Source organism: Mytilus trossulus, chromosome 4, assembly GCF_036588685.1.
Source record: "Mytilus trossulus isolate FHL-02 chromosome 4, PNRI_Mtr1.1.1.hap1, whole genome shotgun sequence".
Taxonomy (NCBI): Eukaryota; Metazoa; Mollusca; class Bivalvia; order Mytilida; family Mytilidae; genus Mytilus; species Mytilus trossulus.
The window spans coordinates 14,601,289-14,745,467 of record NC_086376.1 but is presented as its reverse complement, the minus strand read 5'-3'; the positions used below and the strand labels follow the sequence as shown (position 1 = coordinate 14,745,467).

The 144,179-nt window shown below is 33.1% G+C and overlaps 4 protein-coding genes and 1 long non-coding RNA gene across 5 annotated transcripts; 3 read left to right on the top strand and 2 right to left on the bottom strand.

Moving 5' to 3' along the window:
- The first annotated feature begins 14,946 nt into the window (after window positions 1–14,946).
- On the top strand, window positions 14,947–15,948 carry LOC134716444 (beta-1,3-galactosyltransferase brn-like). The gene has a single exon (XM_063579442.1). The coding sequence runs from the start codon at window positions 14,947–14,949 to the stop codon at window positions 15,946–15,948; it is 1,002 nt and encodes a 333-aa protein (XP_063435512.1).
- A 26,681-nt stretch (window positions 15,949–42,629) lies between these two features.
- LOC134713749 (glycoprotein 3-alpha-L-fucosyltransferase A-like) lies at window positions 42,630–90,420 on the bottom strand. The gene is made up of 2 exons (XM_063575036.1): window positions 90,346–90,420; window positions 42,630–43,910 (listed from the first exon to the last, which is right to left on the bottom strand). Exon 2 carries the CDS (start codon window positions 43,867–43,869, stop codon window positions 42,805–42,807), a length of 1,065 nt encoding a protein of 354 aa, XP_063431106.1. The 5' UTR covers window positions 43,870–43,910; window positions 90,346–90,420; the 3' UTR covers window positions 42,630–42,804.
- Window positions 54,324–55,001, top strand: LOC134716443 (uncharacterized). Its single transcript, XM_063579441.1, has one exon. It carries the CDS (start codon window positions 54,324–54,326, stop codon window positions 54,789–54,791), a length of 468 nt encoding a protein of 155 aa, XP_063435511.1. The 3' UTR covers window positions 54,792–55,001.
- A 12,268-nt stretch (window positions 90,421–102,688) lies between the features above and the next one.
- On the top strand, window positions 102,689–104,529 carry LOC134714743 (uncharacterized). The gene is made up of 2 exons (XR_010106574.1): window positions 102,689–102,862; window positions 104,213–104,529. It is a non-coding gene; the product is annotated as an uncharacterized LOC134714743 (long non-coding RNA).
- Window positions 104,530–136,181: 31,652 nt separating this feature from the next.
- Window positions 136,182–136,919, bottom strand: LOC134716442 (beta-1,3-galactosyltransferase 1-like). The gene is given in 2 exon segments (XM_063579440.1): window positions 136,182–136,364; window positions 136,494–136,919. Coding segments are annotated over 2 exon segments (609 nt in total).
- Window positions 136,920–144,179: the final 7,260 nt, after the last annotated feature.

Genomic DNA, 144,179 nt, shown 5'->3' with positions numbered 1-144,179 from the left:
TATTGGTAAGCTAATGTTTAGATATTTTAGATTAAGATATACAAGTGTCTTATAAAAAATCCAGCTTTATTATCTTTTAAAGGGGCACTAGCGACGAGATATATAAACAATCTAAAGTATGATTTGTTTTCTTCAATCATTAATGAAAGTGAAATAGTGAAATAATAATTCACTTTTAGTAGCTAAAAATGTTCACTTTTGTCAAATTAAGCTAATAAAAAATGAAAATGAATTATTCACTTGCAAGTGAATAACTAGGTCTCATTAAGCCAGTCTTCATGTGAACTCCAATTTAACCCCGTAGAAAGAGATAGAATAATGCATGCATAGTACGTGTACGGTTATTTAAAGGAAAAGAATGTCAACAATGAAAGTGAATCACAGGTAAATGATTTAATTGACTGATTCGATCCACCAAAATTCATTCTTATTTAGGAAAAAACGACCATAAACATAAATTGTTAATCTATAATACAAAATTAAGCAGACCAATCAAAATTCAACTGCACCAGTTGCTTAATCTATTTATATCTTTGTTTATGTTTATATAGCTTATATGGTTTTAAAAGGTCAACTCGAAATTTAATTAGATGACTTCATGCTAAAATTCACTCGAAACAAAGCTAAATCTTATTGAGAACATGCCCTGCAAATTGTTTATTTTATACTTTTGATAGTTTGGAAAAATGTTTTACATTGTTATAAATATAATATGAGAATTTGATTCAAATTGGTGAACATGAATTTGACAGCTAGTGCCCTTTTAAATTGGAATAATTATTCCACAGATGAAGCGCTACTTTTCAATACAGTGCATAATACTGGTCTAGTTCTGATTCAGAAACTAATTAATTAGATCAGCCAGCCAGTATAACCATTGAATTTTCAGATGAAGAAAATTTTAAGCAGAGTCTGATTGACACATTTTCAATAAATATACACGATTGAACCTATCTATTCAGATACACTTTTAACCTTTGAGTTATCTATGACTGTATGTTGTCTTTTTATGAGTGTGATTGGTTTGTTGTCTTATTGATGTACATACAAATGAACCATATCTCCCTTTATTCATGTATGCAAATAATTTAAATTTGGATGTAACGCGCCTTCTAATTGGCTGAAGTTATTTTGTTCTACACACGTTATTCAGTGTGCACCATTTTTTTTTATATTATTTCTTCATAGACAGAAACAATATTACAGTCATTCTTTAATTGATAATTATGTCAGAAGTAATGAAAAAGAATCATTAACCCAGAACTACTCATATACTTTACCTTCATTAACTAATCATGGACCCTTGACTGTATTAGTAGCAATGTTTACAAAGGTTTTTTTGTAACAACATCAATAATTATATCTGTGACTACTTTGTGTTAAAGTAGTGACAGATTGTATACAGCATGAAAGAATAAAGAACAGTGAGAGAATGTATTTGTGATACAAAATGTGAATTAAGGAGATAATCATTTAATATTATATAGATTACTTCCCTTGTTTATATGCTATCTTCACACATTTGAAAAAAAAACCAACAACTATACAATATGGTACTTATTCCCTCACAGGAACATGCAGCAACAAACCAAAAATAACCATGCATATCATGCATATCAGATTAAAAAAAATATGAATTAGAAAAAATAAACTGAAATTTTCAAATGGTTTGATATGCAGTTAGTTTAATTAACCCAGAGCACAAGTGACCATACTATCCTATCCAAGCACTTATTTAACTAAAAAGAAGTCTGATGGTAATAATAGTTTGAATAGGTCAATTTTAATAGCAGCAGTTATGTCACAAGCATGTTTTTAAACTAATGTTTTTATGATTAACATTTTTTCATACACCTGATTCTTCAAAATTTCATTACATTGCATTTTTGTTTGCACAAGTTATTTATTATAATTTATTATTTATTTACCGGTTTTGTTATAACATGAGCAACACGACCGGTGCCACATGTTTTTGACGTCTTAAGATTCAGTCATTGTGTGCAATTTATATGATGTTAACATAAATCAGTAGCTTTAAACCAAAATAGTGGATTTTAAAGTTGTCAGAAAACTTATTCAAAATCCCAATCTATTCAACCAAGTTATGCAATTTTCACACCTTTCTGAATATTTAACATCAAGTAAACTCATCATATATACCAGGACTGAAATTTGGTATTGCACCAAACGCGCGTTTTGTCTCTAAAAGAACTTAACTCCATATAAAATAGGTATATCCTCAATTGTACACGTACCGACTTTCTACATGACATTTTTCAACCCATATTTTAAGTGTCCTTAGAAAGAACTGAATTTCTGAAGACATGTACTACTTCAAAATAACCCCTGGTTTTCTGAAAATTTTAGATTCGTATACAATGGAGCGCATTAAAAAGTAAATGCACAAAAATACAGAACTTATTGGAAAATCAATTCGGAAAGTCCATAATCACATGGCAAAATCAAATAACAAAACGCATCAAAAACGAATGGACAATAACTGTCATATTCCTGACTTGGTACAGGCATTTCCAAATATAGAAAATGGTAGATTAAACCTGGTTCTATAGCGCTAACCCTCTCACTTTAATGACAGTCTTATCAAATTCCGTTATATTTACATTGATGCGTTAAATAAACAATAAAATAGTCAAGATATGGGTACATCAGTCATCATCGTATACCAATTTTAAAAGGAACAATTTAGCAGAACACAAAATCATTAACTATCTACGAATACATTGATTGATTTGAGTGTCTAACGTATATAGTAATCATAATAGAAATATATCATAATGACATATAATAGAACAATATCATACTGACGGGATCTTTTAACGTACAGAGTCACGTTATAAAAACAATAGAAATACAAAATGTCGCATACACAAAACAAACCACTAAAAATGAAAGCTAATACAAACACATTGACGAGATGTATAAGTACCGAGCCACGTCAAACGGATATCACATAAAACCATTCAACAGTAAAAGTAATATTAATAATAGAACAACGACAAATGAAAGAACAATAAAACACGTTGTTAAGATGATTAACAACATCAGTACTCAGAATCTATACTTCAAGAACATCGTGTATTTTTTGAGAAGTTGATACGGAATATTTATCAACAAGGTTTTGGTACCTTCCGAATTTATTTTTTAGAAAAAGGACGAGACGTTCTTTGACATACCCCTGGTTCATCAATTTTCTACCCAGACACTGATGACGTTTTACAAAGTTGGAGTAGGAGCTGCAAGCTCTTGAATATCAAATAAGTTGGAAATATATATCCCATATGCAGGTGAAGTTGGTATATTGCTTTTCATTGAAGCCAGAGGACTACGATAAGTAGACATCTGAATCACTGAAAATCAACCTATATTTTCATGTAAAATGTATAATTTGATTATTAAATTTTAACACATTTATACATTTTTTTAAATTTGTTCTTGCCAATTTTTAGTTTCTTTAAAAATATAGGGATAACATATAGAGTTGGTGTATGTGGGTTCGATTCCCACCCTAGGCATTCACTAATATTGGCTGGTTCTAAGCGGGCAGTTTAGCTTAGTGGCCCCACACTGACTCTGTTGTTCATATGTCACTTAAAACAATTAGGCGGCCTCGTTTAGGGGTTGCCATCTTTATTTTTCTTTTCGAAAATCATATACAACAAAACCATTGATTATTGTGAAAATTATATCACAAATAACTATGGTAAAACTTTTAATTGTTTTGGCATAATTAACCTTGGCAGCCATCCAAGATCCAAAAAGTTTTTATATTGATGAATTATATATATATATTAGATTTGGATTTATTGGTTACAAACCATTTTGGATGGTAGATGTACTTTTATGAAAAGAACTGATTTATTTAGCGTTAAGACTTTTGAAATAGACCCATGTATGAACCAAAATATGAAATGTTTGGAGTTTAATGGTAAAGTTTATAGTTTAGGCCATTTTGGGCAATACGTGAAACTTGTCCTTTGAAACAGTGGTTTCACAATAACCATAATACTAAGTATCTGTCAGAGTATAGCTCTTTCACAGTACATTGTTAAACTTAAAGATACATATATACCAACAATGACCAATATTAATGATGGAATGAGATTATACATACATAGAACATTAGCGATAATCGGAAATTCTAAACCCAAATGAACATTTCAATATAAATTGGATAAAGATTAATGTACAAATTATCAAAATAAATTGGTCACATGGTGGTCTACCAAAAGTCACAACATCGCTTATTTGACGTTATTGACGTTCACATTTCATGTATTCTTTTTTCACGTTATGGCGTTATTCAAACGAATTTTTTTAGATCTTGATCGATTGTCTCCCTTGAAGTTGGATGTGGGATGTTTTGCTCGGAGAATTTTCTTGTGTTTTTTAAGCTTTCTAAAAGGAATTTAGTCAACATATTTGGTGAGAAAGAACAATTTTGTGCAAACACTATATTTTCACCTTTCATGATAAGAAATACAACTTTAAAATTAATAGATAGGCAACACAAACTTTGTCAATGTGTAAAGTAATGAGAAGTGAACTGTTTTAATCTACTCATTAGATTACCGATTCAAAATGAACGGTGACAAAAGTGTAAACAATGAACCAGGCTTGATATACACTGAATTACAACCCTGTTCCCTACAATGCAGCCAAAATACTGATATACAAAATAACTTTGATACGGAAATTACATCAAATAGCTCACAAAACATCGTCAGACAATTTATTGGTTCTCAAAGCGAGCATATGGCAAACCCGTTTGATTATACCCTGTCTACTAATATGTCTAACCAATACCCTAATCCAAAGAAGACTTTGTCACATCTACCCTGCAGATGTATGTAGATAGTTCCATTAGAGACACTTTGATACATGTCGAAAGTTCAATCATTGAATTAAAGATTGCCTGCGAGAACGACAAGTCTGCTTTACTGTGTAAAATTGATAGTTTACAAAAACAAAATGTAAAACTTAATGATGATTTCACTAAGCAAAAGGAACGCATGAATAACATTCAAAATCGATTAAACTTGGCTAGAACTGCAAATAATAAACCAAATGATAATTTAGCATGTGTTAAATTGGAACTTAACAGTGTGTCACTAAAGCGAGATTTAGCTAACGATAACTCAAATACAACGGAAACAATGCGCTCAGCAAACAACAAAATAAAAGAAATCGAACTTGTTATTGAAAACAACACAACGACTGTTTCCAAATGTGAAGCTATAATCTCTAAAGTATCTGTTGTGGCTAATGAAACAAAAGCCCGTTTGAACTCTGAAGCATCACGCACCACAAACATAAGTGATATCCGCTGAACTGGAATTTGTAGTGTATAAAGTAAGGTGCTTCTGTTAAGTGACCAAGTAAAGGAAGTCAATACCGCTTTAGAGGATTTTCAGACAAAAAATTATTCATCTAAGACATCCACTAGTGAATTTCGAAGACGCGTAGTTAATGTCTAGAAGAACGTCGAATCGAGTAAACGTGAAGTAATGACTTACGCAGCAGCCGCAGTTCAGACAGCAGATAAATCTGTATATGTTGTACCATTGGATTCTCCGATTAGGTCCGAGACACCTCGCACTTCAACTACATGTCCGACATTACCTGCACAGGATCGAATTCGTGTATCTCAAGAGACAATATCTAAAACGGATAATCAAGTTAGAAACATGTCAACTTCATCCAAAACAACGAACATTCAAGCAAAGGTCACAAACAGTATTTTGGTTAATTTTCCAAGATCAGTATGTAACCTAAAAACCTCGGATTCGAAAGGTTTCACTCGTAAAAGTAGACGTGTTAGTCGTTTCTATATTTGCGGGATCGATAAATCGCGTAGTTCTGAGGATGATATGCGATATTTTCTGTCCAAGCGGAATATGCGCGTGACATTTTTAAGATATTTTAATAGACCAACTAAACGTACTGCCGCCGCTCAACTCAATATTGTAGCAGATGATGAACATCTGATAACTCATTCAGAATTTTGGCCCATAGGTATTAACATGAAACAATGGTTACCGTGGGAGCAATTCGCCAGTGAACATTCAATTAACCTTTCATAATGACTGTTGCTAAAGAAAAACTTAATTTATTGTGTTGGAATTGTAGAGGTTTTTTTTTCGTGTATACCATTCCTAGCTGAAAGTCTTCGGATGTACAATGTAAATGTATGCGCCTTATCAGAACATCGGCTACGTACTTTTCAGTTACATATTCTTGATTCGATTGATAAGAATTATATCTCAATTGCAAAAGGGACTGATGAATTTAATCCTGAACGTTTCGGGCTTGCATTACGTATATCAAAAGACATTTATCCGTTTACATCTTTAATTGAGATTAACAGCGACACAATTATCGGTATTGAAGTAAATATCCCAAACAGTGAAAACTATTATGTGTTCTCTTTATACTTACCTGCAGTAACACCACGGCCGACACTCGGCTAACCGAGAGATAGGTCGGTTAATTTATATTGAGTATGCGGCTATATCGGCGGTGGGTCTGTTAATCGGGTTGGCTATACGTCTGTTAAGAGTAAAACTCACAATTTAATGTTCAACTCTCTTAAATATACAGATTTTTTGGCACATTATGAGAATCACATCAAAAACAGAAAAGTGTCTGACAAAATTATATATATCATAGAACATTTTCCACCATTTAAAAAAACGCATAGCCTGCGCAATTTTAATTAAAACGTAAAGGCGTCGCGCAAGTATGTGGTTTTTATGCTTGTACGCATAGCAATATTTTTGATAAAAGGCCAAAAACCATTTTTAGATATGATTTAAAGGACACAAAGTAGTACTTTGGTTCTAAAAAATCAATTGTCATTGATAAATATTTCATAACTGTTAAATAAGTTGAGTTATACCACATTTTAATGAATTTTAGGGGAATACAGTCTGTTAATGTGTTGGACAATTTCAATCGTGTCAGTTAAGAGTTATATAGCCACGACAATAGTCTTACTACTTTGAGTTTATATTTTCACATTGAAAAAAATGAGATGTACTTATGACGAAAAAATTAGAATACGGTGCTATAGTATCCTTATAGAAAGAGCACTTTTATTTTAATTGTTTTACTCTGCATTTCATTAAAAGGGTGTGTCACTTCAAATTAGTGTTATATGGACTGATTGGCCGCTCGAATTAGCATGAATTTATTATTTACGCCAAGTTATCAATCTTCCTTATCCTTTTGTCTGTTCAAAGTCTGTAACATCTATGAATCTGTCATGTGTTGCAGCTGGTTAAATTCATTGCGTTTTCTTTGGAATACTAAGGCTTTTCTACCTCAGGAATAGAGTACCTTACGTCGGCGTCACACATTGGCGGATAGACCAGCGTGCACCAAACGTACAGTGAAAACTGACAAAGTCGGTATACGTTATCTGCACGCCATAGGAACGCTTAGTAATCGTACAAAGCGCGTTGCATAAGTTTGAAGTACACGAAATACAAAGGTAAAATTGAGAAAGGAAATGGGGAATGTGTCAAAGCGACAACAACCCGACCATAGAACAGGCAACAGACAAAAGCCACCAATGGGTCTTCAATGTAGAGAGAAACTCCCACACCCGTAGCCTTCCTTCAGCTGGCCACTTACAAAGTATGCATACTAGTACAGTGATAATGGACGTCATAATAAACTCCGAATTATACACAAGAAACTAAAATGAAAAATCATATATAAGACTAACAAAGGCCAGAGGCTCCTGACTTTGGACAGGCGCAAAATTGCGGAGGGGATAAACATGTTTATGAGATATCAACCCTCCCATATACCTCTAGCCACAAAAGGAAAGTAAATACGCTCAAGATGAACGCTACAACCCGAGGAAATTTTTATGCAGCATAAAAAAAACATACAACATACGCCAACATACGTTTCTTGAACGCCGGATAAACGCTTAGCCTTATGTACGCTTCTAGTACGCCCAATACACGCTTAACGCATATTGGCAGGGTAAATGATTTTTAACACGCCGGAGCTATACGCTGATGTGTGACGCCGGTATAATTGTTGTATTTCCTCAATGCTTTTCAACTTGTTTTTGGCCTTTTAAACAATTTTTTCGAGCGTCACTGATGAGTTTTTCGTAGACGAAACGCGTGTCTGGCGTAAATATTAGGCGCAAATATCAAATTTCAATCCTGGTATCTATGAGGAGTTTTTTTCCGGTATGTATTTTCCTTGTACAGAGTCATCATTCTCATTTTCTGCCGCCTAAGGAAATGTCTGTACCAAGTTCTATATCGTGGTTCTAAACAAGAAATAGACATTAGTAAGTTTAATTTATATAAGTGTTGGGTGCAGATTTAATGTGTAACAACAAGACAATTTTATATTCCTGTAAATCACAATAAATGCATATATATATATTATTTTATTTTTCGAGTAATGATGTATTCCTATGATATCGTAAGTCAATTAGCCGACTCGCAGTCCACAAACGTGCTTGTTTTTCTATCGAGTGACCTTCAAGGTGGTGTAGAGAAAGGTTGATGTTGAAAGATTTGTCTATATTTGTTTGCATTATAAACATATTTCAGTTCATTTGATAAAAAAAATCAAAACATTACGAAGTTTATCACTGATTTATGTTCTTGTTAACTATGTAAATGACAAATTGGTGCAATTCATATCAATGAAACATAATCCATATGATATATGCGACCATTCTTTGGTGAAATTAATATTACTTTGATTTTACACTTTTTAAAATCATTTCTTTCAATGTTCAGATTCCATTGTCTAAACTTATGATTCATTGTTCATGTGTTGCTTCCATTTATTCTAGCCACTAATCTTGGGCATATCTCTTTATTCAGATAACACCCCATATAGCAATTAAATTATACTTGTAATGTCATTCATAACTCTTAACAGACCAATTAACAGACAGAGTTTTATACATCCGCTAGATTAACAGACCATATTTTTTTTTATCAAAAATTGATTTATGTCACCAAAATACAGTTTTTCGTGTAGATTTTTCACATATTGATGTTAATATGGTAAACAAACATAATGCCAGTCTTTTTTCGATGTTCAAAAGATTGCATGCAAGTAAACTCAACCAACTTGTCATTTTTGTGTACATTTTGTGTGTGTAAAATGTGTATAAATTTACTGATGAGTAACTCACCTTTTCATTTTGTAGATCGTTTATTGAAGCTAGAAAAAAAATAATTACACCACTGGATTCAGTATTCCAAATCATTTTGTCAGACATCAATAGTTTTTATGATATAAATATAATTAAAAAGTTATACAATGAAACATGCTGACCTTGCACTGATTTTCACGATAACACCTGATTAACAGACTACAGCCAACCCGATTAACAGCCCCACCGCCGATATAGCCGCATACTCAATATAGATTAACCGATCTATCTCTCGGTTAGCCGAGTGTCGGCCGTGAACACAACCGCACGAGTATTTCCGTAACGAAGTAGATTTGCTGTTCGAACTGTCTTCCGTCTACGAAGAATTTGGTTCTGTGATTTTAATGGGGGACTTCAATTCGAAAATAGGCGGTCCGAGGTGTAAAAGAAAATACGCCGAAAGAAGTAAACTTTGTAAAACTTTGATGTCAAATCACAATCATTGTTCAGTAAAAATGGAATTAATGTGTAAAGGTCCCGTTAATACGCTCCAATCATACGAAAGGTGGTCCTTCGACTTTTATTGACCAAATCTTAATTAACCGTACAAAATTGCAACACGTTAATCAAGCTAAGGTTATTGACAATCATTCATTCAGCACGTCCGATCATCACGCAATATTATGTACATTAAAAACGGAATCTCATCGTCATCATCCACAAGAAACTAATGACCCTACTGTATCTTGGGAACGCGCACGAAGTACAAACTTTATAGAAGACTACACTTTTATAGTATCAACAAATCTATGGACGGTAATTTTCAAAATACATACACACCTCATGTGATTGAATCGTACTATTCTTTAAAAGTGTCCTGTACCAAGTCTGGAAGATGGCTATTGTTATATTATTGTTCGTTTCTGTGTGTGTTGCATTTTAACGTTGAGTTGTTTGTGTTTTCTCTTATTTTTGAGATATTGGGATAAGACATGGCGCAGTGCTTGTCTATCCCAAATTCATCTATTTGGTTTTCATGTTATATTTATTATTCTCGTGGTGTTTTGTCTGATGTTTGGTCCGTTTCTGTGTGTGTTGCGTTTCGATGTTGTGTCGTTGTTGTCCTCTTATATTTAGTGCGTTTCCCTCGGTTTTGGTTTGTTGCCCCGATTTTGTTTTTTGTTTATGGATTTGTGAGATTTGAACAGCGGTACACTACTGTTGACTTTATTTAAGTATCTTTACTGAAATTCTATTTTTTGTATTTTCATCAGCTACTGACATGAAATAGAATAACTTATTTAAATATGATAACATGTCATCGCTTTTACGAGGTACAGAAATATTCGAAGCATGACCTTATTCTGCTCTTACATATGTACATAATTTATTCGGTAGAAAAAATAGGAGAATATAAAGTAAATAAAACTAATATATATATATATTACATCATGCCTTATATATCATGTACATTTTTACCTTAGTACGCCGCAATATTAAAACTGCCGTGGAAAGGTCACACATGCCCAACGAAGCTCTTTTTATGAGAGCCCAGGTGGTCGTGTGGTCTAGCGGGACGGCTGCAGTGCAGGCGATTTGGTGTCACGATCTCACAGTAGCATGGGTTCGAATCCCGGCGAGGGAAGAACCAAAAATTTGCGAAGGCAAATTTACAGATATTACATTGTTGGGTTGATGTTTAGATGAGTTATATATATATATATATATAAGGATCTCAAATCAAAAGACCGTAGGTCTTAATTATATTTGGTTAATGAGTTATATCACAAAACGCGCATTTTTAAATACAAGAGGGGAGAAAACTCCCTTTTTCGTTCAACGTGCCCTTGCAATAAAAATCAATGTGTTACGACATGTCGAAACTAACAATTTAGTAAAAATCATTTGTTGATATCTTATATGGTCTTTGGATATAAGTGAAAATAAGCCAAATTAAAACCTTTGACCTTGACCTAATTTTCATTTTTTTGGACCACGGACCGCAAATAAAAAAATCCTAGGTATCTATCACTTGTGGATAGAAATGCATATCACTTATATCAGATGCATAAGGGGAAATAGCTCTCATATGGAGCGGTCATATTGCTTCGGTCAAAAGAGAACAAATCATGCGAGGGATTTAACGAGCAATTTTGTAAAATATATTTGTCGTTATCTTTTACGGTTGCAAAGGAGTCGTGGACACAAGGAAAACAGTGCCTGTCCCAAGTCAGGAGCTTGTAATTCAGTGGTTGTCGTTTGTTTATGTGTTACATATTTGTTTTTCGTTCATTTTTTTTTATATAAATAAGGCTGTTAGCTTTCTCGTTTGAATTGTTTTACATTGTCTTATCAGGGCCTTTTATAGCTGAATATTCGGTATGGGCTTTGCTCATTGTTGAAGGCCCCGTTCAATGACCTATAGTTGTTAATGTCTGTGTGTCATTTTGGTCTCTTGTGGACAGTTGTCTCATTTGAAATCATACCACATCTTCTTTTTTACGTGTAAATTTATTCAAATTAAGACACTATCAAAATCTCCTCACATTGGTGGATTGAGCCAACATTTGTGATAACAATGTTTCGCCATCTATAGGAAGATAAAAATCACGCCCATTCCAGATACATCATTATTGACCAATGGTAGCATTTGAACTCTTCAAATTGGAGGTAAAAACACGGTTGCATCTAGATTCTACACACTTGGTAAAGCAAGAAATGAACGTATACGTCAACATTCATGCATGTGTGCATGAAACATACACAGGAACTTCTATTGGTTGATTAAAAACATTCAAGTTGTCACTAAATAGTCGTGTGTTTATGGGTACAAAGACTTGTTGCACGTGGTAATTGTTCACAAACACTTTCTACATTTACACTTGATCATGTGATAGGCGCTTTTTGATTGGATGCAGCGAGTTTTGACTGCAAACAATAAAACTCCTTACCTTGTGTCTCCGAAATTTTAACTCAACCCGCCAAGGCTAAAGAGAGCGGGAGTGCATCGTAACCCTTGTCTAGCGATGATGCACAGACTCTGGTACAATTTTAAAATTTGAAAACACGGCGCAAAGACTACAAAGATATGCAAAAAAAAAATAGTTATTTGCGATGTGAACTGGCACTCCTCTGAATTTCCAAATGTAATGCCAGGTAAAATGTTCAAATAACTGCGTGGAATTACAGTCCAAATAAACAGTCCTGACCGACCTTTATTGAGACTTTTAAAACGAATAATCTAATGCTGCGTTTCTAAAGTCAGTATATATACAAAAAAAAACTCCTAAGCATTAGCATGAAAACACAATTAGAGGAAAGACCCTAGTAATAAGGATAAATATGAAACAACCTTATGCACTGGGGTGTAAGAATTTTTTTTATTTAAAATTTTTGTCGAATTAAAATTTAAAATTTTTGTCGAATTAAAATTTAAAAATTATTGTAATGAATTAAATGTTAATGAGATCTTATCATCTGTCAAGGTAAGTTGTAATATGGATTTAATTTGCTTAAATGATTATCACATTCGAACAAACAAATAAAACATAATATTGGTTTGTTTAATACTGTAAATTCAGACATTTTGTTTTTCAATAATGGTAAATTTCAAATAGCATTTTAGTCCAAAACAACTAAATCATTGTAATATTATATATCTAATTCCTTATGACACCATTTGTTAATAATGGTTTGTTGAATACTGTAAATTCAGATTTTTTTTTCTTTCAATATTGCAAAATTTTAAATCACATTTGTAGTTCAAAAATGGCGATTTCGTTGTAATATCATATATCTAATGTCGACATCCTTTGTTCGCTATCCAGCGTATTAAGTTAAGTTTGGTACCACGTGTATAGTGTGTTGAAAGTTTTTCACACACATAACAATATATAAATTCAACAATCTCATGTCGTGTATACGGAGCTGCCCAGAACTTATCTCTCTCTTTTAGATAATTACAATACACAGTTTCATTGTCGGTAACTGATTTTAAATATACCGCCAGGGCCTTTGGTGATTTAAAATCTGGTGTTGGTATAAAAGTTCCAGCGGGCAAAATATTCTTTACATTTGTTGCCCTCGGTAAACTGGAATTATCTTGAAATCCTCTTGATACAACCGAAATGCTTTTTTCCGTAACGTAGTCTTCACAACGTGAATTTTCAAATGCTAAATAAAATTTATAATCACCACTTAAATTTTTAAAACATGAGTCGTCCATCCAGGTGGAAGAACACGGTTTGCCACACTTTCCGTATACGTCAACATCGATGTATTTTTTCAGATCGGCTACGTATGTTTTCTTGAAATATCAGAATTACAATTGCCTACTACCCCGGCAACATTTTTTGTCTTTTTCCTATATATATTAGAATATTTTTTTGCTACTGGTACGCTCCTTTGTGCGAATTCGCCGTATGGAAGATATATATCTGAATCTAATCTGTATGTCCACTCAAAATTATTTCTCAATTTTTTTTTCATGAAGTATTTCATTGTGTGGATATTGGATTCATCTGACATGAATATCCATGTCTGATGTTTTGCCTTGTTCGGTATGGCAACACTATTCATTTCACTATGATGAAACAACACAGCGTCGCTTCTGTTCAGGTCAGCTGTATTGTGTAACAATTCAGAATGTTTAAATTCAGTTTCGAAATTTGTATTTGTACAAATATTGCGCTATCCAAAATGGTTTTGTATACCATATCATAGTAAACATTTTTGTGAATGTCTTCCTATTTGTTGTCATTTTATTGTTATCTGATACTTTTAGTAGGTTGATTGTTTCTGTATTCGACCGGGTTATTTTTGCTTGAAACCTGAACTTCGTTCCTATATTTGGATTAGTTTTCACATGATATCCCTATATTTAAGATTCCAATTACTGTGAATATAAACATTGTCACCCTTACGAATATACATCTTGTTGTATTAGACGACTTCATTTACAAAAAATCGGTTCTGTAACGGGGTTATCAATTCAAAGCGACACCGGACACTATCTAACTTCTTTGCTGCTCCAGATACATATAGGCTGATTATATTACGTACGTGTTTACTGCAGTATGTCAATACTTTTTTATCGAACACATTTTCACAAACTGTTGATAAAATTGATCAATATATGTTTGCATTCACCTGAGCTGATTTTTTTGTCTTGACGAAAAAGAGAATAATCGGAACTGAAACTTTTTTATAAAATACTTTATACATTAGGTATTCTGAAAATAACAGCATGTAGTATGATCTGTATTTGATATTTATACACAGATTATCATTTACAGATGTTCATACTGTTTCCATGAATGAAGGTATTAGATTGGACAAAATATCTCTTAGGTTACTAGTGTCAATGCATGAAGGTATTAGTTAAGATTGGACAAAATGTTTCGTAGGTTACTAGTATCAATGAATGAAGGTATTAGTAAAGAGTGAACAAAATATCTCTTAGGTTACTGGTATCAATGAAGGAAGGTATAAGTTAAGAGTTAACAATATTTCTGTCAGGTTACTAGTATCAATGACACTTGATTAAGACGTAAACATATGTTCATCTATGAAAAATTAACATGTGTTAACATAATAGGTCGAAATATTTATGACTTAGTATTGATGGTTTGTAAAAAGTATTTTGTTTTGCAGGATAATACACCATGAACAGACGCGGCCACAAAGTAGTTCGCACAATACTAGCAAGTGTTATGTTTACCATGAACAGACGCGGCCACAAAGTAGTTCGCTCAATACTAGCAAGTGTTATATTGACAAGTATGTTAACAATGTTTCTAATGGTACACACTCTTGACGTTAATAATAGAGGCACGCCACCATTAAATGAAATATCAAAATCAATAATGAAAAACAACGCCTTAGTAATATCAAATACAGACCTTTCACTTAGACGTTCTATTACAATTGATCCGAAGGAAACTATGAGAAAAGATAAAATAAACGTCGAACATGATGTACTTTTTGGTAAGATTGTTAATACACATCCATACAAATATATCAGTAAGCCATCTGCTGTTTGTAATTTTACTGTTAATAATGTTCATCCAAATTTACTGATTTTAGTCAAATCAGATGTGTTTCATATTGGACATCGCATGGCTATCCGAGCCACATGGGGCAACTTAACAAACAGTGCAAGACACATAGCATTTTTATTGGGATATTCATCGCTAGTCGAATCGTTCATCAAGATGGAATTTAATGTATATAATGATCTGATCCAAGAGGATTTCATCGACCAGTATCGAAACAATACTTTAAAAACTATCATGGGATTTAAATGGGCTGCCTCCAACTGTAGGCATGCTAAATTCGTTTTATTTGTAGATGATGACTATTTTGTAAATATGCCAAATCTAATTAATCTCATTGAAGATATTGAAAAATCTGAACAGCAAAGTGTGTTCATTGGTCGCATGCAAAAGTTCAGGTACGTTCACAGAAATAAATATAATAAATGGTACGTATCTACTGACGAATATCCTAACAAAAAGTGGCCTCCATTCATCAGCGGGGGGTCAATGTTATTGTCTATGGACGTGGTTATAAAGTTTGCACTTGCCTTTCCGTACGTAAAATCGATATCTCTTGATGATGTGTACCTCGGAATGGTTGCTAAAATTCTTAAGATAACAATGACACATAACGAGAGATTTGAAACTCGATTCATTATTAAAAAACTGAAGAAGTTGATAACAAGCCACGACTATGGCTCGCCAACTATTCTCGTAAGCGAATTTAATAGATTATTCCAGAGGGGAAAATATTAGATCAACTTATGCCAAAAAAAACCCGTGATTAGTTTAAATGAGTATTAGTTGTTAACATGTTTGCCTAATTGATATATATGTTTAAAATGTAACGTTTATGGCTTGTTTGTATGTTATAGTCTATTTTTGGCTTCATGTTTGTGTTGAAAATTGTAACCATTATATATATAATTGAAAAACCACACACCGACAATCTGATTTATAATGTGAACATTAGCTTCGTGTTCCAATTTTTCTAATTGAGAGTTTTATTAGTTATCTGATATGTGTACTTATGTAAAAGAGGGACGAAAGATACCAAAGGGACAGTCAAACTCATAAATGGCTATCCGAGCCACATGGGGCAACCTAACAAACAGTGCAAGACAGATAGCATTTTTATTGGGATATTCATCGCTAGTCGAATCGTTCATCAAGATGGAATTTAATGTATATAATGATCTGATCCAAGAGGATTTCATCGACCAGTTTCAAAGGGACAGTCAAACTCATAAATCTAAAACAAACTGACAACGCCATGGCTAAAAATGAAAAAGACAAACAGAAAAACAATAGTACACATGGCACAACATAGAAAACTAAAGAAAAAACAACACGAACCTTTAACAATGATTGTGGTAGGTAAAACTGTGATGCACAAAAGTTTTACAATAATATATGTTCTATACTCTGTATCAAATAATATATTATAATTCCTATTGGAACTGCTGTAATAAACAATTCATATATATTGACTGCTGTACACCTATTTTAGACATGACATTTTTACGTATTACCTAGAAATAGAGAGGTTTGGCTAGCTATAACAACAGATTCAATCCATCATGTTCTAAATTAGGAAATGCATGTACCAAGGCAGAAATATGATAATTGGTATCCATTTGTTTGATGTGCATGTGCTTTTGATTTTACCATTTGATTAGGGACTTGCCGTTTTGAATTACATCGGAGTTCAGTATCTGTTTTGTTTAAGTTTTCACGAAAACTACTGAGTCAATCATTTTGTTTTTATTTCAAGGGAAACATAAGTGTTTTGCAGAATATGAGTAATAAGGAGAACAAATCAGTAAAAACTCCCAAAAACACTGAGTATGTCTGCTTTGTCTACTAATATTCAAAGTAAATTTTCAAATAAAATTGGTTTTTGAGACTCAGTCCACACATATATTTTGTTGTAATATTTCATATTTAAAGCATGCATCTATATATAAGCGAGAGAACTCGCAAGATCAATTGTTCATAAATAGCTTCCTACATTAATATTAATACCACCATTGATTTTTCCCTATTTGTCTTTGTTAAATCTGTCTTTTGAAAAAAATGTGCAGAATTTATCTTTGTTTAAATTAGAAAAAGGTACTTGACATGAGAAGAGTTTAATTCTGTCAAGTATTATAGACAAATTTATCTAACATCTCATTGCATATATACACTAGATGTGTCAAAGCGACACGAATGGTCCCGTCCAAAAAAGTTGAAAAATCTGCAATTTCAACACAAACACATGTGGACACAAACATGATGGTAGTCTAACATGTCAAACATCAGCTCAAATTCTGGAGGCGTATAGAAAACAAATCTGTATAACTGTGATTTTCAATAGTTTATCATTGAAAGTCCAAATCCCGTAATTTCAGTAAAAATTAGCGGAGCAGAACTAAACTTTAACTTGATCTGTAACTCATCATAGTTAACTCACATACCAAAAATCAGCTCAATATCTGAAGGCGTTTAGTAAAAATGTCTGTATAACTGTGATTTTCAACGATTTTTTACGATAACAAATTATCAAAGTCCAAAGCCCGTAATTGCGGCAAAAATAAGTGGAACAAAACAAAACTTGAATATCATCTGTAACTTATCATTATGAACTCACATATAAAAAATCAGCCCAATATCTGGAGGCGTTTGGAGAAAGTCCCTATAACTGTGATTTTCAACAATTTCTCAAATTCCAAAGCCCGTAACTTCGGTAAAAAATTAATGGAGCGGAACGACACTTAAACTTTATCTGTAACTCATTTATGTAGCAACACGACGGGTGCCGCATGTGGAGCAGGATCTGCTTACCCTTCCGGAGCACCTGAGATCACCCCTAGTTTTTGGTGGGGTTCGTGTTGTTTATTCTTTAGTTTTCTATGTTGTGTCATGTGTACTATTGTTTTTCTGTTTGTCTTTTTCATTTTTAACCATGGCGTTGTCAGTTTGTTTTGAATTTATGAGTTTGACTGTCCCTTTGGTATCTTTCGTCCCTCTTTTATGGTTAACTCACATACCAATATCTGAAGGCGTTTGGAAAAAGACTCCGTATAATGGTTTGTTGCAGAATGACGGAATGATGGACAAAGGTAATACTATATGGCACCGACAACTTCGTTGCGGGGCCATAAAAAATCATTACTAGAAGTAAACCCATCCAATGTTCACCTCTTTAGTAACTGTACTCGACAAGCTTTAGAAACCAGTTAACTTTAAGTTCAAAATTACTAACTGCAATGCAATACGGGAATTATTTCCTAGAAAGGTAAAATTCAAAGGCTTATGTTTTTTTTACCCTTTTTCGTATGTAACCGGAAATGACGTACTAAGAATTGGTGGTATTACACTTGAAGCAGACTTGTGTGTTAAATTAGCTATATGGGCTTCCCTCCAAACTTATTATGCTGGTTATTTAAAACATTACTGTCAAGTTTTGTTATAATCAGTTCAATAGTCTTGGAAAATTTAGTACATGTATAATGCAAGACGGCATCTACAGCAATTTGAGCAAAAGAGGTAGAGCCGATTTGTCGGAAATTTGTTTCATTCGATAAAATAGGTAAATCATGTTTTAAATAGCCCGATAGATGCTACATTTGTAATTATAGTACATGGAAATACGTCACATCGTCTATGTTCATACCTTGAACAGGTATTCCTACAAAAACAAGGCCAAGACTATTATTTTTTTAATATTGATTTAATTTTATTATTACCATTCTTCATGCAAGGTGCCATACCACGTAACTTGTCAAGGAGCCAAATAATATCGAACAAATTCAAATCGTGATTTTCGAATTCTGAATATATGTATATCTGTATTTGTCCTGGTCTTTTATGGTTTTATCGTCAATAAGATAAGATAAGATTATACTATTAGTTATCTTGGTGTAATCAGGGGTGTACAGAATTTTCCACCGTTGTTGAAATTTCATATAGCCGAATGGGTGTATGAATTTGCAACAACGGTGTAAAATTCCGTACACCCCTGAAAACACCAAGATAACGAATTTATTTCTTATGAACAATTCCTTTACTCATTTTGAAACCAGGATGTAAAATTGTAAAAATTGTAATGAAAAATTTCCAGCGTAATATTTTTTCAATGTCCATGTTGCTGCACATTGTCAAATACTTTTTTACTTAATCTTTTGAATAATACCACCTTATGTAATAATGCTGTATTTTGATTTCTTGTCTCTGCCGGGGTATTTGCCATTAGGGAATTCCATGTGCCGGGGTATTTGCTATCAAATACCATGACAGATGGGAAATACCCTAGCAAATACCATGGCAGATGGGGAAAACCATTCTAAAAATAACTCAATAAACTTTTTCTATTATTATATGACCAATTAATGGTCATTCTAAATATATGGTTTCAGATGAAATTATTGAATTTGGAGCAAATGACGTAAAAATTCCGGGAATGACGTCATAATTAAAACTCAACGGAGACAAATTGTCAACCGGTCACATAAAACTGGAATCCACTTGTATTTCGCTTCACTGAAACTGATGAACAAATGTAGTAGTCAGTCGAGATCCAGCTTATTTTTAACGTTTAATCCCGCTGCAAATGTTTGCACCTTTCCTAAGTCAGGAATCTGATGTACAGTAGTTGTCGTTTGTTTATGTAATATATACGTGTTTCTCGTTTCTCGTTTTGTTTATATAGATTAGACCGTTGGTTTTCCCGTTTGAATGGTTTTACACTAGTAATTTTGGGGCCCTTTATAGCTTGTTGTTCGGTGTGAGCCAAGGCTCCATGTTGAAGGCCGTACTTTAACCTATAATGGTTTAATTTTTAAATTGTTATTTGGATGGAGAGTTGTCTCATTGGCACTCACACCACATCTTCCTATATCTATTATCATAAAAAGGGAGATATATATACAGTCATTGACTGTACGTTAAAAAAAATGATAAGAAATGATTATACTGTCAATGCAATTTGAGTGCGCAAATAGCACAGGTACAGTGTATTTGTAAAAAATATACTTTCAAGTCGAAATTTCTGAGGTGGAACATTCGGTGGAATTAAACAATTATATCATGCTTACAAGGGCCAAAAATACCGATTTCGAGGTAATCAAATTTCCCTCGCCTGACGGCTCTGGAAATTTGTACCTCTCAACCGGTATGTTTGGCAAATATCCCTTGTAAGCATGATATATTTATATAAAATTCAAAACTTTTTTGTGTTCTTTTGAGTTTACAAAAAAAAAAAATCAAAAAAATAATCTTAGAATTAAAAAAAATATATATTTTTTTTTTTTTGCATTTTCTTATTATTTATTATTTTCTAAATTTTATATCCTTTCTTTATTTTGGCAAAATTTTGTATTTTAGATTTTTTTGGCAAAAGTTCATGCTTTTATTAAAATTCGGAAAAATTATATTTATCCCCGGGTGAACCAGGGTGGGGTGTTATTTACACCGGGGTAGTCAACCAATCAGATTGCAGTATTTTTGCTGCATAAGAAATAAATGTATATATTTTAACCAGAGAACATATTACATCAGTTAGTCATAGATCACCCTGTCTTACTAACACATGTTGTATAGCCTTTTTTTGTCATTTTAACAAATCGGCCCTTCGTAGTGTTACAGATGCAACAGCTTCTTGATGTTTTACCTACAATCACGATTTGTAGTGTAAAAAGTAAAATCACAAAAATACTGAACTCAGAGGAAAATCAATTTGGAAAGTCCATAATCACATGGCAAAATCAAAAAACAAAACGCATCAAAAACGAATGGACAAGAACTGTCATATTCCTGACTTGGTACAGGCATTTTCAAATGTAGAAAATGGTGGATTAAACCTGGTTCTATAGCGCTAACCCTCTCACTTTAATAACAGTCTCATCAAATTCCGTTACATTTACATGATGCGTTAAATAAACAGTCACAATCAATAAAATAGTCAAAATATGGGAACATCAGTCATCATCGTATAACAATTTAACAGGACACAACAACATCTACTATCTACGAACACATGGATTGATTTGAGTGTCTGACGTCAGAAAAATTATATACGTCACATAAATTTGTCGTTCAATGTGCATACAATAGTTATCCAAAGTACCTGGATTATAAACAATTTTAAATTTTACATAGGCAATGAGCGCAAAAGTTATACATAGAATTTATGAGAATCCAAAACTTTTAAAAGGAACAATTTAACAGGACACAAAAACCTATCCACGAACACATGGATCTACTTGAGTGTCCGACGTCAGAAAAATTATATACGTCACATAAATTTGTCGTTCAATGTGCGTACAAACAATTTTAAAATTTACATAGGCAATGTACGCATACAGGGTTAAAAAATCAAAAGTATGTAAGAATAAATTACAGAAATAGACCGAGATTCAAACTAGTCCAAAAATTCCAAAACTTTTTAAAGGGAACAATTTAACAGGACACAATAACATCTACTGTCTAAGAACACATGGATTGATTTGAGTGTCTGACGTTAGAAAAATTATATACGTCACATAAATTTGATGTTCAATGTGCATACAAACAATTTTAAAAATTTTTCATAGGCAATGTACGCATACAGAGTTAAAAAATCAAAAGTATGTAAGAATAAATTACAGAAATAGACCGAGATTCAAACTAGTTCAAAAGTTATACATAGAATTTATGAGAATCCAAAAATTGTCAATTCCACTACGCCATTGATTGATTTTGACGTTTGTGGTTCAACGTATAAAGTAATTCATAATAGAAATATATCATAATGACATATTATAGACAAATATCATACTGACGGGATCTTTTAAAGTGCAGAGTCACGTTATAAGCACAAAAGAAATACAAAGAGTCACATATACAAAACAAATCATAAAAAAATGAAAGCCAATACAAACACATTGACGAGATGTATAAGTACCGAGCCACGTCAAACGGATATCACATAAAACCATTCAACAGTAAAAGTAATCTTAATAATAGAACAAAAACAAATAAAAGAACAATAAAACATGTTGTTAAGATGATACACAACATCAGCACGCAGAATCTATACATCAAGACCATCGTGTATTATTTGAGAAGTTGATACGGAATATTTATCAACAAGGTCTTGATACCTTCCGATGAACTTTTTTAGAAAAAGGACGAGACGTTCTTTGACATACCCCTGGTTCATCAACTTTCTACTCAGACATTGATGACGTTTTACAAAGTCTGAGTAGGAGCTGCAAGCTCTTGAATATCGAATAAGTTGGGAAATATATATCCCATATGCAGGTGAAGTTGGTATATTGCTACTAAGGTGGGGGAAATTTATAATTTCGAAATTAAAATCGTCTCGTTTGTCATAGATTCTGGTACTGAGATGACTGTGTAAGTCAAATTCGAGATATAAGTCTAAAAATGAGGCGGAGGAAGCCGTGTCTGTTGTTTCTTTAATCTCGAGTTCTGGGGGATATATTAATGGAACCCAATCAGAAAAGTTCGGATTGTTTAAGGAAAGAACATCATCAATATATCTGAAAGTGAAATTAAATAATCTGGCTTCTTTGATCCTCTTGTTTTTGACAAGTGTCTGGAGGATTTGTTCTGTTGTGCTGTTTTATTTTCTGATGACTTAGGTACCAGAGTAGAGATGGTGGTAACAATTCAGTACTCGTACCTATACAGTTTATGAATTGGCGACAAAATTGTTGTTGACTGCATTTGTTACATATAATGTCATGTTCAAAAAAGGTTACGAAAAATTGATTGTCTTGTTTTGAAACTTGTATACTATGGCCTTTTTTTTAAAAAGTTATGTGTATATTACACGCGCGACATATAGGCTTCATTGCTAACGAGTTATTTCTCGTGTTATTGGTTATGTACAGGCACCTACATCAGTTTGACGGCAGTTGTTTCTTGAATAAATGCAATAAATGAAAACACATGCATAGAAAGTAAGTTAAGAGAATGGACAGTCATAGGATTGCACACAATAAGCAATACATTATTTTTTCCTTGATACATGTAAAATGATATACTAGTAAACTATATAGTCAAAATGAACCAGAATGACTGTATGAATTAAGCAACCATCCGAAAAAAGTATGATAGAAACATTAACATTTAATATGACAACACAAAAAATCAAGTAATCTGAGCGAGATTCGAACCCTTTCTTCAAAACCATCATATATTCGTAGTTATGTGCTCTACTGATGCAGCTACGGCGATGCTTATACACAATCCTCTTTATAAGAAGCTGTATTGGTACAGTTTATCCATGTTACAATTTTTTCTTTAAAAAGTTGTGTTTATGTAATAAGCACACACTAAACCACTTTCAATTTTGAAGGAAAAAGGAGTATGAATAACAAGTCATAAAAAGTATTACTTTTTTTTTGGTTTGAAATGTCCTTCTGGGGGGATTCCCTGTTTTTCGCTCCTAAAAACACCCGAAAAAACGCATATTGGACTTTCATCATTTTTGCGGGTTAAATTAACTTTGATCAGACATATCATAATATATGTAAATCGAGGAATTGATCAAAAAGCATTTTTATTTTTGTTTTTATATTAAATTTTATTCTGTCGGCACTTTTTGAAATTGGCCCTTCTGTGAAAAAAAATCCATGGCGAATTGGCCCTACCTCTTTCTTACAAAAGTCCAAATCAACTTTTGATTTTTTGTAACACAAAAAATGTTGTGTGGACCAATAATTGATCAAATATGTATCTCAATTTGATTTTTAAACAGTTGAATATGATGCAATAACATTTAAGCTACCATTTTTTGCACCAGATGCACATTTCGACAATACATGTCTCTTCAGTGATGCTCGTGGGCAAAATATTTGAAATCCAAAGGTTTAATAAAAAAAAAAGATGAGCTATAAAGATGACTTTGATGATAAGAACCACTAATTGACATATTTATCTTCATTACCAGGTCTCTATTTGTTCATTTAATGCTCTCACTTCTCACATCTCAACTTTATTTTTGCCAATGAATAAAATGTTTTGAGCAAATTTTACTTATTTATGATAGATTTAATAAATGAGTATTTGAAGTATTCGAGCTGAATGAACTATCCATATAAAACGTTACAAGTTTCAAGAAGGTTTCAATAAGTCCTTACCTTCAAATTAAATTATAATATTTGATTTTAGAAGTAAAATGCGGGCAATGACGATTTTTTACATCTAGTATATATTGAACTTCAAATATAAAATCCCAATCGGCATCAAAAAAACTATCAGACGCATATAACTTTGAAGTAAAAAAAAATGCATTTTCATCAAATAAAATAATGTCCTCACACAGGTCATTATTCTATACCTCGTACTACATTTCATTGAAACATGGTATCGTCCGGGTTGATTCTTATCGTTCCGAAAGAAAATACCTCCATATAGGTATATACATTTGTAATAGTACATTACATCATGTAATCCAAAGAATAACCACGGACACCTTATATAAATAGACAACACCACATTCGAATGCAACTTGGATGTAACATTTTTTTTCATTGGCTAAAAGTTGCCTTCAAATCCACAGTTGACCAGGCGTAACTGAGGATGGACCCGCCATTTTGAATAGATGAATCAACAAATGTTTGATTACTACTATATAATCGAAAATAAAACAACACCTACCTCTAATTCGCCATTTTAATGTAATTTTATCCGAATTTGAAGCGTACAGGTAACGTTATATCCTCCAGTTTGTAAGTTTTCATTTGTATGACATCACGTTCAGCCATGACGTCTCTGTGCCAAAATCATTCATGAAGTTTCACGGATTTTTTTTTATTTGACAAATTTAGACAAGTTTTATCGTATTCTTTTCTTTTTGTAATGCATTAGAATCGTAATAACAGTACTTTAGTTGAAGAGTTGCCATCGTCAATTTTGATTTGACGGTCGCAAATTTCCGTTTTACTGTCTCCGCTACGCGTCGCCAGTAAAACTGCATTTGCGACCCTCAAATCTACAATTAACAGTAGCAACTATTCAACTAGTAGAGAGCCGTGGTGTAGTGGTTAGTGCATCGGACTACTAACACAAAGGTTCCTGGTTCGATTCCCGTTTGGGATGAAAATTTCAGGAACTCATTTTCGGCTTTCCCTTGACACCATTTGCGAGTATGGTCTTAAGGATACGATGATAGTCCGTCGGAAGGGGACGATAAATGGCCGACCCGTGTTAAGAGAGAGCCATATCTCTTGCACGTTAAAGACACCCTTGTAGATTTCGAAAAAGAGTAGGCTAATGCCGCTACAAGGCAGCACTCGCACCCGCAAAGTGGAAAGGGATTAATATAAGTTGCAAAACTTGTTTCCCAATCCACTCTAAATAAATATGTTTAAATTTAAATTAACTATTCAACTACAGTACTGTTATTCCTTAAATAGAAAGGGAATGCCGACAATTTGTTGAAAAAGTCTACCTCCAAATTCAACAAATATGCTTTATAAAGAAACACTAGCATACTGATGATATTTTCCCATGTGCAGCATATTAATCTTTTCATTCAATATCAACAAAACTTGTCGTTTGGTATTCAAAAGGAATAAATATATAACGTTTGACACCATTTTTATGTTGCGAACCATTGTGGATTCAGTTTCACAATAATATTAATGATCCCGTAGAGATATTTCTAATGAAATAGTAAGACGCCATATTTGGAGGTCAATGTTATGTTCATTGTTTCCATACAAAATATAATGTGAGAAGTCTGTTGACCAAAGTGACAAAAAAGCAAGTATTTTAAATCATCTGTTTCCGAGGATACTTTTCAGGATCTTTTCCCTTTTTAGATCAAAGGGTACCACCGCACATATTTAGGGGGTTTTGTGTTGCTAAGTCATCAGTTTTCTATGTTATATATTCCACATCGTGTGTCTGTTGGTCATTTTCACTTTCCTTTTATTTTTTTGAAAAAAAATTAGGATTTTATTAGGCATAGATAAATAAAGGCAACAGTAGTGTACCGCTGTTCAAAACTCATAAATCCATGGACAAAAAAACAAAATCGGGGTAACAAACAAAAACCGAGGGAAACGCATTAAATATAAGAGGAGAACAACGATACAACACCGAAACGCAACACACACAGAAACGGACCAAGCAACAGACAAAACACCACGAGAATAACAAATATAACATCAAAACCAAATACATAAATTTGGGATAGACAAGTACCGTGCCACGTCTTATCTCAATATCTCAAAAATAAGAGAAAACACATACGACTCAACGTTAAAATGCAACACACACAGAAACGAACAATATTATAACAATGGCCATCTTCCTGACTTGATACAGGACACTTTTAAAGGGGAATAAAAGTGATGGGTTGAACCTGGTTTTATGGCATGCCAAACCTCGCACTTTAATGGCAAAGTTAAATATAACATTGAAATGACAACATAATATTACAGGACTACAATACAAATAAATAGGAGAACATATTAGACAAAGAAAAACATGATTAATAGATAACAGCAAGCATCAGGTTTAAAATTCAATACGCCAAAAACGCGTCTTGTCCACACACGACTTACCAGTGACGCCCAGATATAAAAGATCGAAAGTGAAAAAAGTACAAAGTTGTACAGCACTGAAGATCAAAAGTTGAAAAGGTTTTGCCAAATACGGCATTGTTTGTATGCCCGGCATAAGAACATTTTTACTATATAGAACAATTCATGCTATTGCAAACAGTAAATTTTATCAAATGAATATGAAAGATATATACATAACGAAACTGAAGTATTGAATTATTACAGAAAACTAAACCCAAATACATGATGCTAAGTTCAATACAGCATAGAATCACCCGAATCAGTCCAGGCGTCAACGCAATTAAAAAAAATAACGTCACATACGATGGCGAAAAGGCACAAACGTTATGCCACATTTGAATTTATGAAATTTAGAAACAGCATGACGTCACACATGAAAAACTTTAATTTTTGAGATAGAAGACGGAGTGTCAATTTTAATCTGTCCTCCTCATAACTTTGTTGGAGCAGTTTCTGCGTAAGGGGCACACTCGTGTATATGAAGTCCGTATAGTGTGAACAAGCACGTGAATAACGTATCAATTGTGATATGTAAACACCATACGAAGGGGCAGAGGGTATGTTACTGCTGAGAAATGGGAAATTGATAATTGGGAAGTTGAAATCGTCCCGTTTATCATAGATTTTCGTGTGAAGTCGTCCATTTACGTCAATATTAAGGAAAATATCAAGGTATGAAGCAGTCCTTCTAGTATCAGAAGTATCCTTAATTTCAAGTTCACTGGGATATATGAGATGTAATTATTGGCTGAAGTATGGATTGTTCAATGATAAAACATCATCAACATATCGAAAAGTAAAATTAAAGAATTTCGCAAGGTGCTTTTTCTTTTTGTCTTTCAGAAGGTTCTGAATAAATTCTGCTTCATACGAATACAAAAACAAATCAGCCAGCAGGGGTGCACAATTGGTACCCATTGGAATACCGACTGTCTGTTGAAATATAAATCCTCTAAACTCAACAAATATATTGTCGATCAAAAAGTCCAGCATTTTAATAATATCATCTTCAGTATATTTTCTGGAAGATTCAGTGTGATTCTTTACAAAATATAAATTATTGTATCCCAAAACAAGAAATTTGTGTCTACGATTCCCATTTTTATAGAAAAAGCTCTGTTTTATGAGATGGTGAAGTCGATCTTTCAACTGAGCATGAGGAATAGTAGTATATAGCGTAGAAAAATCAAAAGTTTGCAAAATTGCAAAGATTGCAACTCATCATAGATACCAGGACTAAAATTTATATATACGCCAGACGCGCGTTTCGTCTCCAAAAGACTCATCAGTGACGCTCGAATTCAAAAAAGTTTTTAAAAAGCCAAATAAAGTACGAAGTTGAAGAGCGTTGAGATCCAAAATTCCTAAAAGTGTTGCCAAATATAGCTAAGGTAATCAATGCCTGAGGTAGAAAAGCCTTAGTTTTTCACAAAATTTTGTAAACAGTTAATTTATAAATATAACAATATCAATGATAATTCATGTCAGCACAAAAAGTGCTGACTATTGGGCTTATGATACCCTCGGGGTAATAAATCTCCACCAGCAGTGGCAACGACCCAGTGGTTGTAAATAAACCCTTCATAGATACCAGGACTAAATATTAAATATGTACGCCAGACGCGCGTTTCGTCTACAAAAGACTCACCAGTGACGCTCGAATCCAAAAAAGTTTTAAAAAACTTACCATAGAATACCATAGGCGTATTTGACACAATGTTTTCAAACTTTGGATCCTCAAAGCTCTTCAACTTTGTACTTGTTCTGCCGTTATAACTTTTTTTGATTTGAGCGTCACTGATAAGTCATATGTTGAGTAAACATGAGTCTAACTTATAATCCTCGTACCTTTGATAACTATCAGCAATGGCGTAGTCATTTTAGTTTCGTCTACAAGTTTGAATAATGTCCCTCTAGTATATTTTGCCTCTCTTTCACAAAAGAAACTGCAGTTCACACTTTTACAAGAGGTACTTTAATCTATATTTCTAGTGGTTAAAATTGTCTTTCTGGGATAAATAATCGAATGTTGTCCTCCAAAATTGTTGCTTTTTATGTCTCTGGTCTAAAATTGTCATTTAATTTTAAGCATGGAAATTTTGCCCGTTTTACGAAATAGTTAAGCACACAGTCCACTTCAGCTTTGTTGTCCATCTTAACTGTCTAAACGATGTCATTTTCTCATAAAGTTGTTTCAGTCTATGGAAGAAGCGATTCGATAAAAGCTTTTCTCATATCAACGAGTTGTATTGTGGAAAATTTCAGACGGATGTTAGCATTTGCACGAACAAAGGCAGATTTCTCTGTTTAAAGTAATGACTCTTTTCTTAAAACAGGTCGACATTTAACACGACCTACGTCCGGTGTATAATTTTCATGAGTTATTTTATGTAATAATAATTAAGGTGTATTTAAACGAGAAAATTGAATTATTGAAAAAATGAAACATAAATGCACGATTTATCATTTGTAGATGGACACATTCTATCAATATCATGTAGCGAATTCAGTGGGATGCAGTTGAGATGAATTCAATTGTTTGCTACGCCAAAATCACCTATAAGTCGATACTGCTATATTTTAAAATATCAATGCGATATTTGTCTTAAATCATAGCGAGGATTTTTTAATATCAAAAATTTATGAATGCGATACTTTTCTAATATAACTGCTATAGTTTTCTAATATAAAATGAATACGATGACACGTCACAATGCATGTCAAGAAAACTGCAAACATAATTCACAAACTTAGATCATGACCAGTTTAATGTTTTTAGGATCAATATCACTAAAATTGCGTAACTGTAACACAATTAACGCTTACATGATCATTTCAAAAATGTTTCTTGACCCTAATGATAGATGAAAGTGTTAATATTCTGTTCAGTCTATTGTTTTCAATCAAATGGTTTAACCGACTAATTAACATGTTTAACCCCGCCACATTATTTATGTATGTGCCTGTCCGAAGTCAGAAGCAAGTAATTCAGTTGTTGTCGTTTGTTTTAGTGTTACATATTTGTTTTTCGTTCATTTTTTTATATACATATAAGGCCGTTAGTTTTCTCGTTTAAATTGTTTTACATTGGTTTATCGGGCCTTTCATAGCTGACTATGCAGAATGGGCTTTGCTCATTGTTGAAGGCCGTACGGTGACCTATAGTTGTTAATGTCTGTGTTATTCTTGGTCTCTTGTGGACAGTTGTCTCATTGGCAATCACACCCCATCTTATTTTTTATAATTCTATTTGAAGTTATGATGCAATGGTGGGATTTAAATGCGGTTGCAAATACGTCTACCGACCTATTAGATTATAATCTACTGGTAACACTGCTATAGACTATACACCTTGGTAATATCAAAATAGACAAAAAACATCATTACTTAAAAGGAACATTCATTCAAACAATCCAATCCAATACAACTCCAAGTTACAATAAATAGTCAAAAGGTAAAATCAATAATCCAAACAAATTAGAATGTACATATGCTGATGTCCCGAACTTTGAAGATACCAACTGAGTATCCTCAGACTATGAATAAGACAACTTCAGATACAACGAAAATCAAAAATCTTGTAAAACAGAAAATGTATTTATTATTAACATAGAGAAAGAATTCGAGAGGGAAAACAGTTATTTGTTTGGATATCAAAGACTACTCCCGTTGGTAAATCGATATCTCTATGAACATAATCAGCTGGCCGCGTGGACGCCCTTTAACATCGCGATGACCGTGAGGGTATTCCGATGTATTGTTGCCATAGAGATTTGACTTTCGTTTTTGGCTAAAACGATCGTAAAAATACGCGAACTTTTCTATTTCTTCAATGAGTAATAAAAAAAAATGTTTAGAACACAAATAAATAAGATGTAAATGTCTTTTGACGTTAGAAATGTGTATATATCTTTTCTATATTCATACATTTAGATCGTTCAGTTGGAGGACTCGAAAGCAGTTATTTATAAGGGGAAATATTAAAGATTTATAGATATAAAAAGATGGTGCATGAGTTCGAATGAGACAACTTTCCAGCAAAGTAATAATTTATTTAAAGTAAACAATTATAGATCAAAGTAGGTCCTGAAACACGGAGCCTTGGCTCATAGCGAACACCACGTTATATAAGAACAAGAACCGTGATTACTAGTGTTAAACCATTCAAACAGGAAAACCAACGGTCTAATTTGTAAAAAAAAAAGGAAAGTCATAAGTACAGGTCAGATTTTGTCGAATCAATCTGAACGAGGACAGTATGATTCATCTTTGTCACAAGTTAGTTTTATTGTTATCCAATGAAAGTCTTTCATTCGTGCGTTGCAAGCATATCGGATATATATTTTTTCGGTGCATTCATTATGAAATTTGCTTAATGTTATATATGTGAACGATCATTTTGATACTTAGCGATTTGATCACGGCTTTGTTTATTAAACCTTATTTGATAAGTTTTGCTTCCAAAACTAAGTGCGAAATTTGTAAGATGTTACCAAAAACAATTTGAATTTAAGCAGTGGTCTTAAAACTGATTTTTTACATACAATTCTACTAAGAAGTAAAATCACAAAAATACTGAACACCGAGGACAATTCAAAACAGAAGGTCCCTTATTAAATGGTAAAATCAAATAATAAAACACACCAAACGAATAGATAACAACTGTCATATTTCTGACTCAGTACTGGCATTTTCAAGTTTTGGAAATGGTGGATTGAACCTGATTTTATAGCGCTTAACCTCTCACGTGTATGACAGTCTCATCAAATTCTGTCATCTTCACGACAATGCGTGAACAAAACAGACATAACAGTTAAAATTGTCAAAATATGGGTACAACAGTCTAATATAAACATGATTAATGCTAATCGGTTCTAATTTTGATATAAGAAAAACACTACTATGATATGTTAAAAGTATCGCATTGATATTTTAAAAGTATCGCATTGTTTACTTATGTATATAAGAAAAACACAGCACTTCAAATTTTACACGGACATAAACTTTAGCTTTTAACTAACTTATCAATGTATATGTACACTCTATTGTTGTTTATATTTGAACAATAAGTTTTAAAGTTAGTATTTTCTTAATTTTTCGTTGCCGAAAACAACATTTTCCGCATGGAATGTCTGCATGTTGACAATTGATATAAGACAATATCGCTTTGTGATATAAGAAAAGTCTTTATCGATACGCTTCTTCCATAGACTGCTTTTACTTATCAATTCATTATTATTCGTTGGATACCAATTTTGGTGGATTTCGTTGGTACAGTTGGACCACGAAATTAAATATTCAACGAATAACATATTTTTTGCGAACCCTCGAAATACATATCCACGAATATGCAAATTTTCAGCAATCCACGAAAATGTGTTAATCACGAACATAAGTTACGTCATTGTTTATTCTTTAGTTTTCTATGTTGTGTCATGTGTACTATTGTTTGTCTGTTTGTACTTTTCCTTTTCAGCCATGGCGTTGTCAGTTTCGATTTATGAGTTTGACTGTCACTCTGGTATCTTTCGTTCTTCTTTTGGAAATGTCAAACCACACAATTTCTCTCGCTTAAAACGGCACAAAGCAATTATTACTGTCGATTGATAATTCTTAATATTCTCCCTTTCTACAGTCCATTAATGTAAAAATCAAATTTTAAAATAGAAAAGCATATCTTCGATAATATGAAATAGCAAAAATCCAAACATAACATTGTTAAAATCAATTTATCTTTTTGCAAAAGACACACATTTATTTTCTTACACCTTTTTCAACAAGAGTTTGGAAGTTAAAATCTTGTTTTCAGACTAGTAAACATTAAGTATCAACCTTTTTCTGTATCAATAGATATAAGAATATTTGATAGGAGTACCAATCACGGTGGGTATGGTTGTCCTGCGAGATAACGTACTGTGCTGGTGATTTGGTCCTGACGGGTGCTGGTGGGTCCTGATTCTGTGCTGGTGGGTTTGTTTACATTGGATCAGAACGGCAATAAAACGACTGTTTTGTTGCTTAATTTTTCTCTGATGTGTCATAAGTACCATGCAAAGTATAATACAACAAAATTATATTGCAAAAGTCGTGTAAGTTCGTTAAACGGAATTGTCCTGACGCTGTGCTGGTGATAAGAAAAACGGTCTTGGTTCTGTGCTCCTATGTCCTGGTTCTGTGCTTTTATATTTTAGTTAAAAGTGGCATATATTCAAGATCATTGATGCTGTACTGTTATTGACTAATTAGCTGTTGTCTGCTTTCTTGAAATTGACATTGTTGTGAATCTGTTTACTGTTATTATGAGAGAAAAAATACCCCTAATTTTTTTATTTTTTTTTAAATTAACTGTAATCTTATTTATTGGCCTGTTAATGGAACCCTTCTTGTCCCCTTTTAAGATAAGAAAATATGTTTACGATTTTCGGGATTACGATCATTTTGCAAGATCACCAAAATACGTTGTAGTTTATACAATACTTATGTAAAGTAGATGATGTGGTATGCTTGTTGTCAATGGACAAATTTCCATAAGAAACCAAAGGAAGTATGTGTTAACAACCATACGTCATCGTACGACCTTCAACAATAACCAATAAAATAAAAATGTAAAAGGGAGGGATGGGGATAAGTTAGAGCGAGGTTACAGTGAAAGCTTGGAATATTTTCAAGTAAGATTTTAAAGTTGTATTGTAAAAAAAAATGTATCTTATAGCTGTTAAGAATCACTTGCTGTTAGATTTTTCCAACATATTTTTTTTGTCTAAACGATTATCAGGTATTATTTTTCGAAAGTTCGATAGAACACTAAAAAAAGTCACTATTTTATGAAAGGGCAGGCTAGAATATGTCAGAGAATGAAGACGAGATAACCTAGAGAACACTAACAAAATTAAGATTTCTTAGCTTTTTCATTTCAAAATAAATATGTTTGATAAAGAATTACGGGGGAGGAAGTGAACAATGTGTCCTTCTTTTCTACATTTAAATATTATTCATGAATAAAAATAAAATGTGTCTTGATTATAATTGAAAATGAGTAAATTGAAAAAATACCCAACTAAAATACACTTTTATTTTAATATTGGAAATATCACTAAGCTTTTAATTTGTGTGTCAAACACACCATCTCTGTAGTAATGACTCCTTACTAAGATATTTCACCTCATCCATTTTTTTTCTGCATTTTTTTTTATTGTGAGTTCATAGAATAATTATATTATAATGTAGCCTTAATTTATATTTTAAAAAATTGAATCTAAAGCCAGATATATCAAACATTTTTGTTTCCATCTATCCGTTTTCAGGACTTTAACAATCAACAATAACTCGCCTGGAAAATGCGTACTCGACTGTCTGTAATCGACCATTTTTAGACACCACAGGCTCCTAAAAAACAAGCCGGGTGGGGGTTCAAAGATGCAAATTAAGTACTTATATCAATATTTTATCTTCTCGTGTACGGTTTATGACCCCCTCCTGTGGCCTGTCAATTCCGAAATGTGCAAACTGCAGTAGTATCAAAACAGCACAGACAATGAATAATAGAGATATAGTTTTGTACATATATCAAGGGGAAACTTCTTGCAAAGCATTATTATTTATAGTTCATTATTGTATTTAGTAGAAAAAGAGAATTTAGTGAAAATAGAATCACTATTTTTGTAGAGAATTCACAGACCTTTGTACAGAGATTTTTGATATGTTTAGCATGGGATCAACACAATGGTTCATTACCGAGTAAAAAAATCAAACTGTCTATCTACCTTGCACATTTTAGAAAATTCAGATCAGATAACGAAACTTGGTCCAGCAACATTTATAAGCAATTTAAGATTGTGACCCTCACAGTTTCCATTCACCACAAATATTCGCGTAACAACGAATCATTTTAAATACAAAAATACGTGTTGCAGCCTTTTGTTTATCTATTAATATATGTATACGGATAAAGTTATGAAATTCAGCAGAGTCATCAGGGTGAGGAGTCCATGTCATCTGAAATAAATGCTCAGCATAGATCTAGATGTTGCCCTTTTATGTTATTATGTAATACAAGTCCAGATCATTTGAAAACACATATTAAACAGCCAAATGGATGCACAACAGCTAAAATAGGAGTTATAGATCCTGTTGGCAACAATTATCTGGCTAACTTTATTGATTTTGTAACATTTGTTTCAAATATGACCAATTCTTATCCAGAATCACCAGCACCGTATCAGGACCCACCAGCACAATGACAGGACCCACCAGCACAGTATGAGGACATGAATAAATTGAGAAAATGCTAAATTTTAATAAATTGCAATGTTTTTTCACAAAATTGTTAGATCGTGTGGATTGCGGTATAGAATGCGGACTCAATAAGCATTTTTGTTTTATTTTTTCAGTTCGAGATTTTCTGAAAATGAGCATTTTTGTGTTACGCTTACTGAAACAGTTTAGAGGGTCAATTTTTAAATGGTTTATATATGAACCCATAAGAAACGAAATTGAAAAATCTTATCTGTTTTCTTTCATTTTTTATGAGTGAAAACGTCAAAAATCATCATTTTCGTCTTTATTTACATTTTTTCATTGATCACCAGCACCCGTCAGGACCGAATCACCAGCACAGTACGCTCTCTCGCAGGACAACCATACCCACCGTGACCAATGAGATAACCTTCCATCCAAGTCAAATGTTAAAGTTATATGTCAAAGTACGGCCTTATCACTGATCAATGCTCAGACACATGTAATTTTTTCTAAGTAGACAATTTATAATTTAATTGTAGTTATTGTTTAATACATATTAACATAATCAGAGATAAACTTGTATTATGTCTCTGAACGAATTTTACCTCTAGCAATTTTTTTAGACACATTTTTATTCTCTGCGTATACAATTTAAACTATTGATCACTTCTTAGAAAAGACACAGATGTGTACAAATTGGGCCAAATGTTCTTTCAAATTCAGCAGGGGATATTGTTCCAACACGAAGACCAATAAAAAAATATCGACGAAAGATGTTGTAGTTTGGTCTTTTATATTTGTGGTAGTGTTATAAACGTCATCCAATAAATTGTTGATTGTCAAACCTGGAAAATAGCAAGATACACAAGGAAAAGTCTGGATTCTTAAAGTAACAATGCAACAATTGAAAATAGGAAATGTGTCAAAGAGACAACAACCCGACCACAGAGCAGACAACACCAATGGGTATTCCATGTAGCGAGAAACTCCCGCATCCAGAGGCATCCTTCAGCTGGCCCCTAAACAAATATGTATATTTAGTCAGTTATAATGGCCGTCATACTAATTTCCAAACTATACACAAGAAACTAACATTACAAATCATACAAGACTAACAAAGTCCAGAGGCTCCTGACTTAGGACAGGCCCTAAAATGGCGCGGGGTTGAACGTGTTTTTTTTTAGATCTCAACCCTCCCCCTATACCTCTACTTAATGTAGAAAAAACAACCAAACAACAATACGTAAAGTTAAAATCGGTTCAAGAGTATGAGTCCGATGTCAGAATAGGTAACAAAAGAAAATAAATAAAAATGAAAATAATAAAGAAATAACAACATACTATTAGCATTTACTGACATGCCAGCTGCAGACTTCAATTAAACTGATTGAAAGATTATGTCTTTATCATATGAATATCAGGCACACTCCCTCCCGTATAGGGTTTAGTATTATACCATCATAAAATATATGAGACGAACATAACCCGTGTCATGCCAACAACTGGTTTTAAATTAAACATATTTTGTGAATGAATATAGAATGTCGTTAAAAAAAGATTACCTACGTTCACATGATTATATATTTCCAATCAAAACATAACACATATGTATATGCACTTTGATGTCATTTACATCATTTTATTTTGAAGATGCAAAATAGTATGGTCATATAGCCATTATCAAGCTTATATTTCTTAAAACATAGCATACATGTACAAGCTAAAGAATTATTGCACTCGGAAAGCATTTTGAATTTCAAATGTATTCATCACTTTACGTTTGTATTTCGTTTGGCATTTGACACTGATTTTCCCATAACCATTTGGTAAGATTTATGGTTTTAGAGTATCGCCTTCTCAAGTTCAAATGATGACATATATCACAAATTACAACTTTCAAACTACAGTTCAAAATATTTGTCTGTTTCTTTCAAATATAAAATACAACGTGTTTTCATTGATGCCTAACATCTAAAAAAAAAAGCCGCCAGTTTCCGAGGTTACTCAAATTCAGATTTACCCTGTTTGTTTGTGTTCCTTATTTTTAGGGATCCGTGTTGATCAGTTTGTGTTTTTATGAGTTGTGTTTTGTATACTGTAGTTTGTGTTGTCAGCATAAGGTTTCTTTTGTTTCCTTTTGATATATAGTCTTTATCGGAACCCTTTTTTGAAGCCTTTGATATAGAAGGAATCTTTCAAAGTGTGTATGCTCCGGTCACGTACGTTGTCGATTGATTTTCATACACCACTATTAGCACAAACATCTGGTTTTCAATAAAATATTGTTTGTTTTTAAACTTGTTTTTAACCTAGATGTATTGCAGTCGATAGTCATTCTTATGTAAGTAAATAAACGTAGAACTATTTACCGATAGACGTATAACAAAAAGCATATTTGTGGCGTAAAAATATTTTGTTTTTGTTTCGAAACATTATTTTTGACATTTGATTCCATTTCCACGAACGAGGCCCATTTTGTCAAGTAATGGCAAATTGATGATTTAACAAAATTACACAAACTCGATAGCTGATATGCATATCAATATATTCGCCTTAAGCTTGTACAATTATCTTGTCACGTATTTGTCAAACGTGTACTCTTGAATATAACTATATAAAAACAAGTAGGGGTGGGTTCAGATATTTTTTTAAAACAGTTTTTAAACCATATTTCTCAATTCATAAACAATAAAGGTAACACACAGGGGTTTCCAACCAAGGATACACAGATCCTTCTCTACACGTGGCATGCATCGAATTACTCATTATAGTACAAAATCAGCAAAAACGGTAATTTGGTAGGACAACATAATTTTGAATTTTCAATAGAATCCCCATTACTTCATTTATTCCTTAAAATGGAATGCATAAAAACTTGTTTTCGACAAACTCAAATATGTTCATAATAACGTATGTACAGTTGTGTCCTTTTAAACGAATTTGACTTACCGGATGAGACCGACTATGTACCAACATGGCAACACGAAGGATGCGTTGTCAGTTTATTTTCAACTTATGCGTTTGAATGTCTCTCCGATATCTTCCGCCTGCCTTTGACGCACATTATGCTGAATAATTGATCTTTAACAATTATTGTTGAATTAAACTTTACTTGTGAAGGAAGACTGTCGAGTTAGATTCGAAATCTTGAATTCAAGAGAAATTTGAATTATAAATGTTTTATTTTTTTATTGTCCTTACAAAACTTTAGTATTTTGTGTATTAATGTCAGTTATCCTCTGTATCTTTGTTGACTTGATAGGTGTGTGTCAAGTGCATTAATACATACCTCTTAATGAGATAATTCATTACAAAATAAATTCATAATATCATAATTATACTAAAATACTGATATAATACTTTAATTATAAACAGGAGGGATTGTGCTTGAATTTTATACGATGACGATATAATCTTTTGATCTTCAACGTCATACCTTTTTTGGCATTTTAACCTTTTTTTGGATTCGAGCGTCACTGTTGAGTCGTTTGTAGACGAAACGCGCGTCTGGCGTATATACTAAATTTAGTCCTGGTATATATGATGAGTTTATTAATAAGTTTTAGTACGATTTGGAACTGGCATGTCAGAACAGGTTTTAGACCTTTTATTTTGATTATTGGTGTTTTGCTTCGTTTAATTTTGTTACTTATTCAAACATCGAGCTGGGACTTTTTTTAAACCAAGTTGTACTGTACGTATATCGTGTCTATTCTACACTAGTTAGATATATAGAGGAGGGTTAGGATCTGACACAACATGTGTAACCTCAAATCAGATTTGTGCATGTTCCAAGTCACGAACCTCTGAGCTTTATTAGTGTTGTATGGTTATTTTCTAATTTCAATTTTTCTTCTAGTATTTATTTCAGAGTCTATTTAGGAAGACGTTCATGTTCTTTTCAACTAGTACATTATGTTATTTAAAGTCCAGATCAAGGCTTGATCCACGATTTTTCTCGCTGTGTTGATGACCCATTGGTTGCCTTGGGTAGTTTTCCTGTCTATTGTCACTTTGACACATTCGTCGTTTCCATTCTCAATTTAACTTTTATTTCTTTAATTTTTACTTTGAGACAATGTATGGTTATTTTTGATCTACAAAGAATCAAAACGATATATATATATAATGCATTTTGTTAATTTTAACCTATCATGTTTGTGTTTAAACACATTGTTGTCAGTATATAGGAATTGTATGTACCTTTCATAATAGCGGTAGGTTTGTCTAGCCATACTAGCAATTTGGCCTGGCAACCAACATAAAAAAAAGATTGGAAAAACTTTAAAAATTTAAACCTGATAAAAAGCAATAAAATTGAGAATGGAAATGGGGAATGTGTCAAAGAGACAACAACCCGACCAAATAAAAAACAACAGCAGAAGGTCACCAACAGGTCTTCAATGTAGCGAGAAATTCCCGCACCCGGAGGCGTCCTTCAGCTGGCACCTAAACAAATATATACTAGTTCAGTGATAATGAACGCCATACTAATTTCCAAATTGTACACAAGAAACTAATATAAAAATAATACATAACTAACAAAGGCCAGAGGCTCCTGACTTGGGACAGGTGCAAAAATGCGGCGGGGTTAAACATGTTTGTGAGATCTCAACCCTCCCCCTATACCTCTAACCAATGTAGAAAAATAAACGCATAACAATACGCACATTAAAATTCAGTTCAAGAGAAGTCCGAGTCTGATGTCAAAAGATGTAACCAAAGAAAATAAACAAAATGACAATAATACATAAATAACAACAGACTACTAGCAGTTAACTGACATGCCAGCTTCAGACTTCAATTAAACTGACTGAAAGATTATGATTTCATCATATGAACATCAGGCACAATCCTTCCCGTTAGGGGTTTAGTATCATACCATCATAACATATATGAGAAGAACATAACCCGTGTCATGCCAACAACTGTTTTTAGAATAAATGTCTTTAGTTCCGACGCAAAGACCTTATCAGTGACTCAATATTAACGCCAAAATATGCAATCTTTAATGACTTGACAACAGTATCGTAATTATATCCCTTCTTAATCAGTCTATTTAAAGGTTTTGTAAGTTTCTGAGGTGAATACTGACACCTTTGTGCTTGATAAAGAATATTTCCATAAAAAATTGGATGTGAAATACCTGAACGTATAAAAAGTCTGCATGTTGAGCTATATTTACGAATGATGTCTTTATACCGATGATAAAATTTAGTAAAAGTTTTGACTAGTTTGTGATATCGAAAACCCTGGTGTTATAATTTTTCAGTAATACATAAATTTCTCTCGTTAAAATCTAAAACATTGTTACAAACACGAGCGAATCGTACAAGTTGAGAAATATGAACACCGTAAGATGGTGACAAGGGAACGTCACCATCTAAAAAAGGATAATTAACGATAGGAAATGAAAAATCATCCCTTTTATCATAAATTTTAGTATTCTTTTTAAATGTAATGTATTGGATTATATTTGCTCCCCTTTACACATTTATCAATATACATTCTTTCCAGATTTATAGGAACAACAGCATGTATTTCATCCAGTTTAGCATATAGTTAAAGACAGTATTGTATATAAACTAGATACATTGAGGACTTTTTGAAACGTTGTGAAATCTTAATTTTGGTTAATAATGGTATTGTGTTCCACAGGTTTGATTTTGTTGTTGGTGTACCATATCCATGGTATCGTGTGCTTTACATCCGTTGCTTCGTGCTTGTGTACAGTATAATATTGACCTCAAGTGTTTAAATATTGTCACAAAAAAACAATGCTATTATTTCGCATCAAAAAAGCAGCATGACATATTAGTATCCAATGACTTTCTCATCTGATTTAGCGTATACATTAGTTCCTTTCATTCATGATGTTTAACGAAACATAAATACAAAAAAAGACAAATTTGAGCCGATTTTGATCCTGAGATAAAGTTAAACTTCAAAGTCCTTTGCTCATTTATACAGTTGTATATTTGATATGCAATAAATCTTTACACGTATAAATATAGATTGTAATATTCATAAGGACAAGCAAAGCTATATCAGTTAACAAAACGAATATGACATATACTAAATAAGGCAACAGAAGTATACCGCTGTTCAAAACTCGTAAATCTATGGACAACAAACCAAATTGGGGTGACAAACTAAAACTGAGGGAAACACATTAAATATAAAAGGAGAAAAACGACAGAACATTAAAATGTAACACACAGAAACGGACTAAGCATTAGACAAAATCCGATGAGAATAACAAATATAACATCAAAACCAAATACATGAATTTGGGATAGAAAAGTACCGTCACAAGTCTTATAGTAATGTGAATTTACACTCAAATATAACAGAAAACAAACGACACAACAGAAACACAACGTTAAAATGTTACACACACAGAAACTAAATATGATATAACAATGGTCATTTTCCTGACTTGGTTTTCAAAGATAAAAATGGGTGGTATGAACCTGATTTTGTGGCATGCCAAATCTCGCACTTTAATGGCAATGTTAAATATATTAACATTGAAATGACAACATAATATTACAGGACTACAATACAAATAAAAAGGAGAACGTATTAGACAAAAACACATGATTAATAGATAACAAAAGGCATCAGGTTTAAAATTCAATACGCCAAAAACGCGCCTCGTCCACACAAGACTCATCAGTGACGCCCAGATATAAAAGATCGAAAGTGAAAAAAAAGTGCAAAGTTGTACAACACTGAAGATCAAAAGTTGAAAAAGGTTGAGTCAAAGACGGCTATCTTTTTCTGCTCGGGATAAGAACATCCTCATTATTTAGAACAAGTTATGCTATTGCAAACAGAAAATGATATCAAATGAATATAAAAGGCATACATTATGAAACTAAAGTATTAACTAACTAACTAACTAGGCAACACTATAACCATATGCATACTAAGAACGGATGTGATATTCACTAAGACAGACAGAGCTATATTCGTGCATGAATAAAACCAATTTGAGGAGGTACTGCTATAATCTTATCTTGTTAACAGTAAAGAGGAAAACATTAGAAAACAAATCCTATTGGTCTGTCATATTTTCTTTGATTCCTCCAGGTATCCTTTAGTAAATTTTATTGTATCATTCGAGTGACAAAGACAATGTAATGCTTAGCTTAAAACCTGCTGCTAAGATATTACAATTCTATTCTGATTACATGCAAATGTTCGCTTTTCTATATTTTGGATAGCGTATATAATGTTTGTATCATAAGAGCCATGATGATCGGCTAACCTTGTCATCAGAATTTAGACAATTCGTTCTATCGAATCTCATTGTTCTTTCGGTTGAGAATGACATGAAAACAAACTAAGAAATATCCAAATCAATAATTGTTTGAAGGGACAGGTCATCTTTCATTGAGATAACGTCATATATATATATACACATTCAAAACATAACAAAGTTGCAGCTGCACCTCATTGCTCTATTTACCCAATAATACAATTTACAATAACAAATACAGTAAGGTCTTATTTACATTTAATATATAAATTTCTTAAAATGTTCATAAAAATGAAATTTCCAATTGAAAAGCATTTAAAAAAATCTATAACAAAAATACCGATCTCCCCGGAAAATTCAAAACGGAATGTCCCTACAAATCTACAGAAACCAGGATGTTCTTAACAAAATGGTAGTTAACACATCGGATTATACCCATCTAAACCTATCACTTTTACGACAGACATAATAGTATAAAATGTAAAAATGTCAAATGTCAAAACTGTTCCAAACAAATATAATACTTTAAGTAGGTATGTCATGTTGCATATGACACTGATTTTCCCATAACCATCTGCTTAGATTCATAGTTTTAGGCTGTTGTTCTTTAACATTTAAATGAGAACATATATCACAAAGTCCCGCTTTTAACTTCCCATATTCATCCACATATTTGTCTTTTTCTTTCAAATATGAAATATAACGTGTTTCATTGCGGCCTAAAATCTTTAGAAACGTCGCCAGTTTCTTTGGTGACTCAAAATCCGAGGTTGAAATATATGTCCTTTGCGGTAAGTAGTCTCCTGCATTTGGTGCACCTCTAACGATTGGAATAAAATTTTTATTTATATCGTACATGTCTGCCACTTTTTCTGTCAGATAGTCCTTGCATAATGCATTCTCAAAAGAAAGATAAAATCTGTGAGTTTTACTTAAATGCGTTTTACAATATTCTTTGAATAAACAAGGTTTCCCACATTTTCCATAAATATCAACATCAATGTATTTAGAAAGTTCTTTCACATAATCTTCTCGCTTTGATGAAGTTCGACAGTTGCTCGTGATCCAAGCAATGTTTTTTGTTTTTTTCATGTATATAGAAGTATAGTTTTTGACAGGTATTTCAATTCGTTCCTTTAGAACTACATATGGTGAAAATCCTTCTGAGTCTTTTCGGTACGTCATCGTCCAATTAAATTTCCTCTTTGATTTGTCAACTTTGTAGCGATTAAAAGTAAGATAAGGATTCTCTAATGTAGCAAATATCCATATTTGACCATTTGGTTTTTTAGGCAGTTTGGTGAATGAATTATGATGAAAAATGACAGCTTGACTGGTGGAAAGTAGTTTCCTATCTGCTGTTAATTTGCAGTTTCTGTAGCTACATTTATCAAAATTGAAAGATTTCGGAATAAACCAAACAGGATAAGCATAAAATAATATAGTAAAAGGGCTGTCTAGTGCACTGGCCTCTGAAGATTTTTGTTGTTTCTTGTTGATATGAAGATCGGATACTCTGACTATGATGGATTGCTGGTGGTTCTTGATGATATGAAGATCTGTTTGTCCAAAAGGTAATATCATATGCATCCCAAAAAGGAAAGCGGGTATACCTATGCAAACTGTCTTGGCTGAAAATGTGAATGAATTTTGCACGTTAAAAAATATTAAATATATCTAGTATCATCATTATGTAAATGCGTCAGTATCAAGGTATCATAAGCAACACACTTGTAATGTAATGCAACATAGACACAGAATTACTGTAATGGTATTGTCCTCTTAAATGAATGATTACTAGGTGAGTACTTACACTGGTACTATGATGACTCTCATCTGTGGAACAAGATCTTTTATTATATTGTAGCACATTACAGTACCCCCCCCCCCATTTTTGAACGGGTTACTAGTGCTAAAAAATGCATTTTTTATATTGTGTGTTGTATATTTTTTTGTGTCTATTCGTAATGTGTTTGCTTCATAGTTTGAATATCGATCAGTTTAGTATATTTACATGAAAGACGCTATATTGTTATGCCTCACCTACGATAGTAGAGGGGCATTATGTTTTCTGATCTGTGGCTCCGTTCGTTCGTCCGTTATTCCGTCTGTGCGTCCGTTCGTTCGGGATAAAGTTTTTGGTCAAGGTAGTTTTTGATGAAGCTGAAGACCAATCAACTTGAAACTTAGTACACTTGAAGCCAGATTAGACTTTTGACCCCAATTTCGCGGTCCACTGAACATAGAAAATGAACGTCAGAGTTTCAGGTTAAAGTTTTTGGTCAAGGTAGTTTTTGACGAAGCTGAAGTCCAATCAACTTGAAACTTAATACACTTGTTGCTTATGATATGATCTTTATAATTTAAAAGCCAAATGAGACTTTTGACCCCAATTTCACGGTCCACTGAACAGAGAAAATGAAAGTCATAGTTTCAGGTTAAAGTTTTTGGTCAGGTAGTTTTTGATGAAGCTGAAGTCCAATCAACTTGAAACTTAATACACTTGTCGCTTATGATATGATCTTTATAATTTTTAAGCCACATTAGACTTTTGATCCCAATTTCACGGTCCACTGAACATAGAAAATGAAAGTGGGAATTTCAGGTTAAAGTTTTTGGTCAAGGTTGTTTTTGATAAAATTGAAGTCCAATCAACTTGAAACTTAGTACTCAGTGCATCATAAACATACTATACATATCTATTATTTTTAATTCATTTACATAATGTTATTACAAACTTTACCTAAACTGGATTTGAAAAACAATTCATATAAATAATGTACTTACAAACTTACCTAAACTTGATTTGATGAACAAGTTAAATATCATACTTGAATATCTGAAAAATCTTGAGACACATTTTATACTCCGTTTAGGGATAAACATAAGCAACTTAACGCAAATGCGCATATCTAACATCGAGAAATATATGTATAACGACTAGATAATAATCTCTTTTTAACAAGGTCGTTTGGTCGTTAAAACGATACTGCACTAAATGGATTATAGTTTCGCTGTAAAAGAGCTCACACCAAAATCAATAACAAGAAAGAAAACTGTTACTTCCTGTTTTAATTAAAAGTTTGGATAACAGACATCCTTCATCGTTATGGTGTATCCAACTTGGTTTGGTTGCACTAATTTTGAGCGTGATGTACATTGGGGGAAAGAGGTCACTGTAAGCCAAACAAATCTTGACATTGTATTTTTTTTTCTAATTTAGCATACATTGTATGTTTACCGATATTTTAAAGTAGTTTCCTTGCTATGTTTTAGAAATATTCTTTGAAAGAGTAACCCACTTTGGAGTCCCAAAAATGTCATTTTTACCCATTTTCAACGAGAAATATATCGGTAAAAATGCATATATATCTACTTTCTTTCCCTTAGAACTATGTGATAAATAAACAGTAGTATACTGCTGTTCGAAATTCATAAATCTTTTGAGAAAAAAAAAACAATTCCTGGTTACAAACTAAAACTGAGGGAAACACAACAAATATAAGAGAAAAACTACGACACAACAGACACACAATATTAAAATTAAACACTCAGAAACAAACTATGATATAACAATTACTTGGTACAGGACATTTTAAGAAAAATATAGTGGGTTTGACCTGGCTTTGTGGCTATATGAGCATTCAATTTGGTTGTGCAGTAGCCATGGTTTTTCTTAAAGGAAACCCTAATGCAAGTAAACACGCACTTTGGAAAAACACTCCAAGTGTAATAAAGAACATACACAAGTTAGAGTTTACAAGCTGAAACGTATTATTGTACCATATTGAACAATTGTGATAACTTGTAGGGTACATAATTGTACCAAAATAACAAGGCTAGGTGTGTAATTAGGGCACATAATTGTACCGGGAGTACAAGTTTGTTTCTGACCTAGGTCTGAGGACAAATTTCTAGTTGTATCCATTTGAATAAATTGTATATATCTATATATTTTAGATGGTTGATTAAAGAAAGCAAAGAACAGTTTTATATATTTTAGCATATTAATGTTATTGTATGGATAAAGTTTACTTGATTATGATATCATATATTTTGTAAATTGAACATGTTGGATCCAGTATATTTCACTTTATTAGACAAATTCATACTTTGTTAAGATTTCTTTTAATAGTTCAGACAAAGATTCATGCTAATTAAGACAAAACATGGTCTTGTCAGATGTTTTTAATTTTTGTGGTGTAGAGAAGGACAATGTTATTTAGTGCTGACAATGAATGATGACGAGTTAAAAAGGGAAGAAAAGGTACAACCAGTGAGTTGACAGTAACAGACATTGCATCATATATGCAAACATTGACAGTCTTAGTACTCTCACGACTGAAGTAGAACAGTTACAAATTTTTGGGACAGAAGATGGGTTATCTTATAACAGAACGAGATATACTAAACGAAAGAGGATATATGACAAATGTTACAAAAATGGCAAATTGGGTCATTTAGCAAGGAACTGTCTCCTACCCAGAAGAATTATAACTAGTCAGAAAACTTATAAAGGAAATAATTAAGAGGTATGGGCCAGTGAAAACTTTTATGTAATAGTAAAAGTTCAATGATAAGTTAATATTGATATTAAAAGACCTCCGAACAAAAAGGGGTGTTCAGATTTGAACACCCCTTTTTGTGAGTAGGTGTTTTAATGTCAATATTTACTTAATCATTGAACTTTTGCTGACTTACAAACCGTCAAAAATATAAGAAAAGTACATAAAAAGCACTTACAAAAACCAAACTCCCCTGAACTGGACAAGTCTAAGTATGTTCAACTTAAATGAGTACTCAGACTGATATATACAATTTAAAGTCACCAAATTGAAATGATAACGGAACGATTTAAAGGCTTTACGTCATTTAATTATTATTTATGATATAAAAAAATAGCATCTGAGTAACAGTAAATGATAGTTTTCCAAAATAAGCGGGTAAATTTATATTTTTGTATCCAACTTTTCAAAATAACGATTTCTTATTTAATAAATCAGGTAATCAAAACCCCATACAGACCTCATTTATAGCTGACCAATGAATATTATGCCCAACAACTTCATGTAATATATACTTGATGTTTTTGATGTGTCAGTAATCATGAAACAGATTTGTAAAGGTCAGACCTTAGAAAACAGTTAGTAAACTCCTACAACAATTAGAGTTTTAAACAGCTTGTTTCAGAACTTCTAATCGGACAAATCCAGAAGCATAAGGTCCTTCACAATATTCATCCGGTTAATGTTCCTTTTGTATCTGATTTGGTTATTTTCCTACATTACGTTACATGCGAATGCAAAATAACTTTTGTCTATTCAGTCCAATTTATAAAAAGATCTTGCTTTATTTGTGTTTTTTTTTTAAATAAAAAAACTAGGCATGCAAACTTCAATGAATAAAACCGTGTTAAACTAGGTTTCACTGACCCGATCAAAACTTGTGAGACGAGATATATTCGCTAAGTCAATGCATTATATGAAAACAAACTTTTTAATTTAGTCGTCCGTTATTCCCTTTTCATGTCTACATAAAGCAAAATCACCTGAAAAAAACTTTTATCTTTTTTAGTTTTATTCTTGCCTGGCAAAAAAAATCATATGTTATAAATCGTATTAAAACAGTAGATGAGAACCACAGTAAAAAAAATTATAACTTTTTTAATAAGCATTCAGTTATGCGACCTCCCCCCCCCCCCCCCCCCCCCCCCCCCCGTAAAAAAACCCTATTTAAATGGGAATTGTAAATTACTAGTATAGCATTTTACAAGATCTTGTTTATGTGTGCTAAGTACTAGTACAGAGGAATTAATTAAGTTGATCGATTGTTTTTTGCTTTACGTCCAGTAGCAAATATTTCATGCATGTTTATAACTATAACACATAAATAATAGGTAGGTCGTACAATAGAAGGGTACATGTTTATTGAAAAAGAACAGAAACTTAGACTTGAAACAGCTGGCAATATCCGAACCACTCGAATAAAAAGCGCAAGAGTTTTTAATTTGCCGAGAGCGTTGATCATTAAAATCCACTCTGAAGTCGATCATCCATGTTTACGTGTAGTTTACAATAACCTTTCACGCATCCAATTTAGGTTAGCTAGGTTTATAAACTGTGAAAATTCTGTGAAACTGTATTTTGTATTGTACTTTCGTTTTTGGTATGCTATACTACCGATCCCTACCGCTCTCTTGGTTGGTCTCGTGTTGGGGCGTTAGGCTCGAGAGCGGGAGGTAATTAATTTTGTTCGAATCCCGAACGGCTCAAACAAAGACCTTTATTAAATTGGTATTCTATTTTAACGCCAAAGACATGGATTTATAGACTAAGAGTATAGACTGGCCGGCTTAGAGAGGAAACGTGTCCAGGTCGGATGACTTTCTTTCCTGCGAACAAATATCTTGTGAACTTACACAATAAAAAAAACCGACTCAGCTTGTCAGTCTAGTAAAAAACGGGGTTAATACTCTTATTATAATTACATGTTATCGTCCTGAATATTAATTTTATTTGCGGCTGGTCGTCATCCATTATCATTATATATAATATTTCCGTTTTATCATAGTGAAGGGTTTTTCTTTTACTGGTTTACAATCCATTTTCTTAAATTTTCACGAATCAAAATTAAATATGACAGGTGAACTTTTTCAACCAAACACTTGTGATTGTTGGGATATCTTTGACGATAATATAATTAAATCAAATGTGCCTTTTCGGATAATATTTGACGGTAAATAGAATTGAATTAACTCCGTATAACTATTATTTAGTCATGAGTCGGTTTTGAGCTTATAATTCTGTATACGCATCTTTCTATGAAAAAAAAGACCAAATGTTGATTCTAAATATTTGTATTTATCTGTGTCTTTTGTTTGCTGTCGCATTAATGTATACCTTTATCTCCTTTTATTCAACATCAAATGATTTGCTTGGGTATAGAAATATTGACATCTCTGGACCTCTCCAGTCCCACAGTATATCCAGTAACCCTTGCTAAATGGGTGCGTTCGTTTGGCGTTTTGGTAAATACGCAGCTTTGTCCGATCAAAATATGATAGGAATATATATATCCAATGACTGGTGCAGTGAGAATTTCACGCTATCTTTACCTTAAAAAAAACATTCGAGGGAAAGACGATCTACGCACGAGTTGAATGATTGAAATGTGTAAACAACAAGAAAGGTCAGCTAAATATTTTGAAATAAGTCGCATGGCTGATTTTAACAACATTTTTGTGACTTTTGCTAGAACAATAGTAGACGAAAAAAATTATCACGAAACCGATCAGCGAGACAATATAAAAAAATGAAACGCCCAAAATAAGTTGAATCGTTTTATAAATAGTTGTCAACCTTATTTTTGGCATAGAAATTCAAATGTAAATAATAATGAAATATATAAAGATTGGAAAACTGTTTGAGACTATAATCAACTGAGGACAAATGGTTATACATCACTACATGAAGCTGATTAATATTTAGGACCCCCTGATTTTAAGAGGTTGTATCTAATTAGTCATGCTCGATTAACTTTACGTAAATTGAACCTCAACTTAATGACCTACACCGGGTAAATAAGTTCGAGGATCTTCGAGGTACAATAAGTAGACATCCTTTGTGAAATGAGACCGTCCCAGGTTTCTTAGATGATTATTTTGCGTTGAATAACAATGAAAAATGCACGAGCAGGTTTTGTAAGAAAAGTAAAAATATAAAGAAGCCTGTTAATTGTCGTGGAACACAAAGAAAAAAGAAAGAAAGAAACCAGCAACATTTCTAGAACTTGTTTTCTAAAGTTATGTTGGAAATTCAGACAAGACATATGTTAAGCATGTGAGACAAATACATATTTTTTTGATAAGACAATTATTGTTTAAACTATAAGAAACCTCTTTTCTTAATAACAACAATAAAAGTAAAAACTAGCACGAACAATAATAGTAATTTAAAACGTTTTATAATTAGTGATATTACAGAGTTACATTTTTATATCCCTGTTGTGTTAGGTACCACCTTAAGTGCTTTTCATTACGCTGCTATTTAAGTAATGACTTTAAGAAATAGTATTGTGATACAGTGTATACACATCAATATGTTCAACAATACAGGCAACGTACTTGTTCACAAACAAACGTATAATTTATATTTGTATTGTAAAAAACTAGACATATAAGTTATATTCATTCAGATGAACATGTCTAACCGGGCATTCTCAATATGTCACATATCTCCTTCAAGGTAAGGTGTGACACATTGCACACCTGTTAACGTCAAGCAAACATCTTAACTATATTATTATGAATTGTCAATCAATACATAGTTGTTGTTTTTCTTGTTTTTTTATCAGGAAGGTTGATGATTTAAAAAGAGATTATCTTACCAAACATAGATATGTCGACAGATCAGCTCAAGACTGGACATGTGGACATACCTGCTCCAGACTAGACATGTGGACATACCTGCTCCAGACTAGATATGTGAAAAGTTTTGTTGCTGCCTAGATATATGTACAGTTCTGCTCCATACTAGACATGTGTACAGGTCTGCTCCAGACTAGGCATGTAAACAGGCCTTCTCCAGATTAGACATGTAATCCGACCTGCTCCAGACTAAACATGTGGACAGGTCTGCTACTGACTAGATATGTTGACAGGTCTGCTACTGGAAAGATCGATATGCTGATAGACTTACTACAGACTATACATGTTGCTAGGTCTGCTCCAGACTTGACATGTGGATAGGTCTGTTCTAGACTATTCATGTGGACAGGTCTGCTCCAGCCGAGACATGTGGACACGTCTGCTGCAGACTATACATGTGAATAGGTCTGCTCCAGACTAGACATGTGAACAGACATGCTCCAGACACACATGTGGACAGACCTGCTCAAGATAAGACAGGTTAACAGATCTGCTCCAGACTAGTCATGTGGACAGACCTGCTTCAGACTATACATGTGGACAGACCTGCTCAACACTAGACAAGTGGACAGATCTGCTCCAGACTAGACATGTGGACAGACCTGCTCCAGATAAGACATGTGGACAGATCTGCCTCAGACTAGACATGTGGACGAACTTGCTCCAGATAAGACATGTTAACAGACCTGCTCCAGATTAGGCATGTGGACAGACTTGCTCCAGATTAGACATGTAAACAGATCTGTCTCTTACTTGACATGTGGACAGATCTGCTCCAGACACACATGTGGACAAACCTGCTCAAGATGAGACAGGTTAACAGATCTGCTCCAGACTAGTCATGTGGACAGACCTGCTTCAGACGAGACATGTTGACGGATCTGCTAAACTAGACAAGTGGACAGATCTGCTCCAGATTAGACATGTGGACAGACCTGCTCCAGATAAGATATGTAAACAGATCTGCCACAGACTAGACATGTGGACGAACTTGCTCCTGATTAGACATGTTAACAGACCTGCTCCAGATTAGACATGTGGGCAGACCTGCTCCAGACCATACATGTGGACAAACTTGCTCCAGATTAGACATGTAAACAGATCTGTCTCTTACTAGACATGTGGACATATATGCTTCAGACAAGACATGTGGACAGGTCTGCTGCAGACAAGACATGTCACAAGACCAGCTCCATATTAGACATGTAAACAGACCTGCTCCAGACTAAAAATGTGGACAGGTCTGCTACTGACTAGATATGTTGACACACTTACTCCAAACTAGACATGTGGACAGGTCTGCTACTGACTAGATATGTTGACACACTTACTCCAAACTAGACATGTGGACAGGTCTGCTACTGACTAGATATGTTGACACAATTACTCCAAACTAGACATTTGGACAGGTCTGCTCCAGACTAAACATGTGGAAAGATCTGTCCCAGGTAAGACATGTGGACATACCTGCACCAGATAAGACATGCAAACAGATTTGCTCCAGACTATAATTGTAGCCAGATCTCCGACAGATTAGACATGTGGACAGACTTGCTCCAGATTGACATATAAACAGACCTGCTCCAGATAAGACATGTAAACATACCTTCTCCAGACTAAACATGTAAACGGACCTGCTCCAGACTAGACATGTGGACAGACCTGCTCCAGACAATACATGTGGACAGAATTGCTCCAGATTAGACATGTCAACAGACCTGCTCAAGACTAGACATGTCAACAGACCTGCTCCAGATTAGACATGTGGACAGATCGGTCACAGACTAGACATGTAAACACACCTTCTCCAGACTAAACAACTATACAGACCTGCTCCAGACTAGACATGTAGATAGACCTGCTCAAGACCATACATGTGGACAGACTTGCTCAAGACTAGACATGTAAACAGACCTGCTCAAGACTAGACATGTGGACAGATCTGTTCCAGATTAGAAATGTAAACAGAACTGCTCCAGACAATACATTTGGACAGATCTGTCACAGACTATACATGTTAACAGACCTGCTCCAGATTAGACATATGAACTGACTAGCTCCAGATTAGAAATGTGGACAGGTCTGATCCAGACTAGACTTGTGGATAGGTCTGATCCAGACTAGATATGTGTACAGGTCTGATCCAGACTAGACATGTACACAGACCTGCACCAGACTAAACATGTGGATAGACATGCATCAGATTAGACATGTGGACAGACCTACTCCAGACCATACAATTGGACGGATCTGCTCCAGATAAGACATGTGGACAAACTTACTCTAGACTAGACATGTGGACAGGTCTGTCCCAGACTAGACAGGTAAACAGACCTGGTCAAGACTAGACATGTAAACGTATCTGTCTAAGACAAGACATGTGAACAGATATGCTCCAGACACGACATGTTAACAGATCTGCTCCAGACTAGACATGTGGACAGACCTGCTTCAGACTAAACATGTGGACAGACTTGCTCCAGATAAGATATGTAAACAGATCTGCCTCAGACTAGACATGTGGACGAACTTGCTCCAGACTAGACAAGTGAACAGACATGCTCCAGACTAAACATGTGGACAGACCTGCACCAGATAAGACATATAAACAGATCTGCTCCAGACTACAATTGTGGCCAGATCTCTGACAGACTAGACATGTGAACAGACATGCTCCAGACACGACATGTTAACAGATCTGCTCCAGACTAGACATGTGGACAGATTTGCTTCAGACTAAACATGTGGACAGACCTGCTCCAGTTAAGACATGTAAATAAATCTCATCCAGACTAGACATGTGGACGAACTTGCTCCAAAATAGACATGTAAACAGACTGGCTCCAGACTAAACATGTGGACAGACCTACTCCAGACTAGACATGTGGACAGACTTGCTCAAGACTAGACAAGTGGACAGATCTGCTCCAGATTAGACATGTAAACAGACCGGCTCCAGACTAAACATGTGGACAGACCTAATCCAGACTAGACATGTGCACAGACCTGCTCAAGACTAGACAAGTGGACAGATCTGCTCCAGATTAGACATGTAAACAGACCGGCTCCAGATTAAACGTGTGGACAGACCTACTCCAGACTAGACATGTGGACAGACCTGCTCCAGACCATACATGTGGACGGGTCTGCTCCAGATAAGACATGTGGAATAACTTGCTCTAGACTAGACATGTGGACAGGTCTGTCCCAGACTAGACATGTAAATAGACCTGCTCTTGACTAGACATGTTGAAAGGTCTGTCCTAGACTAGAAAAATAAAAAGACCTGCTTCAGACTAGACATGTAAACAGATCTGCTCCAGACTAGACATTTGGACAGACCTGTTCCAAACTATACAAGGGAACAGCTAGCTCTGCTGCTGACCACACATGTGAAAAGACCTGCTGCTGACTATGGCCCGGTTGTTCAAAAGGCCGGATAAAGTTATCCACTGGATAAGCTTGTCCACTGGATAAATGTTTATCCAGTGGATTACTATCCAGTGGTTAAATTCTGTTGTTCAAAACCTGGTTAAGGATTGGTTAGTTATCCACTGGACAAAATATTATCCAGTGGACAAGTCCCATAACTCTTAGTACTTCCTGTAAAATTTGCAAAATGGAACCAGAAAAGGGGAAAAGAGCTGCAAATTTTACAGAGGCAGAAAAGGTCTTTCTTACAGAGCTGGTAGAAAGGAAAATTGACATAATTAATTCAAAATTCACAAGTACTATCACTAATCAAAAGAAAAAACAGGTATGGGAGGACATTGCCCAGCAATTGAATTCCAGGGGTGCTGCCCAGAGAACTGCAAACCAGATTAAGGAAAAGTGGAGGAAGTCGTGTGGGGCAGCAAGGGAGGAGGCAGCCAACGACAAGGCCCATGCTAGGACGACTGGTGGTGGGCCTCCAGCCAAGGCAAAAGACCCAGTTACTCAGAAAATTCTGGAATTGCATCAGGGGGCACCAAACTTTTTTGGGATAGATGGTGGTCTGGAAATAGGGATGCCTCTGCCACTAGAGACAATCAACAACCCTTTTGGATTAAATGGTAATACTATATACAATATTTTTACACTGGTTTAAACACGAATGCTCATGTAATGACTACTATAAACGCCCGTGAATGTGTCGTCTGCTTATGAGCGGCCATATTTAAATCTTAAATGTTGATATGTTTTCAATCTTAATTGTTTTAACACTAGAAACGACGTTTTTCTTAAATCATAAAATGTGAAGCCATATGCACAATGATGCATTCTCCATAAGTTTTACATGGTATTTGACCAAAATATACATGTAGTATATATACGCATACGCATGTTTATAATTTCGTTATGTGTACACTTTCACTGCAATCAGTGGTGCCTGTTGTACCTTATCATTTACCGGTTGCCCTTTGTCTGCATTTTCTTCATCTTTCACTTTCAAAACTTCGGTATTGTTTTGTTTTTACAGGTGTCCTTGACCATGTGACAGAAAAATATTTTTGATATTCCGTGTTCATGTGTTTAAATCAACACTTCGTATAGATCTCCCTTCCATTGCTGGCATTTGGTTTTGTGATAGAACTAGATTGTAATTTGTTAAAAACAAATAAAATACAGTTAGAAGCATCATGAATTTTTTTTCGAATAAATGACAGACTGTATATGAATAGCAAGGAATATAGAGAAGTGGAAAATACAATGTAGGATTGGAGTACCCCAATTGGGACCTCCAATGTGCATACCATAGTATCACTACTGCGCATGTCTCACCTACTTTCGAGTGAAATTAACCATCTTTTATACAACCCCTTAATTCTGTTTTATCCAATAGTAAATAAGGGGTTGTATCAGAGTCAGTAAATCAACTTCAAACTAGGTTAAATTGTATTTAACCCATACACCATTTTTTTTATTTTTTTTGGTGGTGGTGGTGGTGGTGGGGGGGGGGGGGGGGTGGGGGTGCTTTCCCAATAAGTGCCTGTGGTTGTAAGATTTGTTTGGCAGCAATCATTTGATTTTCGGAGGGGGCCTATGGTTGTTTTTGGTAAAAAAAGTTTGGTTTCCAGCTTTTGATTCTGAGAAAAAAAATGATTGTTTTACCCTCAGCTGCCACTATAGAACAGAACAGAACATATTTTATTTCTAATCAAGGGCCCACAAGGGACATACAGGGCATACATGAACTGGAAAAAGAATATTGATTTGCATAGATACATAGATACAATCAATTTTTACATACAGTTACAATACAATTACTAACTCATATTCACTTTAATAAATTTACCAACAGCATTAAGGACCTGATTGTCTTCACAGTTTAATGATAAATTTATGCTGATTATCAAGTATAGAAAAATTTGGAATTTTTTGGCAAACAAAGTCAAAGAGAGCATCTCTATCTGATTTAAAATTTTCAGTTAGTTAAAAAATGTATTTCATCTTCAACACAGCCAGAGGAGCATTTTTGTCAAATTCTTTCAAAAAGGTCCTTCCCCTTCAGTTAACTTAAGAGGCAGACTCTGTTCCATTTGACTTTTCATAATCATTTGTGCATATATTTCCTGGCTTTTGGGTAACCAACCTTTTTTAGGGTAGCCTCTTTTTTTACAGTACAATTTTTAACAACGATGATTATATACCTCTGTCTCGAGACCAGTCAAGTTTATCAATAACACTTTTGTTGTTTATAAAATCGTTTCATCTAATGTATTAAGTTTCCAGTGCAAATGAAGGCTAATAAACAAAAATATTTGCTTCAGGTAAAGAAGTTAAATCTCTTCTTCAAAAAGCAAGAGAAATGCATGTAGAAATTCAGCAATTTTTACAAGATTACAGGCCAAGTAAAGCATTACCAAAAGTAGGAGACGGCATTTTTTACAATTATGTGGACACAACAAAGGGCATCACCGAAGCTGAAAGGGATGAATTGACCTCTTTCTTCAGTACATTCAGTGAAATCAATTTTTCAGTTATTGATGTTCCTACAATGATGCATGACACAATTGCATTTATTGTCCACTACTCAGACAAAAAAGGTACAGCACTAGCATTTGAAACCGAAAATTAAAAGTTAAATCAAATTCTAATACAAACACAGCAATTTCTTTATCGTTTCCTCTACTTGTATAACGACATTCAGCTCGCTTTAATTATTGTTGAGAAAGACCGCTTTTGTTTAAAAATGATAAGCCTGGTCGTTTATGTTTATAAACCAATGTCATTAATTTAACAGAGTAACATACATTTGTATTGTACGCGTACTGCTTACAATCTTTGCTAAACTGTTAGAGGGTTTGTCTGACCAAAAGAGAACTAGAACTATGATTTGGACTTTTCTACAATATATTCAGTGGCGGATATATAAATTTTAAAAAGGCCCTCCCCCTAAAAAAAAATTCGTCTCTGAAGTTCCACCGAAAAAAAAATCAATTTCTGTCTGTCGTAATGATTTTTTTTCTGACATTCTGTCAGTCACGCAGAGTTTTTTGGGGTACACTGCTTAAAAACAGAAGACCTAGAAAAGACACATACCATGACCTAAATATAAAGCTTTATTACAACTTTCACATAAACTCAACATTTACCATGAAAAAGAAAAATTGTTCAATGAACCATGAAAATGAGGTCAATGTCATATGAATCATGTACAGCAAAAAATGCTTCAATACAACAAATAAAGTTGACTTATTGCTTATAAATTAAAAACAGATCTGCACCAGATTATACATGTGAACAAGTCTGCTCGAGACTATACTTGTAGACAGATCTACTGCTACTGATTATACATGTGGTAAGGTCTGCTCCTGACTAGACATGAGGCAATGTCTGCTCCAGACTAAACATGTTGACAGACCTGCTTTAGACTAAACATGTAGATATGTGGACCTATCTGCTATAAACTAGACATGTGGACAGATTTGCTTACTAGACATGTATACAGACAAGCTTCAGACTAGATATATGGACCTATCTGCTCAAGACTTCAGTCCGATATGCGGTTTAAATAGACAAAAGAATTCGACCTCTTGTGTTTAGAAGGTAGAAAAGTGAAATGAACTTTGTATACGGTTGTCAAGATGTCACAAAAGTTACTTTCCGTAAAGTCATTATAAATATTTGCATTCACGTTGTTTAATTTTCATATTGTACAATTGTTAACAATGCAACTTGCAAAAAATCGTTTTTAAAACGACCATAAGTCAAGTTGTTACGTCATTTAGAGGGTCTCCTTATAAACTGCTACTTTTTTTTGCCCGACATAGAAAAAATCTGGGAAAAATTACCAAAATTGAGAAATGAATTGTCAATCGTTTAAGACCATTCCCAAAGTGGCACACCCAAATTTGACATTTGTACGCAATTTCAAAGTTGGATGTTATATGACGGGGTTTTGTTAATTAATTTACGCATCGAACACACCCGTCCTATATATGTAACATCACATGACTTTTAAGTGATTAAACTAAAGTTTTGTTAATAATATTTACATGTTTGACATGTTTTTTTCTTAAACAATTACAATTACACCGACAGTCATAATTTTTGTATTATTTTAAAAAGTATTGTTACACATTTTGTTACACCTTAGTTATACAGTAACCCGGATTGGTTGACCATTTTGAAGTTGAGTTTTTGGGGTAGCATAGATTTATATCGTTGTATTCCTTTTATTTGCGTTAACCAATTGTACTTTCGGAATTATTTGCTTATACATCATTTATTGATCTTGTAATTTAGTTAGCGTTTTATTTCTTTGGTGTCAATCATATTTTGGCTGTTTGTATTCGATCATACAGTATAATAGGTCGGTAGTTGCCCGCGAATGGATTTTTTTTTATTTCTTGTGACTCTTTGCGTCTTGTTGCTGATTGCAGTTGGTTTTTGTTGTGTGTCATGTGGCGACATGGTGTGATTTTTTTTATATGTGTTTGCAAGTTAAATTAAGATTGCATCGAATCCGAGCTATTTCATGATTTGTTTGTGTTATATTTTCGATACATTTTTATTCTATCTTATAGCATTTTACAATTGTCCGTCGACATAGTGTGATACTTTTTTGTTCGCCAATATTATTCCTACGATTTGAATTTACTATTTATATCTTTTTCTTCTCTTTTAAATAGTTTAACTACAGTCGAAAATTTGCAAGACATTAATAGTCTTTACTTATTTAACAGTTTTACATTAGACTCAATTTTATTATAGTTTATCACATAAAGACTCGATTGTATTATAGTACTTTACTTGAATAACCGTCCCACTGTTAGTTGTATGTTAGTTCTTCACAATTCAGAAACAGATTCAAGAATATCAAAGTTCCCTTAAATGAGGGGGGGGCAAGGGGGGTCCCCATAACAGCAAAACAGTGAATTGATTTGGTGAAAAACAGATAACAAGGAATTGAAAAGGGGCAATAACAGATAACAGTAAATGAAATATAAAAATAAATCTGCACAGGACCAATCCAGTAGATGGCTCGTAGATCTTAGTATATAACTTGTGGTATAGACCTAGAAAATTTTAATTTGTGTAAACAAGACGTTTCGGCCATTGAGACAGTTCTGCCTTGGGGTTTTATTCTGTAACTTGTACAATAAGTTATAGTATGGATGTTGAATTTTTCTGAATGAAATCACTAGTTTCTATTTTTGATATATGGATATCTTTAATCTAGGGCATTTGAGGGATCAATTCTTAATGATTTAGCTTTTTTTATTTAATTTTTGAAAGTAGTGCAGCCAGTGACACTTTATTATCAATTTGATTTTTAGATATTTTATTTCTGAAAAGCAATATATATACTTTACAAGTAATAAAAACTAGAGGCTCTCAAGAGCCTGTATCGCTCACCTGATTCTACTTTGGTTTTTGAAAGCATATAAAATAATATAAAATTTGGCTAAAAGTAACAACACAACCTCATAATTAGGAAAGGAACATTCAGACTATGTTTGATTTCATGCAAAAGTCAACCAATGGCGGCCATCTTGGATGATGGATCGGCTACCAAGTAACAACACTTGGTCAGCACCTCATAAGGAACATTCATGCTATGTTTTGTTTTATTCCATTCAGTGGTTCTCTAAAAAAAAGTCATTTGTATGCATTTCCCATAGGGTCCTATGTTAAACAAAGTCCCCCGCTGGCGGCTATCTTGGATGAAGGATCGGCTACAAAGTAACAACACTTGGTCAGCACCTCATAAGGAACATTCATGCCATGTTTGGTTTTATTCCATTCAGTGGTTCTCTAAAAAAAGTCATTTGTATGCATTTCCCATAGGGTCCTATGTTAAACAAAGTCCCCCGCTGGCGGCTATCTTGGATGAAGGATCGGCTACAAAGTAACAACACTTGGTCAGCACCTCATAAGGAACATTCATGCCATGTTTGGTTTCATTCCATTTAGTTGTTCTCTAAAAAAAACTCATTGTTATGCATTTCCCATAGGGGCCTATGTTAAACTAAGTCCCCCGCTGGCGGCTATCTTGGATGATGGATCGGCTACAAAGTAACAACACTTTGTCAGCACCTCATAAGGAACATTCATGCCATGTTTAGTTTCATTCAATTCAGTGGTTCTCTAAAAGAAGTCATTTGTATGCATATCCCATAGGGTCCTATGTTAAACTAAGTCCCCCGTTGGCAGCCATCTTGGATGAAGGATCGGCTACAAAGCCTCAACACTTGGTCATCACCTCATAAGGAACATTCATGCCACGTTTGGTTTCATTCCATTCAGTGGTCCTCTAAAAGAAGTCATTTGTATGCATTTCCCATAGGGTCCTATGTTAAACTAAGTCCCCCGCTGGCGGCCATCTTGGATAATGGATCGGCTTCAAAGTAAAAACACTTGGTCAGTACCTCATAAGGAACATTCATGCCATGTTTGGTTTCATTCCATTCAGTGGTTCTCTAGAAGAAGTTCAAAATGTAAAAAGTTAACGACGACGACGACGGACGACGACGGACGCCAAGTGGTGAGAAAAGCTCACTTGGCCCTTTGGGCCAGGTGAGCTAAAAATACATCGATGCACAATATATTTTTTTTATTTAATGACCTCATGATGAAACTTACTTATAAAATACAAAAATACCCAGATCAGTGGAGACAGGACATGTAACTGACACACGCATGCCAGTTATGGTTATTCTGATAATAGAAGTTGACTCAAGTAACAATTCTAATAGAATAATAGAAATTGGACCTAGTGAAAAATTTTATGACACCATGTGAAACACCAATCCTGTATTTCATGGGAAATTATAGAATATGGAAAATTTGGGTACAGCATGGGAGAAGGTGTAGGATTTTTAAAAGGTTATTTGTCGAAAAATTAAACTGAAGACACATCTTTATTTGCATCCATGGTTGCTGAGCTTAAATTTTTGCCATGTAAAGCAGTTTAAAAACTTTTAAAAATATTGTGGTCAGGGTTCTCTTTCATATAAATGAAAAGAGAGTGAGTAGCACTTATAATATAAATGCTAGAAGAAAAAGATGGTATATAATTCCCAAAGCCATATTTCAAACCCATACCACTTAGTAATGTAAAACAATTCAAAGGAGAAAACTAACTGCCTAATTTATCCACAAAATAGTAGACGAGAAACTTAGTAACACAGTAACAAACTAGAAACTTAGTAACACAGTAACAAACTTCAACCACTGAATACAGGCTCCTGACTTGGAAAAAGGCACATACAGAATTTGACTGCGTCAACCTAAGCATGCTAGTTGGTGTCCAATCCCCCCTAATCAGGGACAGTGATGCAATGGTACAGCATAAAGATTATTATGTCGGCATTGAATAAAAAAATCTATAGGATGTCCCAATGCTTTTTTTTTTTTAACAAAATCCATAGTTTTTGTACAATTAATAAGTGAATTATAATTGGTACAAAATGCTACATGTTCACAGACAACAGAATTTATTACAAAGGATAATAATAATATATACTGAAATGGTCCTGGGTCCAATTGATTTTATTATGTTTATGTGATGTATGTTACTGAAATTCTTCTGCAAATACAGGGCCACCCGATATTTCCAATAGAAAGACCCCAATAGATATACATTGTAAGCGTGCCAATGAGACTATTGTCCATTCAAATCACAATTTTCAATTTCTAGGGAAGATTTGCTGTAAAAATGCTAACATTCCAATTTTCAATAACAGTTAACAGCAAATAGATTTTCACGATAACAGATAACAAAATAGATAATAGTCCTATAACAGCTAACAAAGAATAAAACAATAACAGCTAACAGTAAATATATTTTCAGAATAACAGATAACAAAGAATTAAAATGCCCCATAACAGCATAACAGTTAAACCCCTTGCCCCCTCTTAAATTAATTATTACAGACAGTATACGGTGGCTCACTCTATTTTTCTCATACAAGCTCACTAATATATTACAAGTCAAGTACCAGTAGTACACGGGTGTGTTCATATTTCATGTACTACACATGTGTATTTATATTACTCGAGAGTGAAACATGCAACAATACTCTACCAAAGCAAGCCAGGAAACAATCTATCAACAAGGAAGTAAGTTAATTATTTAACCTCAAAGGGGGAATGTATTTAATCTGAGCGCGAACATTTATTGTCCGCCTCCATCAATCAAATATTTTTTCTTCCAAGACTTAACACTATAAGGTTTTAGAAGATCAGAACTCATAATATTTTTTGGGGTCTTAAATTTTGCTGGACAACAATATTTTTTCGAACGAATTTTGGATCAGACGATATTTTTTTGGAATGAATTTTACCCCTTACTCTTTTTCACAATTTAAAGTAAAATTTTCGTTCCCGTATGTTAATAACCAGCACGAAGACTTTCATTATGTTTTTTTTTTATACATTTGAAGACTAGTCCTATAGCATATGACTTCGCATTCTGATTCAATTTTTAACGTGTTTATACTGATATTTTCATTTTCTATTTTTTTGGGTGGCACATTGATAGTAATTTTTTTTTTATCAGAACAGTAAATAGAAATAGTAAATAATGCCCCCGAGGTCATATGTTATAGGACTAATTTGAAGACCTCCTTCGCATTGTTCAAGCCAATATTCAGTGGCTGATCCAGAACTTTACATTAGGGGACCGCTGACTGAGCTATGGGGAACCCGCTCCAGGCATGCTTCAGTGCTTCTATATATCTAATCAAACATATTATTCCGACTACATAGTTTATGTAAAATGTACAACCTGTTTAAAAAAAAATGATGATTCTAAAAGATAACGAAAAATAAGCATGTGCTCTTTTAACTGTTCTTGATCAGGGCTCCATTAAAAAAAATGAGTTCAGATGATCAAGTTCTTTGAACAAGGAGAAGGGGAAGCCAATGGCACTGCTATGCCATCTCGGAAATTATATAAATCCTTACCATCAGTATTACAAGACTATGAAGGATGCATTCACATCTCTTCTGTTATGGATACGTTTGACAAATTCTGTATACAAAAAAAATAGTTTCTTTTGTGTCATAACTTTATTCATTTAGATTATTTCTCCTACATATTTTTGTTTATTGCTCTCTTTAGTTCAAATTTGAATCTTAGATTAGCATCTGGAACTTTAAAACCTCTCCTCTCTGTCCATGCCTCTGTTCGACAGGTGTACTTCAGAATAGTTCCTGACTGTCAGATGTATAGCAGAACTTTCACATAACTTCTTGATAAAACTGCTGTCTATCTCCCTTTTCGACACTGCAAACAAAAAATAGAACAGGCAATTAAAGAGGGGCCGGGTTGGAACCACATTACCCCCGTACAAACGGATCGGGAATCCGAGCTCTTTCCTGGATTTATACATTAGATTTATCACAAAATATAAACATGTTAGAAAAATGTACTGAATTTATTGTTAGCTAAATTATCAATGTTAGGTTATTGCATATTCTTCAGAGCTGTATCTTTAACTAATGAATTGAAAAAGAGGGGATGGATATACGTACTAAACATGACTTTGTGTCTGTGTTTTCAACATATCTAACACACATGTGAGAAAAATAAGTTTTAGAATACGAAATATCTCTCTCATTCTGTGAACAGAATGATATTGTAGGATTGTTAAGGTTTTGTTTTTTAAAGCACCCCCCTTTTTTTGTAATATAAAAAAAAACATTTAGTTAGGAAAAAGAACTGATAAACGAAAGTCCTATAATGTAAGACTTATATAATTTACATTCAACATGTTGATCTGATTTTTTTTACTATCAATGTTGAACCGTTAATTTTTATCGGATTTTTTTTAACTACCAATGTTGAACCGTTCAACCGTTCAACAATAATAGCAAACAAAAATTCGATAAAAAATGTTGAATGTAAATGATATGAACCTCCAGTCTTATATTAAAGGACGATATATAAGACTTCTGAGGTTCGTATTATTTACATTCAACGGTTTTGACGTTGTTTTTTTTTACTATGAACCGTTCAACATCAATAGTAAAAAAAATCCGATATAAAACGTTGAATATATTAAGTGATATGAATCTCCGAAATCTTATATAATAGCACTACGGTAAATAAAATAATTGAAATTCAGTTAATTGAGTGTGGGAGGCTATTTCAATCCACTTTATGAGTGTGTATTATATATTATTACAATGTAACAAACCTATCAAACACACCGTGAAAAATAACATTATCTCCCCTGGAAATGCTTAACAACAAGACACAAAAAACTGCTACCTTTTTTTTGCCCTATATCACATAATTATGAAAACACATTACATAGATAGGGAATACTGTGCTTGTGTACACGTGTGAATGTGTAGGTGGCACACTCAGAACGATCGTCTCTAGATTTTTTGAAAAAATTCTTCCATCGCTTCCCGGGTTCACGTAGCAACACGTTTCTTTCCATTCTAGCTATTCCTGATTATGGATTAATTCAAAACATGCAGTTATCCCAAAGCAAAAACTATTAAACAACTCACCTATACCAATTGTGATCGTCTAATTCCTAGCAAAGTCCTTTAATCGTAACTTTCTTGACGACACCTATCGTCGTAGCGTCTACATTGGAGTTAGCGAAATTACATGATTTGACAGGAGAGCGAAATAAACAAGGGGAGCAATTTTATCGAACCGCATTCCGGACTGGACTTGACATGTGGAGAGTTAGACCTTCTCCAGACTAGACATATAGACAGATCTGCTACTAACTAGGTATATGGACAAATCTTCTTCAGACTAGACATATTGACAGACTTGCTCCAGACTAGATATGTAAAAAGGCCGGCTCCAAACACATGGACAGACCTGCTCCAGACTAGACATTTCAACAGACATGCTACATACTAGACATGTGAACCGATCTGCAGTTTTAACTATATAAAATTCCTACATATACGTAATGTTGCCTTATTTACTTATTTCTGGATCAAGGACGTCAAGTCAAACGACCGTAGTCTTTCCTTGCTGCCTCAACTAGATAAACACCTTACATATACATGTACGTTAATGTACGCCTTATTTACTTATTTCTGGATCAAGGACGTCAAGTCAAAAGACAATAGTCTCTCTTGTTGCCTCAACTAGACAAACACCATACATATATGGTAATACTCCCTATATATACGTTAATGTACACCTTATTTACGTATATCTCGATCAAGGCCTAGGGACTTCAATAAAAATCTTTCTCTTTCTGCGGTCTTAATTACATAAACTCCCTACAATCTGGAGCACGTGTGATCACATCCTGTTTTACTGGGGTTCGTGTGTACTTTGTTGTTTCCTGTGCACAATTATTTGTCTGTTTGTCTTTTTATTTAAGTCAAAGTGTTATCAGTTTAGTTTCGATCGATGCGTTTGAATGTCACTCTGGCATATTTCGCCCTTTTTTTTGTATAACCAACTCGTGATTGTGTCATGAAGAAAAATTGTTCTCATTGTGAGTCTCGAGATTACTTCAGCTTTATAAACATTCATGACATCTTTCGGGTATAACCATGAAATTGGTATAACATATTTCCGACAACATTATAAGGTAGCAAAGTAAGTGTGCAAACAGATTTTGCGTAATTCAAGTTTTTGGTGGTGTTAGTGTTTTTCAGTCGCTAGTTTAATATCTATATTTTGTTTTGTGTATTACTATGTGTCTGCTTGTCTTTCTTTTTAAGTCGTGGTGTTCAGGTTTTTTTTTTAAATTATGAGTTGAATATAAAAAAGAATATGTGGCATAATTGCCGATGAGACAACTGCCAACAAGCGACCAAAATGACACAGAAGTTTAGTAACTATAGGCAACCGTAAGACCTTCAATAATGTGAAAAGCCCATATCACATAAAATCAGCTATACACATCCCCGAAATGATAATGCAAAACAATTCAAACAAGAAAACTCACTACTTTATTTATATAAAACTAGAGGCTCTCAAGAGCCTGTATCGCGGACCTGATTTCGGTTTTTGAAATCATATAAAAAAGATAAAATTTGGCTACAAAGTAACAACACTTGGCCAGCACCTCCTAAGGAAAGGAACATTCATGCTATGTTTGGTTTCATTCAATTCAGTGGTTCTCTAGAAGAAGACGTGTGTATGCATTTCACATAGGGTCCTATGATAAACCAAGTCCCTCGCTGGCGGCCATCTATGATGATGGATCAGCTATAAACTATAAATTACTACACCTTCGGGCCAGGTGAGTTAAAAAAAATGACCGAAAAACAAATATGTAATACATAAACAAACGGCAACCACTGAATTACAGGCTCCTGATGTCCTGTTGGTATCTTACGCCTCTCATAACTAAGCTCATTACCTATTTGATAGCATATGCTAAGTATGTAATCACCAGCTTGCAACACTCCGAATAGTTAAAGAAAACATTGAAAATGGTGGAAAACAGATGAACGTATACCATACATAAAAGCGGGTGTATTACTACTAGTAAATAGCACCGGTTTCAACAATCTCATTTGTTGTCTACTATGCTATGTTTTGTTGTATTATAAAAAAAAGATGTGGTATGATTGCCAATGAGATAACTATCCGCAAGAGACCGACATGACACACACATTAACAACTATAGGTCACCGTACGACCGTCAACAATGAACAAAGCCCATACTGCAGTCGGCTATAAAAGGCCTCAATATGACAATGCAAAACAATTCAAACGAGAAAACTAACGGCCTTATATTTTATGTTTTTATATTTGGACTTTACAATAACATATTTTTTTCAGTTCAATTCCACCGATACAGTATGAAGTCTGATTATATAAATTGATGCGACTGAAATCACCCATCATACTAAAATCGCTCTTTGATTCGTCATATCTTACAGTAAATTCAAACATCGCATCTCCAGGTATAGTTTGTAAGGAGATTTGATAATCGATATATGTTGACACACGATGTCCATACAAAATGCTTGATTTCTCTCCCACATGAGTAGTGTTGACATACTTAAGTACAACGTCTGCAGGCATGACTTTTGTGGCTGAATTTACACGTTTTAAGAATAAAGTTTCGCATTGTTTAAAGTTTTCTATTTTTGAATTAAGTATTTGAATAAAATTGTTTGCCATTTTTCTTACGGTTTGATCACGTGTTGACAAAACATGTTGTGTTGAGCACGTGCACCAATGAGGAAGAATATTGGCGTCTTCACATCTACGTGTTGGTGGTATTGGGTTAAAAAGACTTAGCCCTCGTCGCGGTTTGCTGTTTGGAATGTTGTACGTATAAAAGTTCAAGATGTTTGTCAATGTTTCAAATATATCTAATGGAGTTGTAAGCCTTTTCTGGTTGATTTTTAAATTTTGGTACATTTCAGGATACTTTTCTTTAAACCATTGTGGTAGTATTATGAATAGAAAAGGCAAGCGTTCTTCTATTTTTCCAATAAATGTTTGTCTAAACCCACCAAAACGTATTCCATGGTCGCTATAAAAAAAAAGTATGGTATTGTTCAAAGTTGATTCTTTACTTAAGCCTTCTAAGAATCTAAAGTATAAATCATCAGCTTGTTTTGTATTAGATAATTCGTCGTGAGTTAATCGTGTTATAAAGGTAAATGAGAAGTAAGGAGAAGTTTTAAATTTCTGTACAAAACGTCTTGTATAATCTAGATAAATGTCAGTTTCTGGTCGGGCGTGAACGCAGTGATGGTTAGTATTCCATATGTCACGCATACCTTCCAAAGCTAGTGACAAAGGGCGGTCAAAGTAATCTGCTGTTGGTTTTTTAAATCCGGCCTTTTCATAATCAAAAATCTGACCGTAGGAAGCATCTTCACTGTAAAGTGTCCTGTATCCTTTCTCCGAAAATTTATTCCAAATAAAATCAAACTGGTCAAATGAAACATCTGTTAAAGAGGTATTCCATGGCAATTCGTGCACAAATTTTCCTGTTGTCATTGGAACAATATTCAAAAAAGTGTTATCCGCAACTTTGTTGTATCCAATAAAATCCAATGCAGAGAGGTTCTCATATAAGAAGTGTCTTGTTTTTGGCATATAACGAATCATGTTATTCCTGGAAATTGAATCAACACCAATCATAAGAATGCTCAAATGACGTTTATCGTGGGAATGTTTTTTAAAACTTTCAATACAGCGTCTTTCTACATTCTTTTTAAGATGCACAAACGAGAAACCATTTCTATACACAACTTGATTGTTGTTATTAAAACATTGCACCCTTATAAAATCATCATGGATTGTTTGATTATCAGTGAAAGGTTTACTCTCATTTATAAATCGAAAGAAATTGTGATTAGTATTAATATCTATTGGTCTCCATATGACGTCATATTTACAGTATTTTAAATTCGGTTTCCGATGTTGTACATATTTCCAGTTGATAAAAATGGTATTATCTTTTGCATACACTATATCTTCATTCTCTCTGCAAGTCAAAATCGATCTTTTTGGGAAATACTCTCGTATAGAAGAATCAAAAGGGTCAAGTTTCGGAATTTTGCATCCTGCTGTATCAATAAGTAGCAAACTTGTTGTATTTCGAGGTTGGAACGATTGTCTTTCAAAAACAAACGCATTTGGAATGCTCGTTAAAACTACAAATATAACTGAAAGCAAACCAACAAAAACAAATCGAAACCACAGCTTCATCTTACCATCCTGAAAAAACGAAAACGTTTTATTATTTTTCAAAGCAATATGAAAGTAATTGTTGTATGAAACAAAATCAAGATGTCTCATTTTAAATGCTAAATGTTTATCGATCTTTCAATTCTAAATTCATTCGATTTAGGAACACTATTGACTTGCTTGAACAATAATTTTTATTAGCATAGTATATTAGTGTCGATGCTATTTCTGATCAAAGTTTTGTTAAACACCAGTCTTATAGTCAGCACTACTCAATTACTATAATGAAATATAAATTGTACGTCACTTTTGTTAATTAACGGCAAAAGAGGAAAGATTTTATTCAATCGAACATAGTTGACCATAGCAATATTTTGCACACATATTTAGAAGTTTTGTCTGTATAACACGTCACTGATAGGTCTTGTATAGACAACCAACGAGAGCATTGATGAGTTGATACAAGAATGGTAAATTGTGGCAACAGAAAAGAAATATATGGTTACAACATTTGTTTCATTGAATGTTGGTAGATTGCTGTCTCACTGATTATCACACTTCGTCTCCCTACTTGACGTATTCACGCTAAATTGCAGTTATTAAACATGAAGGGATATTACACTTTCTTACAATTATAAATGAGTGATACACACTGGAAACCTGATATTTGAATATAGCTTAAATATGAAATGCTATGAATGCTCACGTTAGCTATTTGTATGTAATTGAACTAAACGAAAAAAACATGTATTTCATATCATCTTTCAATCTTTTTAATTGAAGTCTGGAGCTGGCATGTCAGTTAACTGCTAGTAGTAATTTATGTATTGTCATAATATAAATTTTATAACAACAAATTGGGAGGAAGGAATCCTGCAAAAGTAAATGAAAAGTCTTGTCCTAAATTTGAACTTAAAACAATCTCTTTCAGACTAGCATTTTAATCACTCTTATTCAAGGCATGTTAATACTGACATGGAGTGTGACTGCCTTTATTGTGATCTAAAATATAATTGTTGACTTATCACTCAAAAACTGCTCTGAAATACTTTATATAAAGTAAATATGCATAGTTATTATCATTTTTTTTAAATAGAAGAAGAAAAATATTAGACCAATTCTTTTTTGTTCTTATTTATTTTCAAGTTCATGGTTAGAACCATTTATTTATTGGTTTAGTATTATTCTGCATATGTCGTGTACAAGTTGCGATTTTGTACAGGTTACATGTTAGAACCTGTGCAATGCTAAAATACAAGTTATAACATCTACAAAAGTGCCTCATACATGTTATAACATGTACAAAATATTGCTAAAAAAAAAGGTTCTAACCTGTACAAATTTTTTGGAATAAATTTAGATAAAGCTGAATATACATTTGAAGCTTAAAACATAATTAAGGACTATAATCAAATGCAAAATAAGGTGCATTATTTACAGCATGCATAAAATACTACATTTCATAAATATTTCTTACTTGTTGCTACTAGAGAGAGACATACGACACCTTGAGTTGCACAAAATTTTCTTCTACATTTACACCTACCAGACTTACAACTGCTTTTCTTACACTGTTAATGCAGAAAGCCGTGCCCTCCACTGAACACTATCTTACGCACTATCTCTTTCACACTTATATAACTCATTGGGACTTCACTAACATTTAAAGTGACATTTGCAAAGAATTGAACCTGATTTCTACTTCAGTATCCCTTTATTAGTCCAACTTTAGTTCCAATCTAATACTGTATCCGCCATGTTCGTTTACATTCATCACAACGCCTTTATTGTTTCTCTCGTCGGCAGGTCCCCTATCAATGGACGTAATTGGAATGATAACATTGTCCCCCTGGGAGATAATAGTTAGTCTCGCTTTTGTGTTTTCGTCAGGGCATTACTTTGTAGCTGTTGGCCAGAAAGTGCGCTCGTTCGTGCACGCTTGATGTCAATATTTGAAATGTCGCATAAATCCTCACTAGTATTGGCATGAGGAATGTAGTCACCAAAAAGCGCCTTTTTACGAGGAAGTATACCAGAAGATGTTACGCTAATACTTGCTTCATCAGCCACGTTAGCATCACTACTTTCAATTATCATTGTGTATGTTTCTGACTCAAAGACTTGTTCAATGTTGACTGCTGAATCATGACCATGCAATTCAGTTTCAGTGTTTTTTGTCAGTAGTAATATCAGTCACTGACATTGTTTCGTCAGTTTCAATTTCAGTGTCAGTATTGTGTTTTGTCTCGGAAAAAGGGTATTCACTATCAGTATTGTCAGTGGGTACAGACATTGATCGACATATTGCTTTTAAGTCTTTTTCTGTTTGAATACCTGAAAGAAGATCTGTTGGTACTAAAGATAAGCTCAATCCTACTTTTGGCTCTGAAACAAACAATGCTTTGTATGGAAATTGTCCTATCACACGATGGTACGATTTGTTTTTCTGAAATTGGATAAATCGTAATCCTTCAGACCATGGTGTAGAATGTTTTTCACTGAGTCATGTTGCAAGCATTTCTTTAACATCAGCATTCGCCCTTTCCACAGATCCCTGGCTCTGAATGACGTGGTCTACCACGAACAATTTTAAGATCAGGCCATAATGACTTAGTAAGCTCAGTAATTATGTTAGCAGTTAATGCGCGCCCGTTATCACTCTATAGAATCATTGGAGCTCCTAATATGAGAAAAATATCAAGAAGATTGTATGCTACCTCTGCTGCTGTTTTCGATTTCAACGAACGCAAAATACTGAACTTGGTCAACTGGTCTTGGTAATGTTACATCCACTTATATCCACTGTCTGTGAAGGATAATCAATTAGGTCAACTTGTCATCTTGAACTAACTTTAAACGATCTGACTGGTTTGATGACTAGTTTTGAAAGCTCAGAACGTTTTTTCTTTAGAGCACAGTGGTCACAAAGTTTCAAGAAAGTTTTTATTGCATCACGGCTTATGTTGGCATAGTTTGTTTTCAAGTCATTGTAGGTTTTTTATGCAGTCCACCATGACCCATAGCAATGCGACTATGCTAAATAATTGCATACATTTCCTCATTGGCCACAAAGTAGATAATTAGTTCATCTGAAATTTTAAAGAACAATGCCTTACAATTTAGAATCATTCACCCCCTTTTTGCAATATGCAAAACTGAAGGCAAGGTCTACAATGCATACTAGTCAATGACAGAAAATGATTTTCGTTTGCCCAAGCTTAGTTATAAAAAACTTTGGAATTATTAAATTTGCTCTTCAATTTTTGTACCTCGAGCATAACAGATGGGTCTGCAAATCATATGCAGCTTTAATTTTTGTTTTTGTTTTATAATTAAATAGATCATTGAATGCGTCTAATATAATAAAAAAAAAACTCTTCCAGAACATGCATGGAATATTTGCCACTGAACGGTAATCAACCATCAATCAATCAATCAATACTATAAAGAAGAAGATGTGTTATGATTGCTAATGGGACAACTCTCCACAAGAGACCAAATGACACAGAAAGTAACAGCCATAGGGGACTGTATGGCCTTCAACAATGAGCCAAGCCCATACCGCATAGTTATTTTGGTTTACTTCAACAGAGTCGCTATGAAAATACAAACATTAAATATATGCAATTTGGACAGAAATTTATCCTTTCATAAGACACCAGGGGTTGAAGTCATAAAACTTTGCTCAGTGCTCGGAGCACAAAAATCATGCTCGAAACATGAAATCCAGTATTTTGATTGGTTGAATCTCGAGTCTGAGTACAAAAATCGTGCTCGAAAGTTTTATGAACGCAAGGCCAGAGATTTTGCAAAGGTAATTTTGACACGGTAACAACATTGTACTCACCATTCGAGGTTTTCTTTTGATCAATTGTTCTAGGGTTCCAGCTGTTAATATATGATCATACTGCTTCAGAAGGGTTCTTTCTTTGCCAGTAGGTTTAGTTGCATCTTTTGTCTGCTTAACACTCCTTATTAAAATTTATATCCTCTTTGGAAAACAGGGAATTGTTTGCAGAGGAAGTTTTCCTCGACATATCAAGTATTTTATTGAAAAATCTATCCTGGCTATCCACTTGCATCTTAAGGCTCGGCAAGTACGAAAGTATAATTCCCCTATAGCTTTTGCGTGGTAACTCACAGTTGGGGTTCATAGGATACGAATAAAGAATAATGTTAATTCACTACATGTGTATTTTAAAAGCCTTTAAGGTATAATTAAATAATATTAATAGAACATTTGCATTATTCACGTATCAGAATACGTGCACGGATCGACGTATACGGAACGAACAGATTTATTTACAATAATGATTTCACCCTGATTTCAACCAAAATTAAGTGCATTATATAATATTTTTTTATCGGGACCAACTTGGCCTAATTTATCCTTTCCTCATATACGTATTAATAATGCATTTGCATTAATCAAGTATTTGCTGGCGTATCCGTATCGACGTATCGTATAACACGTATATGAGGAAAGAATAAATTATGGCTAGTTGGTCCCGATGAAAATATTTTATAATGCATTAAATTTTAATTGAGATCGGGGTTAAATCACTATTGTAGACAAATCTGTCCGATACGTATTCGTCGATCCGTGCACGTATCCTGATACTTGAATAATGCAAATGCTCTAATAGAGCATTTGCATTAATCAAGTGTTTGCTGGCGTATCCGTATCGACGTATCGTATAACACGTATATGAGGAAAGGATAAATTAAGTCAAGTTAGTCCCGATGAAAATATTATTTAATGCATTTTATTTTAATTGAGGTCGGGGTAAAATCATTATTGTAAACAAATCTGGTCGATACGTATACACCGATCCGTGCACGTATCCAGATACGTGAATAATGCAAATACTCTCAGTCGGAAACCAGGTTGAAATAGAACAAAAGAATCGAAGCTCTTTATTAGAGAAGGCGATAAATGTTTATTGTGTTGTTTACTATAGTGACAATTTTTTTTTAAAGTTAATAGAAACAAACAGAACTGCAATTTTCTTCTCAATTACGAGGTGTTTTATTTCAAAAACACCATGATTTGCATAAGTTTTCAATTTATCTAGTACATAGATATGCAGAACAATTAGATATCAAGTCGACGACATAGGTATCTTTCAAGTTGGATGATGAAAATGCATATCCTCCGATTTTTTTGAAAAAATTACCACGAACGGAAAACATATCAATATATTAGTTCAGTAATTTTCGTGTCTGCCCTTCCATTATGTGACTGGAGAAAAAATTCCAAAAAATAGGTAACAATTGTATCGAAAAGAGAAAATCGAGTGCACCTTTTTATGTAAGGGGGTGTTTGAGTTGAGTATTTTGTCTAGATATCGTTTAAAGTAAGAATAGTTCATACATCGTCTCGCTTCAGATTCTATCATTTTTATATATTAAAGCTACAGGTTGACTTTATAACACAAAAAAAAAAACAGTACTAAAAGATGAAATATATGGGTCGAGTGAAATAGGGGTGTTCGAATAGCTATTTTTTTACTGAAAGTACTTGACGACAGTCTTACAAGTTGGATGATGAAAATGCACATCTTCGAAAAATTCTTATTTTGTGTGTGTGATAACTAGGGTTAAACTTTATAGTCTTCAACCACTAAAACAATCTAGTCTGCCCTTCCACAAAATATTTAATTAGAATTTTTTTTAAATGTTTATAATTTTTCGAAAATGCTACCTGACAACCGATCAGACAATAGTTTTAAGTTGTATCAATGCAGACAAGATCATTAACTGTTGCTCATTAGCTAGTTGATACATTTGTCTTTTAACATTGGTGCAATGTGGGTAAATTTATCGGTTTCCAAGAGCAAAATTGGTAGCGCGTCATCGCTATAATGGCTTTCATTTCGACGATTGTGAAAATGAACTTGCGTAATGGGGAGATAATTTTGACGAAGCAGGATCCTGACTGCTCTTACTAATAAAGACTATTAGTCTGGTCATTTACTGTATCAAAAAGGACAAAATATTAACATGAATGGATAATAAAATAAATGATGAAAGTAGTAGTGAGGTTATTGGCATGCATTGTAATAATAGAAATGCATTTTTTATTTTCTAATTTTTTACAAGTTAAACCCATTTCAAGCAATATTTTGTAAATGTTGTACTTTTTGTACATGTTATAACCTGTACAAAATCGCAACTTGTACACGACATATATATAATTTGAGACCATTCATTAGAACTTGCACTGAATCAATGATAATTTATTGTTATTTTGTTTGTTCGTACAAGGATTGCAAACTAATTTTCTTTTGATTCAAATAATGAAGAATTTACATTCAGAATACTTTCATTGTGATCTTTTTTTAAGTTTAAATGAAAAAGGTAGGACCAGGTATCAGTAATATGAAAAGGAATTCCTGTTTTTTTATAATTTGAATCCTGTCTTGGTCCATGATTATTCATGAATATTTTGGCTACCCCTTGTATTTATGTAGTAGACATTTCATTTATGTGTTGAAATAATTTGGTTACAACAGTAAAAATACATACCAAACTATAAATATTACATTAACTCTTGGAATAAAAATATTGATAATTATCTATATTTATATTATGGCACATATAGGGCCTATTTCACTGAGACTGAGTTCTGAAAATTGATAAAATGTGTTTCTCTAAATTTTTTTGCACATGTCTTAAGTATCAAAATTCATTTAATAAAATTATTTCAATGATATCCACATGTGAATAACAGCATATGGTGCTTAATATAATAATATTTTGTTCATGAGACTGTCAAAAATTGGGAAGTAACTCGTAAATTACCATCGGCCCGCTTCGTCAAAAATATCGACACATCGAAGTGGCACATTTGCGTATTACAGCGTATTAACACGTATTTGACATATAATACTCCAAGTTATGTTACATAACATAATTTAAATTCAGCATAGCTTCCCAAGAAGTTAAGCTTAGAAAGAAAATTACGATTTTAATTTCTTTTGACCGCATATTTTGGTTAACACCTAAACTTTGAAGAAACATTTTGACAGAAAACTGAAATAATTTGAATCCATAATTAAGTTGATCAATATATTTCTTATATACTCAAGAATGTTCACTTAAGAGCAAATTATAGTTTTAATTCATGAATAAAACTGAAAATTAAAAAAAAAGGGCATCTTTTTTTTGGGTAAATTATGGGTGTTTTTCAATAAAAACGTACATTCTTGTCCCAGCCACGTAAGAAAATTTGTTTGATCTTTGCAAGTTATTTTTTGTGCAGTCAGTACATTGAATTAGATTTAACAAGTAAAGAAAGTTTATTTTTTCAGTAGAGCGCTCAGGGATTTATAAGATATTGATTCCTGAATTGTCCAAAACAACCAAAATGACATGTCCCTAGACCGCCTATTCAACATTCATAACCTAAAATATCGTAAAAAAATATAGAAATAAATATCATTTTTACTTAAATTATAAGTTCTTTAATAATTCAAAAGTATGTTTAGAGCCAAGATATTTTAATAAACAGCTTTTAACATAGGATTTTTATTTTCAGAAGGTGTGTCCCTGACGAAATGTCCACTACGAAACGAAGTCATTAAAATTTCCTTATAAACAGTTTTATGGTGAACAAAATTCTTCTGAATTTTGGAAGTCTATAAGCAAATTAGGACTTGCCAATGATTGCAAATCGAGACAGACTTTTCAAATTCGATCAGAAACAGGAGAAATTACAAGTGACATTGACTCTGTATTAGAAAAATGGAAAATAGACTATGAAAAGCTGTACAATAGTGCTGATATATTGGTTCGTATGATGATGAATTTCTTAAAGGAGCACTAGCTACGATATATATAAAAAAATAAAGTATATATTTTTTTAGATTAATCATTAATTAAATTGGAATAATGAAATAATAATTTGCTTTTAGCAATCAATTTGCTTTAATTTTGTTGAAATAAGCGATTATACATAATTTTTGACTGATTCACTTGCAAGTTAAAACGTCATCATCATTCGAACCGGTATTCATGTGAACTTAACTTAACCCCCTAGCTAGAGACTGACAACGCATGCATTGTACGTGAACTGGTTATTTAAAGAAAAAAAATGTCAACAATGAAAGTGAAACTACGGTAAATCATTTGATTACTAATTCGATCCACATAAATCATTTCTTATACGGTTAAAAACAATGAGTAACTTATATTTTTAATCTATAAATTCAAATCAAACAGACCTATAAAAATCCAATTGCACGTGCTGGTTTAACCTATTCGTATCTTTATTTGTGTTTACATCGCTTATATGGTCATCTGAGGTCAAATCGATAGTTAATTAGATGGCGTCTGGATTTAAATACACACGAAACGAACCTACATATCATCTACCCCATGCTCTGTAAACTGTTTATTTTAAACGTTTGATAGATTGGATAAATGTTTTACATTGTTATTAATCAAATTTGAGAATTTGAGTCAAATTGGTGACCATGAATTTGACAGCTAGTGCCCCTTTAAGGACATTAAAAATAAACTTCAAAATAGGAATAATTTAGTCAATGACAATAATATTGATACAACTGAACTAAATAAAGCTATAGAAAGGGATGAGGTACGCGAGGTCGTTTTTCGAGCTAAGCGAGGTAAATCCGCGGGAATTGATGAGATACCGGGTGAGATTTTACGAAATGACACGTGTATAGACTTGCTATATAAAATTATTCAGTTTTGTTTCATAGAAGGGCACGTTCCTAGTGAATGATTAACGCGTATGATCTCTCCGATTCCAAAACCGAAAATGGACCTCCCAAAACCACTTGAATATCGTCCATTTTCATTAATATCAGTACCGTGCAAAATATATGCGGATATTTTGAATAAAAGATTAACAAAGTGGTTAGAACAAAATGAAATGTTAGCAGAAGAGCAAAATTGATTTAGACGTAACCGCAGCTGTTTAAATCATTTATATATTCTTACAACAATTATTAAAAATAGAAAGTTACAAAGGAAAGATTCTTTCGTGTGCTTTGTGGGTGCGTAGAAGGCTTTTGATAATGTTAATCGGGACATGTTGTGGTATAAGCTGATGAAAATTGGTATTAACGGAATGTTTCTAAAAGCAATTCAGTCTCTTTACGATGCGACGCAAAGTGCTGTAAAATTAGAAAACAACTTGACAGATATTTTCCCGGTTCAATACGGTGTGAAACAAGGCTGTAAAATGTCTCCTACTTTGTATTCTATATATTATGTTAACGATCTTGCAGATGATATTCGCTTGCTTAATGCTGGTGTAGATATTGGTGACTTTAATGTATATATTCTTCTTTACGCTGACGATGTTGCGTTGATAGCTCCAATTGAGCAGAATTTACAAAAGATGTTGGACTGTTTAAACACCTGGTGTAGGAAATGGAGAATGACTCTAAATACAGAAAAAAACGAAGGTTATTCATTTTCGTAATAAAAACATTGCTGGATCTGCCGTTGAATTTAAATGTGGAGATATTTCAGTTAATTATATTTCATCCTACACATATTTGGGACTACATTTAAATGAATTTTTGGATTATAAACATACAGTACGAGAAATTACTAAATCAGCAAGCAGAGCACTTTCAGCCTTATATGCTAAAGTTATTTCGTGTGGTGGGATGGCTTATGATGTGTTCACGAAACTATATAGGTCGGTAGTTGAGCCTGTTCTATACTATGGTTCTGGAATCATGGGGACATACAAATGTACCAATTGGAGAGGGGTACATACAAATTGGAGAGAGGTACAAGTTATACAGAACAAAGCATGTCGGTTATTCTTAGGAAGTGCTTCAAATGCGTCAAATATAGCTAATCAACGTGATATGGGACTTGCAAGTACGAAATCAGCAGAAATTTTGGAAACTTTTCGTCTTTTTCTTAGAGTGATCAAAACTTATGATACAACACTTTCATATAAGGTCCATATGTGGAGTACGGATTGTTCTAGGTCATGGGATAAAAATTGTATAAAGAAAGCACAAATTTTAGGTATTGAAAATGTTATTAATGATACTTTTTTCATTAAACATAAACTGCAAGAGATCAAATCTAAACTATGTGAAAAAGATAAAAATGAGTGGGTTGAAAAATTGTTTAATTACAGAAATCAATGTAATGGTTATAAATTACGTATTTATAGAGAGTATAAACATGTTTTAGAATTTAGTTCTTATGTAAAATTAGTTCGTAACAGGCAGCATAGACGTGTTTTGTCAAATTTTAGAAGTGGCTGTTTACCACTGGCAGTTGAAACGGGTAGCTACACCAAGCCAAAAATTCCTTTAAATGAGCGCACTTGTATATATTGTACAGATAATTGTGTAGAGGATGAAAAACATATTTTATAAGGGTGCGATCTTTATGCAGATTTTAGATATGATTGAATGAAAAAATCTGGTGCTATTTGAGACTCTTTTAACGATCTTGAAGAACAGGATTTTTTTTTTTTTTTAATGTCAAATGATGCTATTCAACCATTTTTAGCTAAAACTTTATATCAAATGTTTTATCTTAGAAGGTATTGTGTATAGTAATATTTTAGTACATTAGTTTTAATTGTTTTATAATATGTGTTATATTTTTAAAGTGTCTCATAAGTCAATGATTTGGCTGGGTACCAATATTTTAATTGTAATATTTAATAATTTGTTATTGCATATTATGTAATTATGTATTCATTGTGTTTTATATTGGTATGTGACACTATAATAAATTATTCTGATTCTGATTCATAACATCAATGTAATTTTTGATTGCAAGAGATACATGTATAAACATTATGGTCTTACTAAAGAAGTGATGCTTTTATAACGGCAATTAAATTGTTGGTGAGAAAAATTGATCACATCAAATGGACCATAAGGACACCGTATTTTTGTAAATGTCCACTACGAAACGGGTCAAATCTCTTTCAGTGTCTGGTTTTAAAATTATAAAAAAAAATATCAGTGTTCAGGATAATACATGCTTTGGTGAATACAATCAGTCTTGTTACTATTGCAATATTGCAACGTAAATTGGGTTTCATGTGTAGACGTATTTTTCTTTCCTAATCTGTCTAATGACATTATACCCCGCTTGCTCATCCGTTTACGTTACTGGTAGAGAGGGTTCGGCCTGTGCTTTCGCTCCAGGACTTCTGACAGCATACTGACAATACAACGAAACAGTAAATTCAATAAATGACAGGTATAAGAAACCTAAAAATGACCAGTGATGACGATTTGCCAAGCAATGTATTTGCTCATATTACAAATTATCTAAATTCATAAAACAGTTTCATATTTAAGGGCATATCCAACAGTTTCAGGGGAGGTAATTACAAACGTAAACGTCTATTGTTTCCCGTAATTTAACGTTGTTTCAACGACGTTATATAAAACGAAATCACCATTGGAATTCATGTGGCCGTCTGGAAAGGAAAGGGTTCTTTCATCAAAGGAAAGAGCACGGCGGGAATCGGCAAAAAACTCATACAGAACATTAACAGAAATAAGAACTCAAATCTTTAAATATATGCAATTACAAATTACAAAATAAAAAAAAAAAAAAAAAAATGTATCTTGATCATTATAGACAATACTCACTTAAGGGAATACGATACAGTAGCAGGGGCAGATAATAACGTTTTCAAAACTTTTCGTGTTGTTTTCGCGACGTTGGTAACAAGAACGTTGTAGTTTCGCGATGTTTCTAATAAGAACGTTATCGTTTCGCGACGTTGCTTTAAATGAAGTTACAATTTCGCGGAATATGCACTGACGTCATAAATCCAGTTGCGCGAAATTCAAAAAAGTACCTGCTGAAAAAGCGGCCATGCCGTTTCTGAAAGACGGAGAAATCCGCCGAAGGGCTGGTAGATCAAAAGAAATACTGGAAATGAACAACAACAAATTAAATACGACTTTGACTGACGATGAAGAAATGGTTATAGACACAGAGGAAAGTACCGACGGGATATCATGGAAAGATGGTAGACGAATTGTGGAACTTTTCAGTCTGGCAAAAGCACTGAATAGCTGTCAAAACGTTAACTGCACTGCCCAGCTGAATCTACTTAACGTGGAAAAAGAAAAACTGCAAGGATTTGGGAGCTATCTCACAATTCGTTGCTTGAACTGTAATATGCTTAACAACATGTTAACAAATAAAACACATTACGGAACAAAAGGACCTGCAATTTTTTACATCAACACAAAAGTTGCAATAAGTAATTATTAGTACTGTGGCAAATATCTAATTGCACATTTATCACATTAACATGTTATTTAAATGAGACAACACATACCTTACCTGCTTTGGCCTTTGTATAAGATCAGCACACTGAGTATACTTTTTGATGTGCCTACTCACAAGATACATGTAGTTTGTGGAAATAAAGACATGTTACTCTTCTTGTATATGTTATTATGATTCATAAATGAGTATTGTTTATAAATACCATGTAAAAACTTAAAAACTATTGGTGTAAAGAAGACGAGTTGTGAATAATTTTAGTTTATAAACCCCATTTAAAGGAGGATCAGTGTAACAGTACATAAATATTATGGCACTGAATTATGTCCAAAACGGGGAAAAACACTAAGTACGACCACATGCTTCATGAGTCAGCCCTTTTCTGGCACCTGAATATTTTTTAGAAATGGTTAAAAAGTATTAACCTTTTGCTATTTATAGGAAATATGATCATTATTGTAACTCAAATATGCGCTGTATTCGATAATTTAAAGGACACTTATCTGAGCGGAAATCATCATTTTATTGCAAAAATACTTAAATCTTCACAAATGTTGCCTTTTTGATAAATTGTGACTTGGAGAGTAGTCTCATTAGCACTCTTACGCTAGTCTGACGTATATACAACATTTAGTCCTGGTAACTATGATAAGTTTACCACATCTTCTTAAATCAATTAACACAAAAAATGTAATCATTTGCAGGTATGATTGAGGCTGGTATTGGTCCAAGACAACTTAACAAGTTTGTTACAGCGCTAGGAATTCCAGGAGCAACAGCCAAGACTTTAAAAAAACGGGAACGGGAGATTCAAAAGCCGCTTTCGGAGATTGCAAAATCGTCATGTGTGAATGCTCTCCAAGAGGAGAATGAGAAAACAAGGTAAACTAAATATATGTAAACTTGGCCATAATGAATGTAACTATGTATAGACATGTTTATTGTTGTTGAAGACCGCTACTTAAATCTCTAGATATTTTTTTTCTTTTTTTGGGTTGTCGGGTTGTTGTCTCATTAATGCAGTCCCGTATGCATCTTTACACAGAACGGTATTATCTTATTTGTTTGATAATTTTTCATTTGATCGTCGAGTGAGCTAATTTCTGTTATTTCTAGAGGGGTGCATTAACTGAATAGTTTTTTTTTATTTTTTGCACTGTCTAATCTTCTCATTTGGTTGCTTGTCATAGGAAAATCACGTATTGTCACATTTCCATAAAAAGTAAACAAAAACGGTATCACAGCAAAGTACGTAAATTTGATTAATAAACTGGTCCGCCGAGCGCAGATGGATACGACCACAGATGTTTACGACCGCATAAGTCTATCACTAAACAATAGGAGTAAAAATGTACACAATGTACAATCCTAATATAAAAAAAAGTTGATGTGGGTATGATTGCAAATGAGACAACTGTCCACAAGAGACCAAAATGACACATACATTAACAACTATAGATCACCGTACGGCCTTTAATAATGAGCGAAGACCATACCGCATAGTCAGCTATAAAAGGCAATATGACAATGTAAAACAAGTCAAACGAGAAAACAAACGGCCTTATTCATAGAAAAAAAGGAATGTATGTTTGAATTTGAATTGTTATTTAATAAAACAAATAATAGGTTTCTGGCAAAGAATCAATTAAGTCATACAACTTGAAATTACACGATTCACACTCTGCTATTGCACAATACATAGTGAATCTGTCTTCAGACTTTATACAATGAAACAACTAGCAAAATAAATTGTAACCCCCACAATTTCTTCAATGGTGAGGGGAAAAAATCACTTTAATTTTTAATTTTAATATCTTCAATCTTGCGGGGGATTTTTGTATACCAACCCCTGAACAAACTATGATATTTAAAAGAAAAAACATTTCTTTTTGTAAAATGTGGTACTATTATGTTGGTCGGATGCGACTATTTTCCATTATCGTTTTTCGCGTTTTCCTCTGTCATTTTTCCAACGCGAAATCGAGCAATCGAGGAAGCGTAATCTAGAAAATAAACTCATCATAGATACCAGGACTAAATTTTGTATATACGCCTGACGCGCGTTTCGTCTACAATATACTCATCGGTGACGCTCGAATAAAAACAAGTTAGAAATACCCAATTAAGTACTAAATTGAGAAATTGAAAAATCGGGAAATCGATATCAAAAATTCAAGAAATTAGGAAATCTGGAAATCGAGAAAGCAAAAACGCGAAATCAAGAAATTCATTTTGCGTTTCCACTTTCATGTTTTCGCGCTTTGCTTTTTTGCTTTACTGATTTCTCGATTAGCATTTGTAAAGTAAAAGGAGAAAACATGAAAAGGCGAAAAGGCGAAATGGCGAAATGACCGCATCCGGCCACCATATACTATTCAATATAATTATATTCACACATCTTCTCCCTATGGTATTTCACCTGATGGTACATTTTCACAAAAATAAAAAAAAACTGAACAAAACACAACTTATTGTCATTTGAAAATTGCTTGCTTTTGTCTCCTTTTTGGACCCTTATTTTTTTTCTTTCAAGAAATGGTTCATAGATTTGATTTTTCTTCCACTACAGGGAGCAGTTAAACGTAGAAACCACAAATGGCACTGACACTCCAAAGTTAACAGCTAAATACGACATGTGTTGGCAAAAAAGGGGCTCCGGTCGTTCGTACAGTAGCCACTCGGGTGTTGGATCTGTAATTGGGCAAAACACTGGAAAAACTTCAAAGTATGTTCAGACCACTGTCGGATATGTTTAAAAGCATCGCAATTGGGTAAAGAACCAGAAAATCACGAATGCCAGAAAAATTGGAATAAATCACCTAAAGCAATGGAGGCACATACGGGAGCTGAACTTCTAAAAACATTAGAAGATATTGGGGGACACAAGTAGGTGTGTTAGTGATGGATGGCGATTCTGCCACACTGTCCCAAGTGAAGGAACGATTGGGACATCCAGTGGAAAAATGGAGTGATATAAATCATTCAAGGAAGTCGGTGGGAAATTCTATGTATAACACATTGCAAAAAAAACACAAAACTTTAACTACCACAGTTATAAAGTACTTTCAAAAATGCTTTTCCTACGCAATATCAGAAAACAAAAACTAAGAAAATGCACTAAAGGAAACACTTATCTCGATAGTTCCACACGCTTTTGGTCAACACGAGAAATGTGGTAATTGGTGTAAAGCAGACAATGATAACTTCAGCTTTAAATCCCTACCTGGCGGAAAAGCATTATCCGGTGATGACTTTACAATGATTTGTACATTGTATTTGAGACCATGTCAAACAATTCACATAAACTTGCACCAGGGGGGTCAACAAAAGATGTAGAGTCTCTAAATAGCATATTCGCGTAGCGAATATGCTATAGTGCCAGTGAAAGTTTGAAGAACAGAGTTTCTGCTACAGTAGCTCAGAAAAATATCGTATACCACTACATTTCGGAACTTCATTTAGAGGCTGGGGATCGCCCAACAAAATTACAAAGAAACAAAGCGAATGTCTTTCAAAGGAGCGAAAACGGCAACTGATTTATAACCAACAACCAGAGGTGAAAAGAAGGAAAATTAAAACAAATTACGAAAAAAAGACAGAAATAGCTAAGAAAGAGAAAGTGGAAGGGACTACGTATAAAAGTGATGTTGGTTTTTCACTGGTCACAGATAAACAATATACCTGGGATTCGACATCGTCCTAACATAGAAACTGTGACCAATTTTGATGGTAATTTTGCTGTGTTTGACTTGGAGACCAGTTCGTTACAAGAGGACTGTGAAATTCTACAAATAGCCTGTAAATTTAACGATAATGAATTTAGTTGTTACATACAACCAACCAAGCCCATTTCAAAGATGAGTAGCGCTGTCACTGGACTTACAAATGAAGGGGGTGTTCTTTTTCACCATGGTAAGCCAATACGAGCAATCAACCGAGAAGCAGCATTTCAAAATCTTGTAATATGGCTAAGTCAATACAAACCAGTAATACTAATTGGCCATAACGCCAAGTTATTTGACTCTAAACGTTTAATTTTGAATATAAATAATTTTACATGTTTTGCCGAATTCAAGACAGTTGTTAAGGGATTTGTCGATACCTTGCCTTTGTTCAAAAAACAATTTCCGGGTTTTCCAAACTATAAGCAGATTACAGTGTATGAACATGTTTGTGGAGGACAGTTTGATGCTCACAACGCAATAGGAGATGTTTCCGCATTGAATTGTATATTGGAAAAATCGGGCATTGGTAAGAAATAACTACTTTTACATTCTTTCAGTATTGAATCCCTAATGGAGCAACAGAATTTTGACACAGAAACAAAGAGAAATGACAAAAAACTTTTGAAATTGTGATAAATGATAAATTTTTAACAAAATATATGGCGCGTAGGATGGCTGAATCGGATCTGGTATTGGATGATTTTAAATCAATATACAAAAATCATAACAACCGTGGTGTACAGCAGGTATTCACTGAAAAACGTATCAATGGAACACCAAGAGTGACAGACAAAACAGTTATCCTCAACAAATTTAGGCAATATTTTTCATGACAAGAACAGTTTTTTTGATTATTGATACAGAAGACAATAATACTTTCTTGAATTAAAAACAATCGGAATTAAATAATTTTTTGTCTTTATTTTTTTTCTTATGTAGCATTTGGCAGACTTAAAATTGTATGGAGTATTGTCATTGTAGAGCCACATTTAACAAACTACCAACAAAAAACCATAACCAACTGCATGTGAGAAACCATCATGAGTAGACAAAGTCGTACAACACCCTATTCGTAAATAAAATAATAATGTATCATCCTGTCCTGGACTTGAATTTGGTACATACAAAAATTGATTTAAAATTGATATTTTAAAAAATATACAAGTGTGGACACAGATGAGTGTGGATAGATATAGGAAGATGTGGTGTGAGTGCCAATGAGACAACTCTCCATCCAAATAACAATTTAAAAATTAAACCATTATAGGTTAAAGTACGGCCTTCAACACGGAGCCTTGGCTCACACCGAACAACAAGCTATAAAGGGCCCCAAAATTACTAGTGTAAAACCATTCAATGTTTGGATGTTTGACATTGTCTTATGCCAAAAGGAGTTCTATATTTTTCCTATATGGTGTTATTAACTGTGTTGCACGCGATGACAACCAATCTGAGCATTAGAATATATAAGTGTATGCAGAAAAACTGTCAATAAAAGTATGTTACAAAGATTTCAAAAAAATATATTGGTGTCATTTTTGGTTTGATTTTAAGCAAATTACTACCAAATGATCCAAAACGGTCACACGTCAGTTTTATTAATTGGTTGTATTTTGTTTTTGTTAATCAAACTGGATGTAATACTAGTAGACCAAAACAAGAAAATAACCGTTCACATGTTAATAAAAGAGCTTATTATTCAATGTTTACGGTTCGTTATCGCGTGCATCATATTTGTATTTCGTTCATTGTTAAATAAGGCCGTACGTTCCCCGTTTCAGTTGTTTTGAATATGTATATATCTATATCTTTTTATTCTCATAAAGCCAATGCATTACATCGGTACAGAGATAAAAAAATACAACAATAAATATTTACAATATGTACAAAACAAGCGAGAGAGGTTACAAAAGTTACAAGCCAGGAGTACAAACACAAGTATTTATATTTTTATAAAAGAACAAACTTAAGCTTCTTCAGAACTGGTTTTCTTGTAGGACCGTTTCATAGCTGATTCTGCGGTATGGGGTTTACTCATTGTTGAAGGCTGTCCTATGTCCTACAGTCGTTAACTTCTGCGTTATTTGGTCTCTGGTTGAGAGTTGTCTTATTAGTAATCATACCAAGTCTTCTTATTTGTATTGTACTTTAACATATTGAGAGATAAAAATTGAAAATCAGCAAATGTACATTAATTGCAGAAAGACAGACCAGAGAGTGTGCACACACGTCAAAACTCGTCATTTCAAGGTGATGAGCAAATATGAAGTCATTCAGTAAGGTTGTTTCTAAGAAAAGTAACAAACATATTGTTAGACGATCGGACAACAGATCAAACAACGCGTTTGCAATATAGCTCTACTCTTAGACAAAGAAGTAAGCAAATATCATATAAATATCTATCATACGCCGCATAAAAGGTAATGGAAGTTTTCTATTGATAATGACATCGTTCAATATTATTTTCTAATACCGGCTGCTGTACTTCATATAAAATGTTATACTAAAACTTCATTTTTGGTTGATTGAGGCAATAATGAGATGAAACAGCTTCAACTGTAAAACAATAAGTACTCCTTATATTAAAAGTTTGTAAGATGATTATCTTTTGAATGTAGAAAGAAAAAGAAAAATCGAAGTATGGCCTTTTAAAGCTGACGATATGGAATCGGTTTTGTCATTGTAGAAGGTTGTACGGTTGTCATCGTTGAAGGTTATATACGGTTGTCACTTAATGGTATCACCTAACTCAATTTAAAGTTGGTTCACATTTTGCCATATCAAGGCCTTTGAAATAAGATTCTATCCTCTTTTAGTACATGAATCAATTTAGAACTAATGTCGGACGGATATGCACCTTTATACCTATGTCAGAGTTTTCTTTATTGGCCTACAGTTAAAAAGTAATCTGTTTTATTGAAATTATCGTCAATACATGCAGTAAGGAACAGCGAGAACAAATGCGTAATAATTTTTTTTTTTGCATTAGAATACCAAACTTTTCCGAGCTTTTGTCAATCAGAATAGAAAACTCAAAGTTTGGTTTACTTGAGAAAGATAAAAAAAAAAAGGTTTCTTGAGAAAAATAAATTACGGCGTAAACTAACATTCATCAAGCTTTGCGTTGAAGTGTAATTAATGTACAGTAGTTCTTTAAATGAATGCGACCTTTTACTTTTAACTAATGTAAAACAAAAGCTGACACTGTAATAATAAAAAAAATAAAAGAAATAGGAAAACATTGTAATATGTACACTGACATAAAAGTAGAAAATATCTGACGATTTTGGTGTTTAAGGAAACAAATATAATTTAGCAAAAAAAAAAGGCGGTGTAGGTTTTCATTTAGGTCTTGACTAAATAGACACGCCCTCACAAAACTTGCGGATCCACAATAGGATAGGGAAAAAAACAGCCGTCCTAAAACCACAATTCAAAATTGGGGAAGGTTGGGGGGGGGGGGGGTCTAATAGCTTTACTCAAGATTTTTTATCTTATTCAACTTTATTCTAACTTACGGCATACGTTTTACCGCTAGCAAACTCTTTATCATAATAATGTATAAATTATTTACTTAAGATCCACTTTCGCCTCGTCGTAAATATGCGTGATATATTTGCCACTGGGGCACGGGAGCTATCAATTTATCAGTTTCATATAATGATGCATAATCATTAGTTCTCAACTGATAATTGTCTCAAACAGTTTTTCAGTTTTGGTATTTTGTTTTTATTTATATTTTATTTTTTAACGAAAATAATAGAGTTTCTTTCCGCATTTTTTCTTTCAATTAATTCATTTGTTTGAATAATCAATAATAAAATAGACGTCAACATCAGTAGTTACATTGTATGCAGCCAAACTAGGTGGAGGACAGTAGAACAGAATACAATATAGGTCATATAATGAGGCGTAAAAATACGGCAATCAGGCTCTCTTTTCGGCCCTTTCGTTTATTCTCAATTTATTGTTTTACTGATCTCTTTTGTTAAATAAAGTTTATTTTTTCATCTACAACTGCAAAATGCACAGCATATGTGTTAAAACCAGCAATGTGACTTATTTTGAAGATTCATATAACCTTTGTTGTTGTTTAGAGATTTTATTCGAAGTTCGTATATCCTTTCAACCATTTATTTAGATGTTTGTTTAACGTATAGATAGCGCGAAACTCTCACTGCACTATGCATCGGATATACGTCATTTTTATTTCGACTAAATGAGGCTGCAAATTTATACATTCGAGCAACTTAACGGCCGCACCCAATTTCAGCATAGATATACGGTCGGACGGGAGAAGTCCAGAGATGTGAATATTTCCATACCCAAATCAATTCTTTTGTTTTGAAAAAAGATTTAAAGGTATACATTAATACGACAACTACCAAACAACCCATATAATTCAAAACACTAAGAGTCAACATATAGATTGTTGTTATAGCTATAAACCTATAAAGAATAAAAAGCCCGAAACTGCAAAATGAATAAATAATAGGAGTTCGTGAGTTATAAGAAAAGTGTTTGGTTGCAAAATTTCACGCGCTCTTTGTTAATTTCAATATGTGAAATTATAGACGGTGTAATATAAATCAGTATCAGCAAAACGCTTCATTGTAAAGTAACAGTAAAATAAATAATGACTATGGATGTGGCATACTAAATGAATATTCAGAACAAAAAAATCAAATGGAAATATAATATGAAAATTAACCCTGCTTTTGGTACTATAGACCGAGACACAGAAACGAATTTCTAACGTGTAATACTTTTGTTTTTAAAAGAGGGATGAAAGATACCAGAGGGACTATTTAAATAGTATAATTTATTTGGACAAACGATGCGGTGAAAAATTCCTATTACAAGTTGGCCTTAGTGCTACCTAATTGAATAGAATAATATGATACTAGAATTTTGAGTTGTCCGTTTACTTAAAATATTGAGAGCTGTTCACTAGAAGTCTTTACCTAAAATATTATCCAATCAATCAAGTTGTGACGTCAACCTTCCGAGACAAAAAAAATATACCCACTGGTTCCCACCGACTTTTAGACTAGACCATGAACCTCATTATTTTATGACTAGGGAACAAAAATCGATCCAGTAAAAAAAAACATCGCATTAAGGCAGCAACCATTTGATTTTCTGGGGGGGGGGGGGGGGGGGCTATGGGTTTTTTATGAAAAAAAAGTTTGTTTCCAGGTTTTGGTGAAAAAAAATAATTTGTTTTGGACCCTGAGAAAAAAAAAATGTTTGTTTCACCCTCAGCTGCCACTATATGTAATGTTTTCGGTTTGTCGCTAAAAAAAATAGATTGTTCTTCGCCGAAGGCGAAAAAAAAAATTTGAACAGAAAAAAAACCCATAGCTTTCAAAATGAACTCCATTTCTTTATAAACCCGAAATCATAATTATTATCCAGCTAGTGTACAATTCCCTCTATTTATTCTGGAACGGAAACGTAAATTAATATTTTAGAACTGTTTGACTACAAGACCGAAAAGAAATATATCAAATGTGAAGAAATATAATGTCAAATATCAAAAAACAAAATGAAATGAAATTGAAAGTACAACTTACCAGTACGAAAGCTTTACCCAATCTAAAGAAATACGGCCCTGGCAAGGTTTAAATGTCTAAGTCTGGACATTGAGTTCCAAGCACGAGAAAAACGATCCCCGCGAAAAAATGACCGGACAACTATAGTTGTATATAGTATCTATAAATAGAAAAAGGGAAATTTACGATGACCCATAAACGTTACAATATAGGTTGGGGGGGGGAATAAAACATGTGAATATGTCCCCTACGAAACGGTCACCTACGAAACAAGTATGGGAGAAAAACTTTTCGTAGCGAACAATTTAATGTGCGTATTGTTATGCGTTGACTTTTCTACATTGGTTAGAGGTATAGGGGGAGGGTTGAGATCTCACAAACATGTTTAACCCCACTGCATTGTTGCGCCTGTCCCAAGTCAGGAGCCTCTGGCCTTTGTTAGTCTTGTATTATTTTAATTTTAGTTTCTTGTGTACAATTTGGAAATTAGTATGGCGTTCATTACCACTGAACTAGTATATATTTGTTTAGGGGCCAGCTGAAGGACGCCTCCGGGTGCGGGAATTTCTCGCTACATTGAAGACCTGTTGGTGACCTTCTGCTGTTGGTTATTTTATTTGGTCGGGTTGTTGTCTCTTTGACACATTCCCCATTTTCCATTCTCAATTTTATTTTATACTACCACTTTCATGCAGTCTTTTTTTACTCTTTTTTCAATTATATTCGTGCAAAACAAATAACAAGGGTTGGTTTCGTGTAATTTTTATTATGTTTTTATTAACATAGAATAGGGTTGATGTCAACTACGAAACGGTTTTGTCAACTACGAAAAGCATCACTTCAAAATGTCCACTACGTAAAATGAGTTGTACCTTCACATGTGAAGTACTCTCACATCTGTATCGATAAAAAATGCTTCTCCAATTCAGAAAAAATGAGATTTTCTAGTTTATAAAGTAAAGAAACTGGAATGTCTATAGAAAACATTTAAAATTGCAAAAATATGTGTGTTTAGAAGCAGTTTTGTTTTTGTCCCCTACGAAACAGTACACAAATTATGAAAATAACATCGTTTTAAAGAGTATCTAAGATTGCACTTTTTGTTTACAAACAGATCTTTAATAGAGGTATGCAAAATAACTCTTGAAATTAAAGAAGTAGGTCCAGTAAGAGCCCTTTTTGGCCCCAAAATAGAGCAGTTTTATAAAATTGTTAAAATGTTAACTTTTAGTTATTTATTGGACAGTAGAAAGCTTCTGCTTCATAAATATGGGCTGTTTTTGACAATACAATGCACATATATCGGGTACTACCACCATTAAGTCATGCTAAACTACTGAAATATACACAATTCTATCATTTTAGTTAAATTTTAGACGTTTTTTGTGTAAAACGAAAGTGGCCGCATTCGTGTTCATCCAAAATATTGAAATGTAAGTTGTATTTTATAATAAAACATAAAATATACTAAGTATAAAGGTTGAACACGGATGCGGCCACTTTCATTTTTGACAAAAATCATCCGAAAAGTGACATTTTTCGGCATATATGGTAGATTTTTCATATTTGAGCTTGAATTGGATCGTTTTTAATGACTAAATCAGTTAAAATCTTTCACACAAACTAATTGATTCAAATGAAATAGACACTTAAGTGTTTAAAAAGTGGTCAAAATCTTTCGTCAGATGAACCTGAAATTTGAGGCCAAAATCGGTCCTTACCGGACCTACTCCTTTTGGACAAGTTGATTTTCCATTTTTTTTTTAGGTCTGAAAGGAACGCTTTTATTGAAAAACGCCCATATATGGTAAGAATCCGGGTCCTTTCGCACGGATTTACGTTCGCCATACTTACCTGTTCGCCCTGATAATGAATATATGCAGTATAGCTGAGACTAGTCTCCGAGTATAGTCATAAATGAACTTGTAAATCCGTTTCATGATTAACAGTTTGTACATCATTGTGTTTAATGATCATAATTCAAGCTGAATATTTTATGAAAAAATATTTTGTCATTGAACAATTAACGGTCCTAAACAAGCCATAAACTTTGAAATATTTCCGTGTTTCCATAAATATCAAAAATATATACCATAGAAATATCTGAATAAGTTTATCCCTGAATATCAATATTTTTTAGTAAGGCGAACGGACTGGACTCTCTGGGCGAACGAACTCAGGGCGAACGGTTCCGATACCATATGGTAATCACATGACCTCCATTGTTGCTTTAAGAACTGGGGTCAAACCGGGGTCAGCTTCCGACTGATGAAATCATTTTCTCAGTGAGATTTGAAATTTGTTATTTTTATGAGATTACATTTTTCGATTTAACAAAAAAAAATATAATGATAAGTTGATGTCAAAAATGACAGTTTGAATAAATTAAAATATTTACATTTGCTTGTTTTATCAAAAAATAATATTTCAATCTAATTTTTAAGAGCGAATATTAGAATTGCTGACCTAGCTTAGCAACTTTTCATTTTGATTTTAATATTGAAAACCGAAAAATGATCTTACGTGGAACATTTTTCATTTTGACTTGTAATATTGAAAAACGAAAAATGCGCCATAAAATATTTTTCAAATTGACTTTATTTACATGGGCGGATCCAGCAGGACAAGGGGGAGGGTTCCAACTACATCTTCCCATTCAAATGCATTGATCGTCCAAACAAAGGGGGTTGCAACCCAGGAACCCCCCTCCCATACGGGATCCGCGCCTGAGGGTTATACAATGACCAGTGTATAACAATTCAAAAGAGAATTCAAAAGAGAATTACTACGACTTGATATATAAATGAAACAAACAAAAATGTAATAGGAACTCATCAGCAATAAAAGAAAACCATTGCCTGAATCACATCCGCGTAACGCCATCGGAAGTTAGCGTGTCATACCATAGCACATTAGTGTCCGACACCATCGCACTATAGTGTCCGACACCATTGCACTTTAGAGTAGCCGGAAACCATTTTACTAAGCGACACTTTAGAGTACTATCGCGAAGTAAGGGGGCAGGGGCCCAGACGCCCCATCATTTTTGGGGAAAACATGATTGTTTTCTGGATCTGCCACTGAATCTCTTCGTAGATAGTGTACACTTCCTTTTGATTCATGGAAGCCATTGATTGTTGGAAATTTACACATGGATGGCCTGGGCCGTGATATTCGTTAACTTTATTCTGAGCGTTAAAATTAACGAATATGACGGCCCAGGCCATGTGTAAATTTCCAACAATCTATAACTTCCATGAATTATTTCGATTCTAATAGGACAAACAAGGTAATTAAAATACTGAAGCGAGGGTTGGTTTGGTGTATGTAGATATAAGAATATATGAATAATTTGCCAATGAAATAACTTTATTTATGTTGAGTAGCTCTACATGTGAATTGCCTCAAACGAATCCCAAAGTTAATTACTGTAAATCTAAATATGAAGATGGGTTAACTGGGAGAATCAATTATCCATCCAAAGTCGCAAGCCATAATATGTTGAAAGTAAAAACCAATATTTGGAAAAATACAGATTCAAGATTCAAAGTTTTATTTAGAGTCGATATTCAATAAACTACATAAACACAAGCTCTAATGGGCTTTTCAAATCGACGTAATAACAAAATACAATACACACATACAAAAGTCATGAAAACAACACAATATTTAAACATATAATACCCGGACACGTCCACTTTTATTTTTTGTCTATCTGATGAGTTAATGCTATGTCGTAATAACGACATAAAATATTTTTTTGAATGGCCCTTATCGGCTTCCGTAGGAGTAAGATGAATACATACACAAAAATAAAAATTAGAACTTAATACAAATTGAATTAATTTTTATAAAAATCAGAATTTGGAGTGCAAACAAAATATTATTTTATTAAAATTAAAAGAAGTAATAATCTCAAATGCTTTTCATAAATAAATGAGTGCATTTTGCATATTATGAGATAACAAGTGTTTTGGCACCAAATTACCTTATATGCAGAGAGGCTCGGTTTTGAACGGGGGAAAATGATGTCATGCAGGTATTCTTTGGGACATATAAAAAGGCGAATCATTAGGTTTGCGCTAACATCATTTTCCTCCCAGCAAAACTGAGTTCTCGTTATTTATTCTTTTATAAAGGTAAGCTTGTTTTATTTATTTAAAATTTAGATATACGTATTTGAGATTAAAAGGAAATAAGAAATAATTATAAGTAATAATGAGAGAGAATATTTATCTATATAATTCAAGAAATATAATTTATCAATTTGATTCTTTATTTAATAATTAATTTAGTTAAATATTAACACTTTATTGAAATCGGATAAAATCATTATAAATAAATAGAATCATGAGGTTATTCACTTCGTTACGATAAATAGGATGATCGTATATAAGTTGAAAACAGATGTTTTATGTGAAGTGCATAAATGCATATAAATAGAATAGTTAATTGCCATGAAATTCACGAGTTAAATTCTGCAATTTACGAAACAGGAATACTTGTATTTTGTCAAGAGATCATGTTATTTATTGTTATTGTGTATAATTAATGTATTGTAAAATTATCTTGATCAAAAAAGAAAAGAAAAGAAAGAATACCTGCATGACATCATTTTCCCCCGTTCAAAATCGAGCCTCTCTGCATATAAGGTAATTTGGTGCCAAAACACTTGTTATCTCATAATATGCAAAATGCACTCATTTATTTATGAAAAGCATTTGAGATTATTACTTCTTTTAATTTTAATAAAATAATATTTTGTTTGCACTCCAAATTCTGATTTTTATAAAAATTAATTCAATTTGTATTAAGTTCTAATTTTTATTTTTGTGTATGTATTCATCTTACTCCAGCTTTTTGATTGGTTATATATAACATTCCTGTGCTGTTATGTATTATTGAATATTCATGATGCCCCACTACATGTATCTACAAATTCTGTGAATATGGTTTTAACCTTGGATGTAATATCAATTCGACATACATCTGTCCGTCGACCTATCAACTTCTAAAGCGTGCTACTTAACCTTTAATCAAGATTCTTGACTTCTATTTTAAGCATGATCTTGTACCTTAGCTAATGTCTGTTACTCTTATGAATCATAAATTCTTTTGATTGTAGTTTCTTTTTGTTATATTTCCTTGTGCCAATGAATTATTTGACTTTATATTCTATTTTACTTTTAACTGACTTAATAAATTTGAAACATACAATTTTTATTTTAATTAGCTCTATTTAATTTCAATTTCTAATTATTTCTAAAAGTGTCCTAAATCCTTTCATAACATCACCCCCTTGTTAAGTTTGAAATCTCCTGATTTCATTTTTTTTTTTCAATTTGTTTTGAATATAATTTTACTCTTTGAATCTTATTAATCTTGATTAAGAGAATTTTTCCAATGAATTGTTTTAGCAATAAATGAAACACAAACACATCTATATATACAGAGAGCGAGATCGAGGTTATGGCGGAATGTTGTTGTTTTAGTCAGGTTAAGAAAAATAAGTGAAAATTGTATCAAAAGGTATCTCAAAAGAACTGTCATACTATATATTGTGATATTATCAACCAATACACCATCCGCTTGAGATTAGAGGGTAATGAAGTCACAAACAACACCACAAACCCCAAATAGACGTCCAAGAGTATCTTCTTCGGGTTCAGAAACAGACACCCCCCTTCGCAAGAGACAAAATATTGATAAAATTGAAAACATGGCAAATTTAACATTAAAAGAAGTAAATCTTACAGATCTGTATACAGTTATGTTAGATATGAAAACAGGCCAAGATGAAATGAAAAAAAACCAAGAACATTTTCAAATTACGGTGCAGACTCAAATAACCGCTTTGGAATCCAAAATAGACACTAAAATGGATTCAGTACATCGCCACATTGAGAAGGAAATAAATGAGGTGAAACTGGAAATGATGCAAGAGAAAGAAAAACACGATGAACAAATGAGAAATCTACAAAGCCAAGTAAGTCGAGCAGAAACCGAGGTGAAAAAAATCCCGAAAAAAAGTTCCGATGAATACAAGTTGATATTTAAGAATATTAAACAAGAAGATATCAGTGACATAGAGGATCTAGATAGTGTGAAATTATTTATTGATAATATCATCAAAGAAATTGAAGTTGACACTGAATCCATAAATATAGAAATATTAAACAGAAACGCCTACTCCGATAATTCCAAATCGAACGGACCCCAAAGAAGGGCAAGGTCAGTAATCTCTGTTTACTTTCCAAACGATGAAGATAGAAAACAGGTGTTGAAGAATAAGAGGAAATTGAAGAATATAGAGAAACTTTCCCATATATATATAGAGGTAGATAAAGCTAGATATGAACGTCAAACAGAGGCAAACTTAAGAAAGATCATTAAAACTGTCCCAACACTTAGAATGAGAGGCGGAAAAATCATCAACGTACCTAATGAAAACAATGAACATGGCTCCGATCCAAACGAAACTAAAGCATCATAGCAATCACAACCCACCCCTGATCAATCAATATTAACTTTTAGTATATGGAATTTAAATGGCTGGTACAATAACAAAACTGAAAGTAAACAATTGCGAAAAGAGATAATAGAAGGTATTAATGCAGATGTTTTTGGAATTTGTGAAACACATTTAAAAGATGATGATGAAATTTATATACCGGGATATACATGGTTTGGTCACAATAGGAGTACTTTGTGTAACAGAGCAGTCAGAGGGTCAGGGGGCGTGGGTGTATTGATACGAAATGAGCTATTAAAGGAATACAATGTGATAGTATTGGATAGAAGTTTCGAGGGAATTATCTGGCTTAAACTTAGGGCAAAAAATGATAACTCTTATTACATAAACTTATGCGTTGCATATCTTACACCAGAAAGGTCAAGTAGAGGTAATTTGGCTCAAGAATTTTACGATATGCTTCTTTCACAGGTTTACACATACTTTGATGAGAATCCGATGTTGATTATGGGAGACCTGAATGGCAGAATTGGAGATAAACAGGATTTCAATGAACTTATAGATGTTGGTGATATACAGAAAAGATTAAGTATAGACAATGTTAGTAATAAATTTGGTGATTACTTACTTGATTTTTTGTCAGACTCTAAAACTTGTATTTTAAATGGGAGATTCAAGCAAAACAAAGATAACTTCACTTGTGTAGCACCTCGTAGCAGGTCAGTGGTAGACTATATAATTGTTCCGCACACACAATTTAAACAAATTCAAGATTTTGAAACCACTTTAGTAACAGACTGTATCAAAAATTACAGTTTAAATGTGGGAACAGCAACAATACCAGACCATTCAATACTTAGTTGCAAGTTAAAAATATCAAGATATGAAACAATACAAATTGATAAAAATAAAAACACTATTTCTAGAGAGAAACCAACCAATAATGTTGACTTACAAAATAGAAGATACTTAACTAATGTTATTCCAATAGACATGTTTTCAAACCAACGCACAGCTCATGCTATTGAAAACGTTATTGATAGACTACAAAATTCTCATGTCATTCAAACTGAAATTGATGAAATATACTCTAAATTTGTGGATTTAGTGCAAAGTGAGATGAATGAAAAACTAAACTATAAAGTAACTAGTAAAAAATCTAGCAGGAAAAATGGTCGTCGAAAACACAAACATTGGTGGAACAATGAACTTTCTGATCTGTGGCAACAGGTGAAAAATAATGAAAACTTATATTTACAGTGTAAAGGCACCAAATGCAAACAAGAACAGAACAGTCTTAGGAAAAAATTTAAAGAGAGCCGAAAAGACTTTGATAAAAAAGCACGTCAAGCCGAACGACAGTACAATGCTAAACAAAGAGACAAAATAACCAGCTTAAAAACAAATGATCCAAAAACTTTTTGGGATGAAATCAATAAACTAGGACCTACTACTACCAAACAGGAAATAGACTGTGTAAACTTAGAAAATGGTAGTGTTTCATATAACCCAGATGACATCTTGAAAAAATGGAAGGAGGACTTTTCAGGGTTATTTAATGATACAGTATCAAATCAGGTTAGTGATGAATTTCTAGAAAGCACACGTAAACTAATACAGGAATGGGAAGAACAAATGGACAGTTTAAAACCAGAAACAACCAATATACAAAATGAGCAAACACGAAATGAGAGTGAACTTATACTAAATTCTGATATAACTCTTAAGGAAGTCACAGATGCATTAAAAGATGCAAAGACAAATAAAGCAACGGGTATAGAAAACATACCAAATGAAGTTTTAAAATGTGAAAAGTTGCACAAATTATTATTGAAACTATTCCAGTTGTGCTTTGATCGAAACATTTTGCCAACTAAATGGGATTACAGTATTATCCATCCTATACTGAAAAAAGGAAAAGACTATAGAGTGCCCCTTAATCATAGGTCAATTAGTTTAATGTCAACAGTAGCAAAACTCTTTAACTCTATTCTTAGTAAAAGGATAACAGAATATTTAGACTCAAACGAGTTACTCTGTGAGGAACAAAACGGCTTCCGAAAGCTAAGATCATGCATAGATCATATATATACTTTATATTCAATCTTACGAAGAAGAAAAGATGAAAAGTTGTCAACATTTCTATGTTTCATAGATTTTGCTAAGGCATTTGACTCTGTGAACCATGAGCTACTTTTTGCAAAGATCTTGAGCATTGGTATAACTGGTAAAATATACAAAGTCATAAAAACAATGTATAAAAACCTTCACAGTTGTGTAAAAGTTGAAAATATGGCTACTGATTGGTTTGCAGTGGAAAGAGGAGTAAGGCAAGGGGACAACTTAGCTCCTGTATTGTTTGCTATCTTTATCAATGACTTGGCACTTGACATTAATAATTTAAACTTGGGAATACAAATGTGCGATAACTCAAAATTAAGTGTGCTCATGTATGCTGATGATATTATTATACTTTCAGAAACAGAAAATGATATGCAGAATTTATGCTTGATACCTTGCACAGCTGGTCTGAAAAGTGGCAATTGAAAATGAACATAGACAAAACAAAAATAATGCACTGTCGCAAAGCAAGTATGAAACCAACAGACAAAACGTTCAATATAGGCCATCAAACCATTGATTTGTGTAAGTCCTACAGGTATCTTGGATTTGAAATATGTGAAACAGTTGAATTTACTAAAGGAGTTAAGCTACTACATGAAGCTGGCGGTAGAGCTCTTGGTGCTATGATTTCAAAACATTTCCGTATAAAAGGACTAAGTTTTCCAGTTTATGAAAAACTATATTATAATACAGTTATCCCGGTGGCAGATTATGCCTCAGAAATATGGGGGTTCAAAAAATATGACTTTGCTGATAAACTGCAATCTAGAGCTGCAAGGACATTTCTAGGCGTTGGTAAAAGAGCACCCATTCCATATTTAACAGGAGAAACATGCTGGATGGAAGTTCAACTCAGACACCATTTGGACATGATCAGACTATGGGCAAGAATAATTAACATGTCAAGCAATAGACTACCAAAGATTGCCTATCTAAGTGAAAAAGAAAAGAACAGGAGAAATAGTTGGGCTTTAGAAATTAAAACAATATAAGGTAAATGTGATCTCCTAAACCACTACAACATGAGTAGCTTACTCGGTATGAGTAACAAAAACTTTCTTGGTCTAGTTAAACATAGATTAACAACTATAGCAGCAGAAAACTGGAAAGCGGAATGTGCAGGAATGCCTAAATTAAGAACATATGTAAAAATAAAATCTGATTATTGCCAAGAACCAACACTTCTGAAAACATTATCAACAAAAAAACGTGCTGTGCTTTCAAAACTGAGAAGTGGAACTTTTCCTATAGAAATTGAGAAAGGGAGATATAGGCAACTACCAGTAGAAAGAAGGATTTGCAAACTTTGTACCAAACAAGCAATAGAAGATGAGATTCATTTTGTAATTAAATGTCCAGCGTACGACCAAGAAAGACAAACTATGTTTAACATTGCCAATCAGAAACTTACCATTGACTTACAAGAACTAAGTGACGAAGAACAATTTAAAACCCTCTTGACATCGCCAGAATCAATATGTGCAGTTGCAAACTACCTTACAGTTTCCTTGGATGTTAGATCAGCAAAATATTAACAATATTAACTTACCTACTGTTACAATTTTTTTTTTTTTTACTATCAATAGACTGTTGGTATGAACCTTTATTTCAATTATAAATATATGCACTTCACACATTATATCTCTATTTTTTATAAAATATTCTTTATCACTATACTATATTTACTTTATTTTTTGAAGAATAAAACCCTTTGCAACTATACATGATCATGATGATATATATTTATTCGAAAAGAAACAATAATTTTTAACAGACATAAATTCATATTACATTAATAAGATAAAAATTCTTTTCCAAGTTGAGATGTTTACTAGATGAGATAATACTTGAAAACCATCATATTGCTTCTTTTTTTTTTTTTTTAAATATATACATGTTTTGAGCTTGTAACTAAATAGAAAACTCAATTAGCATAGTTAGAAGGATAGCTTCAGAAACATATGTATGTGTGTGCTCAGATAGAATGTTATATTACTATCTGTAAAATAATTCATTATTTTATCACTTGTATGATTTTTTTAATATTATTAGAATTTACTATTTTGCTTTTTGTCTAAACAATAGTACTTGGGACAGGGGAGATAATTAGTGTTGATTATTTCCCCTACACATGGACACAAACTCACTTCAGCAAATTTCATTATTATATGTAGAACATGAAAGGTATATCTTGAAGAATAATAACTTGCTCATGCACCTAAAAGAGAAGCATATAAGAACTCAAGTATATTAATAGTGTGATGCACAGTGTACAGAACCAAAAGAAATTTTGAAAAACATAGCAAATAATATTTATTTTTACAATATACAATGTGTTTGTTGTGCAAACATTAAAGGTAGTGAAATAGCCATAATGATGACATCTATTAATTTATAATATATGAGCTTAGTAGAAATGCCATGCTATATTTATATTTTTTCTATTTTAAGTATCATATTACTTAGAAATATTGTAAACAGCATTTATAAGAAAAGTATTACTGTATTTATATAATATAAGTTTGCATTTATATAATATAAGTTGATTGGCATATGATATCTATACCTTTTGTATTTTGATATTTCCTGGGCTATTTTCTATATCACTAATTTGATTTTAAACATTATACACAGATGATGACAGAAAAATGCAACATAACAATAAAAAAAAAAAAAAAGACAATATACATGTATCAAAATAACATTTCTCTGTGGCTAAGGGAAGCAACTCATATTGATATGTTACATACACTTTCATATGAAAAACATCCACTTTTTATCCTTTCATTTATGATATATTCTGAAATTGATTTGATATTCGAAACAATTTGTGCAAACAGCAGCTAGTACTGAACACATACCGAAAATTTATATGCATACTTTAATTGAATTCATCATCTAAATTATTTTTGCTCTTGATTTTAAGGGAAGCAATTTCAGCTTAAAATGTTTTCAAATTATACATATTTATATTATTACAGATCTATTTTAAATGAGAATTTCACAATTAACATATTAAAACCACCACTTATGCAATGATGTAAAAGAACAAACACTAAAAAAGAGAGAAATATTTTTATAAAAACTTAAAACAACCTCAGATCTCAGAATGAATAATCGAGTTAATATATATTCTTTGTATGTTTATAATCTTGTATGAATATTGTTAGTGCTTCATAAGCCTCTAAAGGCTGGCCGATATGGTATACTATTGCTAATGTATTGAAATGTAATTGTAATTTTATGTATATTGTATCAGGTTGCACTTTAAATAAAATAAAATCTAAAATCTATACACAAAAATATATAATGCATGCACAATAAAAAAAAATAATTTTACAATCAAGCGGTGCCGATCCTCTTCTGTGGAACAAAGTCCACCTGCGATATAATGGAGATCTGTCTTTGGATGTACTCCAAGTCGTCGCGACAATAATTCATATGGAGATCTGTGTCTTATGTACTCCATATGTAGGGGAATAAAATATGTTTTCTCTCTCTCTTTCTCTCTATAAGTCCCCTATACATAGTGACACATATATTTGAATATGAATTTATTTATAGATTTTAATATAATTTATTTCTTTTATATATTGAGAATATCGGACTTCATTGGCATATTGCCATTAAATATGATATAAAATTCCGGTTTTTTTTGTTTTTTTTTTTTAAACTATTGTTTGCAATATTTGCATAAAAGATGATATATACAAAAAATATGAAATATTAAAATCAATGTGTTATAATTATAGTTCATTCCTTTAGTTATGTCAGAGACATATATACACAAAGATTGGCAACTGTAACAGTGGTCAACGAAATCTAATCCACGTAACGCATCTCACGAGACTTTAACGAGATCGCCATATTGATTTTATCACGACAAGTACACCACCACGCTTCGATTTTTATTTCACATCAAGCATTTCAAAACAGCATAATGTAAGTATATATTTTAATTTCTACTATGAATTACCCTGTTTTATTCAGTTTGCAGTAGTTATTATTTAAAATATTGAGACGATTAACGTTTTATTGCAGTATTTAATAATGGTAGAAACTGGGCCGAGATGCACGTTATGGAAATTTTTAGCACGGTCGTAATTTTTATCAAAACATTTTTATTTGAAAAGGAATAAAACAAATTGCGTGATGAATTACTTTCCCCAGACATATTGAATTTGCATGTAGAGGTTGTTTTTATCATATTTTTACCCACTTTGATGCAATTTACAATTAAAAATCAGTATTATAGCTGACGGCCATGTTTATTTTCTTTAATATCAAGACAGACCCCTGTCCATGACTACTGTTCAAAACTTTTCCATCTTCAGAGAATAATTGTTCCCAGCACCTTATTTTTTTTCCTATGACATACTGAATTTGCATATGCAGGTTGTTTTTATCATATTTTCACCCACTTTGATGTAATTTACAATTAAAAATCAGTATTATAGCTGACGGCCATGTTTATTTTCTTTAATATCAAGACAGACCCCTGTCCATGACTACTGTTTAAAACTTTTCCATCTTCAGAGAATAATTGTTCCCAGCACATTATTTTTTTTCCTATGACATACTGAATTTGCATATGCAGGTTGTTTTTATCATATTTTCACCCACTTTGATGTAATTTACAATTAAAAATCAGTATTATAGCTGACGGCCATGTTAATTTTCTTTAATATCAAGACAGACCCCTGTCCATGGCTACAGTTCAAAACTTTTCCATCTTCAGAGAATGATTGTTCCCAGCACATTATTTTTTTTCCTATGACATACTGAATTTGCATAAAGAGGTTGTTTTTATCATATTTTCACCCACTTTGATGCAATTTACAATTTAAAATCAGTATTATAGCTGACGGCCATGGTGTTTTGTTTCAATATCAAGACAGACCCCTGTCCGTATACACTTGATACTGTAAATTCAGAAATTATTGCGTGCATTTATTATTGATTTTCTCATTTTAAACTGAAATGCGATTTTAATTTTTACAACTTCTGTTAAGAATCCTGTTAAATTTATTCATTCAAAATTTTTCTAAAAGTGAGTTTTAAACTCTTTCGCATTTTTGCAATAATAAAAACCTTGCATTAATTTCTGAATTTACAGTAAACTTTTCCATCTTCAGAGAATTATTGTACCCAGCACATGCATTACTTTCCTATCATGACAAACTGGAATTGTGTATAGAGGGTTTTTTTTTCATTATTTCCACCACTTTGATGACATTTACAATTTTATATATTTTTACATTCAGTATCTGACAGCTTTCTCTTTTTTAACAGGGTCCTGCTTGCTATAAAAGGACAAAGATGTTGATCAAATTTACCTGTCAGTGCAGCATACAAGAGATATAATATCATACATGGGCTGAATGTAGGACTCCCAAGTCTTTCTGATTGAAAATAAGACTCCCTGGCAAACAGGAACAACTAGTGATGACTTTTTCCAAAAGTGACGGCACAGTCATGTTGTGGACTGATTACTACTGTCAATGTGATACTTAAAACTAACAATGGTTATGTAAGAGAGAAAAGTACATGTGCTTATCCTGACTGTAAAATGGATAAAAAAGCAAATAAATATCTTGTGTTCAACTTCATTAGTCTTATTTATGTTAACAAAATTTACATTAGTTTTTACTAGAAACCATACATGTAGATGTATAACAATATGATGTAGTATGATTGCTAATGAGACAAGGATTTACATGTATGACTATCATTAGAAGGCCACTCTATTCACAAATTCCTTCCTCTTCATGGAAAGTAACATATGTAATTGTTTACATAAAATGACAAAATGTGTAGGAAAAGAAGCAAGAAATGTTCACTCTACTTCGGTACACTAGTCGCTTACATTGGTCACCATCTATGTTTGTTTCAGTCCTTTAAAAAAATGTCAATGGTGCTTATTTATATTTATCTGTTGTGCTGTGTTGTTTCAGTTTTACATGTCCTCATTCTGTGATCACTATTTCACCTCTCCTGTTTTGAAAAAATGTTTATGCTAATATTTTCTGCAATAAGTTGAAAAGGCACATGCTATGACTAAACAGAAATGTGAGGTATATGTGTCAATGAGACAACAACCCAACGACAACAATATTCTTTGCACATTTATAAATGTTTAAAAATTCTTGTGAAGGTCAAAAGCACATAACGTGTACTTATATTATATCCATGACCTGGTACATGTATGTACCTATTGATGCATTCCGTCCTTACTGACACAAGTTGTGGGAAGAGACCAAGCAGTTGGTATGCTTATAAAAATCTGATATTAAAATGAATTCCTGTATAACAAATTCCGGGAATGAGACTTTTATTTAAAACAGATGAGATATTTGTGGTTAAGGTTTAAACAGAAGCAGCAGATGTCAAGGGGCAAATCAAAAAGTACAAGGTCGTGTAACACAGAGGAAAAAAATAACAAATGAAATGAAAATAACTGCATAGAAAATTACCTTGAACAACATAAACCCACAAAAGATCAGATAAAACTTGTGCACAATTTTAAATCTTTCTAATTTCAAACTCAAGATTCACTGTGTATATATGTCTCTGGAAAGAGTAAAGATAAGAATGTTGAAATACTCCAGTGGTTTATGAAACAAAACATTAAAATTCTACAGTTGAGCAGGAACCTATATATTAACGTAAGATATATATACTGTTCGCAGAGTTGAGCAGAGCATTTTACTGTACATATTGTTTTTAATCAAAGTCTGTGACATTAAGTCTTTAAAAAAATACAAATAATGACGGATTCATATTCAATATTTCATGGCGACAACACTATAATGTACGTTCATTGAGGAAATTTACGCAAATGTTCCATAAATAATTTTATTTTAGGTCAATCGACAATTAAACATTATAATTAAATTAAAACAGATATAAATTCAGTTTCTCACGAGACAAAATTCGGCCACAAAATTCTACTGGCTTCATATTTTGTATATCTCTGATATGACAAAATTGCCTCATTTCTTTTTTTGACATGTTAAAAGACTCTTTTTGTTTTCCTGATTGAATATACACTATAGTATTGCCGAGTGCTTCTGTTAAAATAAAGTTCTGGTCATGGTTAAAATAGTATGTCAGAATTTGTTAATCTTTAAAAAACAATTGCCAAGTAATAATCCATTTATAATTCACCTCCGGTAATATTCAGGTGATCGGAGGGCAATAAATTGCGTAATCGCACACCTGTGAATCAACAATCACAACTCTATTAAGGACCTAATTACCGGAAAATCGGACACACACAATTTCGCTGTATAATTAAACAAACTATTGCAAAGATATATGCCGTACCGAAAATTTTCTTGTAATAACAATTGAGCATTACCAGATTTGAAATTTTAATTATGAAATGCATATCATATAACAATATTTTTCTCAATAAATGCTGAAAGATAAATATAACATTCAAGTATTTTTTTATTAGAAAAGAAATTATAATATGATCTGATATAATTTTCCCATTGCTTTTCTTGATTATCTATCGAGGTTATTCATCCCCGACTTGATTGCATGTTCTAAATTTTATCGACGAGAATCTCATTCTGGGCCGCGATCTTTAACGGGATTTCACGGAGTTGCCAATCTCTGTGTATATATGTCTCTGGTTATGTGAATTTATGTATTATTATAATTATTTTTTTTTTTTTTTTTTTTTTTATATAATATTGTTAAAATCATTTGCCTGTTTGTCTGCCCAAAGAATTTGTGAAGGCAATATATTTACGAAATCGTCGCTATCTAAATTTAGGGTATAACTTATATACATGATAAACAACCATGAAACTCAAGAATACTTATAAGTTTGTTTCTAGCACTTGTAGAAAATGGATTAATTTCCTGCCATTTCATTTTTCTTCTCAACTCGCGATTTAATATTTCTTTAAGAAGGATTGTCTTTTGTACTTGTTCCATTATTAACCTAAAATATGGAATATTACGAGTATGTATTAAATTAAAAAAATTTTTTAGAAGAAAATACGGGGTTTGTTCCTTAAAACTTTGTTATTTTTACATATTATACGTATATGTCTATAAAATTTACAAAGAATACACATGCACGTTAACACACGTTTGTTTTTATAATCGTACATATACATGTGTTGTATATGCACGTCTCTATTCATGGAAAAAAGTTTTTTATAATCTTGTAAGACAAAATTTACGGTAATCCTACTTTGGATCACATCATATTTTTTATTTGTGGCTAATTCTGGGTAGCCTCTTAATTTAAAATGTACAATTAGATCTAAGTGATCTCGTGCATTATTATAATTTATGTTTAATTTGTTTATTAGCAACCTCACATCATTTGCATCAATATTTAAAAACGAAGACAAATGAATAATATCAATTATCTCTTTGACCGAAAGTAATCTAGTCCGACCCGAACAAAATGTGTTATTTATATATGTGAAAGCGTTTAAAGAAAATTCTGACAAATTTATTTTGTTTTCCCGAAACCGCAGTAGGCCTTGAAATATTGGCGCTTTGGTACTTAGAGCTTGGTTTACTTTTACTTGAGAAGCTTTGAATAAACATGTTATTTCCATCTCTGAAAATAGATGATACATTATTAATTTTTGTGGTATCTTCACAATTTATTTTATGAACTCTATGTTATATAAATAAAGAAATAATAAAAAAATATTTATTTTAGATTGTAAAAGTATTAATTTGTTATTTTACCCAGATAATAAAAACGAATTTGTCTTAAACATTTACATGTAATACATCTACACGTCATTTTTTTAATTCTATTATTAAATTGATACGTAGATAAAGTATGTACTTTTCTACTTAATGTAAATATATATTTTGAATCAAAAAGTAAAAAAAATACACTTATCCTAGCATTTGTTATTTCAAATAAAACAAAATCACTAATCTCTGAATAACCATGTCTTTTCATATGCACCATTGTACATATAAAATAAAATGCATTTTCATAATTAATATTAAATTTTCCAAAAATGTACATTAAATTCGAAGAATTGATATTTAAAAAGGCGGCTAATTTTACTATATCTATTATTTTCTTAATACTTGGTCATCTAGTTTCTAAGGCATTAACCCGTCTGTTAATGAAACAGAAGGCTTCTAATGAAAAATCTGACAAATTCATACGTGTCCCCCCAAAACGAATTAAACCCTGGAAAGTTGGGCAAATCCGAGTGCAAGCCGCCGTTGCACTTACTGTTTCCTCTCCAAAATTACATATAATCTTCATTTCTGAAAATAAATGACGTTCATAAAAATTTGTGTTTATCTTAAAAAAAATCAAAAAGGAAAATTATTCTGTGAAGATTATTTTTAATTTTATTGAAACTGTATTCTGACAGTAGCATTCCTTCTCCTTTTTTACTACTAATTAAGAGATATTTGGATATATTGAATAATTCGGTGGTTTCGCGATTGTTTTATTTCTTTCTTTGTAATTCGACCCTTCAGCGATTGGTTTAGGTTTATTGGTTTTTGTTTCCTTTATGCCGACTGGATATTTCATGTTATGATGTACAACCATGATGTACGCGCAGAAAGGTTTCTTTATTATGCGACGTAGTAAGTAAGCTCTTAATGGTGACACTCGAATATACGGTTGAATTTGCAGATACTGGTCGGTATATTTATTTATTATAGTAAATTCAGAGCATTTTAAGTGAACGATAGGTCTGAGTAGTCCTGAAATAAATATGTCGCTAACTTCAGCCGGAATTTTGAAATCGAAAAATGATGGACACAATGGCAAATTTAGGATATTAAGAAGGAAACACTTTTCGCCATTAGTTATTTCTAAACAAATAGTAGTGTGGAACGAACGTTTATTTATGATGTACAGAATTATAAAACATCTGCCCACCAAACAGAAGAAGGTTAAGCCAAAGATAATGTGATCCCACTTAATATTGTCGTTTAACACTTTTGTCCATTCATTGTTCAATGTATCTTGAGTAGTTGGGAATTCATAATTGAAGGAGTCGGCCTTAACCGGTGAATAAACTGAGATAGCCGCTGCTATGATTTTGAATTTGTAAATTAGATATATTGTAGCTAATGCATTAAATGAAGCGATTACTATAGCCGAATATGACAGAATGTCTCGTTTTGAAAGCCAACTTTCTGGAAAATCTACCTCTCCATCTACTAACGAATCAGCCAAATGAGTGTATATTTTACTTCTTTCTTTAGCTCGTTTCGCCATTTTTTTAAGACTCATATCTTCTTTCTTATCTGTTGGTATTATATGTTGAAATTTATGTTTATAAATTTCAAAATTTGGAAAATTGACCGAGACTGGATCATCAAAGGTTGTATTGCCTAAAATATCGATTAATTTTGTCGATTTGAAAAATTCTTGGAGGAGAGCCAAATTTACCAGATGCAGTTTGGTTATCTCAGTGGAGTTTGCTTCACAATCATACACATGTGCAGGGAAATGGGTTGTTGAAGTATTTATTGCACAATGACATGGTATGTTAACGATACAAAAATCACAACCTTGGTGTACATATGAATCTGTATTGCAGTCCAATGTGAAGTTATATATCTTGTAAACGAGAATTTTGTACGGCGCAATTTGTAAGATATGGGGATGAATATTATTTTCCAAAAATCTAAAATTACAGTTTTTCTTAATTCCCTCTTTGTTATTAAGAAGTATATCTATTATACACTCGGAAGTGCCTTCATTGATGTTGTGGAAAGTTGGTTTGGCACTACAATGTCGTATATTTGTTGTTCTTTCACATTGTTGAATAGTAAATTTAGATAATTTAGTATAGAATTTGTTATCCTTGGTAACCAACAAATAATCAGGTGTATCTTTTAAAATTGAAGCATGATTACTAGTCTCATTTATTGGAACCATAAACGAAAGTACTTTCCAAACGTGAAATTGTTTATTTAATGTTGTAACTGGGAATTTGAGGGAAATGTATATTGTAGTGGAATTCCTATAAACCAAAAATTTACCATATCTGTAGTAATATGAAGGGTCAGTTGAAAGCAATTTGTATCCTTTGAAATTTGTTTGTTACATTGTTTGTATTTTATCTATAGCAGATGATAAAGCTTCTGGTGGTAAAATGAAGGGTGACAGTTTGCCTTCCGCCAAATTTGTCAATCCAACCCGTACATCATTTATATAATTTTCCATACCCCGTATTTCTTCCCCTTCAAGAGTCATAAATTTAGTGTAGTTTGCAAATATATGTTGAAAAGAAGTACTAATATTAGTCATTTCTTGCTGTAGAACAAGAATTTGGTATTTATTAATTATTAAACCCACCATTATGTTAGCAACTCTTGCGTTATAATGTGATACAAAGGAGTCGAAATCTCCAGCATATTTGGCCAACGCTTTTAATACTACATTTGTTTCTTTACCTATTTTATTGACATGATTAACGACTCGTCTTAAGTCAGATTCCGTGGAGATTCCGAATAGTCCCGATGCCAAATCTCCGACGAAGGGCATAAGGGCTTTCCTAAATCGGGAGCTGTTTGTCGGTAAAGTTGGTATAATTTTTGTTAATAAATGTAATGTTTCTATAATATGGTGTTTTACATTAGACTTCATATAAGTAACTTGTGTTAGCATTTGAGTCATCAACATACAGGAGGGATTGTTTAATTGTGAGCACACTTGTTTCGGTAGATTCACATTAGGATTTAAATGTAATTCAATTTCAAAGGTATTTGTCCACATATCAGTAGCAAAGTCAACATCTTTTTGCTGTTGAAAAATTATCCCGTAGTTCAATCTGTATTCATCAGCATTAGAAAAGGTCAGAACTGAGAAGTACACTAACAAACATTTTTCTTTTTATCGATATTGTCTGGTAATTTCCCTTCTAATAAGTACTCATATATGTATTTGAAATACGGACATTGTCTCTGTTTTATTCCGATATTTTTCGCAACGGTATCTACATTTGTAATGTTATTGATAGTTGGAAGTGCATTGACCTTATCATCTGTGTCTGAATGAGAGAGATGTATTTCGAAAATTTGACCTTGAGGAACAGATGGAATAATTGCAGGGTTAATACCCTCTGCTTTGATGGGTTTATCATCTGTACCATCTTCTTGATCATTTATATCATATTTTCTTCTAGATAACGCATCAGCATGTGTATTTTTGCTTCCACTTCTGTGACATACTTCAAAATTGTACTCTTGTACTTGTAAAGCCCATCTCATTAACCTCGTGGAGTTATTTTTGATAGTTTTTAACCAACATAATGCCTTGTGATCTGTATATACAGTAAATTTACTGTTTGCCAAATATACATGAAAGTAGGAAATACCTTTGACCAGTGCTAATAGTTCTAACTCTGTCACCGTATAATTACGTTCTGCCGAGGAACGATTACGACCCCCATACCCAATAGGTCTTTCTTGTCCGTTCTCATCTTTTTGGGACAAAATGTATCCTATCGCTTGTGTTGATGCATCACATGCTAATATAAATTCTTTTTCAAAATCAGGATACATCAAAATTGGGGCAGTAATCAAGGCTTGTTTTAGAGTTTCAAATGCTTCATTGCAATCACTTGTCCATTTAAATTTCATGTTTTTCTTTAACAAATGGGTAATTGGTGCTGCAATTTTGGAATAGTTTTTGACAAATTTTCGGTAGTAATTGCAAAGACCAAGGAAACTTCTCACTTCATGTTGGTTATTTGGAATTGGAAATGATTTGACAGCTTGTATTTTTGAATCATCCACCTTAATTCCCTTATCAGAGAAAATGTGTCCTAACTATAAGACTTCTGATTTCGCGAATTCGCATTTTGTAGGTTTGATTGTCATGTTGGCCTCCTGTAGTCTATCGAATACTTGACCTAAGTGTTTTATATGTTGCTCAAAATTTTCAGACCATACAATGATGTCGTCAATGTATACCAAGCAATGTTTCCACATTAACCCCCTTAGTATCTGATTCATAGCCATTTGAAAGGAGAAACTGGCGTTTGTTATACCAAATGGCATGCGTTTGAACTGATATAAATTGTCATGGGTAATAAATGCTGATTTTGGTCTTGATTCTTTGTCTAGACCTATTTGCCAAAATATTGCAGAAAGATCTACGACCGAAAATATGGCCGCTTTGGAGGATGCGACTGTGTCTATTATGTCCTCTAACTTTGGTATCGCGAATGTCAAGGGCACCGTAAATTTATTAATAGCCCTGAAATCTATAGCGAACCTGAAGCCTGCATTATTCTTCTTTCGTACAAGGACCACGGGGCTAGAATATGGCGAACTTGAAGGTTCAATAATGTCATGCTCTAACATTTCGGCCACTTGTCTGTCTATTTCTTTTTTGGCTGCTGGGGTAGTTCTATATGGTCTAGATTGAAAAGGAGTATCATTCGTCGTTTCAATCTTGTGTTCAAATACGTTTGTGTTCCCTAGCTCCTTTAAAGAAGTTGCAAAAACACCTCGATGTTCAGCCAAAAATTTTTGAAATATGTCTTTTTGTTCTGTTGTTTAAATGGATTTTGACAAATCAAAATTTATTGGTGGTGGTTTATATTCCTCATCAAAAGTTTCGTTATTGATTTTGACAGACTCGTTTGGTCTAAGTTCTATCTCATTGTCCTTTGTGAGATTAAACACGGATGCCTCTTCAACAGCAGAGACAGTAGCAACAACCAAATCAATTTCTAGCGTAATTTATTGATCTGATACATTAAGTATCTGAATATATACTTGTCCAGGTATGTTTTGTATCAAGCATTTGGCAGGAAAAACATTTAAATTATAAATCTCTTCAGTAGGTTCCAACAAGACCAATTCGTTTTTATTCGTTCGTGATAACTGTACTGGGACGTTCTGAACTGAATTTGGACTTAATACCGTTTTTACTGAGACCCTCGCATACCCTGGTGCCTGTTCTGTAAATTTGATATTTATTGAACGATCTTTTAGAAATAAACTATTTGTTTCCCAATCAATGCAAGCTCGATTTGCGGCCAGAAAATCAGTGCCTAAAATCATACTTTGTCTAAGTGCAGGAATGACATAGAATGTTTGCGTAAAGGTGAATTTATTTATTAAAAATTCTACAGTAATTTGACCTGAGACCTGGTGTTTTGCTCCCCCGGCCCCTTCTATTTTGGTAATTTTGGGCGTTTCAAAAGGTAGGGATGAAAATTTAGAATTTTTCAGCATTGAATGATTTATACATGATATACTGGACCCAGTATCAATGAGTGCTAAGCTTGCATAATCCCCGAATCGGATAGCCAACAAACAAGATTGAATTGGCGCTTGTAGCGTCATATTTTCAAATTTCGTTTCATGCCTATCCGAAGTTATGCCTCGGACAGGCGCGCAACATCAAAATTGGGATTTCCTAGCGCTTAAACATGCTTTTGAAAAATGGCCACGTTTTCCACATTCATGACATTGAACATCTTTCGCTGGGCAAACATTTCTTGAACGACAATATCCTAGACAGTATAAACACTGTTGATTTTGGTTATTAAATCTATTGAAATTTCCTCTTGGATTATTATTCCCAAAATTTCTCCTATCTTGATTTGTTCTGTCCTGATATTGACCCCTATTGCCCTGGTATCGACCTCTGTTCCCAAAATTTTGATTAAATTGTCGCGGCACAAAGTTTTGACCCCACCGTTGATTTGATCCATTTTGCCAATTTTGATTATAATTTTGATTATAAGGTCTATTTGGATATGAATCCCATTGAGGTTGTCTGTCCCTATTATTTGCCGATTGTTGTTGATTATTTGCTGGCATGTATGGGGAAGTAGCCATAACAAGTGAATTAATATCCTCGTCTGGTTTACATTCTTGTAACGCGTTGACTGTTTTAATTTCATTTTTTAGCGATTTGATCTCTGATAACACCTTATCATATGATGTTTTTATTTCATTCGCGTGAGACGCCGTAGCACTTTCTGCTAATTGAGCTGCGTGCCTTAATTCTTCGATATTTTTAGGTTCTTTGGTAATTACAAGTGCTTTTATACTAGCGTTTAACCCATTCATTGCTACTGCCAGAAATACTGATTCAGGGATGCTATTATTAGTAACTATTTTTGATAACCTACTTAAGTAATCTGATGAACTTTCATCTTTCTTTTGAGTGCATTGTAGTACTGTTAAATCCATTGTATCGATAGCTTTTTTAAATCGCCTTTTGAATGCATCCATTAAAGCGGCAAAATTGAATTTTACCCTTTCCGATAACGTATCGTACCAAATTTTTGCGTGTTTTTCTAAATGAAAAGGGAAGGAACTAGCCTTCTTTTGATCCAGTTCATAAACAGATTCATAAAATTGACACCACTGTTGAAAAACTGATAGCCAATTTAAAGTAGCTTGACCTGATATAGTCCCTTCAAATTTTTCTAATTTTAATGCCGAAGCCATATTTATAGCGAGAGGATAAGATTGATATGAATATTGACTTTTTAAATTAGATGGAACTGATTTATCTCCTACTTGTTTATTTCTATTTATTTCAACATTATCCTTAGTTTTAACAACACTAGTTTTAAGTTTAAATGTGTCACTATTAAATGGACTTACTTTTTCTTCACTCTTTTGCCTCTTTACCACTCTTGTCTGTTCTCTCACTGGTAAGGTGGGGTGCTGCGAATATTTCTGAAAATTTATAGTGGAAAAAATGTCATTAAATGGTTCTTCCACAAATTGATCGTTATCAATTATTCTGTGTTGGTGCGATTGTATCGTTTGTTTTATTTCTGGTTTATGTACCTTTTCCGTGGAATTACGGCGTTCTAAATTTTTTTCTGATAGAAAATCTTCGTCGTCTGACTTAAATATATCGTCTTATTCAGGTATCTTGTCTGAATTAAATACTGGCGGAGCAGAAGGCTCTAATTGCGCAAATTTGTCACGTATTATTTTATCCTCTGGAGTATGTGGATCAGCTTGAAATTTATAAAGTTCAGACTCCTTCGGAGTTGACGTTTGTCCCCCTATTTTTGTACTTTCCGTTCCGATATCTGTATTAAAATCAATTTCTTTAACACTTTCTCCAAATCGAAGATTTTGTTCCTCAGTTCTTAAAGCACTTGGTAAGAATTTTGTTAAATTAGCGGGTGAGAAATTAACGGAGTCCTCTTTATTTTTGCTAGCCCTCGTAAAATATTTATGTGGTATCTTAAATTTATCTGCTGTTGTTACTTTCCTCATTGTCGTTGTCTGCGTCCACCATGTTGTTGAAACTTGATGCAAAGCATTATTTTTTTACTGTTTCATTGCATTTGATAGAAAAAGAGGATTTTGTGGCAAATACATCAAGATTTTTTTATTTTTTAAAAAGTTCGTACAACAATGGCTACAGAAGGGTACATAAACCTTAATTAACCTAACCGAAAAAAAAGCCCTGCGGCAAACATTTGCCACAAGTTTGCATCAAACACTGCCGCAAGCTTGCAGCAAGCGTTTGCTGCAAACTTTCCGCAACCATTTTACCATGCAAATAAGGTTTGCGGCAAGCTTGCTTCAAACATAATTATACAAATTAGATTTGTCGCAAGCTTGCGGCAATTGTTTGCTGCAAGCTTGCGGCAAATGTTTGTTGTAAACTTGCGGCAAACTTGCAGGAACTACTGTTGAAAGCTTAACAGACATGTATATAACTACAACTAGGGACTTTCTAAACTAGTATATTTAGATTAGAAAGTCGCTGCTCCAACGAATGGGTGTGTTTGACTGCTAAGGCATTGACCATAATGTGTTCGTACGATCGGTCGGGAAACGTTAAAAAAAATGAACCAATAGCTGATTCAGCCGGTAACGAATTTCCGATATCATAAAAGATTCACAATACAAAGGAAACGTCTGCTTAATAGAGCCCTTAAATAAATGTGAATAGTTGAGTTTTATTCAAAATTGTTGAAAGCAAAGTTTCATATGTGTTCTCGTACGAATACTGAAAAATAGACGGACGGCTACACGAAAAAAAAAATATACTGAAACGGTTCACTTTCGATCAAAAATGCGGAAAATGACAGATATATCACGTATCATGATAACACTGTTCAAACTGTAAACTTGTGTTGTTTATAATATAAATTCAAGTTCTTCTTGTACTTTATTTTATTACTTAAAAAAATGGTGTAGAAAATTCAGGGGAGGCAACCAAAACCTGACCTAAATACCGAAAGAAAAGGATGAAAATGTTTATTTAAGAATTCCATTAGTTGGTCATGTATAGCTCTTTCATAAATTTGGAAATACATAGTAACACACTTACAGGTCTATAGTCTACTTTATCATGAGAGTTATTCTTTTAAAAAGTGGGGAAACCAGAACAGCTTTAAGATTATTAGGAAAAATTGTGCTTTCAATTGATTTATTAACTAAGATTTTAATAGGATTTGATAATACTGGCTGTGCCAATTTTATATTTTTGGTGAAATATTGTCATATCCAGTGGCTTTTCTTATATTTAACCTATTTATCTGTTTACTCACAAACTCTTCTGTTACAGGTTTAAAATTCAATTCATTATAATAATTTTTAGTTTCTTCAATTTTTATTATACTTGAGTTGGATGATTTCTGTCTGTTTTTATCTCCTATAACTTTAGCCACATTTGTGAAAATTTTATTGAAAATTTCTGATACCTCTTTAGGATCACTGAGAATTTTATCATTTTCATATAAAATTATGTTATTTTTTGATTTTATATTTTTATTTGATAAAAATGGTTAAATAGTGGAATTAAATGATGTTGGAATAGTGGAATTAAATGATGTTGGATCACAAGCAGTTTTTTCATAAAATATACAAAAATATGTTTTAATTGAGCTCTTTTTTAATTTTGTCACAGTATTTCTCTGTTTTCTGTACAACTCCCAATTGACATCCCTTTTGTTTTTAAGAAATCTGTTATGGTACATTCTTTTTTTTTTTTTGTAAATTGCACTTCTTAGATCTTTATTCATAAAAGGTGCAGCTGATACTATTGATCTTCTTTTTTTGAATGGTATATGCTTGTCAGTTATGTTAACAAATTCAGATTTTATCACTGAACAGTGGCGGATCCAGAATTTTTCATAAGTGGGGGCCCACTGACTGAATCACTGGGGCCCGCTCCAGTCACGCTTCAATGATTCCCAATTAAGCAACCAAATTTTTTCCCCAAAAGGGGGGGGGGTGGGGCCCGGGCCCCCTGCCCCCCTAAATCCGCCTCTGCTGAATCTTTGCTCACAACAAACCGAAAGATCATATATAAATGCATTAATAGCATAAGTGTGTTGTAACTTTGCATTAAAAACTTATTAAAAAAAAGATGATTCAGTACCTCTATAATTAAAAACAATATGTCTGTCATCAATAAAAGCAAAGTTTAAATAAGGATTAATTATATTGCATAGTCTACAATAGTATAACGTTTACCCCCTTAACACTGTGAGTGCCATGCCATTCCGGTGTTAATCCATTGTCTACAGTAGTTTAACGTTTACCCCCTTACGACTGTGAATGCCATGCTCTCTTGTGTTAACCCTTTTAACTTTAAAACTTACCTGGTCTTTTTTGTTTTTTCCTTAATTGATTATTCAACTCTCGCGGTAACTTGTCTGATCATACATATATATAGAGAGCATTTTTTATAGTCTTGTTAACACTTCATGTATTTATTTTTTGGAACAGATTTTAGAATGCCACATTAACAAGGTTAAAAAACCAGATTATAATATCTTAAAAATGTAAAAGAAGAAAAAAAGAAGAAAAATAATGATATATTGACATCTGATTAAAGACATACGGTATTTCTAATGTAGCAATTTATAAACTTTCAGTGATCCATGATAGGTCAAGGTACGGTTTTCAACACGGGGCCTTGGTTCACAACGAACAGCAAGGTAGTTAAAAGACCAAAAAATATTCTTACATCTTTCTAAGTAAGAAAAAAAAAACTATATCTTTCTAGTCTATATTTTCAACCTTTGACAGGCGTAGAAAACAAACGGGTGTCTTCTATTCCGTCCGTAATTTTTGGGAAAAGTAAGTCTAAATTTAGAATCATGGTTGAAATTGAAATATTTAACCTATCTTATATTTGTTTACTCAAACTCCTCTGGTACATGTTTAGTTTCCCATATTTTTAAGGACCACTGTATTTGTCAAAGTTTAAACATGATACATTTTATAAATATACATTAGTGTGATTTCTTTTCTTTGTTGTTATCATTGATTTAATTGTATTCAAATACTTGTAATCATTTTGTAAACATTTGTACCAAATTTAACTTTTAATTATTCTGCCTGTAATGGGCGTCTTCATTTGACAATAAAATATATTTGATTATGATTTGATTTGATTTGATTAATACATTGTACATAGAATTTATAAGAATCCACAAATAGTTAATTCCACTACGTGATTGAATGATTTTGACGTTTGTGGTTCAACGTATATTAAAATTCATAATAGAAGTATATCATAATGACACATAATAGAACAATATCATACTGACGTGATCATTTTAAGTACAGAGTCACGTTATAAGAACAAATTTTTTTTTACAAAAAGTCGCATAATATTATACAAAACAAAACAAAAGTCAATACAAACACATTGACGAGATGTATAAGTACCAATTACCAATTGATTTTTCAAGTCAATTCAATATTTTATTTAAGTCTCATCTCTCAATAATATATAATACAACATTACATTAAATGTAAAAATATATAAACATAAAAGGAGAGCCATTCTGTACAGAATTACAAGAGACTATAACTTTAAAAATTATGTAAAGAATGCATCTATTGTAAAACATATAGACATTAACATTATTTACAGTATAAAACATTTCTGCGTCTATTTAAAATAAGATTACAGGCTTTGGCACAGCTACGAATCATATTATTATCTGTAAATAAAAACACTAATTTCTGTTTATCATCATAAGACATAAAATCTTGAAATCAAATAATGTTTTTCTAAAATCATCATACAAGGGACACGATAAAATAACATGGGCTTCATCTTCTAAAATATTTTTACAATTATCACACACTCGATCTTTTAAAATTAGTTTTTCAAATCTCCCCGTTTCTATTCTTAGTGGTGCTACACCACATCGAAATTTGGCAAAATAACTCCTTTGCGAAAATGGCATTGGCATCTGTTTCAAAACTGTTCTTAAATAGATTATATGTACGCAGTTTGTTACCACCTTTACCAGATAAAGCTTTCTCTGATTGTAAATTGCTTTGCCACTGTTCGACATATTTACTAAACATTTCAGACATAACAGTATTGACAACTGAGGTACTATCAACATAATCTGTAATGATACACAAATGTTCTGCATTATACTCAGAAAACGTTTTCCTTACATAAAAATTCCAATTTTTTATACACTTATTTTCTTTACTCATAATGTCTGCCCTCATGAAAATTTTTCTGTTTAAACGCTCAGAACTCATATTGTTCAAACGGCACCATAGTCGAATTAAGCATTGCCATTGTTTTTGAAAGATAGGTATCCACCCCATATCCCCTGCAACTGTAGCATTTAGAGTATATTTACCCACTCCAAGAAAAAATCTGCAAGCTCTATTATGAATGGCATTTATAAAGGAAAATGTTTTGCAACCCCAAATACCAGCACCATATTCAACAATTGAAAGCACCTAACTCTCATATAATTTTGAGAAGACATTATGAGTAACACCACCTAATATTTTGCACTAGGCTATAATAAGGCCAAGTGCTCTATTTGCAGAAGCTGCAACAGCGTTAGCAGTTACATTATAATCTAAAAATTCACTTAAAACTAAACCTAAATATGTATAAGCAGTAGAATATTCAATGATATCATTCCCACATTTAAATTCAACATGTGATTTGTCAACAGAAGGTGTTCTAAAATGCACAATATTACACTTTTTGGAATTAATGGTCATACAATTATCTCCACACCATACATCTAATGCATTTAACAGTATTTGTGATTCTTTTTCATCGTTTGCAAGTAAACCCACATCATCAGCATATAGCAAAATACAAACTTTTCCATCATCAATATCAATACCACACTCATATGATTTCAAAAATGAAACTAGGTCATTAATATATAAATTAAATAACAAGGGAGATAATGGACATCCTTGTTTAAAACCACTGTTAACATTAAACCATTCTGATAAATGGCCGTTTAATCGTACTGAACATAATATATTTGAATAAATAGACTGTATAGCAGCACAAAAATGTTCAGCCACCCCCATTACATTTAACCTGGATCATAGTATATTTCTATTGATGGTATCATATGCCTTTTTAAAATCAATAAACGCGCTAAAGGTAGATTTACGAAGCTTCTTTCTGACTTCAATTATGTTTGTAAGAGAAGACTATTGGTCTATAGTGCTTCGATTTTGACGGAAACCATTTTGTTCGTCGATTAATATGTTATTGTCATCTATCCATTGCATAAGCCTTTCGTTTAAAATATTACAATAAAGCTTATAGGAAACACAAGCTAATGCAATAACGTTAATAAAAAGTCATTAAAAGTGTCTTTCGTATATGCATGATTTTGAGTTTTAAAAACCTTGGTTGAAATCTTTTGATTCAGCAAATTACTATATTCCGACTTCCATTTATCTAAAACAGCTGTCAGTTTTGAATTAAAATTCCCATCTTGATCTATGACCCCCAGTGGAATTACTGACTTTCGGTTTTCCGCTACCCCAATTTTACCAATTTTTTTCCAGAACTGCTGTTGGTTTCTTTTTGATTCCAACAACAGGTCCTGTTGCATACTAAACCAATACTTTCGCTTACATTTTTTAACCTCCCTGTCAAAATAGTTTCTCTTCTGTACATAAACCGACTTCAATTCAGAAGCACGTGAACTATTATTAAATTTATTCCACGTTTTTTCGGCCTTGCAGCACATATCAACCCATAACTTGTTTAAATCATCAGTCCACCAAGGTTTCTTGATTCTATGTTTCTTGTTTGTAAGACTACTGCCACCTATACATACAGTTTTACAAGTTAGTTTGTCATTCATTTCATCTTCTACCGTTTTACAAAACGATGAAAATATATCATTTACACAACTTTGTTCTTGTTTAATCATATCAAACTTTTTTTATAAAAGAATTAATTTCTAGATATATATAATCAGTATTCATAAAATTCGTTCGTATGTTCTTACAATCATATTTATTAAAACTAGACCGTTCTAATTCTTCTTCTTTTAGCAATTCTACTGAAATAAATGAGCTCAGATCAAAATTCCATTTAATCAATGAATGATCAGAAATCAACTTTAAATCCACCCCTGATAAATCATAGCCCGCCAAGTTCACCAGGTCATTGGCTCTTATCACTGCAAAATTGCTAAATAAATGTAAATAATCATATGGTACAATACAATAGTCTACCACTGAACAGCCTTTGTCACATGGTACAAATAATCAAACATTAAAAGCACATGTATGTTGTTTTTGTTTTGTTTAGAAGGCCGGTACACTACTTATACTTACTCCATCAGGTAATCAACACTTTAAAAAATAAAATTAACATAGAGACCTAATGGGAAACTTTTTTAATTATTGACCAAAAATTATGAAATTAATAGTCAGAGTTAGTATATACCATATAATAATATACATCAAGGAAAAAAATATTAATTCATAAAAATGAATTTTTAATAATTTTTTTCTGCAAATATATAGAAGTCAAATGGACAATAATCAGTGTGTCAAAAAATATATCTTTATCAACCTGCCTGGTTGAGTTTTCCGGAGTCAAATATGCTACACATAAATTGAATCTAAAGTCTGAACTTTTATGTTTGAAAGAGACCCACAAAATACCCTCAAATGATGTGTCTAACACTCCAATATCAAACATTTCGTAATAAGATTTTGTAATAAACAGTCCTACCCCACCAGAACCAGTTATGGCTTTTTTATGTAGATTTTTTCTATTTTGACCAATCCAGTTATAACTAATTACATGTAAAACGTCATCATACTTTAAATGTGTTTCACATACACCTACAATATCTAAATTCAACATGTTTATACAATCAGTTCTAATATTATTATTTTCAGAAACAGTGTTTTTATTCCAATCATTCACTTTCCAAAACCCGGCTGCAATCTTCCATCTACCCTGTGTCGTGTGCCCTTGCTGTTCACCATTTCTGTACCGAGCCACGACAAAGTAACGCCTTTCCTGTGTTGATCCATGATAGTCTACAATATTTTAACCTATACACCCTTAACACTGTGCATCCCACGCCTTTCCTGTGTTAAACATATTAAACTATATAAATAAAGGCAACAGTAGTATACCGCTGTTCAAAACTCATAAATCCATGGACAAAAAACAAAATCGGGGTAAGAAACTAAAACCGAAGGAAACGCATTAAATATAAGAGGAGAATAACGACACAACACCGAAACGCAACACACACAGAAACGGACATAGCATCAGACAAAACACCACTAGAATAACAAATATAACATCAAAACCAAATACATGAATTTGGGATAGACAAGTAACTTACCTGGTCTTTATTGTTTTTCCTTAATTGAGTATTCAACTCTCGCGATAACTTGTCTGATCATATATATAGAGAGCATTTTTTTTTATAGTTTTGTTAACACTTAATATATTCATTTTTAGCAACAGATTTTAGAATGCCACATTAACAAGGTTAGAAAATAACGATAATATTAATACTGTGAAAGTACTTTTGTTCGTGGGGTACCAATTTTCGTGGTTTTCGTTGATGACTTTATCCACGAATTTAAGTGTCCAACGAAATAAAACAACCATTGTCCAAATCAAGCCATGGAAAGATCCCCATCGGTAGGTTTGACTACTGATATGATTTAGAGAATATATTGAATAACGCCAAATCTGAGAATACTTTTATAGCAGTCACAGAACTACAACCGCATGCAGGATTATACCAATTTAATCTTAAATAACCTAAACTGTACAACTTTTGATCTTTAAATTATTATAAAAATATTTTTGATCGATGAAAGTCAGATTTTCAGCATTGGTATGCTAGTATGATAAAGTGTTCATTTTATATCCTCATAGTTCTCGTACATATGGAAAATAACAGTTTCATGCTGAGCTTGATTTTGGTAAGATTTTTTTGACAATTCAAGATATTTTTATAGCACTTGTTTATGTTACTGTTTTCTTTATGGCCTAATTAACACCTTTGCTGGTCTTTAATCTGTTGATCACTTTATCATGGATTAATTAGTGCTATCACAACGATATACACAGGTCAATGTTTACTTTGCAATTTCCTCAATCCAGACTATTTGTAACCTTCATTTCTGAAGGCTTCAATTTAATAAAAAAATTTTTGGAAAACTAAAATCCACGAATTTAAAAACCCACGAACATGTAAATTTTGTTCAAACCACGAAAATTGATACCCACGAATTAAAGTACTTTCACAGTATCTTACAAAAATGTACAAGAAGAAAAAAAGAAGAAAATAATGATTTATTGACATCTGATTGAAGACATACGGTATTTCTAATGTAGCAATTTAGAATATAAAAGTGTTCCATGATAGGTCAAGGTACGGTTTTCAAAACGGAGCCTTGGCTCACAACGAACAGCAAGCTTTGAAACACCCCAAAACATTCTTACATCTACCTAAATAAGAAAAACAATATATCTTTCTAGTCTATGTTTTCAACCTTTGACAGGCGTAGAAAATAAACGGGTGTCTTCTTTTCCGTCCGTAAATTTTGGGAAAAGTAAGTCTAAAATTAGAATCATGGTTGAAATTGAAACTTCACATGTTTGATATGCATATAAATAGAACATGTTATTTTTGCTTTATCAAATTTTAATTTTAATGTCATGTCTTTGTATCTTCCATTTTGACATGAGCGTCACTGATGAGTTCCATGTAGACGAAACGCACGCAATTTTTTAGGTAAATACAAAAATGAAAATGGAGTCTGATTCCCAATAAGAAACGTGATAAATGTTCTTTTCAAATATCAAACTGACTGAATAGAGTTACTGTATAATAATAAGGGGACCAAAGATAACATGACGCTTGTAACTGCAGTTTGATATTTGGTAGAATGAGAGGTGAAATGAGTTGATATAAAAAGATGATATGGTATGATTTCCCATTTGACAACTCTTCACAAGTGACTCAATGACACAGACACTAACAACTATAGGTCATTGTACGGCCTTAAACAATAATCAAAACGCATACTGCAAAGTCAGCTATAGAAGGCCCCGAAATGACCAATGTTAAACAATTTAAACGAGAAAACAACTTAATTTATGTACAAAATATGAATGAAAAACAAAAATGTAACATATTTTAACAAAAAGCAGCCACTGAAATACAGGTTCCGGACTTTGGACTGGCACATACATACAGAATGTAGCACAGTTGAACATGTAAGCGGGATCGATCCCAACACTTACTTAACCTAGGACAGTGGTGTGACAGTACAAAATAAGCCAAACTATAAAAATCTGACATTTGAAAAAGTCGTGTATTCCGTGTGCATGGAATGTGTTGATTTGTCATGTGTGTCTATATTTGGGTATGCTCGATTAAAACTTATGTAATATTTATTTTTTCACTACATAAAAGTAATTGCCTGCACAAGTGTTTCTTACCAAAATACATGTATCGTCCTCGATGTCAAAATTTAAGGTCACACGAAGGTCAAAATTTAAAAGGTAAACAACACCTCATCCAGATGAGAGTTCCATGTCAAAAGACGAAAATTTAAGGCCTGGTTGTTTTTTTTACGGAAAAGGCCAAATTTAAAGGTCACATGAAGGTCATCGTAATGTAAGATACTTAATTCCGTGATGATTCGTCCACATTTTGAACATCTAAGACCTAGATCGAAAGACAAAAAAGTGATTGTCATTATGTACTATCAGAATGAATTTTGTTCTCATTTATTGAGCCAATTTACGGGTGGGGGCGTATTCTAAACTTTAATACGAAAATATCTGGCGGTTAAATTCTTTTACATTTTGCAAGAACAACTGACTTGTATAGCACTCTGAATTGTTAGTCTTTGGAAACAAAAAAAACAACACACTTTTTTTCAAGTGTTTATATACAAAATGAACTATTTTTCTAAAAGTGTACATATATTTTCTGAAAGAAAAGAAAAATGTCACATAAATTGACATGCACAAGTTGAAAAAAAGTTTTGTTTTTTTTAGTTTTTGTGCTGTATTTGTAAATATTTCATTAATTGCAATGAAGACAAGAAATACTTGTGTTAAACTTTCCGTGCATATAATAAATTCTAGATAACGTACACAAAACAAAGATACAGTTTTAAAATACGACGACCACACCAATATTATAATTTGAGTATTTTATTTCAGATCTTTAAAAAAAAGCTTGCGAAGATTTTCTGTCTCTTTAATAATTGTTTCTTTTACGCGAAATTTCAATCGACACAAACAGATTATACCTTTACGATAATAGAGTTTGACGTTGCCAAGCACACATAACAAAGCAGATTAGTAAATGTCACCATTATTGTCCAATGCAAAATATAAATGAAAAAATACGGGAAGGATAATTATAAAACTATTAATAGGGGAAACAGTCTTTGAAACTGTTGACTGGCATATGGTTTTTGGAATGAAATTATTTCATTTTTCTTAATATAAAAAAAACGAGGTTTAATGATACATTTTTATCTTCAATATAATTTTATACACGAGTGTTGAACAAACGTAAACAAAGTCACCGTAGAGTTTGTACAAGGCGACAAAAAGCATGCGATTCTGGTCACAAGTGTTCCGCAGAACGTATGAAAGTGAATATGATAACAGATAAAGTTTAATCAGATAAATAGGTCAGTGTTATACAAATATTATAGTTATTTGTTGTCATCTTTTGTTTTTAAATCTGATATTAATTGTATCGCGTTCCTTTCGTTACTGAACACCGTTCTATGCTATATGTTAATACAAAGGTTAAAATTTTAATGTCTAAATAATAAACACTTCCCTTTTAAACTGAAATATAAGAAATTCAAGTAATTGAGTTTAAAACATGTATCAACGCATATGTATAACAGAAGTAAAGCAGTAAACAGGCAAAATTCCAACTTTTCTCATTTTTTTTGTCTAACTCTATGTTGAATACTTATAAACACAACATGGGCTGCACGTATTTTAACATTTACATAAACATACTGAATTTTACATTTTTCAGGGTGTTTTATTTTCACAACAAAAAACGAAAAAGCGCCGTGCCATGCGTGACAGATTTCAAATTTTAAAACGATTGTAAAGTTTACGATGAAAACAGTCACACAATTCATATTCAAATCAAGAAATAAAACACAAAAACCTTATTATGACCTTGGTATAAAAAGACATCTGGCGCACTAGATATGTGTACATCATTCGATTCTAAAACATAACAGTCTATCCAGGTGTTTCTTGAAAATATGTTACAAAATTTGTTAAAGATAAGGTCGTTTGTAGCATAATAGATTTGTTAGTTTTAAACACAAATGTTACTCGTGGTCGTTCTTCAAGGACAATCAATAAAATGTTTTACCATTCAATCAAATAAAGAAGGTGATGATATTATCCAAACAAGACCGTTGAACTACTAACATTCTAAAAATCTGTATTAATTTGGTTATAACTTTGAAACAATTTATGTCTGTTTCGTTCTGGAAGTCAATAACGCATTCCTCTGGTATCTTACAAGCGCGTTCAACGTCAAAGAATAATTGCATATCGCAAAAACTACACAATATTTTATTAGGTAATGTAAATGATTTCCGGAAAACTAAATGAATGTCAAATCGAGCTATATATATACACAATATATATATGTATATCAATTGTCTGAAAATAAACTGACAACGCCATGACTAAAAATGAAAAAGACAAACAGACAAACTATAGAACACATGTCATATGTGTCACAATATAGAAAACTATAGAATAAGCAACACGAACACCAAAAACTAGGGTTGATCTCACTTGCTCCGGAAATGTAAGCAGATCCTGTTCCAGATGTGGCACCCGTTGTGTTGCTCATGTTATAACACATCCGGTAAATAATCTATTTCGGTAGGTTACAATCATGAAAGTGTAGGGGATTGTAGTTACGACGTAAGGAATATATCCGATATTATTTGTGAAACGGTTATTCCATAACGGTCAACCAACTCGTGCTTTCGTCCGTAAAATTTAAGAAGGGATGGTTTCAGCTTCACAATTTCGAACTCTTGGTTTAATAGCTACATTGTGAGCAGGGACACTCTATCAAGAAAATCATGATAGGAAATGTCAGCACGGGAATATCGTATCAATTTGGAGATATATACCCCGTATGAAGGTGCTGCTGGAATTTAGAAATGGAAAGTTCACAATTGGATAGCTGAAATCATCTCTTTTGTCGTAAAGTTTTTAACCGGTATGGATTTGTCACCTCATTTTGGAAACTCTAATATGATGTTTAAAGTTATTGTAATATTACGTAAATTTGGAGTCTTGAGGCTGTACTTAAGTGAGTTTTTGTTTGTTTTGTTATTATGTTATTTTTGATGATGAAACATGTGATATTACATATTACAGTAATCGATACACATTATAGAAAAAAGTAATAGTTTGTAGATCAATTAAGTCATAAGGATATAATAAGATATAAATATAAAAATAACAAATGATTTTGCTAATCAATCAAATAATTAAATAAAAGCTGATTCTAACAAATGCCATTTCTGATCAATTTTTACTATTTGTACAGGGGTCAAGAAACCTGCAGAGTATTTTCTATATTAATCCAATAATAAAGATATTCTACCCCACCATATTTTTTCGGGGATATGTTCTTACATCTACATTTGTATATATTATATTTGAGTAACAACAAAATATTATAATTGTTGTACTGGTGACAAAATCCTCATACACACCAAAAATGACTTAGTTTGCACTGAAAGGCAGAAGAATGACATAATTTTTAATCCAATCTATAACGGATAGCTAAAAGTTTTGTGATACATTAAATTCCCAAAAAATGTGAAAAATATTTTCTTAAATTTCTGATCAAGAAGTAAAAAGTTTCTTTTAATTTACATTTCAATAAAAAAAATAGTTACATGGTAGAATCCTATGAACAATCTTAAATTGAAAGTTTTGCAAGAAAGAGTTTCTGGTTATAATGAAGGGCATTGAATAAATAGCATTCCAATCCTCTCTCTGCATATTTAAATATCTTTCCCATTTTTCACGGGAATATAAAGATATCACTTTATTATCCTTCAAAAATAATATATAGAAAAAATTACAAGATTTTGGTTCCTTTTTAACTTTATCTATATTTAATTTATTTTCAATAATTTCCAGTTTTGAACTACCTTCTATTTAACTTTTCCATCTCTTTGGAATCGAACTTTTAAAAAATACCATTAAATTCTGCAAAGTAAGTATTGATATCATACTTTTTTTAAAATTCATCATACGAGAATAATGTATTAATATCTGACATGAGATCATTAATGAAGAATATACTATTTTCAATATATTTGAACCTCAAAATCATTTTGCCATCCATTTTGATGTTCGGATTCAGCCGTACGGACTGGGTCAGAACTTCAGTATTGTTTTTTTTTTTTTAGCTTAAAGCTTATTTTTTAACTTAAAATAAAAAAAAGATATCATGCCAAAATAGATTAACTTTTTCTGCTAAATAAAGTAAACCTTCTTCACTTAATTGTAAAGTGTAAATCAGGTTAAGTAATTAGTGTTATATGTTTGAACTCCTTGTATTTTGCATTCAATACACAACAATGGCACATAAAAACAATTTGCACTTCATAAGTTTCGTTAATAGCTCTTAAATATCATTTTCCAAACTAAGTATATTCTAGATTTCTCTTCTTTAAAAGTGTACAAGATCATTTAAACTTCTCACCACCATTGCTTTTTAAAGTTAATAACTTCGAAAAAGAGCTCCATAACCTATCAATATGTGTGGCTTATTTTAAAAAGAACTTAAACCCTGAAATAACATATTATGAAAAGTCATTTAACTCACTAGGTATTTAAAATATTTCGATTCCAAATAAGTAAGACAACACCTAGATATAAGATTGTCATAAAACGACATGTGGCTTACTAGATACGTCAAATATACTGTCCGGTCATTCATAGCATTTGGAAGCTATGTACAATGAACAATCAATAAACAGTTGTTTTTACCAGTTAATCAAAAGAACACACTTGTATGGTACATTTGATTTTTTGATGATATCTGAGGAAAATGAAACTATAACTGACTCTTACTATTGTCATGGCTAAACATGTGTATTCAAATGTTTGTGTCAACTTTGAAATGCATCATGCATGTTTCTTTATGACAGTGAAGAACACATAGGTTTTGGGGTTCGTGTTGTTTTTTCTTTAGTTTACTATTTTGTGTCATGTGTTCTATTGTTTGTCTGTTTATCTTTTTCATTTTTAGTCATGGCGTTGTCAGTTTATTTTGGATTTATGAGTTTGGTTGTCCCTTTGGTATTTTTCGTCACTCTTTTGAAGAATAATTACAAGCACGGTTGGTCAACGTCATAAAATAATAAGGTCTCGTTACAGCTTACACTATTGTATAGGGTAACGTTGATGAAAATCAGGAGAATATATTAGAAGAGCAATGATAGTTTTAAAATCGATCAATATATCAGATGGTCAACTGTGAAAAAGGAGATAACTCTCACAAAGAAACTGGTTCGCCTTAGCAGGGTAAAAAAACTATACGATACCATATGAGAAATATCTAAGCAACATATTACGAAACAAACATTTATCACAAGAACAAATTTTGTGGAAGAAAAAATAAAACAAAAAAAAACCAATTGTTCAGAGAACAGTTGAAGCTCTTTCCACCAAAAAGCATGTATTTTGATATGAAAGCAGTAAAATAAGTTTAAAATGTCATTTCAATCGTCACATGATAGCTAATAGTACGCTGATTGAAAAACTATATGGTTTCTATACAATATTTTTGATAAGGAAGATAATTTGATACTTTCGGTTTGAAATTTTTTACTTCCGATTCTATTTTAATAGTTACTTCTAACTGATTCCAAAAATATCTGGATATATATACTTTGATATTAATAAAGTACAAAAAAGCTACTTCCGGTTAACAAAAGGTTCCTTTCTTGTTTTTTCAAGGTTAAATGGGTTGATAGCTATTGTCAAAAGTCTCATGGCTTTATCATGTATACATATGAGATAAAAGCAAAGGTTAAAATCTAGAACGTCAAATCAATATATGACCTTGAGATCAATTTCAAGGTTGTAAACAAAGGACCTCAAATCAAAAAACTATAGGTCTTAATTATATTTTGTTTATGAGTTATATCACCATACGCATATTTTTAGATACAAAAGGGGAGAACATTCTCTGTTACGTACAACGTACCCTTGCATCAAAATTTACGTGTTATGACATGTCGCGACTAACAAATAAGTAAAACTAATTTGTCGATATCTTGTACAGTTTTTGTATAAAAGAAAAAAAAAGCCAAAATCAAAATTTAGAATAGGACCTCGACTTTTGACCTTGACCTAAGTTTTATTTTTTTGGACCAAAGACCTCAAAACCGGATGTGACGTAACATGATTTGGTGGTAATACACCTAAAAAAAACTTAAATGTCGAATAAACTTAATGTATTTTTCCCCTCCATTTCCAAGGTATTTCAAGCAAAACTGTCAAAAATTGTCTAAATCAGAGCTATGGTTTCAGAGAAAATCACTTTAATGTAAAACAATATCCTACGGCGATTTCAATCTAATTTCTTCGAAAACTCAGTGTATCATTATAAAATGCAGTGTTGACTAATATCTGATCATATACTCATGATATATGCATTCAAACAATTAAATAGGATACAAAAGACAACTTAAGGATGATAAACAAAAGAGGGACGAAAGATACCAAAGGGACAATTTAGTTGCACCTTAAGAGTTCATTTGAAGGCCTGTTTTGGTCCATTTTTCCTTCTTCCTTCTTTTTTCATCAAAACTAGATATCTTTTGTCTAAAGAATAAAACTAATGTGATTATTTTCCATAAAAATAAAATAAATGTAATGAAAAATAAATAATTAAAGTGTTTTAGCTGAAAGAACGGTCTCTATAAATGTAACAGTCGCCACGGAAGTTTCTATAAGCCCTTATGTGTAACTTGAGTTTTTGGTCTGTTCCCCTAGTGTGACAAATAACGGTTCCCTTTCAGTCAATCATTTATTGTTACTGGTATCAAAAGTCTACAACCGGATGTGACGTACCATGATTTGGTGGTATTACACTTTCATATCGCTTCGGTCAAATACAACAAATCATGCAAAAGATATAACAAGGAGTAGTGGACACAAGGAAAATCGTGTTTTGGGAGATCACTCCTACAAAGAAAAGTATTCAGTTACGCAGGTTGAATTTTTAAAAGCGTATAACTGGTCGATATCATATACCAAATATCAAAGCTCCATATCGCGAAATAAATATTTATCGCAAGTACAAAATAAGGCGGAAAAAAAACAATCAGAAGAAAAACAAAAGGTCTTTCCACAGAAAAATGAACACAAAATATTCATTTGAAGAGTTTTACAGTTTATTTATTTCTAGATGTCCATTGCTTCATATTGAAAAAGCCGAAAACAACGTTAACGTGTTCCTGAAATGTACAGATATTTTATGATGGAAGTATACATTGATCGAGCATGAAAAAATAACACCAAGCCATTGGCAAAGGTCAGTTGTGGTATATTTAGGGACGCAAATACCATCAAAAAATAATAATGAACCAGTTCCCGAATCAAACAAGCAAACAAACAACTATACTGGGGAACTGTATGCAGCCGTAAAATGCCTTCAACTATCGTGCAATGTCATAAGAACATACAGTTAATATAGAGGTAAACCAAGTGACATTGCTTATTTGGAAAATAACAACTGGAAACTTCAATTCTTAGAAAAATATATGAAAAACGAGGAGTTCTGGTCAGAAATAGATCATGTGTTATTAAAATCAAACGGCCTGTGGGTACACGTTGCTGGTGATTCCAAAATCGGTCAAATTGAACCAGACAACTTTGCGTTGAACATAAAAACATCGTCTGGAAACACCGATCAGGCAAATAATCAGAGTTCCGTGAACATGTATTTTGCTTAAAAAAAACTTCACATGAAACATACAGCAACTGTGGCTTTGCAATTGGCTGTTAAAAGTGGATTACCAAGTACAAAAAAATGTAGCAACCTGTTTAGACAGGACAAAACTCGAAAACAACCATGATACGCAAAATATATTGAAAGACAAAAGGTACAAATAAATCAAAAATACACGGACCGTTAAATAAACTCTGCTTATTTGCATTTTCTTCGTCCTAGAAAGAAGAAACCTATTTTTTTATGAGTTCAACTCTCTATGGAAAATGTCAACTGAACAAATCAGCACCAAAGTAAAGACTATTCTGGGAGGACATTGAAGATTGCCTCACTCAGTACACCTCAGAAGGTATAGTGATAGTGCAGATATCAATGTTTTTCATAAGGGCACTTACAAGACTTTGTTTATGATATTATTTTCGACTACAGAAATTTAAAAGAATAATGAGTACAGTTGGATATAGCTTACCAAGAACAAAGCTGGTAATTTTCTCAAGCCTACCCAGACCAACTCATTATCAAGCTAATCGTACAATTAATGTAGTTTACAACCATATTTTATCTTTAGAGGAACAAAATGTAGAAATTCTATACGATACTTTTGGTTTCAATATAGAGACAAGCCCGATCGTACTTTGTCTGCAGACCACGTGCATACAAATGTAGCTTGTGCTAAAGTTGTAAGCCATAACATAATCTCTTGTGTGAAAACGTTGCTTAATTTGTCAGATGGTACATCAGCAACTCAATCAAATTTTCATTCAGTTAGGTCAACAGGGATTGGATTTATACCATTCAATACAACAGCTCAACAACAAAATGTGTTCGTCAAGCGTACTGGAGGTAAAGAATTTTGCAACTTTTCTACTTCCAGAAAATGTAACTTAATTTTTTATAGTGAATCATGTCATTATTGTTATTTTGTATCTCTCTAAGTACTGCAACACAAAGTCTTTCTCTATATTTCTACAAATAAATGTCACTTAAAAATAAATGATATATCACCAAAGTTTTCTGAATTTTAATAGTGGCTATCACAATCTAACACTGATGTGCGGCGTCACGGGTTATGTATGATACAAAGAGAAAAGATAGAGTTGGAAAATCTAGGGTTGTTTTTAATTAATATTTCTAACATGTTAAACCACATTTCGACGATATGATTTTAGACAAATGTTGATATTGAAGATAAGGAAATCATTAGTTTGGGTGACTCTAATATTAATTTTGCGTTGAGAAAAAATCAAGCTAATGATCCCATTTGAAAACAAAATTGGTACTTGTCTCAAACACAAATTGTCACAGTGTGCATTTAATAAAGAGCGAAAGTTACACGCGGGACAGTTAAACGCATAAATCGAAAATAAACTGACAACGTCATGGCTAAATATGAAAAAAGTAAACAGACAAATAGTAGAATACAAGACACAACATAAATTTAAAGAAAAAGTAGCACGTATCACACTTACAACCAAAAATACCAAACTAACATTCAAACTCATACATTGAAAATAACTAACAAACGATTCGTTCAGTGTGTATAAAAAAGAAGTTGTGGTATGATTACAAATGAGACAACTCTATAAAACAGACAAATTGCACAAATTCAACAATGAGCAAAGCTTATACCGCATAGTCAGCTATAACAGACTCGACATGACAATGTATATCACTTCAAATTCAAATATGTTCACCTGTGTAATTTGTCGTTTGATTGTGATGGGTCCTTTGAGTTGATATTTTATATATATATATATATCGTAGCAGTCATTATTATTGGTGGAGGAAGCCGGACTGCTCGAGACAATCAACTACCTTCGATTAAAAATCGGACAATCCCAGCCATTTAAGATTCGAGTTGAGTGCACTCGTTTATAGCATATAGTGTCTAAGATCAAAATGTTTTGTTTCATCATGTTTTAAAAAAACCAAGTATTTTTTATAACTTGTCAATAGATAAAGGAAGAAGTGGTTTGAGTCTCAATGAGACAACTCTCCACCCAGAAGCATTTTATAAAACTAAACCATAACAGGTCAAGGTACGGCCTTCAACACGGAATTATAGCGGGTCTAACAAATTAAAAGTGAACAACCATTTAAACGGGGAAACAAAATACTAAAACACTCATGAACCACATAAACATGTTTGAATTGAACATTCTAGTTTTATTTACATTAAAACTACTTAGAACATATTGTCCCCTCCTATCTATCAACATACATATTACTCGTAGTTCTGTGAAAGAACAACTATTTCGTTGATAGTTTTCCACGGAGTTCATTAATTTCTATATTTAATTTTTATAACAATAATCACATAAGTTTTTTTTCACTTTATATAGCCTCTTGTCCTTGTATGGCAAGTCAACAATAAGTCTTCTTTCCACTTTCAAATACACAAACACTAAACTACTAAAAGAACAACACAACACAAACTTATGTTGTTGACTAGCTCGAGTACTGCAAATTGTACGCTACCGATTTAATAAGACAAATGTTCAATATAAACATATTATACACATTACAATGTGAAAACAATAACACCATTGTTCAACAATAATATATTCTTATAAATGTAAAAATTTTGTATTTGAATAACTGAAAAAATGAATGTTTGTGGCCGCCCAGGAAAAACCCATTTAGAAACCCTGTTTCCTATTGTCCATGCCAACGAAACTTTAAGTGTTGGACCTTTCTTATCAAATGTGAAAAAGAAAAACATTTTTTTTTGTATTTTTGTAATATTGTAATAGAAAAGAAAGCGAGTCACTAGGACTCAAGGGCTTTAACTACTTTTGGTACAAAAGTCGGAATACGATTATGTTTGTATAGCCAATCAACCTAGAATAAACTATATAAAACAGTTACTTTACAACCTAATTTGTTGTCGCCAACAATTCCTACACCCACACGTACATGTATTACACGTGCGACAGAAGACAAACAATTCCTACACCCACACGTACATGTATTACACGTGCAACAGAAGACAAACAATTCCTACACCCACACGTACATGTATTACACGTGCGACAGAAGACAAACAATTCCTACACCCACACGTACATGTATTACACGTGCAACAGAAGACAAACAATTCCTACACCCACACGTACATGTATTACACGTGCGACAGAAGACAAACAAATCCTACACCCACACGTACATGTATTACACGTACGACAGAAGACAAACAATTCCTACACCTACACGTACATGTATTACACGTGCGACAGAAGACATACAATTCCTACACCTACACGTACATGTATTACACGTGCGACAGAAGACAAACAAATCCTACACCCACACGTACATGTATTACACGTACGACAGAAGACAAACAATTCCTACACCCACACGTACATGTATTACACGTGCGACAGAAGACAAACAATTCCTACACCCACACGTACATGTATTACACGTGCGATAGAAGACAAACTATTCCTACACCCACACGTACATGTATTACACGTGCGACAGAAGACAAACAATTCCTACACCCACACGTACATGTATTACACGTGCGACAGAAGACATACAATTCCTACACCTACACGTACATGTATTACACGTGCGACAGAAGACAAACAATTCCTACACCCACACGTACATGTATTACACGTGCGACAGAAGACAAACAATTCCTACACCCACACGTACATGTATTACACGTGCGACAGAAGACAAACAATTCCTACACTCACACGTACATGTATTACACGTGCGACAGAAGACAATCAATTCCTGTTATACTTTTGTGCCTCGGGAGTTTTTATTGTAAGGGTTTAACTTTTCAACACAAGCATGCAGGTAAAAACAAAATTCGACAAATTACAACTTATACACCTGTTGACTAGTCCTGTTTTTATGTTTGTCTAACAGTGGCTCTAGGCTTCTTTTGTCTGCAGTAATCTATAAAATTCGTGTACTTACACATTTGGCGAGCCATAGTTGTGACTTGTAATAAAGTTATTCTGATTTTTACTGACGAATCGAATTTAAAATCTCTTGTCTTGTGTAAGTTTTATTTTTAGAACTTGAGCAACCATTCCGAGGTACACATCATCCAGATGTATCGATTTAACGTACGGGAAGGTATTTGCAAATTTTGTAACCACGTCCATAGACAATAACATTGACCCACCGCTGATGAATGAAGGCCAATGTTTGTGAGAATATTCCTCAAAAGATACGTACCATTTATCACATTTATTTTTTTTAACTTTTGTGAACTTCTGAATGTGACCCATAAACACATTTTGGTTTTAAGATGTTTTGATATTTCTTGTAAGATTAATGAGATTTAGGACATTTACATAATAGTCATCATCTACAAATAAAACGAATTAAGCTTGCCTACAGTGATAGACTGCCCAGTGAAATCCCATGATCGTTTTCAAAGTATTGTTCCGATAATGGTCAATAAAGTCCTCTTGGATCAGATCATTATATATATTATATTCCATCTTAACGAACGATTCAACAACCGGTGAATATCCAAGTAAGAATGCTATGTGAACTGAACTGTAGGTTAAGTTACCCCACGTAGCTCGGATAGCCATGCGATGTCCAATTTGAAACACATTTGATTTTACTAAGATCAGCAAATTTAGTTCATGGTTATAGCCATTGAAGTTACAAACAGTAGATGGCTGTCTAATATATCTATATGGATGTGGATTAACATTCTTGCCGAACAGTACGCTATATTTGACTCTCATTGCACCTGTTGTCATAATATTAGACGGAATATTTATTATAGACCTTTTAAGTGAAAGGGCTGTATTCGGAATTGTTAATAATTTGATTTCAATAATTGATTTTGATAATTCACTTAATGGCGGCGTGTCTTTTAAAGTCCAGAGAATGCACATTTAGAAACATTGTAAACAAACTAGCCAACACACTAGTCAATATAATACCTGCTAGTAACGAGCGAACTGTTTTGGGGACTCGTCTGTCCATGATAAACTATCCTGTCATATGAATAGGCGATTCCTCCGTTTTTTCTTTCAATTCTCGAAAAACAAAATACGGCTTAAAAACCATCAATACTAAGTCATAAATATTTCAAATGTGTATTTACAAGTAACACATGGTAATTCGTCATTCATGAAAAGAAGATTACGTCTTTATCAAAGGCCACATACACTAGTAAATGACAAGACATTTCTCCACTAGAAAATTCAAGTACTCTCAATCATGAAAACAAGACAAACATTTATGTCGTGGACAAGTTGCAATTTCGTACATGTTATAATTTGTACAGAAATATTGTACAATGCAAACATACAAGTTATAACAAGTACAAAATTACCTCGTATATGTTATAACATGTACAAAATATTGCCTAATAAAGGCAACAGTAGTATACCGCTGTAAATCGATTGAGAAAAAACAAATCCAGGTAACAAACTAAAACTAAAGGAAACGCATCATTATAAGAGACGAACTACGACACAACCGAAACACAAAAGTAAAATATAACACGCAAAGAAACAAACTATAATATAATAATTGTCATTTTCCTGACTTGGTACAGGACTTTTAAGAACGAAAACCGGTTTAAACTTGTACCAAGTTGGAAAATGAATAATATATAGCAACTTTTACAAAACAAGTATAAATTAAGATTATACGGGTACATGATAAAACGAAAAAACATGCTGCATGCTTGTCGTAAATTCAGGTAATATTGATAACGGTTGTGTACACAACATATATATGATAACACGGGAACATGTATCGGATGAAGAATCACACTGCATGCTTGTCGTTAATGCAGATAATTTGGGTACATGTATAAGATGAAGAAACACGCTGCATGCTTGTTGTTAAAGCAGGTAATGTGGGAACATGTATAAGATGAAGAAATACACCGCATGCTTGTCGTTAATGCAGGTAATATGGGTACAATTATAAGATGAAGAAACACACTGCACGCTTGTCGTTAATGCAGGTAAAATGGGTACATGTATAAGGTTAAGAAACACACTGCACGCTTGTCGTGAATGCAAGTAATTTGGGTACATGTATAAGATGAAGAACCACGCTGCATGCTAGTCGTTAATGCAGGTAATTTGGGTACATGTATAAGGTGAAGAAACAAGCTGCATGCTAGTCGTTAATGCAGGAAATATGGGTACATGTATACGATGAAGAAACACACTGCACGCTTGTCGTTAATGCAGGTAAAATGGGTACATGTATAAGATGAAAAAACACGCTGCATGCTTGTCGTTAATGCAGGTAATATGGGTACATGTATACGATGAAGAAACACACTGCACGCTTGTCGTTAATGCAGGTAAAATGGGTACAGGTATACGATGAAGAAACACACTGCACGCTAGTCGTTAATGCAGGTAATATGGGTACATGTATACGATTAAGAAACACACTGCACGCTTGTCGTTAATGCAGGTAATATGGGTACATGTATACGGAGAAGAAATACACTGCACGCTTGTCGTTAATACAGGTAAAATGGGTACATGTATACAATGAAGAAACACACTGCACGCTAGTCGTTAATGCAGGTAATATGGGTACATGTATACGATGAAGAAACACACTGCATGCTTGTCGTTAATGCAGGTAATATGGGTACATGTATACGATGAAGAAACACACTTCACGCTAGTCGTTAATGCAGGTAATATGGGTACATGTATACGATAAAGAAACACACTGCACGCTTGTCGTTAATGCAGGTAATATAGGTACATGTATAAGATGAAGAAACACACTGCACGCTTGTCGTTAATGCAGGAAACATGGGTACATGTATAAGATGAAAAAACACGCTGCATGCTTGTCGTTAATGCTGTTAATGTTGGTACCTGTATACGATGATGAAACACACTGCATGCTTGTCTTTAATGCAGGTAATATGGTCCATGCATAGGATGAAGAAACACACTGCACGCTTGTCGTTAATGCTGGTAATATGGGTACAATTATAAGATGAAGAAACACACTGCACGCTTGTCGTTAATACAGGTAATATGGTACATGCATAAGATTAAGAAACACGCTGCATGCTTGTCGTTAATGCTGGGAATGTGGCAACATGTATACGATAAAGAAACACGCTGCATGCTTGTCGTTTATGCAGGTAATACGGGTACATGTATAGGATAAAAAAACACACTGCATGCTTGTCGTTAATGCAGGTAATGTGGGAACATGTATAGGATGCAGAAACACACTGCACGATTGTCGTTAATACAGGTAAAATGGGTACATGTATAAGATGAAAAAATACGCTGCATGCTTTTCGTTAATGCAGGTAATGTGGGTACACGTATAAGATGAAGAAACACGCTGCATGCTTGTCGTTAATGCAGGTAATGTGGGAACATGTATAGGATGCAGAAACACACTGCACGCTTGTCGTTAATACAGGTAATAAGGGTACATGTATAAGGTCAAGAAACACGCTGCATGCTTGTCGTTAATGCAGGTAAAATGGGTACATGTATAAGATGAAAAAACACGCTGCATGCTTGTCGTTCATGCTGGTAATATGGGTACATGTATAAGGTCAAGAAATACGCTGCACGCTTGTCGTTAATGTAGGTAATATGGGTACATGTATACGATGAAGAAACACACTGCACGCTAGTCGTTTATGCAGGTAATATGGGTACATGTATACGATGAAGAAACACACTGCACGCTAGTCGTTAATGCAGGTAATATGGGTACATGTATACGATGAAGAAACACACTGCACGCTAGTCGTAAATGCAGGTAATATGGGTACATGTATACGATGAAGAAACACACTGCACGCTAGTCGTTAATGCAGGTAATATGGGTACATGTATACGAAGAAGAAATACACTGCGCGCTTGTCGTTAATGCAGGTAAAATGGGACATGTATACGATGAAGAAACACACTGCACGCTAGTCGTTAATGCAGGTAATATGGGTACATGTATACGATGAAGAAACACACTGCACGCTTGTCGTAAATGCAGGTAATATGGGTACATGTATACGATGAAGAAACACACTGCACGCTAGTCGTTAATGCAGGTAATATGGGTACATGTATACGATGAAGAAACACACTGCACGCTTGTCGTTAATGCAGGTAATATGGGTGCATGTGTACGATGAAGAAACACACTGCACGCTAGTCGTTAATGCAGGTAATATGGGTACATGTATACGAAGAAGCAATACACTGCCACTTGTCGTTAATGCAGGTAAAATGGGTACATGTATACGATGAAGAAACACACTGCACGCTAGTCGTTAATGCAGGTAATATGGGTACATGTATACGACGAAGAAACACACTGCCCGCTTGTCGTTAATGCAGGTAATATGGGTACATGTATACGATGAAGAAACACTCTGCACGCTAGTCGTTAATGCAGGTAATATGGGTACATGTATACGATGAAGAAACACACTGCACGCTTGTCGTTAATGCAGGTAATATGGGTACATGTATAAGATGAAGAAACACACTGCACGCTTGTTGTTAATGCAGGTAACATGGGTACATGTATAAGATGAAAAAACACGCTGCATGCTTGTCGTTAATGCAGGTAATGTGGGTACACGTATAAGGTGAAGAAACACGCTGTATGCTTGTCGTTAATGCAGGTAATATTGGTACAATTATAAGATGAAGAAACACGCTGCACGCTTGTCGTTTATGCTAGTAATGTGGGTACATGATATGTATAAGAGAAAGAAACACGCTGCATGCTTGTCGTTAATGCAGGTAATGTGGGTACATGTATAAGATGAAGAAACAAGCTGCATGCTTGTCGTTAATGCAGGTAATGTGGGAACATGTTTAAGGTGAAGAAACACACTGCATGCTTGTCGTTAATGCAGGTAATGTGGGTACATGTATAAGAGAAAGAAACACGCTGCATGCTTGTCGTTAATGCAGGTAATGTGGGTACATGTATAAGATGAAGAAATACACTGCATGCTTGTCGTTAATGCAGGTAATGTGGGAACATGTATAGGATGCAGAAACACACTGCACGCTTGTCGTTAATGCAGGTAAAATGGGTACATGTATAAGATGAAAAAGCACGCTGCATGCTTGTCGTTAATGCTGGTAATATGGGTACATGTATAAGGTGAAGAAACACGCTGCATGCTTGTCGTTAATGCAGGTAATGTGGGTACACGTATAAGGTGAAGAAACACGCTGTATGCTTGTCGTTAATGGAGGTAATATTGGTACAATTATAAGATGAAGAAACACGCTGCACGCTTGTCGTTTATGCTAGTAATGTGGGTACATGTATAAGAGAAAGAAACACGCTGCATGTTTGTCGTTAATGCAGGTAATATGGGTACATGTATAAGGTGAAGAAACACACTGCATGCTTGTCGTTAATGCAGGTAAAATGGGTACATGTATAAGGTGAAGAAACACACTGCATGCTTGTCGTTAATGCAGGTAATGTGGGTACATTTATAAGGTGAAGAAACACGCTGCATGCTTGTCGTTAATGCACGTAATATGGGTACATGTATAAGATGAAGAAACACAAAGCATGCTTGTCGTTAATGCAGATAATATGGGTACATATATAAGATGAAGAAACACAAAGCATGCTTGTCGTTAATGCAGGTAATTTGGGTACATGTATAAGATGAAGATACACACTGCATGCTTGTCGTTTATGCTGGTAATGTGGGTACCTGTATACGATGAACAAACACACTGCATGCTTGTCTTTAATGCAGGTAATTTGGGGTACATTTATAAGATGAAGAAACACAAAGCATGATTGTCGTTAATGCAGGTAATGTGGGTACATGTATAAGATGACGAAACATACTGCATGCTTGTCGTTGATGCAGGTAATATTGGTACATGTATAAGATGAAGAAACACACTGCACGCTTGTCGTTAATGCAGGTAATGTGGGTACATGTATAAGATGAAGAAACACGTTGCATGTTTGTCGTTAATGCAGTTTGTGTGGTTACATGTATAAGATGAAGAAACACACTGCATGCTTCTCGTTCAGATTACATTGATAACGGTTGTGTACATAACATATATGATAATATTGGTACATGTATAAAATGAAGAAACACGATGCATGATTGTCATTAATTCAGATTACATTGATAACGGTTGTGTACACTTACAAAAACGATTTAGTGAATTAAGTAGGTTTTGTACTGCGATTTTGACAGTCAAATTGCACTGTTCCTTTATTTATTAGTGACCGGCACAACATAATTAACTTGGTAGAGTTTAAACTTATACTTTGATTCTGTTCTACAACTAACTTTACTATGCGTGCCTTCTTCAGACCTACATTTTCACCGCAAAAAATGTTTAGTCCCAAGTAATGTCTCTATGAGGTGAAACAAAGAGATGATATCTGGGAACAACCACGTGAAGAAATCGAATTATCTGTAAATAATATAATCTCCTCAAAAGAGATGAGGTTTGAGAAACAGCTGTGTTTTTAAGTGCAACATATAACTACTAGTTGTACTAGCTATAATCCCGACTTTTAATCCACCATTTTCTGTAGAGTTAAATGTCTGTTTAACGTCAAGAACGTGACAGTTGCTATTATTTGTAGTATATATCATAAAATCTTATTTTATTCAGTTGCGCATAGAACAATTTATATAAATACTGTGCATTGACAAGTACTACCCTTACCAAAAGTATGCTACAACTCAACGTTAACGAGACTGGGATAAAGTATGTATCTCTAACAATTATAAAATTTAAAAAAAAAAAAAAAAAACCTAACTATTTATTGATTGACATTTATAATTCATATTAATAACATTTATTCTTGACTCTAACAGTTGTTCAATATGCCACACATTATCTTGAACTAGATATGTAACATATGTTAAAATGCCTGGTGAGCCAGATGTTTTTTTAATGCATCTTGCTTTTTGTCTATTTTTTACAATACAAATATAGATTAACCATTTGTTCTTGAATATATCTAAAACGTTGACAAATATGTTGTCTCTATTGATGTGCATATCGATTTGTATAAATTTTATCACCTTACCAATGCTTTTAGTCAAATGTTAAATAGCAGCTTACAAAAAGGCATTTTTCAATTGTTTTATACTTTAGATTTGTTTTAGCATGATTGTTCTTGCATGTTTTTACTTAAATTGTTGTTATTTTTAAAGAAAAAAATCCTATAGTTTCAACAATAATTTCCTTATCAAAAGGTATTTTCTTGTTTAACATGCTTGACACATTTCTTGTTTTAGTTTCCTTCATAAATGTAGAAACCAAGTTCTAGATATGTTGCTTGTTTCTTTGTTTGTTCCTGGTGTTCTACCAGGATTCTTTTCATTAATTAAATGTTATAGTACGTTCAATGTTCATATTCAAATTGGAGGAAACGATAGAAGTTTTTATGTGTCATACAAGTCAATGGATTACATAGTTCGTAACGGGATAGTCATTCTTAGCATTGGACACTAGTGCTTATATATAGTAAATGTCGTCATTATGTAAACAATAGCACACAGAAATAATGGACACAATATACAACTAAACAAAACTGATACACATATCCAAACAAATAATATTACACTTATTCTAAAAAGTGATTAAAAGTACTAGTGCAATTTGACAAAGGTGCAGAAATAGAAGATCATTTATAATTATGAGAAATCCGACTTTACTGCTTTATCATCTAATATTTTCATCGCTATATTTAACACATGTTATTGAAATTGTCGGTTTTCGATGATCTTCAGTTTTTTACTTGACCTTGCCTTCGAGTAATTTTATTCAACCGCCATGATAAGTCTATATATGAAAATGTTTGTACCAAGTCAGTAATATGACAGCCGTTTTCTTTTCGTTTGATGTGTTTGAGTTTATGATTTTGCTATTGATAATGGAATTTTCCATTAAAATTTGTCGGGGTTTGGTATTTTTGTTATATTACTTTCTACCTAGGATGTTGCAAGTTTCGAAATTGTTGCATGCATTTAATATTGGTATCTG

Coding starts and splice junctions, on each gene's coding strand:
- LOC134716443 (XM_063579441.1), top strand. CDS start 54,324: ATGGAACCAGAAAAGGGGAAAAGAGCTGCAAATTTTACAGAGGCAGAA.
- LOC134713749 (XM_063575036.1), bottom strand. CDS start 43,869: ATGCATATGATATTACCTTTTGGACAAACAGATCTTCATATCATCAAG.
- LOC134716444 (XM_063579442.1), top strand. CDS start 14,947: ATGTTTCTAATGGTACACACTCTTGACGTTAATAATAGAGGCACGCCA.